General features: G+C 26.0%; 5 protein-coding genes across 11 annotated transcripts; 2 read left to right on the top strand and 3 right to left on the bottom strand.

The window, feature by feature from the left end:
• Positions 1-609: 609 nt before the first annotated feature.
• LOC129613820 (tryptophan 5-hydroxylase 1) lies at positions 610-5,671 on the top strand. Its single transcript, XM_055528107.1, has 10 exons — positions 610-982; positions 2,745-2,927; positions 3,699-3,852; positions 3,924-4,089; positions 4,153-4,203; positions 4,263-4,544; positions 4,602-4,728; positions 4,798-5,030; positions 5,089-5,305; positions 5,382-5,671. The coding sequence occupies exons 1-10, from the start codon at positions 881-883 to the stop codon at positions 5,490-5,492; spliced, it is 1,626 nt and encodes a 541-aa protein (XP_055384082.1). The 5' UTR covers positions 610-880; the 3' UTR covers positions 5,493-5,671.
• An 841-nt stretch (positions 5,672-6,512) lies between these two features.
• On the top strand, positions 6,513-11,104 carry LOC129613845 (JNK-interacting protein 1). 2 transcript variants are annotated; one of them, XM_055528132.1, is made up of 5 exons: positions 6,513-6,798; positions 7,851-8,185; positions 9,251-9,828; positions 9,913-10,097; positions 10,211-11,104. In XM_055528132.1, exons 1-5 carry the CDS (start codon positions 6,713-6,715, stop codon positions 10,281-10,283), a joined length of 1,257 nt encoding a protein of 418 aa, XP_055384107.1. In that variant the 5' UTR covers positions 6,513-6,712; the 3' UTR covers positions 10,284-11,104. The 2 variants fall into 2 exon arrangements, with proteins under 2 accessions (XP_055384107.1, XP_055384106.1); XM_055528131.1 differs by having other exon boundaries at positions 9,071-9,828.
• Positions 11,105-17,367: 6,263 nt separating this feature from the next.
• Positions 17,368-86,589, bottom strand: LOC129613868 (homeobox protein 13-like). Of its 5 annotated transcripts, none has more exons than XM_055528165.1 (10): positions 86,146-86,589; positions 70,854-71,505; positions 27,510-27,676; positions 26,761-26,927; positions 20,489-20,691; positions 20,230-20,422; positions 19,934-20,165; positions 18,512-19,852; positions 18,252-18,385; positions 17,368-18,143 (listed from the first exon to the last, which is right to left on the bottom strand). In XM_055528165.1, exons 2-10 carry the CDS (start codon positions 71,453-71,455, stop codon positions 17,889-17,891), a joined length of 3,294 nt encoding a protein of 1,097 aa, XP_055384140.1. In that variant the 5' UTR covers positions 71,456-71,505; positions 86,146-86,589; the 3' UTR covers positions 17,368-17,888. The 5 variants fall into 5 exon arrangements, with proteins under 5 accessions (XP_055384140.1, XP_055384143.1, XP_055384142.1 ...); XM_055528168.1 differs by having other exon boundaries at positions 86,438-86,583; XM_055528167.1 differs by lacking the exon at positions 86,146-86,589 and adding an exon at positions 76,852-76,951.
• A 471-nt stretch (positions 86,590-87,060) lies between these two features.
• Positions 87,061-90,342, bottom strand: LOC129613843 (deoxynucleoside triphosphate triphosphohydrolase SAMHD1). 2 transcript variants are annotated; one of them, XM_055528126.1, is made up of 9 exons: positions 90,229-90,342; positions 89,988-90,152; positions 89,560-89,738; positions 89,381-89,462; positions 89,183-89,269; positions 88,958-89,125; positions 88,734-88,860; positions 88,442-88,631; positions 87,061-87,757 (listed from the first exon to the last, which is right to left on the bottom strand). In XM_055528126.1, exons 1-9 carry the CDS (start codon positions 90,325-90,327, stop codon positions 87,442-87,444), a joined length of 1,413 nt encoding a protein of 470 aa, XP_055384101.1. In that variant the 5' UTR covers positions 90,328-90,342; the 3' UTR covers positions 87,061-87,441. The 2 variants fall into 2 exon arrangements, with proteins under 2 accessions (XP_055384101.1, XP_055384103.1); XM_055528128.1 differs by lacking the exon at positions 90,229-90,342 and having other exon boundaries at positions 90,077-90,137.
• An 8,889-nt stretch (positions 90,343-99,231) lies between these two features.
• Positions 99,232-99,986, bottom strand: LOC129613848 (lysozyme P-like). The gene has a single exon (XM_055528135.1). The coding sequence runs from the start codon at positions 99,807-99,809 to the stop codon at positions 99,315-99,317; it is 495 nt and encodes a 164-aa protein (XP_055384110.1). The 5' UTR covers positions 99,810-99,986; the 3' UTR covers positions 99,232-99,314.
• Positions 99,987-121,896: the final 21,910 nt, after the last annotated feature.

The following is a 121,896-nucleotide window of genomic DNA, read 5'->3' as shown; positions in this document are numbered from 1 at the left end:
AACAATTTTAAACGAGAGATGACTGTATTATATTCGTATATACATATATTATGTATGTAATATGTTTGTGTCTACTCGTATATTATATTCTTATAGTTTTCCCTTTTTTATATTCACTTATAAAAAATCATGGTTCAAGTCAAGAGATTCTTAACTTTGAAAAAATATTCTTCAACTTGAAAATATAAAGTACCTACATTTAAGAATACACATACACTTGCACGCTTAATTATCTGGGAGAAAGTTTTGAATAAATATACACATATACTTACATGTTTAACTTTATCTATATTATATAACTCAACAAATGCATATATATGTATATGTATATGAATAAAGGAAAAGTGATTAATATAAGAGATATTGGCATACAGAAGTTGTTATACACAAACTTATATACATTTGCGCATAAATATTTATAAGAACTCAAAGGAACTTCTTCTTTTTACAAATAAAAAAATTTTTTTTTTTTATTTTACTGTTATCTACTCCTTAATTCTTTTTGAATTTATTTTTATTATTTTTTTTTTTAATATTATTTTTTTGGAAAAAAATTTTTAGTATAAAAGGGATATGAATTGATTTAAAATGTTGCAGTTTCCTATTTAATCTCGTGAAGATCGATTGTGAATCAACAAAAAAAAAAAAGGAATTAATTGCATTAAAGAATTTTTAAAGATTTTTTTTTGGGCTTTAAGAAGAAACTAAAGAAATTTTGACTTTGTTTTTATACTTATCGCCCTCCTCCTCCATATTAAGCATCTAAATTTAAAGATTTTTAAATCATATAGAGCAAAATAAATATAAAATTAAATAAAAAAATTAAATTTAATAAAGAAAATTTAGTTGGAAATTTTATTTAAAAAATCAATAAAAAATAATGAGCGGATCTGGAAAAGGATTACTTGGTTTATGGCTTTATCGTAGCGGAGAACAAGAATGGGCAATTAAACATGGAAGTCCGATTCATAATAAAACTAAAGTGAATATATAAAATAAAATTAAAATTAAACTAAAAGCAATTGAGGATAAAAATTAAAAATAAATTTAAATTTTCATTTTAAATTGTCAAGTGAAGGTGAAATTTTTTTTTAAATTTTAAAGTTTTATAACGTGAGAATATGAGGACGCCATCATAGTCTACATTTTGTAGAGAAAATTTATTTGTGTTTAAATAATTCAAATAATTAAACCTTAAATATGCCCTCAGACTAAATAAGAATTAGATATGTTTATTAAAGGCAAAAATCTGCCTTTAAATTTTTCGCACACTAGAAACTTAGTTTAAAATTTTCTAATTTTCTCCCTTAAAAATCTTTCTCACATAAGAAATTTCATAACATCTTTCTTTCATAATGTCTTTGAAAGGTTCTATAAATTTTTTCAAACAAACTTCGTCTTAATATTCGAAATTTTGGAATATCTACTGATTTTTGCATTTTGTATACATTTCAATTGTAATTTTGGGATTTCCGTCGTTTCTTTGATGTTTTCCTCGAACTTCTAATTTTGTTCGAGCATTTATTAAAAAAATCGCTCTGGCGTCCTATGGAATGAATAAAAGTGCTAATAGTTCGCAAATATTCGAAAATATTTCAAATATTCATCCCGAATCTACTTTACTCAATTTAGGTCATTTACATATCATTTATGTACTCGATTTATTCCGAATTTTAATTTTTGAAAACTTTTAACGATTTATCGAGCTCTAAATTGTAAGCTTCAAGTGTAATTTCCTATTTGCAAAACCGGTTCTCATCATTGCAAAAGTACTTTGTAGTTTTGAAATTGCCCTGTAATAAAAAAATTAAAGGACTGTATATGAATAAATGTTAGAAAGTAATATACTTCCCTCAAATTTAAAAACAGGAAATCCAAAAGCAATAGAGATTATTGCTCTCTTTATCGATATAGTTCTTGATATTCATTATATTTTAAAATTCACTCAAGCTTTGTAAAGAAATCTGCAATCATAACCGACGATGAAACGTAAGAAAATTAAACTGTGCCATCTTCACATTTCTTCCTACTATAATGATATTTGATATTGATATTCTACTCAGTTTTGTAGCACTTTGATTATCGCAGTAAACTGCAGTTATTCTTTAAGTGATAATTCTTTAAATAGCTTTCTCAAATTTCGCTTTCATTGTTGAAAAAGGCACACTTTTCTGTTTTTGATTTTCATATAACAGTGCGTCAACAATAAAAACTAAGTAATCATAACAAGATCTTCTATCAGACACATATATCACCTGGCCAATCAGAATCCACATAGCAAACTAATTTTTTTTCATTTTTGATTCTTAATTTTAAAATTTGAAAAATTGTTTAAAATATTTGACGTGTAGGCAGCATTCCAAAGAGCTTTCCTAAGATTTTCGCAAGAACTAGAAAGGACACTTGCTATATCAAGACGAGTTGTATTGGCCAAGTATACATTAATGTACTTGCAAGCTCTTTTTGTAATATTTACTTCATGTAATGAATTTCCTCGTTTGAAGTTGGGTGCTGATTACATGTTAACTGTATACGGTGGTCCATTGTTGTATTCACTTTAATTTCACAATGAATGCAAAATATTCGCTGAGCTGGTTACATTGTCCTCTTTATCCATCATGAAATCAATCACGTTATTTTTCCCAACTTTATTAAATTTTTTTATCAAATTTTCACGAAATTAGTAAAGTTTACTTTGTTTCCTGTATTTATGTTTTGTTATCTTTTATGATACAAAATTAAAGGAGAATGATGAAAATGATGTCAATACATTGAAAAAAGTTGCTTCTCCAGAGGATCGAGTTTCAATAATATTCACATTGAAAAATCAAATTGGAAATCTGGCTAGAGCACTTCAAGTATTCCAAGAACTTGGGATTAATGTATTACATCTGGAACTGCAACCAATGGATTCCATGGCAAGACAGGTAACATTACTTAAACTATCTAGAGATGAATTTTTAAAAATAATCTAGATTTGCTTGATTAAAGCGTTATTTCAAAGCCGCTAGAAAGAGAAAAAATTTGTAAAATTTGGGAACTAATTTTGAAATATTTGTTGAATTCGAAAAAATTTTTATTTAGTGAATTAGAAATTCTTATTATGTGAACATTTCATATATTTCACTGTTGTCAAATTCATTTGAACTTAATTCTAATTAGTCATTGTCAGCTATCAAAAACGACTAACCGCCACTAAAATCGGCAAACAGGGAAATCCGAACTTTCTCTTTAAAAGTTAAATAAAAGTTGATTTCGACTTAAAATTTAAATTTAAAGATAATCGACTGCATTTCAATTTTCAATTTGCTGGCAAATTCAGTTTTATTTTAGTTTTATTAGTAGTTAATTGAAAAACATCCGGAGATTTTAGTATAATTCCTATTTTACAGAGCAATTTTGTTACAACGTTTAGTTGTTCCGAAAACTTGATAGATTTATATTGAAAAGTAATATCGTTCCGTGACCCATTGCGATCAGAGTGGACCTTGTCACTTGACTAAATGAAACTACCTGCTAACTAATAAGATTAGATAAAAAGGGTTAGCTTTAGAATTTACCTGCGCTAATTTTTTTCATGGTTGCAAGATACTACTTAAATTTTAGCAACTTTCCAAAAAACATTTTTGAATTAAACAGGCAGATTATTTGTATTTAACAAATTTATTTATTTTTCAAATTGTATTTTATGAGTAAAGGCTGACGTACTTGTGGACATAGAATGTGATTATAATCGATTGGATCAGGTCATTCGGATGTTAAAGAGAGAAGTACACTCAGTTAATTACACAACAGCTAGGGATGGTACAGATCGTGTTCCACATACCCCATTGTCGGCCTGTTCAAGTTTCGGTATGTGCAATAAACATTTCTCTTATTTTATAACTAAAGTGTTTATGATTGTATTACGCTTGGTACTTTAGATTTTGGGGAAATGGTATGGTTTCCAAGGAAAATAAGTGATTTAGATAAGGCACAAAATGTTCTAATGTATGGGTCAGAACTTGACGCAGACCATCCCGGTTTCAAAGATCCTGTATATAGGAAAAGAAGAGAACAATTTGCAGCGATTGCAAACAACTTTAAACAGTATTAAAAAAATAATTTCATTATTTTACTTACTGTAAATTCGAATTAATATTTAATTTATAGCGGGCATGCAATACCCAGAGTACAATATACTCCTGAAGAAGTTAAGACATGGTACACCTTCTATTACAAAAATTAAGTTTTAATTTATATTAAATATCGCTAACTTTCAGGGGAACTGTTTTTCGTGAGCTTTATAAGTTGTATGTTCAGCATGCTGTTCCAGAGTTTATGGAAAATTGGCCATTGCTTGTAAAATATTGCGGATATCGTGATGACAATGTTCCACAATTACAAGATGTTAGTGAATTTTTAAAAAGAAAAACTGGATTTCAATTAAGACCGGTTGCTGGTTATCTTTCACCTAGAGATTTTTTATCAGGTTTAGCATTTAGGGTATTCCATTGTACACAATATATTCGGCATTCATCAGATCCATTTTATACTCCTGAACCGTAAGTAAACAAATTTCAATATTATTCATGTGTAGTAAGCATTTTCTTTGACGTTAGTGATTGTTGCCACGAACTTTTGGGACATATGCCGCTTTTGGCAAATCCCAGTTTTGCACAATTTTCTCAAGAAATTGGCTTAGCATCGCTTGGAGCCGCAGATGACGATATAGATAAATTGGCAACTGTACAAAAACATGAGCTTTGATTATTTTTGCTTGTTTCGAATATAAATTTAATTATTTCTCTTTTGCAGCTTTATTTCTTTACTGTTGAATTCGGACTTTGCAAGCAGCCAGATAATTCTTTTAAAGTTTATGGAGCTGGACTACTTAGTTCGGTTGCCGAATTACAACATGCTATTGCAGCCCAGAAAAAAATAAAAAAATTTGATCCCGACATAACTTGGAGAGAGGAATGCATCATTACATCTTATCAAAATGCTTATTACTATACGGATTCTTTCGAAGAAGCAAAAGAAAAGATGAGGTAAAAATCACTTAATGGTCAGAATTAGAGTGAATAAAATGTTTTCGAATTATTTTAGGGCGTTTGCAGATAATATCGAAAGACCATTTGGGGTTCGCTATAATCCATATACTCAAAGTGTAGAAGTTTTATCAAATGCTAAGAAAATAACCGCAGTTGTAAGTGAATTGAAAGGTGATTTAAGCATCGTTTGTTCGGCTTTACGTAAAGTTTCTGCATTAGATCAAGATTTGGATGTTGAAAGTATTGCAAATATGCTAAGTACAAGTTTGAACGTATGTGAAATATCGATAACATTATACTCTTTCACTTTATCATATAAAAATTAAATTTTTTAAATATCATTTTTAGGTTTGTGGCGAACGTACTCCTATCAGTCCTTTGAGCCCGGACAATTCAGATAGTTCAACAAAATCTTTAAAAACTGCAACTTCAAATAATGAAGACAATAAAAACAATTAAATTCTTTATTCTACGTTTAAATCGAACATTTGGGGACCAAGATTTAAAAAAAAATTCCTATTAAGTTTAAAAATCTTAAATATTTTTATTAATATTTAAATTCTAATTGTTAAAAAAGCACTCAGAAAATATTCTGTATATATTTTGTGTATATTAAATAAAACGGATGTGAAAGTAAAGATTTACGATCTATCTAGTTATTGCAAATGACTTTCCTCAGCACGTCCTTGTTAAACGGTTACTGCTTTTAAAAAAAAATTGCAAATAAGCTGCAATACGCAAGCTGCTACTAACTATACATGATATACTGCAAATAATACTTAATAATCTAGTAGTCAGAAAGTCAACTGGATTTTTCTTCTCAAGAAAATATCCCGAAAAAAATATTCCTCTGCTATTTCATAAGAGCAATAAAATTGTTTACGTTCCATTTATACGTATTGAAACACCACTCGAACGAATGCGTAAATAATGTTTTTTTTTTCTGGTAGGCCGAGTAGTAGAATGTTTTTTCAGAGTTATTTTGGCATTTAATTATAATATTCGAAATTTTTTTTTTTTTATAAAATTCATATTTGAATAAAAAAAAGAACCATATGAAAAAAAAATTGTAATACGAAAAAAATTGAGGTTATGTTTTACTCCTATATATACCGAAAGAGAACGTTCCATTTACAAACAAGGCAAATAAGCTCATGAACAGTTTGAACATGGGAAAGGAACGCAAATATTATTTTATAACAATTACCTAAGTTAAAAACCAAAGTAATCTCGTACATAATTGTGAATAATTTATATGTCAAATTGAAACTTTACGATATTCCGAATAGCTTGAATATCATAAAAAATGTTTAATTTGATAATTAAAAAAAAAAATGACGTATTGAAAAATTTCAGAACGAACCCTAAAGTAACCAAATAAAAATGATAACGTTAAAAAATATATGATTTCGAGACTCAATTTTAGTACCTTCTAAATAAACACACAAACACACTTTCAAAAAATTAAAATCAAAAATACAGCAACCCTTCATTGAAAATTCATTTACGTTATACGCAGACGAAGGGAGGAAATTTATTGATTTCGTGCAAAATATTTTTTGTAATTTTTCCAATAAGAAAAAGGAAATATTGTGGTTGATTTTTTTTTTAAATATATATTTTAAGAAATTATTTGTTAATTTTGTAAAACGTAGCTAATATTTGAAGAAAAACGAGAGATGGCTGATACGGAATTTGAAGAATTCCGAAAAACATTTGAAAATATTTCATTAAAAAGGAAGAACAGCATAGCACCTTTTTATTCGTAAGTATAAAAATACGTGTAGAATATGCAAATGTGGGTATATTTATTCTCGGACCAAAAATATAAAATAAATTATAAGGATTTCAGGTATTAAGGAAATTAGTAGAGTTATAAAAATAAAAATTATTAATTTTTTTTTTTTTGTTACAAAGAAACGAAATTATTCTTTTTTTTTTTTTGGAAATGTTATTTTAATGTGCAAAATATGTATGTATCTGCATAATATTATTTATGAATATATCTACATACTCACATGTATATGTACATATGGGAATTTATATAAGCACATGCAAAGATGTGATATATGTACACATACATACTTACAAATACGTTTTCTTTTTGTGCAAGGACATTAAAGTTTTTGTTATTTATTAAATGTTAGCAATAATTTTCGACTCTATAATAAGGTTGCCAATTATTGGTAATCAAATTAATTTTGTATGAGTATATTTTTAAACAATATTCTGTGTACAATACATACATATATGTGTGCATATGAATATCCTGATTCTATTTTTCCCATTTTTTTTTTGTTTTATGACGTTTGTTTTTTGTTTTTATTTTGTATAAATTACATGGAAATTAATCATTTAAATTCATTTAAATTACAACAATCATAAAATAATTTGTAAACTTTTCATAATAGTTGGTATTTAGTTAGCTTGAATTCAGTTGCATAATACAAAATTATATAAAATATTTTCAATTCATTTCAACCGATAATTCAATTCAGTGGAGAAAATTATGAAAATAATGTATTTTTGATAAGAAAAATTAAATATAGGATGTGCAGATTAGGAAGGGAAAGGCACAAAGCTAAAATAAGTTTAAGTAATTGGTAATGCATGCAGACGTAATCTCCATAATCGGGATCATTTCAACAAGCGCAATATATGTACGTGTGTAAATAAGGTAACAAATTATTCTACTTAATTTGTTACCTTATTTACAATAGTTTAAAATTCTATAGCCGAAGTTTAAAAACAATAACCAAAATTAATATTAAATTTATTTGTCTTTCATAAAATATTAAATTCAATTATTTTTTTTAGACTTATACCTGGTTTAGATGAGCTTGATGATTCTACATCACCAAAAAGCGATTCGGATCTTGAAGAAAACAATTGTGGCGGAAATACTCAAACCCAAATTAGAAAACAAAGTATTACTCATCATAATGAACAATTGGATAATAATTGTGAAGTTGAAGATGATGAAATCGGTGATGGTCTAAAAACAATAACAAAAGTATCACAACAATTATCTGGTGAAAGTGATTCAACAGTTTCATCAAATTCAGCACAATTGGAAAGAACTAATTCAATACAATCTATATGTGGCGAACGTCGACGAAGAAAACTTCCTGAAATACCAAAAAATAAAAAACGTGAGTTAGTCTTAAGACATCATATTGAGTTAGTCAGGTTATATATATAAAAAAGTATCTAGTTTGAAAAGTAGAAGTTTGCTGTTTTATAATTAAAATTATAAATATATTTATATTATGTTTAAAATGTAAAATTTTGAATATTTTGAGAACGTTAGTTTATGTATGTAGTACTCGTTACTTTAAGAACCATTATATACGTTTACATTTCGTTTCTTCAAAAATAATTCATTTGCAATGGTTTTATAGAATGTAGCATTTCTATCATTTTTAGTCAGTTTTTGTAGTTGAAATCTATTCATCATAATAGTTTTAGTTTTGTTACTGTTCCAATGACATTTTTTGAAGCAAATTTTCGTGTATATTTCAACTTTATAGTTTCCATTTTCATAAAAAAAAAATTAAAATACTAAATGAGGACCGCTAATTTAATAAGAAAACCAAAAAACTTCTATTCGTAGTTCTATGAAAATCGTAGACTTCCGTATAAAACCTCAAATTCAATTGCGGTTTAAATAAACAATTTCTTCAACTACGCCATAAATAAAGCCATTTTAATTTTTAACTAACCTTATTCCTTAATCGGGAAATGAATTGCTTCCTTTGTGCATTTTTATTTTCATGCGATTGGAAATTCATTTTTACATTTATTTAATTTTATTAATTCGGGACAACAAATAGCCATATTAAATTGTATTAACAATTAAATGCAACTTATGTTTTATTGGCTCTAGCTTTGCTTTCACGTAATATTTGAAATGGCGTAAAAAATATTTGGCACACTTTCCACAAACTCTCTTTGAATCAAGTTTGCCTTTGCAAAGAAAATGAGAAGAAATTCAAAATTTTACTAAGTAATTCTGTGTTTTTGATATTTTTTTTTAGCATCTTTGGTATTTCTTTGTGGCCAAACTACTTTAGCTGATGAACTAAGCGGTCGATCACAAACCATTATATTTACTCAACATCAGCATCATCAACATAATCATCATCATAATCATAGCAATATGAATCAAACAAATCTTCAAAAATCATTTTTATCTCACAAATGTGGTTATTTGTTAGATGAGGATTCTAGTCCTGATTCAGAGCGAATGCAAAGTTTCGGTGATGTCGATAGTGGTCATAGCACGACACATTCTCCAAATGATATGAAGAGTATGTCACCTCAATTATCATCACCCCAATCACATTCACCATTTCCACAAGGTTTCGGAGGTGTTGCTTTTGGTCAAATTGGAATGTTGGAAGCAACACACAGAGGTTTACATAAATTTATTCCGCGTCATCATGATGAAATTGAAGTTGAAATCGGTGATCCAATTTATGTACAAAAAGAAGCTGAAGATTTATGGTGTGAAGGAGTTAATTTAAGAACTGGACGTCAAGGAATTTTTCCTTCAGCATATGCAGTTGATTTGGATTATAATGATTTTGATCCAACAGCAAATCAAGTAAAAAAAGAACGTTATTTGTTAGGATATTTAGGTTCAGTAGAAACATCAGCTCACAAAGGTACAGGAGTAGTTTGCTCAGCTGTTCGGAAAATTTTAGGCGAATATGGTGATACACCATGTGGACAACCATGCATATTAGAAGTATCTGATCAAGGTTTAAGAATGGTTGATAGATCATCCCCTCAAGTATGAATGAAATTTTTCTATTTAACTTTCGTAGCTTAAATTTATTCCGTGTTTTTTTTTTCTTTGCTATTTTGATTATTTCAGGGCAAAAAAGAAAAGAAACCGTGTATTGATTATTTCTACTCACTAAAAAATGTTTCATTTTGTGCATTTCATCCACGTGATCATAGATACATTGGTTTTATTACAAAACATCCAACAGTTCAACGTTTTGCTGTTCATGTTTTCAAAGGGAATGATTCAACAAGACCAGTTGCTGAAGCCGTAGGGTAAGTTTTATATTATATCTTAATTTTAAATATTATTTTCAATTATAAATTATTAAATATTTTAATTTATATATATATATATATATATATATATGTATATATTAATATTTTAGGAGGGCTTTTCAGCGTTTTTATCAAAAATTTATTGAGACAGCATACCCTATTGAAGATATTTATATAGAATAAATTACTAAAACAGTATTTTTAAATGCAAAGACCATTACATATTATTGAGATTAGTAAAAATGGAATGGTATATTATGCGGTTATAGCTTCTATTTTGAAAATTAAAAAGTATTTATACAATTACATATTATTTATTTATGAACTTTCTACAAGTTTAAAAAAGACTTTTAAATATTAATTTTTTGTAAATATTTATTTTATTTAAAATAAAAGAAAAAAAATGTATTAGTAATATAATATAATAATTTCCAGTAGCTTTAATTATATAAGAACCTGACAACATTTAATTAATCTTATATACAGAAAAAAACAAAAAAAAACTCAAAATAATGTTTCCAAAACATTTTAGTCTCAAATACGATAAGTTATAATTAATGATCAATTCCAATATTTTCTCTTTGGGTTATTTTTTTAATTTTAGTAAGTTATAATAATGATAATCCCACTTTTAAGACCAGAATGTTAATGTAATCTAACTTTTAATACTAAATTTGCATGAAAATTCAAATTCATATTAAATTATTAAAGAAATTCGTGTTTTGATAAGGAAATTGCCATTACTAATTCTATTATTTTAAAAAAATAATAATGGCTGGTTCTGAAAAATGTGTTCTGTTAAAATTTATTAATTAATTTGAAATTAGTAACTAATAGCTTGAAAAGTTTTTATTAAACAAACACATATTCGAGTATGCAAAATTATGCCTTTTGTTTCAAAATGCAAAGCTATATCAATATATAAAATTATTTAATTCCGTTCTTAATATTTTTTGAGGTACGTACATTATAAATCATATTTCTTTTTCAAATAATATAACTAAAATTAGTCCGTTTTATGTAATTCTATATAAATGACAATCACATTAAATATTTTGCGCTTTATTTCATAATTCAGCTTTTTCAAAAAACTTATACGGTATTCCATAATGTACATTTATGACTCATTATTCTCATTATTGTCTAGATTAGATTATAAATTCCTGACGGCAGTCATTAAATAAGAAATATAAAATTTACAAAATAAAATTTCATTATTTTTTTAATTTTTTTATTATAATAAATGTTTGAATACAACGTATATTAATTATTTTTAAAAATTTTGCAGAAATGTTTAAATAAGAAAAAATGTAGAAGAATTACAATTTTTGATATCTAATATAAAAACAATGGATATTGTAATATTTACGAAAACAATAATATTTAAATGGGATAGTAGTGAATAACTTTTAAAAACTTATTAGTGCTTACTAATATTTAACATTGTACCAAAGAGAAAAATTAATAATATAATTACAATATTATTCTATATTTTAGATGTATAACTTAAGAATTAAAAAAAAAAAAACAAAAAAAAATATTTATAATAAATGTAAATAGTCTGTATACTTATAGTCTTTGTTGAAAACAATATTTATTGTACTTCATTATCGCAAAAATAACAAAATGAATTAAAAAAAAATTAAATTAAATTTGAAAAGTAAAAAACAATTAGATACTAACAATTGATTTAAAAAAATATTTTTTGCTAATATACTCAAATTTAAAAAGTAAAATCTTATTTATATATAGGTAGATAGAAAGTTATAGAATCAAATCGGGGACAAGAGACAGAAAGCAGTGTGCGCGCGCAGACAGTACGCGAAACTTTATTAATTAAAATAAAATTATAATGAATTTACAATAAACAAAAAATGCAAAATAATTTTTAAAATGCAAAAAAAAAATGAGAAATGAAAAATATTCTGTAATACAATTAGTTAAAAAAAAAACGTAGAGAATTCTGTAAAACGTATGCTATGTAAAACAATATATACGATATTATATATATATATATATATATATATAAACTAAAATTAATATAAAAATAATTTAAATAATTTGTGGTATTCTATATTTTTTTATAAAAAGAAAATAGTATTGGTTAATTTTTTTTTATTGCTAATTTTTGTTATTCAATAGAAAGCCATATTCTACGCATTCATTAAAAAATGCAAAACATAAAATGTGCATATATTATTCTTTATTATAATTGAAAATGGATTCAGGGACGAATCACCTGTTTTCGAATCATAAAAATATTATTTTTCAATTTCTTTAAATAAACTGCAATAATGAAAATTTTTATAAGAAAAAAATAATTACTAAGAAATTTTTTTTTGGTTATTGTAAGAATTTTATTAAAATTTAATTGAGATTGAAAATTGAACTTTGTTGAATTTATTAAAAAATGCAATGTTGTATCGGATACAAGGACATAGAAACCTAAAAAAAGAATATTTTGGTAATATAAAATAAACTTTTTTTGTTTTTGATCTCAAATAAAATTTTATTTAATTCTCTAGGAGCTAATTATTAATTTTCTGATACTAATTGATCTTTAATAACGCACTTTAAAATGCAAAATTAAAAAATTTTATTAATTATTTTTTAATTCATTTCCTTTTTTATTATATATGTATATGGCAGTAATCATGAAATATAAATAAATTAAGTAAAAAATCAAATTAAAATTTTATATTTTTTTTATATATATATTATTAATATATAAGTATTTTTTCAGAAATCGGTTTTGGACTACTAAACCGCTGCAGATCTCATTCAACTATTTTGGATTTAAACTTAAAATTTCGGGATTTTCGATAATTCAGACATTAACTAAAAGTTCTAAATCAAATATTAGAAGTCTTAAGATACATACTCATAAATCTGAAAAAGCATTATAATAAATTTAATTATTATTTTAATTCACATATTAATATTTATTTTTGAAAATTCCTGACATACTCGAGCAATTCTTAAATATCCAACATTTTTCTATTATGCTCCTCTTCTATTTTATAATAATTTTGCATTAGACTTAAAAAACATAACTTAAAAATGCCTTAGTAGTTTTGAAATATAGCTCTAGCTATTTTTTGAATATTTTACAATCCAATTTTCATGTAAGAGTTTAGAATACTAATAATTTATTCCAAATTTATTGGTCTATTTAGAAATACTAGGCATTCATAACAATTAAGTTTCCCTCACCATATCTATAGCTTAATTTATCTTTTTCTAATGAAAAATAAAACACAATTTTTGAAACATGTAATTCCTTTTTTTTTAATCTTATTTGATTATAATTAAAATTTAATTTAAAATATTAAACTATAAAAAAATAATTTTTTATAATATATTAATATACTATATTAAAGTAACATAATAAATGTAAAAATATATAATATAATAGTAATAATAATTAAAATAATTTTTTAACAAATTTTATTTACGATTGTAAATTCTTTAATAATTGTATTTGTTTATATTGAAAAATCATATAAAGCACGCAAATTAATTGATTTCAATTCTTAAAATAAATTGAAAATAATAATCGTTAATTATACCCTATCTTAATTAATTAATCATGTATATATATTCATATATATTATAATATTTATATTCGTTATGAAAATTAAGAAAAAAAAAAAAAATTTAAAACAAAACCTTAAAAAAATCTTAATATTACACTTTTTATTTACAAAAATTATTATCTTCTTTTTCTTTAAAACTATAATCTTTTCAAATTTAAAATGAAAATAATCAATTACAAAAATTATTCATGACGGAAATTCATGTGGGAATTCCTGATTAGAATTTGAAATCCAAACTGTATCTATATAGTTTTGAAATATGTAGCTTACTCGTACGATATAATAAGATCTAATTTAACATTTTCATTTAAACTGAGCTCAATATACAATTATTTTTAAGCTTACAAAAAGTTTTTAAGTAGTTGCATGGTGCAATATAAAAAATTGTATTCACTGTCGGAATAAAAATTTTGTTCTAATAATGAGTTCAGTTATTAAAATTAAATGGCAGCAAATGAAATATAAATTTATTTTACTTGGATAAGTTTGGGTGAAAGTTAAATATTTTATTCAATTAAAGTAAAAACAAATCCCATTAATATTGTTTTGCTAGAAAAAAAAATATAAATGGAAACTATGAAATCCATTAACGCTCAAATTTTAATTGGTACTTTTTCAGAGCAATGTTTCATGTGCAAAGAAAAGTTGATGCATTATGTTTTATTATAAAAACAAATTAGCAAAAAAAAAATCGGTTTTTCATTAATATTTCTTGTTGCTTTTATAACAATATTAATCTAAACTTTACACCAGTATTTTCATCCCTTTTGTGTTTCTACATAAATTTATTGAAAAAGTTGTTATAAATTATTGTATATTATAAATTTATTAACATTTAAATAGTATTTAAGAGTTAGCAATAATTGAAAATGACTATTTTCTATTTAAATTTGAAAAAAATTAATTTAATATAAAAATTATTACGTAAAGCAAACTTCAATCAACTTTAGGTATGGGATCTTAATTTTCATTTTTCATCACTTTCATTTTTTTTAATATATTTTTTTTTTTTAATAAAGAGAATTTATTTTCGTTGCAAAATTTTTACGTGTCTACTTTTTCAAATATCTTTTCTATACAAATATATTTTCTAGTATTTTATATATTATTAAAAGAATATATAATACATTATATGTGTATATAAATATATTATATTTATTTCCTAATAAAAATTTATATATAATTTAAGCTATTAATCAAATCGCACTTTCATCGCTATTTATGATAGTGCAAAGGGTCAACAATAATTGAAGGCGAAAATTTAAAATTTGAGTTATTAAATCGAACCATAAATAGGACACTTTTAAAATATACAAAAAAAAAAAAGGATTTTAATATTTTGAAAATATTTAATCAAGAAATAGTACAGATTAAGAGAATAACACTGCATGAATAACACTTTCAAAGTTTTAAATATTTACAGATCCTGTTCACTGACAAAATAATTTTAAAATAATATAAACACTGACCTCGCATAAACTGATGTTACAAAGTTACAAGGTTTTTAGGTTGTTATCTTTATAAAATTTTGACAATACTTTTGTATTAGAAACAATATCGATTTGAGTTAGCAAGATAAACTTGATTAATGTTGTAAAGACAAATTTTACAAAGTGTTATTTGAATTTTTATTAAATATTAGTTCATTATTTTATTTAAACAGACATACATATGCCGGTGCTTTTAGTTGAAATTACTAAAAGAAAATAAATTCGAAATATAGTTGGTGATTTTTACACTTGAAATTCGGACGGATCTAAAAATTTCGAATGCAAGTCTTTAACTGCATTCATATTTAATAGAAATTTTAAATCAAATTTTTAGTGTGTAATTGGAAAATATATAAAAATTTATATTATGATTCAATATATCGACAAACAGGTATCAACTAGCACTATAGGCCCTGATTCTTTTAGTGCTCAAATTATATTTCAACTACATATTAATTGATAATCGATAAGCTTAAAAAAAAATAAACAAAAAAAAACATAAACACAATTTTTCACAAACCTCATTTATTTACTTTAATTTTTCTTCTAATTAAGATTAAAATTTACGTCAAAATTGTTTAAATAAATTATTTATAAAATAATTATACGTATTCACTAAAACTTGCTCCAAACAATTACAAAAATTAAAAAGAAGTAAACTGCCGTACCATTTCATATAAAGATCATTAATAAAGAGAAAATTAAAATAAAATGAAGACTGAGAACTATAAAAAATTTTTTGCCTTTAAAAGAAAAAATTTGAAATATTCATTATTTCAATCTGCATTTAAAAATCAGAGAAAAATATTTACATTACATATGTATGTATGTATGTACTTATGTATACTTATGTATACATAAGTACATACATAAAAACATTATATTACCCAAAACATAAATAAATGTAATTTTCATAGCAGACCTAAAACTCAATTTTTTTTCTAATTTCAAAGTCTTTTATAATTCAGTTAAAGTAAAAAAGAGCAAGAACCTGGGCTATTTTTATCGTGAAATTGCTTATCCTAGAATAATTTTTGGAATTTCAATCATAATGGCTTACTGGAAAAGAATGAGACCTAATTAACACCAATTTGGTGTTATTTTTCTAGAATCTCTTATAGGATGACATTTGTGGGCCAGTAACAGCAACAGCCAGTAAAGCTTTAAAAAATATCTCACGCTGTATGAAAAATCTTCATCATTCATATAGCGTACATAATGTCGATTGATTAGAACCTACAACCATAGTTGTAGAAAACAATTATTGATGCCAAAGATCTGATCCAAACAAGAATCGTAAATATATAATCAATAACTAGCATGAATGTAACATACAAAATGAATATAAACCTACATTTCATACAGTACATACAGTACAGATGCCATAATCTACATATTCATTAGTAAGTTCCCTAAAATGCATGGCCATATTTAAGAATAGGTAATTTTAAGTCTTGGTACAAGAACAACGCACGTTAAGTGCATATCAAAATTCTAACCAAATGTATGGGATTCAAAAAGAAAGTTGTTGTTTGAAGGTGGATATTTTTCACGCAACTAGCAAACGAGAAAGAACTCAATGAGGCAAATTTGTAATCTTTGTACTTGATTGATTTCGTTTTGGCAAAATCTTAGTATCCTACTATAGCAAACAACTTTATATCCTTCTTTTAATTTTATATGGAGACATTTTTGACAGGCTTTTGTATATCTTGCCGAGAAGCGGAAATTTTAAACCTACAAAGATAACAGAATTTTTCAAAATAGTAACAGCCCTTGGACAAGAAACCTTGGGACATTACCAAAAGAATACTTTGTAACATATGTGCATATACATACTCTTATCAAATTAAATTTTTCTAATTTTAATATTGCGAATTTTAAATAATTTTACCAAATATTTAACAAAAAAAAAATGTTTTTAATTATATCTACATGAACAAATATAACACAAGTAAAACTAAAATTTTTGATTTAAAAAAGAATTAATATTTATAATATATCATTAGGACAGAGTTCATACGTACTTGTAAACCTTAAAATGAAAACATAGTACTTTAATGAATAATAATAATAAAAACAAAAATTACAATAATAATAATAATAATAATAATAATAATAATAATAATAATAATTATAATTATAATAATAATAGTGATAATAATAATAATGGTAAAAGTAAAAAAAAAAATAATTTTATTAATTATAATAATGAGAATAATAATCATAAGAGTGGTAATAATGATAATAATAAAAATTATAGCAAAATTATTATAACAAATTTAGAACTATAATAAAAATAGTTAAATAACTTAATTTTAAAAATATTATTGCCCCAGTTTAATTATCCTATTCCTGTTATGCTATTATATATAAAATTTAACTACATTACTTATTTATTATCATGTGTATACACAATATGATTTAAATAAATACAAATATTATATTACTTAGAGACATTCATCAATCCAACATCAGATTTTTTCAATTTTACAATAATTCCATCCACAATATCAACTTTATTTTTTTATTTATTTTTTGCTTATATTATAAATTCTGAAAAACATAAATATAATTTAAATTTGCTTTTTTTGTTTTGAAACTTTCTTAATAAATGTTTTAATATTTTGGGACTATTTCACACACACATTTGTTATTTTTTTTTTGTTATGATTAGTTTTTATAACTGGGGCTTATTAAGTTTATCTTGTGTTGGTTAAGTTAATATTTCGTTGAAGAATATCATCCGTATCAAAATCTATCACGGTGTTTGTTTTAGCTGCGGTCGTCGTTGAAGATTTACATTCGGAAGATTTTAAAACGTTTGATAGTGACAATGAAATACTTCCATCTGATGTTGAAATTGGCGAAGTCACTAATCCTTGATGTTCTAATAAATGAGCTTCATATTCATTTTGAATATTTTCCAAAAGTTCTTCTTGTTTATCACGTTCATCCTAAAATTCGCAAAACAAAATTTTAGAAAATATTAAATACTTTTATATTTTTAAATATATATATATATATTATATGTAAATAATCGAGTAACAAAAAATCAAACGTACTATGATTTCCTCTAGTTGGTTTTGAGTATCTGCATAAGCGATGCATTGGCGTTTTAGCTCTGTTGTGGCAGTTTTTATATGTGATAGAGAATTTTTAATTTGACTAAATGAGCTAGGTAGTAATTGAGAAAGATCTACAAAAATACAAAAATAATTTATACATACATTGAATAATAATGATTACGAAAATTGAATAATAATTGTATAAAAATCCGAGTAAAACAAAAGTAATAAGTGTATGTTTCAAGATTTTTATTTACCTTCTTGTGGATTAGACGTTCTTTGCATTGCCGTTGTAGCGTTCATAAACATTTGATCATTATCCAATGAAGAAGTACTAACATTTTCTATCCCTAATGGACTATCGCTTAGCGCAATACGTTTTCTTGACGGACTATCGCAAGAATCTAATGTTATGTCTTCATAAGTATTTCTCATTCTTTTTAAATCGGGATGTTTCTGCTGTTCTCTATTTCTATTTAATTCATCGTATTTCGATAAAGATGTTGAAGGTGATTGAACCACTTTGTATTCTGTTCTGGATGTCATTAATATTTTACTAGCATCACCAAAATTTGAATTATTTGCAGGATCATTTATTATTTCTATTTCATAATAACCGCTGTTTTTTGGTAATGGTGGAACGCGATTGTTATTTTCATTAAAATTATCATTATCACTAAAATATTCAATGTTTTCGGTTTTTATTAAAATATTATTTATATCACTATTTTGTTGCTTTCTTTGTTGATTTTCAAAGTTCGACTCATTTTCATTATAACTTTTATTAGTACTGCTACTACCGTTATTGTTAAGACTACTAATATTTTCATTACTATTATAATTTTTATTACCGCAATTGTGATTAATTTTATTAAAATGAAATGATGTTTTATCATTTTGATCTTCTTCTTTAACAGCTACATCATTTGCAAATAGATTAAGGTTACTGCTATTATTACTACTGTTACTATCCTCACCAATAGATGATATATCATCTTTTATGTTAGATTTTTCTGATAAGCATTTGCTTTTAGCACGACTAATTCTAAAACTTTTGGCAGCTGTTGTATTAACAACTGCAACACTTTTAGATATTGAAGATTTTATTGACGAAGTGTTAGGCGGAACTAATGTTAACGGAGGCGACTTTGTTAATCGCTCTGTATTTTTTGGAGATTCATTTCCATCACAACCATGAATGGATGTTTTGCAATCTAAAGCGTTTTCGTTCGAATGACCTCTTTCATTGCAATATTCATCATCATCAGCTTCAACAACTTCACGGGCAGTTTTTTGTAAATTTTCAATAAGGTATATTACTGCTTTTTCTAATTGCTGAGGATTATCTACAGCCAATCCATCTGTATTAGATGGTGGTATATTCGCATTAATTATTATTGAAAATTTATTTTTCATTTCTTGACACCGCTGACGACCCTCTTCTTCACTAACCAAACTATTTATACACAAAAAAGAATGAACTTGATTTGTATTCTTATCAATTTCTAGATATCCTCTGGTCCTTAAATATATAAAACGTCCAGTACGTGTCAATAGACGATAACAAGATTCACCATAAGAACTATTACTGTCATACACTAAAATTCCAAGAAGGGGTAAAATTATATTTATTAACACATACTTAGAGTTGATTATAATAAATTATTTTAATGACTTACTTTGTCTTAAAGCTACAATTACCCATCGGACATCATCTTGATGCATAAACGTAAAAGGGCTTAAACCAGTTACCTCATCCGTCATATAACCAGCTACAAGAGATATCCTTTGATCTACCATTATCATTCTACCATCTATGAGATGTCTCGTTTTATATTCGAAATTATTTGCTTCACGTAGCCTATCAATTATTTTAGGGGGTTTAATTATGCGAACCATAGCAACAAGAACCTTTTAAGAGAAATTAAATAAAACTTGATATTATTTGAATACAATTTTTACGAAATGTATTTACAATATCGTTTGCACTTATACTAGGCAAAGGTATAGAATCGTCTCTGCCACGAGCTCTTCGAATCAGTTGTAAACCAGAAGGAAACGTACTTGACTTAACACCACGTGGAGCTGAATCGGCACGTCTAAAACATCCATCGATTTTAACTATCTCATACGCCGCAGGTTCACTACGTGGCGTAGCCCTTGCCAATCTATTTTTCAGATAAAAAATTTTAATAAAATTTACTGTCATGATAACTATTTTATTTTTATACTACCGAACAGTAAAATTTCTTTTATCAGCCAACAAACGTCTATCGATTTCATTTTCTTCTTCCTGTGTTCTTGGTCTTGGTTCTCCATTTTCATCCTCTTGGATATCGAAGAGTTGATCTAAATCTGTTGGAATTAGCTGTTGTTTTAACATTTGGTGATCATCAGGATGGGTGATGTGAAGTATATTTTGCCCAAATAAATCCGTCTAATTAAAAAGAGAAAATAAAAGATTATTTTAAGAAATTTGAAATGTTTGATGTTTTATAAACTTTTAATTTTCTATCCCTTAAAAATAAATGCTCTTTTTTGAATACTATGTTTTTATTATAAAAGCACTGGAAAATTGAAAATGAAGAAATACATACGCTTATAATTTGGGTGGCTAATACATTGGACAAAGAAGGTCTAGAAAAAATTTCATATTTAAGAATGTATATATGAGTGTGGGAGTTAATAGTAGTATATTACGTCAAATTTGTATAAGAAATTTGTGTAGAACTATTGTAAAAGAGGGGCGCGGGATTAATTGAAGAAAAATTAATAGTCAAAATTTTTTGAACAAAATTGAAAGAATTTTTTGATTAAACTTGAAGCGGCAAATTATTGTTGTTAGAATAATTGTATGCAACATAAATTATATAAGCAGAAATAAAGAAAAACTATTACCAGGATCATTTTTTGATTCCGTATAAAGAATGTGAAATTTGGGGTATTCAAAGTACAGAAAATTTCCTAAAATAATGTCAACCTATAAATAAATTAATGCTGAATACAATGTTAAAATCAATAAATTAAAAATTACTTTATGACCTTAACTTTAATTTATGTAAATACACAAATATGTCCTCTATAAATGCAAATGGCATGTATATCTCATATAAATACAATAATAAAAAAATGCGCGTTCAATATTAAATGTCGTTTCTACCAAAATTTGTCACGAGATTAAAAGAATATTTAACAAACTTTTAGTAGGAATATGCCAATAAACAGAACCTATATATTATATACATATTTTCAAATCTTCAAGAATTTCTTTTGGATACAGTACATTCACGTCAAGAAAAATCAATAATTTTCCGTTTAATAAATTTCAATAGAATGTTCAACTTTAGAAATGAATTTAGTGCACTTACTGTAAACAATTGAATAAAAAATTGCATGGTATCTCTTTACAATGTTCAGCAAATTGATTTATTAATCAACAATTATAAAAATGAAAGTGATTAAACGATTTTAATTTTCCTTAATGTTGTCGAATGATTCCTAAAAACTATACATATATACAGAAGGAAACCGAAATTCGAATAACTCAAAAATAATATAAAACCTTAAATGTTAGAATCATACATATTGTTTGACATGATACAAAGACATATGCGGTTAAAACAAAATAAGCCAAATCTATTTCCTTCCTCACTGTAATGTGTTCATATAATAGTCCTTTTACTGTTTTTGCATATTTCGGAAAAAAAAACATATTTTTAATAATAAAGACCCTAAAATAATTATATAGCAATGACTTCAACCAAATATTGCACTGGGTGTTTGTGTATGCAGGAAATTTTTTTGATATAACTGAGGAAAAACGATAAAAGTTTACATATTTAGAAGTAAAAATTAGAACTATATTGCATGACCAACCATATTGCATATTGGTAAAACGTGGTACAGTAAATCTATTACAAGAACCTATTAAATACACTGCACAAAGAATTATTAAAATTCTCATAAATTCAAAAAACAAGACATTAATTATTATGATATTGACTTCTTTCACAAAGATCTCTTACTTTTGTGAACAATGTAAAACATCTTAAGCTGTAGGTTCATATTCCCCAAAAATTTCTTAATTTTAGATAAATAGTACAAATACTATTTATAATATAATTTAAGTAAAATTCCATGCATAATGTGAGAGGATTGCCAAATAGAATAAAAATTTTAGCCTACGTTAATATATTTGATATGAATAAACACCCTGTTTGTTTACTTATATAGGTTATATTTAAATGTTAGAAAAGTATAGAACATACCTTTCGTTTGTATTCCATACATTTAATATTTCACAACCTCTAACGTAAATAAAAATCAAATAATTATTTTTTAATTAAATTTCGATTCTAAATAATTTCTATTCAATAATAGTTAAATTTAGAAAGTTGTTTACGTTCACAGTTACTTCATGCTATATATAATGTGAATTATATATAGCGAAATAATTCATTTCATTATTATTTTTTCTTACAATTCTAAATGACAGTTATTTTTTGTGTGTTAAACATGATGTTTATTTGTGTTTGTTCTATAATTATGTATGTACGTATGTATTCATTTATAACTGGATAACATGGTATGTTTGTTAATTTTTTGAAACTAAGAAAATTTAATTATAAAATATTCGGCTTCTAAATTTGGTATTTTACTAAATCTTTTACCTTTAAATACTAAATCTCAAATAAAAAATTTCAATATTGTAAATTGTAATTGAAGAATGAACAGTAGACTCTCAATTATGAGAACAAATAAGTTTCGAAAGGAGTTCATTAAACAAAATTGTTTTTATTTTAGTAATATAGCGCTGTTATATGTAATTTTCAGAATCTATTTAGAATAATTTTCAATGAATATAACAGATAATATAGCTTTTGATTGAATATTTTTTTAATTTTTGTGAGAAAATTTGTAACATGCTCAAATAAGAAAATGATTTTTTTTTTTATATAACAGAGTAACAGTATAACTGCAAATCTACTGTAATAGTTATAACGGAACAAAATCTTTTACGAACTTGACTTAAACCATGTATATCAATTAATTGAAACAAATTTAAACTATAAAAATAAGTTAAACGCTTACGTAAATTAATAGACATACAACCGTTTAAAATAAACTTGAAAAAAACTTAACTAAAATAGAATGAGCAACTATGAGAATTTTATTTGATCAACTGCGCTATAAACAGATTTCTAGTACAATTGATCAAACAAAATCCGTATGTTTTTTTAATTCTCTTATTTTAGTTGAAAATGAATATAATAAAAGTATAAGAGTGCGTAAGGTGAAATTGACAAGAATGACATACATAATTATTAGTTCAAACGAAGTAGATGGTATTTGAAAACCAATAAGAAATTTGGAAAAGAATTAATAACCTAAAATATTCAATGACATTTAACATTTCTATCAAAAAAATGAGAAACTAAAACAAGCAGATGATATTCTTCTATGATATTAAAGAGGAATCTTGAAAAGACCTTCAAGAATAAAATTTTTGCACAACGCCCCATTTTTATTTTTGTTGTAAATAGATAAGACGGCAGTTTGACGTTGTGATTTAGGTAACTTTTGTCAAATTATTCACTTATAAGTGGTTGTCTTTTATATAGGGCATCTCGTAGCAAAGTGTACTGCTATATACAATTGTATAGGCGCTCAAGAGTAGACAAAACTTTTGTATGGAGGGAATGTTTACAGCTCAACAGGTTCGGAGCTACAGGGGCAATACAGGGGGGTGAATACAGAATCAATTTCGTCTGATTTTTTTAACTTTTTGAAATTTTATGAATATTTACATTTGTTATAATCTGTTCACATTTCAGAATCACATAACTTTAAAATTCGAAAAATTAGAAATTTCAACTTTTCGTTTTTAAAAAACGTTGATTTTCTAAGTGATGTAACATGGTAGCTATCTTATGCAAAAAGAGCACTGCAATTCTTATTTTATACCAAATTTTTTTCTTCAATGACTTAGAAAAATGTACAACAACTGTTCAAAATGGTGTCTCTGTTCTGTTATTTATTAAATATTTTCTAAATTTTCTAATTACAAAATAAAGGCACTCATAAGGCGGACATAGTTTAATTTTTATGCATTCAACTCTTACAAAAACGTTCTGGCATGTATTTGACTATTCTTTGATTAGGAATCCAGGTTTGAAATGGCCTATAATAAGACATAAGTTATCTAAGTTTGTGAATAAAATTATCATTAAAGTTATCTTCGCCATTAACATCTGATCATATAATATTTCCACATGACAACTCTTTAGGTCTTCTTTGATTGTTATTCTTGTTCCTAGGATAATTGTGGGTAAATTCTCACTCCAATTGTTTGCATTACATTAAGCATATAGACAAGACTTTTTAAAAAAAAAATTTAAATAGTTTGTATAAACAAATTTTCAATATTTTACTTAATTCTAAATTTCTTGATAAACGTTTTGAAATTTTAAAATTTTAAAAGAAAAATTAGGAGCAGATTTTTATGACTTATAAGTTCCTTTAATGTACTTTCATTGAGTGCAAGTGATCAGGAAAAATATTACAAGGAACGAAAAGTGAAAGAGAGAAAATAATTTTCTAATATAAAAAATTTTATAGAAAAAGTATACGTTTTATGGTTGGATGCACTTTTGTGACACGAAATCACGAAATTTTATTTAAACTACAAAGAAAAAACAAAGAAATAAAAATTAAATTGCAAGAGTTTTGCTTTTTTCTGTTCTCTTGTTCTATTTATTTGCATTCAATTGTCACGTACCGAATTGAAAAACACGCGTAGAAATATAAATTGCAGACAATTTATTTACAAAAATACAAAATAATTCATATTTTCTCATTGGATTCATTGTAAGATGGAAAATAAATTTCAATAATTTTATGAATACTTTTATGCTCCAACACTTTTAATTTAGTAATTTTACTTTTAACATCAATATTTTACATTTTTTTAGCAAAATTCGAAAAAAAATTAAAAAAAAATTATGCACATTACTTTTAAGACTATCTTTTCTTCCGTTTTTTTATTAGTGTTTTCAATGACTGTTCTCTCAAACAAGAGTTCCTCTACAGTTAGCATTATAATGATTCAAAGTCATGGAAATGTAAGTTTGCAAGAGGTTACAAAATACAGTTTTTAAATCAAGGGCAATTTTCAAATTCTACAAATGCAATGTTTATTACCAGATACTCCTCTTGGGAACATGGTGTTTCCACTTGACCGTTCTATTATTCTATTATTGAACTATAGTTCTTATTAGAACTCTAATTTTATTGATTCTTTCTTAATTAATAGAATATTCTTAATGAAACTATGGTTGAGTTTTCTTATGGCTATTTTACTGTTGTTTAGGGAATCTTCAGAAGTTCTTTTGATTGGGTTACTCTTATGTATTTCTTCGCTCGACGCATAAATTATGTTACTAATCACCACTATTGTCGCTTCTCATTTTCGCGGTCAGTGTTGCTGTGAGTTTGTTGTAGATGTAGTCTTTCTTTTCATTATCGGCGTCTTCTGCCACCGTATAGCATTATATGCCGTTGTCGGACTTGATAATATACCTTTGGTGATCCAGGGGTTAAACTTTACAAAATCGTTTTGAGTTTGTTAGCCGACATTCAATCAAGCCGTTCAAGTAAAGTTCTCGTGTTTGCCAGAAAAAAGAAAACCCTTAACATATTGTACAACAAAAATAGAGGCATTGAAATTTGCAGTAAAAATCACGAATATTCTAGTATACTTAAGTGTTTCTTTTAAATTCTTTATAAATTTATGTAAAACTTTACATATTTTATCCTTATATATTTATATTAGCTAATTTTAAATTTAAGTGGGCAGTAGAATGGAGACATGGTTTCTTGTTACATTTCCAATTTATTATTTAAATATGAAGTACAAATATACAGATTATTTTTTTTATATATGCAATACGTGTATAGCATGGTCTATAACGATTGTTACTGGAAATATTTTTAGAAAATTTTTGGAATGAAAATAAATAAAAAAAGACAGTCAGTTCTCATTTTTGTTTTTTTTTTTTTAAATAAAATGGGTAATCAAATTATTAATTTAAATAATAGCAAAATTAGAAATTAGTTCTTTCGTTTTTCGTCGTCGTCCTTTCGTAATTTTACTCTGTGGGATATAGAAAATACTTATATATGATTCTCAATGAATTATAATATGGTAATACAAAAAACATATATTTACATATATATATATATATATATATATATATATATATATATATATATATATACATATATATATTTTTATTTATATATATGTTTTATATAGATATTTAAAGTTATTTAAAGCTCAAAGATTTAATATTATTTTTATTAAGAATAATTTTTAAGATATTTTTAGTTCATTTGAATATTTTTTTTAAATAAAATTAGAAATTTTAATAAAGATCTATTACGAAATATATTTTTATTAGTTAAATTAAAATTCGCTATAATTTCAAAAATGATTAAAAATACTTACTTGACAATGCCCTAGATGCTGTTCAACAGAGGGTGTTATTAATACAATCTGGCCCCTACATGTAACTGTTAACAAAAATCCATCTAATAATTTTGTTATAGAATCTGTTAATAGTAAACCAGTTCCAGATTCTTCATCACTTTTTGATTCCAAGATTTTTCCAAAAACTGCCGAAAATCAAACGAAATTTTATAATCAAATGACTTTCAATAATTAAAGCAAATAATTATTAACAAGAATTTAAGAAATTTGTAATTTAAGTTATTAAAATTTAAAGTTTTTCTCAAATACCCTAATTGCAATAGCATAAAATTTGCATAAAATTTGAAAGGTAATGAATTTCATCTTAATCATTTTTTGTTTTTTTTTTTTGTGTAAACATTTAAGTGTTACACAAAGTGCATTTACACAAAGTAATTATTAAAAATGATTAGTTCTGATGTAGAAGAGTTTTCATTTATAAATTGTAAAAAATTAGTTGACAAGAGTAATGAAGCAATTCAAGAGTAATGAAGTTTTAGTGCTCACTCCAAAATTCAGCAATTAGCAGTTATAAGCTTAATTGGTGATTAAAATTGTATTACTATACAATTCAATAATAAGCACTTAAGTTTTACAAAATTCAGCGCGGTAATACACAATTCAACAATTTATTTAATAACTAATATTTTTTCTTATTTCCGTTCTACTTTTTCTCATTACAATATTGTGTTGCCATATTGGGGTGCCAGAATATTTTGAAAACTTACCATAACGCAACCTTAAACCATGAGCTGAATAACGAAGTACTGCTGTTTTATCTACACGTCTCGGTGATTCAGCGACATGTGGCACCATTGTTGCTAAATCAGCAATTGAACCATTCAATTTATCACGACGCTGTTTTTCTGCTCTATTTCTGGCCTCCCGTCCATTGCTACAAATACATAATAGAGTTTCTTTAATATTAAACACAAAATTATTGCTTAAAAGTGAAATTTTGACTTTCAAATAGGTTCAAAAAAGTATTTCAGCATTAAATACAGAGTTTTTGCTAAGTTGAAAAATTTAATAAGTTACAATTATAAAACTTTGTAAATTAAAACAAAATAACTACTAAAAATTAACATTAATTATTTTTGTATATTTCCTTGTTTGTTTACGAGTATATATAAGCAAAATCTGTGCTACATTAAAAAAATCAACAGGTGTTTCACAAGTAATATCAACGACTCAAGTAAATAATAAGAAAGATAAAATTCAAATAAAACATTTGTTAGTCGCATGTACTCCCTTACTAGTCAAACACTTTGATCTTATGGTCATTACTTTTAAATTTACAAAAATATTGTTTCTCGACGGACTATACTTTTTTTAATTGATATTCAAGTTATTTTTTTTATATAACAGAGGACTTTTCAAATTTTCCTTTTCCTAAAAAATTTAACTCCATCTTCATTTTAAGTTCAGAAATAGATATGCAGACATGTACAAATTATAGATTACTTTAACACATATATGCGTATATATTTGTAATAAACAACAAATATATAAGTTTCAAGTGAAACAAAAATAAGAATAACAAAAACAAAACAAAATAAATAAATCAACAGGAGCAAGGATAATTTTTAGTCTCTTAGGTATTTAACTACTGGCTCGTGCCCTCACACCACATTTATATAAGAAATACACATTTGAATGTACATACATAAATGTATAAAAAAAATTTCATACATTATAACTTTAACGGTACTTTCTTATAAGCACAAGTATTCATTTCTAAATTTAAAATTTGTGCAAACACCTTTTTTTGATTTTGAATAAAAATTGTGATTTCTTCATAGTTTTTCAAATATTGTTTATACACATACGTAAAAAAATATATTATGTATATGCATACTACAAATTTATACACGTATAGATAAATATTGAAACATTTATATGTACACATAGTATATTTCAGTGTTTATATTTAATATAAATACAAACAAACATTATAAATAAATTTGTATACCTATACTTATGTATGTATAACACATTATAATAAATATTTTATATTCTCATTATTTATGTATATGTACATATGTATAATACATAATAGAGAATCAGAATTTTATATCAGGGAATTAAAAATGCCACATACATTCACACATACATAATATTTTTATTTCTACATAATTGAAAATATCAACTTCATTTATTTAATTCTTAAATTTCATGTTCCAAAAAAGATTTTTGAATTAGATTTCCCTGAGAAAAATAATTTTAAAATTTTGAATTACATTTCATTTTTCAATATACAAAAATGTTCTTAAAATGTGAAAGAGAATTCAAATTTTCTTTCAAAATCAATTTATTCAAACAGACTTTAATGTGATTCAAATAAGGAAAAACAGTAGTGGCATCTATTAAGAAAAAAGAAAAAAAAAACAAAAATAAACCAGTGGGATCCCAATTCGTGCAAAAATAAATGTAGATGTCACTCTTCATTATCGCTGTTTATCTATTGCAATAATGAGTGGTAATAAATAATTTTTTTGTTTTAAGAGTGGTAATGAAAAATTATCAATAAAAATAATTTATTGGTATCACCGATAAATAGTTTAATGAAAAACTCTAAGAAAAGAGTAAGAAGTTGAAAAGCAATTAATAAAAAAACTTTTTATAACACTTCCGATCAAAGCAGGACACTTATTGCCAATTCGGTTAAAAAATAGAATAAAATTTTAGCAAAGGCTTCGGAGTTATTCAAAAATTGATTTTTTAAAAATTATGGAATGAGAAAGGTAGAATCAATTATTGAATGGAAGAAAAAATAATTTTGTTTACATACATCAAAGCATAATAGCTAAATGATGGTAAAGTAGTTAGTACCTTTCGTCGCAAGCTGTATTATTTGAATGGCAAGCCACCATTTTCTTGCGCCACATAGCCCACAAAACGAACCCAGTGTGTACAATAAATAAACTGGAAGGAATAATTTAACATACTTGTATGCCACAATGAATACAGTCTATTATCAACAGTATAATAAAAAAAAATCTATAGAACCAGGGAGAATCTCAAAAATTAAAGTATCTACTTTGCACCTCCTTTAAGTTGATACTATTACGTTTGAGAAAGGATTTCGTTGAAAGGCACAAACTATTCAGACAAATTTAAACAATTTGAACTCGAGCACAATATATTTGGGGCAAATCTTATAAGAAACATAATTTGTTTTTGTTATTATTCAAGGAACAAGAATATATGGGCGACTTAATTCAAAATATCTATATACACTTTAACTATAAAACTGAACCTAACGATAATGTTACAATTGTACTTCTTGCGCCTATAATTATGTAATTTATTTTGCCATCCTATAGGCAAAAGAAAATTTATAATTTATTTAATTGCATTGATAATTTGATGACTGACAAATTTGAATTTATTAAGGAATAATTTTTTTTTGGTAAATATAAAAAAAATTTATTGTTATAGCTAATATTCCATTACTTAAACTTTAGAGCTATGCTGTTTCTTAAGAAAATATTTGTTTTTTTTTCGGTTGTTTTTGTTTTTTTGTTGGTTAACTCCCAAAATAATCGATTAAAGTAATCTTCTTCGTTTTGATAAAAAAACGCGAAAATCGCATTTAAACCTCATTTTCTTATTTTTTTGTTTTTTTTTTTTCTGGAAATCTGCTTTACTTTAATATAATTATCAAAAACAAAAAAAAAATAAATAAATAAGAAAGAAATAAATTCTAATTCAAAGCAAGTGTGCCATCAGAAGTCCTTGAAAATATCTCATCACTATTATATGGTTGTATAAGAAAAAACAAACCAGAATAAAACAGAAAAGAAAAATGATGAATTTGCAGGAATTTTTTTTTATTATTTTTTGTACTCCGTACATAGTAGTGTACATAAATTTCGTATTGCCTTATAAAATAAATGATCTATTTATAATATTATTTGTGTGTATGAGTTTCTCATATCCTTCTGTATGTGTGCAAATGTATATATATAAATATATAATAATAAGGAGCTCATTCAAAGTAAAGAAAAAAAGGAAATTTTTGGTTCGATTGAGGAGGATGCGAATGAAGAAAACCAAAAATGAACAAAAGAAAGAAAAAATAAAAGCAAAAATAATTTCTTATTTTTGGTTTCTCCAGGATCAAAATAAAAATAGCAAAAAAAAAAGAGAAAAAAATTGAAAAAATAAGAAAATAAGTTTACCTACAAAATACAAACGTATATATGTATACAAATTTATTGAAGTAAAGTTGTATGTACATATATATTTATATGAATGTGTACGATTCTATGCACATTTTCGAATATTATAAAATCTTTAAGCATATCTTACCTCGCATTTTGCCTAAAAATTTTATCAATTTTTTTCATACTTGTATCAAAATCCATACGTATTTATTTTTCAAATATACATATGTGTATGTACACGTATATGTAAAATTGTATACATCGCCTTGTACATATGATTTTAATTATGTACAAAAAATATTTTGTTGCTATTTAGGTAAAAAAAAAATAAACTCTGTATTTTGTTTTTGTTTATTTGTTTTTTTTCTTTTTCTTTGTTATTGTTGATTGCGTACTAAATTATAAACTCCCCACATTAACAAAGAATAATTCTTTGTACATGCGTACGATTAAAAAATTATTTTCAAGAAATTAAAACGACAACAAAAAAAAAATAAAAAAAATATATAATTGAAGGAAAAGAAAATTTTTCGAAGGATAAATTAAACTTTGAGAATGAATAAATCAAAAATATCGTAGGATTAACTGATATTTGCGTATATATACACATACATACATACAATTATAAGTATAATATTCACATGTATGTATAATTTTATATATACTTATAATTAAATTTTAATTAATAAAATTTGCCTGGAAGCTCTGCCATTTAAATATATTTTGCAATTAAAGGGCATATCCAAGAATGCTTTCATTAATACAATAAGTTCATATATAGGTACTCACATATGTATTATAGAGGTAAAAGGTAAAATATAAAAAAAAAATTAAACTTATAGGATCATCATGTGTACTACTCATCCTATAAGCCAACTGCCAGATCAAAAACATATACAAGATTTTAATGCGTTCACAATTCGAAGGCACTCATTAATCAATAACAATTTTTATTATTACGTTAAACAGTCGATTGTAATGAATAAATTCTTAGAAGTTTCTTAATTTAAATAAAATTAACATTTTAATTTTATTTAAATTAAGAAACTTTTTTAATTCTTTCATATAACTAGACTAAAAAAATGACTATAGTTTTTCTAAAGAATTCCATAATCCTTTTATTAATAATAATAAATTTTTTTTCTAAATTTTAAGAGCTTTAGAGATTGTAGATTTATGCAACCGGGGAAGCAGTGTCCCCTCTAAGTGCGGAACAAGCCCTTAGAGGCTTGTGACATCACCAGCTCGAAACCCACGATCCTGATCCACTCGAGCATACTGCAACCCTGCCACCGGGAGAGAAAAACCCTTTGAATTTTCTTTCTCCTGCGAGCGAGAACATTACACTGTCAAAGAAGATATGCTGTTGTCTCTTTATCCTACCGATAGAATTTGCAAGTGTTTCCATCTTCCAGATCCACCTTACTGAGGTGTCCTCTAAGTCTGCAGTGCCCCGATAAGACAGGTACATACTGACGCAAGGAAACAGAAAACGAATTCAACGCTCTCGGCTATCATCATTATCTCCTGTCCCAGATAATGCTTTTTCAGATTGAACCTCCCCCCCATTTTTGTGGCGTGTACCTCGACGTGAGACACTCCCATAAGTTTGAAAAAATTTGTTCTTGGTTCAAACATCCTTGCACCCGTCACCCTACAGGTCTTTGACCCATCAGTTTACCACCTGATAGAGCATGAAGTCGTAATTCTAATCTTCCCTTTCCTTGCTCAGCCAAGAGGTAAAGTTTTTCTCAAAGCCGTCCCTCCTTACCATGTCGTCTCTAGGCGTTGCCAGGAGCAGAATCTGCCCGACAATACGATTCCGGTTCTTTAAAAAAAGGTGCAAATGAGCTCTGTTGCCGCAGTTGGGCACAACGTTTTCGTAACTTCTGTGATCTATGAGTCTATAAAGTTGCTTCAGGTTCTTCTTAGACGTTCAAAGGGTCACCCTCCTCATCCATGTCACCGCTCTATAAGTCAGAAGCTGCAGAACTATCATGATATACATCTACAGCAGGACAGACGAGAGGCAGCTCTGCGACCTGAGAGCCCGGGTGGCTCGCACATACACAGTTTTCTTGTGACTTCGCCAAAGAAGCTTGGAATCAGATATCACTCTTAGTTTTACACTGTTAATTTAAATTAAATTTTTTCGTGTCTCGTATACGACAATTTTTGAAATAAATCCGAAATAACATCTGAAATATTCTTCTTATATTCACGATAATTTTTCAATTAAAATATGTTCATATATACTACAAAAGCGGTTTGGTTCGACTTATATCAAATTTAAAAAAAATTGTTAACATTTAAAACAGGCGTTGTTTAAATATTTAAGTTCAATACAAATTTACCAAAAAACAGAAGAATTGTCCATATTTTTTCGTAAATATTTGTTAATTTTTAAATATTATGTATTTGGTTTTTGTGGTGAATATTTTCAAAAATAAAAATTAAATGAGATTCACATATTGCATAAAAAATAATAACTTCTGTAGTCAAATTTTAAATAATACACATTTCATGTGGATTTTTTTTTATTTAACCAACATTTGATGAAACTTTGATATGTAAATGGCTGTGGATATTGTTAGATGCGGAAGAAAAAATTAAAACAATGTTTAAACTCTAAGTCCGGCCTCAACAAAATTAGAATCTTTGTTGAAAATTAGAATTTTTATAATTTTTTGTTAGCAGTTTATATTTCAATTCGAAATCATAATAAAGTTGGTGAAGAATATTTAAAATTTTTTAAATGTTAGACTTTATCAACGTTTATTAACCGATTTTCAGTTAGTCCATTACTTATAGAATGAAATATTGTTGCGATTTACTCATTTATAATACTAAACTTCAAATTCTAATAATTTCAAAGCATACCTTATAGCAATTAACATTACCCTTTCCTTTAGGTGTACAATTTATATATATATAAATTGATAATTACCTGGAAAAAAAAATAAAATAATTTTATTGATAAAAAATTGTATTAAATGTAATTTGTCATACAATATGTATAAAGAATTAATAAAAATCATTTCACATATTCGTTTTATTAGTCATTTAGTTCTCATAAGATCTGGTAAGCCGTTTAACAGACAAGCAATTTAACATTTTTAGAACACATTAGCAACAGAACTCAATTGCATTCTTTTTTAACCATTTAAGTTTATTAAATGGAGTAAATCGGAAGGTTTATTTGCATTATATTATCATTGCTAAAAATAAACACACAAAATTTTGATATTTACCCTATTTTAAGTATAGAAATGTTGCTATAGAAAAGCCGCTATAATATTCTATATAATTAATGCTAATACATTTACACATTACTCATTTCATTATGAATGTAAAATTCATTTCTTACACCGTTGTTAGATTAAAACGAGAAAAAATGCAAACAGACGGACAGACATTGTTAAATCGACGCAAAATTGGAAGTTGATCAAAAACATACTCCTATACATATCTATTGATATATGGTCTTATCATTGGTATTCTCATTGATATATACATCAATGGTCTCAGACCATTGTTTGTTAGCGGTAAGGCAAATTTATAATACCCTTATCGAACGTACTTTCGTACGGATATAAAAAAAAATTTTTTTTAATATTTCAAGAGTTCATCAATCCAAAAGGTGAAAACAAAAAACTTATTCTTTTCTTTATAAATAGATACTCTAATTTTGGATTGACCTCATATTCTTATCTTTAATTACATGCATATTTTTAAAAAAATTTAGTAAATAGATAATAGAGTAATTACATTTAAAATCCAATGTGCATTTAATTTTTTTATCCCACTTTATTTTAAAAATTATTATTACCTATTGTAATTAAGGTTCAAAGTTCAGACATATGCCTACAGAAAGTTAAGAAAAAGTCAGACAAAAACTTGGAAAATAAATTTATTTCATGTCTTTAAAGCCTGAAAATTAAATGGAACATCTGTAAAATTATTATAAAATAGCAGAGCAGATTGTAGAACTAGAACTGAAAAATATAAAAATTATCAACATTTAGCGAGGAAATATAAAAAAGTTTTCTCTTTTGAAGTCACCAAAAAATAAAAAATGATAAGAGATAAGAAGAAAAATTAAATAGCATTTAAAAGGCATTTTAAAATTTCATTATGATTTTTTTTTACAAAAAGATTGACAAAGTTCATTAACTTTTCTAGAATACTGTCATTTATTCATGAATTTTTCAAAATACAAAAGAAAAAAAATATTTGAAAATTTTGATGAAAACCATCCACAAATATGTAAATATCAAGCATACACATATGAAAACATATTATTTCTACGTACCACATATACTGTCTATATATGAGGTACACACGCAAGAATACACATACATTTACAGCATATTTATAGAGCACATTATAAGAGTGTATGTGATCAAAAGCAAAAATATATATTTTTCTTTACTAATACATTCAAATAGCATTATTTGTTAAATTAAACATGAAATATAAAATTACTATGAATTTTAAAATTTAATTATTTAAATTTTATGAAACTCTAGCTATTGTAAATTGTTATTATGAAGATTTGAATTTGAAATAAATTAAAAACAAATTTTTAATTATAAAATTTTGTAAACACTTCAATATTTTGGTGAAAAAATATAAAAAAAACAAAACATCAATAATGTTATGGAAGTGAAAAAAATTTCACAATGAAATTAAAAAATAAAAGTCGAAAAATAAATTTATTTTAAAAGTAATAGAAAAATACTTATATAAATTTAATTATAAATTGATTTTATATTCTTATGTATTTCATTTATGTATTAATTTAGACAAATTAAGAGCATTTTATTGGCAGCATTACCAAAGTGACGAACGTGCGTGCTTACATTAAAAATTTTGAAATAAATAAAATTTTTTATTTTCTCAGAAATGCGCTAAATAAATAATAACACTATACAATAAAAACACAAAATTAAAACTCAAGCTATACAGTTATGCATTATAAAGTTTCTCTTATAAAACTGTTATATGTACAGTTCAGCTTTTAATAAGAGGGAGGAGGTATAGAGAGATTCGAATATTTCTTTCACTTATAAGTTCTTACTAATTCGGTTTAAACATTGAGTGGACGTGTAGTATAGTTCTGCAATTCTTTTTTTGGATTTTTTTTTTTGTAAAAATACACTAATTTGAAAAAGTATTTGAATTTAACAATAGACGAAAATATATACGTACTGCAAAAGTAAAATTTAAGTGATGCAAGCCTTAGATGATTTTCTAAAAATATGTCGAGTACAATGTTTAACAATTGTTAACATGTTAATTTGATGACATATTTTGAGAAATTTTCAATGTCACTTTCTTCAATTTTATTTAAAAATATTTTTAAATTGTTATTTACACTATTTTGTGCGAATAGTGCGTAATTTACATGACAAAGCCGGCTTCAATACAGCATACATTATGTACATATAAATAATGTGTAAAAAACATTATACATTTGTAATCGAATCAATCTTTAAAGGGTAAAAGAGTAAAAGGATATTATTGCGTCTCTCAAGCATTCCAAACATTTTTGGTTTTTCTAATTTACCAACAATAAATATAAAACTAGTTAAATTTTTTTGACTTATTGTCAAATTATATTATGGCACAGGCATATTGAAGGGTCTCAAATTCGAACCCTGGTCCGGTCACTATACTAAATTATATTTAATCGATATAATATTAAAATTCAATTATACAAAATAAAATATTAATATAAAAGTAATTACCGCCCATGTATTCATAATATCTGATATTGATTAACAACAAAAAGGAACAACTAAATGACCCCTGAAACTGAAGATTGTTTATAAAAAAAAAAGTGAAGTGAAAGGTCAAAATGCTCCCAAGTGGTGGAAAGAAAAGAAAATTAACTAGAATGTCTATAAGAAACAATTAATTCTACATTTTTCGATCAACCAATTGAATAAAAGTTAAATAGAATTTGACAGGAATTGGATAGAAATTGAACAGGAATTTGGCAGAAGTTGTATAGCTAATCATGTTATCGATCCGGATGTTAGGACACCTTGTACAAATCTCATTAGAATATGAATATTATGCAAATATACATTCTTACAAACATATGTATGCTTCTGAATATTTATTAATCAAAGTAATTTTTGCACATAGAATATTAATCAATAACATCTACCCATCGTCAACATGTTTTTTTTTTCTTCTTGGGCAAAAAAGAAGTAAAATTTAGGTATGTATGTATGTATGTATAATTTTATCATAAATTTTTTATTTCACACATAACTATATAAACACTAGATATACGTACATATATATTTACATATGTGTATATAATTAATTATATATAACAGTTTTTTATTTTCTTTTTTTTTTCTATACTAGTTGTATATTAACGTATATACATATATTTTTTATTATCACGAGCGCGACCTTGATATGTTATAACAAAAAAAAAACAATACAAAATTAAAAAAAAAAAAACAAAAAAAAACAGTCGAAAAATATATTTTAAGCATATTGAAATTGATAAGTTACTCTATATACGTGCTATGTACGTAAATATATATATATATATATATGACTGTGCTGGTTAATCTATCAAAATATTTATGAATATACACGACATAACATATTTCATATTATTAATAAATAAAATATTTATTATAACAAAATTTCTACATACATACATACACACATACATATCTGTATGTAAGATTCGTAAATAATTAATAATAGACAACAAGCTTTAAAAGTAATTTAGTTTTTAGTCATCGAAATAGTTTGATTGTATGTAGTAAAGTTCGATTAACAAAAAAAAAATCATTTTAACAAAATTGAAAAGTTGCTCTATGCTATACAAGAATGGAAGCTCCAAAATTGTTTTTTCTTATGTAATACAAATACCAGGTTGTTTAAGCAAAAACTTCTCTGAGAATTTTTAATATCAAACTCAAACAAAAACAAGTAAAAACGTTTCAGTCGGTATAAACCGATTGAATTATACCCTGCACCTTTCGTTATTGTGTAGCAAGTACTCGAACCTGTGAGATCATTCTATAGAAACTTCACGGACATGTCTGACCTAAAATTGGACATCCGACTGCCAAGTTTCATCAATCTGACCTTTTAATTTTTCAAAATATTTAAAATTAGCTTTTGGAGTTGTATGGTAAGTACCTAAACCTGTCAAGCAATTCCATCAAAACTTCACAAATATATCTGATCTATAATCGGACACACAACTGCCAAGTTTCATGAATCTGACTTTATTATTTTTCCAAATATTTAAAATTAGCTTTTAGACTTGTATGGGAGCTACTCGAACCTGTCAAGCAATCGCACCAAAACTTTAGAAATATGTCTGACCCATAATTGGACACACGACTGCCAAGTCTCTTGAATTTGACTTTATTATTTTTCCAAATATTTAAAATAAGCTTTTGGGGTTGTATAGCAAGTACCCGAACCTGTCAAGCAATTCCACTAAAACTTCACAAATATATCTGATCTATAATCGGACACACAACTGCCAAGTTTCATGAATCTGACTTTATTCTTTTTCCAAATATTTAAAATTAGCTTATGGAGTTGTATGGCAGGTACCCGAACCTGTCAAGAAATTCCTCCAAAACTTCGGAAATATGTCTGACCCATAATTGGACACATGACTGCCAAGTTTCATGAATCTGACTTTATTATTTTTCCAAATATTAAGAATAAGCTTTTAGACTTGTATGGGAGCTACTCGAACCTGTCAAGCAATCGCACCAAAACTTTAGAAATATGTCTGACCTATAATTGGACACACGACTGCCAAGTCTCATGAATTTGACTTTATTATTTTTCCAAATATTTAAAATAAGCTTTTGGGGTTGTATGGCAAGTACCCGAACCTGTCAAGCAATTCCACTAAAACTTCACAAATATATCTGATCTATAATCGGACACACAACTGCCAAGTTTCATGAATCTGACTTTATTATTTTGCCGAATATAAAAAATTTGCTGTTGGAGTTGTATGGCAGCCACCCGAACCGGTGCAGCTATCCCATTATAATTTTTAGAGCATGTGTAGAATATAATTGGACACATGTATACAAAATTTTATATTTATAGCTTTATTAGTTTTTGAAATATTTAAAATAAACTCTTGGAGTTGTATGGCAGCTACCCGAACCCGTTGTCCGATTTAGTCCAATAACAATAGGGTTCGTCCTTGGCACAAAAGAAAAAACTTGTGAAAGTTTGGTGTCGATTGCATTATTGGTTTTTGAGTTATCGTGCGATCGGACGGACGGACGGACGGACGGACGGACGGACGGACGGACGGACGGACGGACGGACGGACGGACGGACGGACGGACGGACGGACGGACGGACATGTCTAAATCGACGCAGAATTTTACGCTGAGCAAGAATATATATATATGTCGATACCGCAGATGACTCCTTCAAGTAGTTACAAACTCCATACCAAAGTTAATATACCCTTCACGAAGTGCAGGGTATAAAAAAGGGAACAAATATAAACTGAATTAAAAATTTGAGAAAAAAAAAATTACACGCATTGAAACTCGGAACATAAAGAACAATCTACCGAAACTGTGTACACCCTTAGCGAATCTCAAGAGACATGCCAAAGATTTTCTCGACAAGTCCGCCAGGCCATAGTAAAAGAAGATCCTCAGGATGTGCTTCTTCTTCCATATCAGATATGGAAAGAACAAATTCCACGTTCTTTACCTCCGCAGAATATTGACATTTTCTACAGGCATCTTTCGTATAGATTCCTAACCTCTCAGCCATTTTCCCCAAGAGACCGTGCCCCGTCAGCACCAGTATGATGGTCACAGACCTGTGTCCATAAGACATTGCCTCTCCTTTTTGTTTGTTTATTTATTATAGTAATATGGAAATGAATAAAGTGTAACACATTCTTGAAGTATACGCTGAATTTGGACAAAAAACTTTCACTAGGAAAGCAAATTAGATGACTTAAATTGCTTATATTTCAAACAAAATGTATTAAGCTTTCACGTAATAGTATGAATTAATCGAGTTTTTATATTTCAATTGACACACAAAAATTTTCCTATACAGCATATACACATAGGCAAGTGACAGGTGATGGACCAGAGAAAATTATAAAAGTAATATCCTTGGAACCATACTAATAAGTCCAACTTAAATTGAAATTAAATTTTTTGAATAATTTTTATAAAAATATTTTTCCAGATAAAGTCAATAGAAAATTCTATAATTAAGTATACAATTGTACATATTAAAATATTACGATGTTTTTTTTATTAATGAAATCATCGAGCCAATAATTTGTTTATGTTTAGAAATTTTATAGTCAACAGACGAGAATGACCTTAAAATTGACTTTTTTTTTATTTAATTTTTGAAAAATTTTTCTTTACTGATAGTTATATAGGTAATTTGTTTGTCTTTTAATAATATCTTAAAACATTTACATACTTCTGACGTATTTGTCAAAAAATATTTCACGGTTTTTTTTTAGGTTATGGGAAAATATAGCAGAAAATGAATATTATTAATTTTAGTAACTTAAAAGATCACAGTTCCGCCCAATATTTCCCTTCTCCTATACATATCCTCCTATACATCTTCCCATATACGTAGCTATTTGAATTTTCACTTTAAATTATAAATATTAATTTTTAAAAAAATTGCATACATCACGGCGTACGTAATATATACACAATACGAGTATATACCATAATCTACGTACATAAATATATAAAAATTTAATGTATTGAAAAAAAAATTTGTAAGTTTACTATTTACTTTTAGTGCCAGTTTAATTTTATTTTTCAATTTAATGTGATTTTTCCTTTAGCTATGCAAAATTTAATTGAAACCTAGAATTTATAAGTCAAGCTTAGATATTACTACGAATGTTCCAAGACAAAACAAAATTATTCATTAATTTTTCTCATTTTATTAAAAATATTTTTTGTTTTGAAAATAATGAAATCTTTAATTTTAAAATAAATTTAAAGACTAAAATATTTTTATAATATCTAGACAAAATGTTTTTGTTTTAACAAAATTTTTATTAAAATAGAGAAATATTTTTTCTAAAATAAGGAATTTTATAAGCTAATTTTAAGTTTGATCAATAACTACAAAAATGTAATAAAACGTACAGTCATTATTTTTGAAAAAGAATCTTAAAAAACGCTTAAAATTTTTTTTCTTTTTTTCTAGAATTTATTAAAAAAAAAATTGAATAGAAATAATAAAGCTGAACACAAAATTAGAAACATTAAATTTAATGAATGAAAAAAACAAAATTGCAAAAATACAACTTATGAATTTATTATTTAAGGAATTTGATTTGAAAAGAGAAAATGTCAAATTTAAAAACATAGATTTTATGTATATGTATGTATGTATTTTGATTTTTTATCTTTATGTAAATAATTTTCATGATATTTTACAATATTGCCATAACGAACATATTCCGCGGTGGTCTGAAAATCACAATTTGTGAAAATGGAACTTGAAAAATTAAATTTGATGTTCTGAAAATCGAAAAGAGTCAAAAATGTTCGTTTACAATTCAATGAATTCATTTTTGAGTAGTAGTCGAATTCGAGTGAGCTTTTAAAAGTGTAAGCAACAATTTAAATTTGATTTCTTTTAAAGCATTAATTAATAGCATCTAACCAATTCATGTTTTTGTTTTAGGGGACATCATAACAATAGCAAACAAGAAAGTATTCTGTTGCAATTCATGGACAACAACAAGAATATTGCTGTTGGTTTCTCTCTGAAGCTATTAAAAGAAATAATTTCAGTAAACAAAAATTATTATTAGATTCAGAAACATTCAATAAAATTGTTTTATCGCCAAAAAATTTTCTGCTAGTTCTTAATTTCTGATTTTGCCTTCTGGAAATATCGTCCAATAAATAGAGAATTACTAGTACCATTATTTTGTAAATTTTTTTTTTCAAATTAACATAAAATATTTAATTCATAAAATTTTTGTGAATTTGGTTTTCAGAAAAAGAATTTAGTCAGCTGAAGGTCGACTAATCGAGTGAAATACAGGACATCAAATTTCAAATTGAATGGAATGTAAACCAAAATCGAATACATTTTATTCGGATTCCAGAACGCAGCGGATTATTAAATAATCGAATTTTTCTCAATTATCAGTTTTAAGGATTATTTTAAATTGAATTACACTGCTTATCATATGTACATGATATTACAAGGAAATAATAAAACCGAATATTTTAATGTTATTAAAAATAAAAAAATAATAAATGTGAAATATTTATTTCACATTTATTTCTTTTTTATGTAACACTCATAAAAAATTCTGAAATCACTATGTAAGTAATATTTTATTCGCTTTCCAAGGATTTTTCAATTCAACTAGCGGAAAGTTTTTTCTAATACAATATCTTTATATGGCTTAATAAAGCGCTTACTTATAGTTTTTTCAATGCAATTATTCAATTGATTTAATTTTTCATCAATCTAACAACTATTTTACAAACACTTATGCTATTTGCACATTTGCCTGATATTTGCTTTGCAAAAAAGTCAAATAGATAGGGGGATCAAATGCATAGTTTTGTAATACAACATATTTTTCTTTAACACCTTAAGTTAAACAGTAACATTTACAATTTACATTGTACATATATAATTTGACAAATTGACAAAAACACCGTTATTGAAACACTTAATCTTATTTTCATATAAAATTGCATATACTTAGGAACAGATAAAAAAAAAAAGATATATTATAAAGAAAAATTTTGCTAGAAAAAAAACTGAACAGCTATTGCTAGTTATTTGAATTAAGGCAAAGGAGTGCTTGTACTTTCTTCTAAATGACACTAAGAATTGAGAAATAATAACTAGAAAACGGTTGATTGTAGAAAGAAATTCTGTTTCAACAAAATTAATTTTTTATCGACATTCACATATCTGCAAATTGTGAGACACTTAACTTTCCTTCATAATTGTTTATAATTTACACACTGGTAGTTACCAGACAAAACAGTGATTTACAACACAGATATAATTGCATACGTTGAAAACGAGTACAAAAAAGAAGCAAAGAGAGGGCCATAGAAGAATGAGAAAAAAGGAAGAAAAAACAGATCCAGCCAACACATAACCGGCCATTGTCTAATTTAACGAAAATATATAAAATTACAGATCTAAAATATTAAATTTCACAAAATTTCCTCAATTATTTCCTTAGATATGATAAAATATAAGAAATTATTCTCAAATATAATTCTTCTCAAAAGTTGGTCGCGGGTGAGTAAAAATTAGTATTAAGAATTAATAGTAAGCATAACTTCCTATTAACTTCCAATAACAGAAGTGTAATTTAATAACTTTAGAAAATGGCGATTTCCTAAATACTGAATCCACGTTTAAAGTGTTTAATTTGCAAACGCCCTATCTAAAGGCTAGAGTCGTAAGTGTTGTGTGATTTCATGAAAATTTTTTTATTTTTATGATTTTTTTTTATTTTATATAAATTTTGATTTGACTGTTCCTATTTGAAGCTCTTCAAATTTTTCCTCCGTATACTACACATAAATACATATATTTAAACTTAAAATGCTTATTAAAAACCAGTAAATTTAATATAAAATGCTTATCTGCCATAAAACCAGTTCCTATGGTTACACTTCAGTAAATTAACATTCATATTTATAAAAATCCAAATTTAAAATAGAATGCGGTTGCAACTTGCAAATTTAATTTCGATTCGATACATCACACTGACCGGCGCATGTTAAACAACAAACAAATACTCAAGTCATTATCTCTACAACATAATAACAACAGTACATACTTTGATAAATATTTCATGAAAGTTTAGTTCAATGGACCTTAAAAACATTTTAATAATCAGTCAAAAACAACAACAAAAACAAGTAGTTTGTCTTATTTTTATTTAAATTTCTTTTTTTTTTTGTTTTCTTTTGTTGTTTTCCATATTACACTTTGACCATTATGATACTTTGTTACCGTGTGGTTTTTGTATTTTTTGTTTTTCTTCACCACATTTTGTAATTTAATTGTTTGCAAACAAAAACACCTTTGGAAAAATTTTTTTATTAATAGCCAATTTACTAATACGATTTTAAATTCGGACAATATTGAAATATGAGTTTAGTATAATAGGTACGAGAACGGCTGCTTACTAGATGTGTTTACCGATAGCTTACTGCTTTTATTTGGAAAACCCTTCTTTTACTATTCAATATCCAAAAGGTATGTTCGTTCAATACCCAATAGACTTTTTACAAGAAAAAGTAGTCAATTAGAACAGAATTCTCTCTTTTTTCTTCAATATCAAGATTTATTTTTTAACAATAATATATTAATTATTTTTTATTTGGGCTAAATGATTATACTATAGGTACCAAACAAATTGGCACACATTTGTTGTAAATCAAATTAATTTTAAATTTCCTATCATATTATTGTGCAATAAATACGGGAACTTAATAAAGATATATCTAATTTGTTTTACTTCAAGTCTTAACCAAGCTTAAGTGATTGCGATTTTCAGTTCAAGGTCATAAAACAAGAAACACAGAAAAGCAAATACATTTCAAAAAGAACGCAGACCATGGGCCACATATAAAATATATGTGCTAATTAATTAAGTTAGTTTTGCTTGCTTGGACACAGATTAGTTTAATATACTTGTTGTTACTTTAACTTTGCGTGTTAACAATTTTTAATTTTATCGTTCCAGTCGATCTTAACTGACTGCATTATATTCTATGAACCTACATCATTGCAATAGGTAATAAAATCAGAAAATAGTATTCGAGGTAATCAATATTATTTTGGTGCTTATAAGCTATAACTTGACACCTTCTCGTTCAATTTCATATAGGTCACTGTTTTTGAAATATAAATTTGTTTTCTTTTATATGGCAGTTAATCGAACTGTTTAACTCACTAAAACTTCAAGTATATACATACATATCTAAGCTATAATTGAACATCCGACTACAAATTTCATTCGGGCGCAGTTTTATTTCACTTGCAACTTCAAATATTTAAAATTGGCTACCCGAATTCCTTGTTCAATTTTATCGCATAGTTTTATCCGATAAGCATGTCTAGTTCAATGAAGAATTGTACACTGAACAAGAATATACCCATAACAAACAAATTGCTAGAAAGCGGACGACTCCTTGGAGTAGTTACAAAGGTTTTGACTGTAAACCAAATGTTTACATTCAACTAAGAACTCATATTTAACTAAGAACGTAACGCATTGTGAGCAAGGATTAAACTTGTATAATCAAATCACATACATATTATGACAATGTGGATCTTGACACGGAAACTCGTCAAAATAAAATAGATTTATTTAATTTTCCAAATATAACAAACATGCGACTAATTTCAAAATAGATCATGTGGTCCTTAGAATCGCCACAGTGGTATAACTTTTAAAATCTCTTTTTATATCTTTGTTTTTCTTTTTCATGCTATTTCGTCCCTATTAGCAATATAAAATTTTGCGTGGGCCTTGTAACCGCAAAAGAATACCTAACACCGAAAATAAAATATTTCATTAGTCATTGTTCTAATTAGATGTTTATTCGAAATTTTATTTTGAAAAAAATTGTTGTTGACATATTACTGAAAAAAAATATATTATATCGTACCAAGAATATTTCAATATTAAAGTATTAGTTTGATTAAAGATAATAGAATTAAAAAAAATATTTTATGGTTACAGGATGCAATTATGTCATATCAGACATCTAGTAATGAAATATTTCTACGCCTAAAATTAGAAGCAAGCAACCTATTTGAGTAAATCAAAACTTCTTGGCAAACATTTAGTTGAAGCCACTTTTGAATTATAAAGCACTTTTTCAAATAGAATACATAAATGTTTTAGGTATGCTGGTGTTAATTATTATTTAGTCTGTTTAAAAGGGTATGACAACGAGAACTTAAATAAAACATAAAATATTTAGAATATTTTATTATACTTATATCTTAATATTAACCAATACCTGTTGGAGAACTGCAAAACATTCATCATTTGTTCATTATGTTGAGGATTTCCAAACGTTGGACCCATATTACCTCCTACAGTTTGTGCTAAATATTGAGAATGTTGCGAATGATGTAGTTGATGAGAATGAGAAACAGTAGAATGAGGAGGAACTTGTGAAAAATGTGGTGGTGGTGGTGGTGGACCGTAATTGCCCTGATGATGATGATGTTGTTGAGAATACCAATACATAGGATTCCCGGGTGGTCCAAATGACCGAGGTGGATGACCATATATTGAAGCATAATCATAAGTTTGTCTTGATGGTGGAGCAAAATAATTTTGATAATATGCTGATGTTGGTGGTGGGCGAAATATTGGTTCTTGATAATATCGATGTGGTGGAGGTTCAAAATGCTGTTGATGTTGCAAAGCATTAATAGGATTAATCATATTTGAATAATTCTGATTAGATTGATAATTTTGTTGTTGCTGTTGCTGTTGTTTGTACGTTTGACTTTTATTATAATTTGGATGTGATGAGTACGATTGCATTGAATTATTATTATTGTTGTAAGAAGAATTGGAAGAAGAGAAATTTAAACCTCCTACATCTGATGATGTTTTGTACATTTGTTGTGAAAATGAAGTTGTCGGTTGTGATAGATAATGTTGTTGTTGTTGTTGTAGTTTTTGATCCCTTTGTAAATTACGTTGATGATATTGTTGCTGTTTTCTATGTTGTTTTTGTTGCCGTTGTTGTTGTTGCTGATGATGTTTTTCTTGAATTGATGATGATGATTTTACAATTGAACCGATTTCTTGATAATTTTTTATACAACTATCATCATTTATATGATTTGTGTTTGCTACAGTTGTAACACAATTAGGATTTAATGGACCCGTATTAAAATCTACTAATTCATTTGATGATGATATAGATGGTAAATCATTTCTATTACCCCTCATGTCATCATCGTCAGCATCAACATCATCATCATCATCATTTTCGTCATCATGAGGTTCAACTTTATTTTCTTCATCGGATATTAATGTGCTGTTGTTATCAACACTATGATAAAAACTTGATGTTGATAAATTACTCATTTGTTTTTAAAAATTTTGGTTTTTAATTTTCTATTTCTAATAATTTCTCACTTATTTTTCTTTTAAATATTAAAATAAAGTTATTTTATTAGTTCTTCTTACAATTTCATATAAAAATTGATACAAAAACAATAGAGAATAATTTTCCATTCTTTTCAAATATGCAATTTTTTTTTCTTTTTTGCTGAAACACTTTTTTCTTATTTTATTTTAAAGCGAGTGAAGGAAGTTTTTTTTAATTTAACACTTCCCAATCAATTCTAATTGATTTTTTTAATTATTACATTATTATTTTAATTATTAACTACTTTCTTTCACATTATCAGTCTTGAGAAAACCAGACCAGAATAATTAATTTTACATAAAAAATATTTTTTAATTTTTGTGTATTTTAAGCAATATATATATATACGAATTCACACTATGTTTTAAGTTATTTAACACTACCATATTTTTACAAAAAAAAATTAAAATTGAGTCCACTTTGTTACTATTTTTGAAACCTTTTAGTATTTTTTTTTCTTTTTTTGTTTTATGTATAAATTTTTTTCTATTTGAATAGTTTTTGAAGTATTTTTTTTTTTTTTGATATTTATATAAATTTAAGTTTTTTAGAATTATTTTTTTACAATTAATTTTTTGTTTTAGGAAAATATATGTATGTATTTTAATTTTAAATGCAAAGTCTGTTGTATATATATAGAAACTATTTTTTGTGATATAAAATTTGTACTGTAAAATAAAATTCATTTATATTGGCTTAAGTACTATTAATTTTTAAAAACAAATATTAATCGAGAATCTAATCTAGCAAAATATATATATATTTATATGTATATACACATATACTTTAAGGAAATTCAATATTTACTATATGCGGGCTTCATTTACAATTTTTCGTAATAAACCCCAAACATTACTAAATACCTATTTAGCTTTATTATTAATACATTCTAATCTGTTTTAACACTGCACTGTTACATTTCTATTCTAGTTTTAATAATGATGATTTTTTGCTTTGGAATTTTATGATTGCATTATATGTAATGATCTAAAGATGAGTTCATTGGTATGTCGCATTAAGACGATCTTCTTTTAAAGATACATAATGGCACTCACTTTCTCGTGTCACTCACGTTTATCACTTCGCCTGAAAGTGCTGAACTTATTCTTTTTTTGTATTATTTTATTCCATTTCAAAAATTTTAAATGAAATTTCATTTCAATTGTTTGAACTATAAAATGATATTGATCAAAAACCTTCTTTTTTAAGAGATAGAAAAAAGTTGCGGTAAGAAAGTATAGAAAATATATGCGCGCGCATTACTTTTGTGTACGTGAGACGAACCAATGAACATTAACCTTAAATAATGTCTTAATCGGGGATAATTAATGCTTTTTCTTAACTAATTGTCTGGTATTATAATATGCAAACCAAAAACTTAGCTGCAAGATAATTTTAAATAATTACACAGAACGGAAAGTCAAATACTAACTCTAAGTAAAACTAATTAGTAAAAACTTCAAATTAATAGTTTTAATTCCCGATTTTTTTTGTTTTTGAATTTTACACTCTGTACAAAGAAATATTTAAGTATGATAGTACAATAATTGATCAATAAATAAAATAATTATGATAGTAATTTGCTAGTTCTTACTTTTTTTTGATAAGATTCATGAAATCGCATTAAAATTTACAAATAAGTAGAATTAAGAATAATTAAAAAATACTTTTATAATTATTTTCTATTTTTTTTAAATTATAATTATTATTATCAATTAAATTAGTAAATAAATTAATTTTAACCTATCACAGATTGATTATCACCACTTATAAGTAATAATGTAAAAAAAAGTTTTTACAACAAATTAATTAACCAAGAGCAGAAACAGAACCAATAAAATGTTTTTTTTTTTGTTTATTTACAAATTATAGAAATTTTCTGATAACAATTTTGTTATATTACACTCAATTACAAAGTAAAGAAAATATAAACAAATATATGAATACTCGAGAAACTGGTAAACTATAATATTTTACTCACTGAAAAAAAGTAAAATAAAAGCGGTATTGAAACCACGAAAACAAATTTTTTATGAGTGTGTGTACACATATGTATATATGTTTACATATGTTCATGTGAATTATTAACTAAAAATTCGTTATCAAGGTCAGTGATAAATTAAATGCGCTTTAAAAATCACAACAATACACCAACACACTAGTAAAAAGAAACAAATTTAAATTTTCGTATATAAATTTTTAATTTTATATTACATATACATACATATATATATGTATAAATAAACAAGAATTTATATACAAGCAGGCATATATGTATACATACATACATATATACATGTTATAGATATTTGTTTTTTTTTTTTTTAAATATTTTTCTATAATTAAATATTCGTATTCGAATGGCATCACCTTTTTAATGTACATACATATGAACATACATATATGTACGTGTTTTATTAATTTATTTATTTCCATAGAATTATACATACGAGTATATCAAAAATATCGGTATAATATACAATTTCTAATACAGGGGGCCATTTTTTTACTAATAGGCAGCCATCTTTTAATTAAGCCTAGTGAGTTCTATACTAACGGAAATTTCGATAAATATACATAAAAATATATTCCAATAAATTATTACAAATTCGGCATTGTAAAAATAGCTATATAAGTATATTCATTACTTAATTGTTAAGAATTTAATTTTTAACTCGTTATTTATATTCTTACGGAAAATAATTCTTATTAAAATCTGAACGAGTGGAATTTGAGATCATTTCAAAGCCTTAGTCACTTTGACTTAAGCTAATACTGATTACGTCTAGTACTACATCATTAGTTATTATTTGGTACGTGAACTATATTGCATTCAGTTCTGAATTTAAAAAATTTAAAATTATTCATTTCGTAAATTTCGTTTTCATTTAAGCAAATATGTATATATGTATATTTGTATGAGTTTTGCTAATTCATAATATACATTCATGTATGTATGTATTGGTTAAATGTTATTGTAAGAGTAAAAAACTAAAATTTTTGCTATAAAAAACAAACAATTCTTTAAAAATGTACTAAAATTTTGCATAAATATAAGAAATAGAATTTCGAAATTACATAACTACTTTGTTGCATATTTGGCAAAAACTAAAATTTTTACAGAAAAGTATTAATTGAACAACTACATAAACATATGTAGGTACGTAGGTATGCCCTATTCGTTTTCCCATTCCATTTATTCAAATTTAATTTGACATAACAAAATTAGCTAATCATTGCAATAATAATAAAATGCAATAAAAATAAAATGAAATTATTAAATTGTAAAAGTTGTTCAGTAATTAATAACTTGCATTCTAAGTTTAGCAATCAGAAATGTATAGATTTACTGAAATCCATAAAAAAATTTAAATAAGAAATTAAGAAATTTGCAAAACTTTTTTTAGCATTATTTTTTATTAAACTCTTTATTAATATTATTGTTATTGCAAAATTAAAGTTATTTTTAGTAAAAATTTAACTAATCAGAAATTATATTTTTAAAAAACTATTGCTTATGCAATTGAAAGTGCTATTATTATTTACAGGTTTGTTTATTAAGGCACACATTCAAATATTTTTGCTTCGTATAAAATTATGCACGATATATGGCTTTGTAAATTTGTTTTATTTATGTTCTGAGTAAAATTATTGTTAATTTATACTAAAAAATTAATGCAAATTAGTTTATTACATAATTGATTCAAGCAAGTTTGCGTAACATTATACGGATTACACAATATCTGGAAATTTAAATAGCAAATTCGACATAAATATCGTAAATTTCCAAATTTTCTTAGGTGATCCTCAACTGAAAATTGAAATTATTAAACCTTCATGAAAACACATGCAATCTTAACTCTGAATTTCGTTTTCTGCTAGTCTTACTTTACTATCTACAAAATATTGTAAGTATTTTATAAATTTCAGCTACATTTCTTTCTTTCGCTTTACTCTAGTTGCTTATATATTTAAAAAAAAGTAAGAACTTTAAATTAAAACTGAAACATTAACAATAAAATTACTGTGGGATTTTTGACATTCCATAGCAATTTGTGGTCAGTTTAACTATTAAGTCTGTACATTATTCATTAAGGTTAATATTTCAGTATTGACATAATTAAAGTAAAATTAAAGCCTTTGGATTAATTTCTTAGCTTATTTGAAAAGTGTAATTGTAAACCAAGGTTTTTAAGAGACATATCGAAACATTGAATATTAACGAGATTAGTACGCATCTCGATTTATCAATACGGTAGGGTTGTTTATAGCATTTTAAGTTAATCTATTCAATATTTTAAAAAATAATCAACTGACATATTTCAACAGTTGATCAATCCGAAATTAAAATGCAACAATGCATACACAGTTCAACATCTCACTTAAAATTGTTTATTTGCGTTACGATACGAAATTTGATACCATAACACAATCTCCCTTATTTAATGCAATGTGGTTGGTTGAAATTTATGCGTTCATGAACGCATTTTATTTTGTTTGAATAAATGCGAAAAGCTTGCAGGGTCTATTTTCAAAATGACATTGACTTGTTCGTATGGAATGAAGTCTATAACTACTTAATTTCACCGTTACATATTTCAGTTTTAGAGAAATTTTTTATTAGATTTAAGACTCTTTTCTGGATTATGCCGGCTGTATAGGAAACTTTAGTAAGTATTGTTATAGATAAACTAATATTTGTACAATAATACTAAGGTCTAAAATTCTACATTAAGGAAGCGTCTAAAGAAAATTGAGGAAAATATAAACATGTAGCATATAGTCAAAGAGGTGCTTAAAAGGTTACAAAAGGAATATAAGGTGGCATATTTTTAAACAAATCTTGCAGAACATAACAAATTTTTGGTTCAAGATTCGTTTGAAATTCGGTCTCTCGAAGTCCCTCGAAATGGCAACATACGAAATTTGTGGCATATCAAAAGATTTTTTTTATTTTCACTAATTTCGGGCCTGTATAATATACTAGTGGTTCACGACCTCTGTTCACAAAAATGATTATTTTCCTAAGCTTCTCAATTATTGTCTGCAATAAATTGCAAAAGTAGACTTGTTTTTAATTTTATTTTTAAATTTATATTAAAAAGTATAAGTAAATATTAATATTAAACCTATATAACTGTTATACCAATAATATCTATGTATAAAATTTTACAAATTAGACCGATAAATGACTAAGTTTCTATATTTAAAAGGTAAATGGTATTCACCCAATGTTATATAACGTCGAAAAAATATTTATTTTCCAATTTTTTGCTAAATTTTATTTCACTATAAATATTTAAAATTTTATTTAATCTTATAAATTCTATTACGTTTATTATTTTTTCATTTTATATAATTTAATTTATTTTGTTAATTTTATAATTTTTTTTTTTAACATATGAATCACGATTAATTAACCATATTTTAAATATTAATATGTTTTCATCACACAAACACTAACACATATTTATACTTGTATATCAAAAATTTATACATGAAAAGAATTAATAATTTTTTTTTTAAATTGACAATTTTTTTTTCGTTGAATTTTATTTCATTTTATATTTTGTGTAAATAAATTAAATTTTGGTACTTAACGTAATTTTTCTTTATTTGTTTAACAATTTACTTTTTTTTTTTAATTTATTTAATTTCTAGCTTTTAAACTGATTTTTTTTTAACCTTTTGTATTGACAATAATTGCACTTTTTCCAATTTAACACTTCGTTTTTGTTAATTTTATTTTATAATTTTCTTTTTCTTGGAATTTTTGATAAATTTTATTTTCTTTTAATTTGTTGATTTTATATACGTATGTTCGCTTGTATTTAGAGCCTATCTTGTAGAGATCTTACAATTGTACCACTGAAGTTTTGTAAAAAAAATGAATTACATATGTATATATACATACATGTATGTACATAAGACTGTATATAAAGTGAAAAATATAACTGTAACAGATTTATTTAAATTCAGTTTATTATTTTATTGATTATATTGATTTTAAACATTTTTATGTTGTACTCTTGAGTTTTTGAATAATTGATGTTAATTTCACGTGTTTTGTTTATAATTTTTGCACATATTTTGATTTATGTCATAAAATTATAATTGTTATACTTAACACTTTAAAAAATAATATTCATTCTACGGTTAAATTCTATTTATTATATTTCATATATAAATAAATGATGGAATAAAATTTTTTTATTTTTAAAATTAAGTTTAAATTAATGTTAAAAAATTTGTATATATGTACATATAAAAGTGTACCCTGCTTATCGATCAATGCACCTATCTTTTCCTAATGTAATAAAGAAAGATATATAGAGTCAAGCACGGGTAATTGCAACTCGCCTAAATGCAAATCTCCATCTAATTGCAAAGCACATTTTAGCATAAAATATGGAAAAGAAAAAAAAATAAAACCGATTAATTGCAAAAAAAAAGTTAAAAATTTTCACTCATTTCATTATAAAAATGATTCATAGTGATATACAGCAATTTTTCGAAATACGACATTTTTGGTTTGAAAAAATTTTTGTCGTAACTCGAATTGTCGCTTGAGGAAGAAAACAAAAGTAAAGATACAAAAATATAAAATAAAATCATAAAATAAAAATAAAAGACCACAAAATATAATATCGAAACACAAAAATCTGACTACAGTGTTTTTAACGAAAAAGAATCCATTATTAGTATATGTGGTTTAGACTTCCAGTTTATAATTAAATTTGTTATAGATTTTTATTCAAAAGTCGATAAAATCTTTAAAAAAAAAACAAAAAAATTAAAAAAATTTTAATATCGTATCAGGAACGATATTATTTCAGATTATGCCAATCAAAAACAATGTTTCAAATTCATATCGTGTCATAACTGGAAGTGTAGTGTGTAGTATCTTGAAGATTTAGTGTAGTTCACCTTTATTGAGAGAAATTGAGAGAATAATTACGTACACTTATTCCGGTACATTGTTAAAATTTAAATTTGATAAATATTAAAAATTAAACAAAAAATCTGTACAACACTGTTTTAAATTAACAAAAAACTGTTATAACGCACTATATAATTTTATGGTAAGATCTTGCATAGTTTATTGAACAAAACGCGAAAAAATAGAGTTGACCTTGTCAACTCTGTGATACCCGTACGAATTTGTTATCCTATGTGCGAATAAAAATGCCATAAGTGACTATGGGTTAGACTATGACTTTAAGTTGCCGTATTATCATATTAATTTATGCAAAATTTCAGTACAATGTGTTTTTCAAAATACTGTGCGTGCCAAACTACTATTGAAGTTGTATGGCAGCTACAAGAAAGAGCCAAGAAATTTTAACGAATTTTATCAAGCAGATCGACCGTACTTGTGTGAAATTTCAATACCACAGCTTTTATAGTTTCTGAGATATAGCCAAATAACTTTTGAAGTTGTACGACAGCTTCCAGAAGGATCCAAGCAATTCAACAACTTTTATAAAACACATTGGTCCTACTAATATATACGCTTGTGTGAAATTTCAATATCATAGCTTTTATAGTTTCTGAGATATAGCCAAATAAATTTTGAAGTTGCATGGCAGCTACTCAAACCGGTACCCCGATCATTTCCAATTTAAATAGGGTTCTGGCACTTACTACAAATAATCATTTGTGAAAATTTGGTGAACTTAGATCACTTAGCTTTTGAGTTATCGTTGGGACGGACGGACGGACGACAGACAAAGCTAAATCAGCTCAGAATTTGACGCTGATCAAAAATATACACTTGAGTCTATATCTAAGGCCGTTAAAAAGTGTCTTAGCGTCTTTCATCATTCTCACTATTAACGAACACAAGAAAATCGTTTTTAAGGTACTTTTTACATACCTTAATTTTTTACTGGCCGAATTTCAAATATGAAGGTCTTTGTGTCAAAGCAGTTGGAATAAACGGTTTTCAATACTACGTGTGAACCAGTCTGTGCACTCATTTACCTAAAATTCCAAAAAATTGATTTTCAAAAAAAAATATTCTGTCTTTGAAAAGTTCATTTTTGGAATGCAAAAGAACCTTAATTTCAATCATTTCTAAAAAACATCCGGTTAAAGGCCGGATTTTACCAAAAAAATTTCAACCCCCATTAGAAACAATTAATCTGTATAACACTGTTTTAAATTAATAAATCATATCAATAAGAAAAATCAAAGTATGTTTACAGGTTGATTGTGTGCTTAGCGTATCAGATTATTCTTATGTAAAACAACATGTCTAAATGAAATATTAGTAAAGTAAAGTATTATACATTAATTTTTCAACTTAATGTTTACATGTAAAACATCTGAGGTGGTCAGCACATAATTGACTGCGATGGGTATTGTCAAGTTTAGCGGAAATGTTACACGAGATTATTAAAATGCCTTTTAAACACTTTTAATATATTAAAAGGGCACTAGTAAACTTTAAGTTAACATGTCTATAGAGGAATTTAAATGTGAATATTAGTACAGGTTTCCTTAACAACGTCTGAACTCCTTGAAAAGTTCGTCAGTTATTTCAAGTAGCAAAAAGAATTTGAATATTAATTTTCAAGGGAATTGTTTGATTATTTCTTTTTATATATGCAAAAATGTAAATTTGGTCCGTAGTAAAATCCAGTTGCTGACACATGATTTCTTCCATAAGTTAGGACGTTTCTCGTACTTGAGCTACTCGCGTGCACACATTGACCGATTGAAACCTAATTTGGCTAGAGAAAGTTTATTTGCGCTTCTTAACCAGGAGAAGTGTGCGTTTTCACCGAAAACCCGACATGGGAAATTTGATACCATTACATGACCTCCCTTAAAACTAGCTGATAGATAAAACAACAATTTTTTGTTATTTTTTATTCAAATAAAACCCGCAATATTTTGAATACTTTAAATTTTTTTCTCCCTTACTTGGAAAAAAAAAATTACTTTTACTTGTTATACATTATTTTTTAAGATAAAATTATAATAATTGTTATAGCAACGATTTTATAAGATTGTAATTCCTATATAATTATTGTCATAACAGCAATTATTATAAAATCAATTTTTTTTAATATGACGGAGATTTACTTTTGAAATATTATCTATATATACATACATATAGTACGTATAGATTTGCAGACCCAATTTCATTCATTTTCTCATTTATTTATAAAAAATTATCATGCTTATTAACCTAATAAGCAAGTGAAATGGAATAAAAATCTTTTGCCCGACAAAATCAATATGTCTAGGTATACTTATTAATTAAACTACTTTCTGTGTGTATGTGTGCACGTTTATATTTTTGACAAGAATGGTAACTATGTTTGGTATTTATTAGAATCATTATATGTCTTCAAAATACTTAAGAAAAATAGATGTTCTTTTCATGTAACTGCGAAAGAATTTATTTTGAAGAAAATTCAGCAAAAAGTCAACTTTTTTTTGATTTTTCAAATGACATCAAAAGTGTTTTTTGAATTTCTTTAAATTGGATAAAATTTCTTTATAATTTTTTTTTATTCAAAAAAAAACAAGCTACCCTAATATGCACTTTGAGAAAAACTATACCACGGCACTACCAAATTTTAAGCCCATATTGATTTATAACTACTTTTATTTTTAGGTGATTAAAGTTTATTTATGATTTTTCAGCAACAAGTATCAAACACTTGTTGAAAAGATAATTATTATAATGGATAAGAAAAAAATTGTTAATGGTAACACTGTATTTTAATATGAATTTTAGATTTTTTCATTATTCAATGGCACGAGCGTTACTAAGAACAAAAATTACTTATCACGTTTCCCCAAATTTTTTGAGTAGTTTTTTTGAATCAACACAATATCGTATACATATTTACATACATATGTACATCTTTACGATATATATATAGAAACAGGAATCAAAACAATTGATAAAGGAATAAATAAATGTTTAAAATATGTTTTTCTGTATTAAATGCCAATTACTACGAAAGAAAATGTTTTCCAACTTTCTTGTTTTGTCTATTTCCCTACTTGTTTTTCCTTTTTTTTTCAAAATACCAGAGATCTTCTGCACGTGGAAATGTAAAATAATTTATAAAATTACACCGATAAACAATGAATTCGGCGAAATAAGAATGTATGCACGTTTTTATGTAAGTTTTTTTTTTTGTAAATAATTTTTAAATCCAGAGCAACAATTTTCTCACCATAACAATTTGGATCGAAATATTTACAATGAGTTGTGTTTATCGCTTAATGATTATATGTATATGTGGGTACACATTCCGAATTATCAAAACCTAAGATAAATTAAGTAAAGGAAAGAATTAATTATTTTTATTCAATAAACCTTAAAATTGAAAAAAAAAATTTTGTTTTGTTTTGCTATATAGTTTGAAGAGAAAACATCATAAAAATTTGGAATAGAATTCTCATTCTTTCACGCTACTCTGACTCTCTTTGTGTCCTTTAATTTGGAAGCAATTAAAGTGTTTTTTTTTCTGAGACTTGAATAACGATTTTTTCATACAAGATACTAAGTTCAATATACTCAAATAATATTTTCTGCTAATTTAAAAAGTTTGACCACGTTTTCGGTATATTTTCTTTAAAATATCATCATAATTATATATAAAAATATTTAATTATAATTTTAAATTTTATATCATAAATTAAATTTAATTTTAACATCATAAATTATATATTCTGCATAGCGTCAATTTGAATTAAATTTGAACGTTCGTTCGTCTCAGCAAAAAAAAAATACTTTATAATTCATAAATTCCAACATTTTCTATAAGCTATTTACGGAACCACGTACTACTTCAATTTCAATTTCACCCAAGATCGCTGTTTCATTTCAAGTATTTGAACTTAATAACCGATAAGTAACACAAATCCATGTATCTATTAACGCACAACTCGTAGAAATATTCACAAGTATGAGTATCAAAGAGTTGCATGGTTAACTTTCATTTTATCCTTCATTTCTAGAACATTTTCAATAAAATTTGTAGAAAATAACTTTACTTGAAATAAATACAATTGCTTACCTTGACTAAACAAATTAGTCTAATTTGACCACTTTCTTTCAATGTAATGTTCTCATCCTATACAAGTATGCATTATTAGAAAACAAAATAATGAAACTAAAACGCAATTTTTTTGTAGAAATGTGCTACTTTGCAAACCAATTGTATCAACAAAGTTTGCTCTTTTTTAAATTCGTTGCTTTGCATTGGTGCAAAGTCATTCGTGTTCATACCCCTATGAATGTATATTCGAAGGGTATACCCAATTTGCCTTACCGTTTGTAAAGCTAAAAAATAATGGTCTGAGATACAGACCCAAGTATATGTTCTTGATCAGCGTCGAATTCTGAGTCAATTTAGCTTTGTCTGCCCGTCCGTCCAAACGATTACTCAAAAACTAATTGACCTAAGTTTATCAAATTTTCACAAATGATTTATTATAGTAAATGCCAGAACTCTACTTCCAAATTTATTTGACTATATCTCAGAAACTATAAAAGCTCTAGTATTGAAATTTGCGCGAAAGCAAATATATTAGTAGGACCCATGTGTTTGATAAAAGACGTTGAAATTGCTTGGTTTCTTCTCGTAGTTGCCACACAATTTCCAAATTATATGGCTATATCTCGGAAACTATAAACGCTGTGTAAATTCGTACGGGTACCACAAAGTTGATACGGTCAACTCCATTTCTTTTCGTTTTTTATTATTATTTTTTTTTTTAATTCGGCAAAAAATGGCAAAATTTCATTTTCAAAATAAAGGAAACGAAATATAAAAAAAGCGAATTAATTAAAAGTGGATGTTCTTTTATGAGACTACAGCACATGTAAGTACGCGCATCATTCAAAAACTATTCATTCATTCATCCACTTACTCACTTTTGAAATTACTTTAGTTGTTCAGTCGAACGTATATTAATACGAAGTTAATCTCATCATTTAAAATATAAATTTTAAATTAAAATATAACCATATATGTGTTTATTTATATATGTAGACTGCAAAATGTATAAATATGCATACCTAGTTTATTACATTTACTTTTAGTACTTATATAACTTTTATTATCTTCGTTATTTTTAATTATGCAAATGAAATTTATGCGGTCAAAGTACTTTTTAATATTTATTCAGTGTTTTGATTAAAAAAAATGCGTTTAAGTTTTTAGAATTTCCGTGATGGTTAATTGATCAACAAACTTCTTTTTTGTTCTTTTTGTTACTGAAAACATAAACATAAGACGTAGAAGGTTCAATGTACTATAAGTAAATTAGGTGAAACAAATGCACCAGTTTCCGTTCTTCAAGAGCTTAAACCCAAACAAGTTTTTTATTCTTGCTTTTTATTTACTTTATTAAAGTTAATTTGTATGTATTTATATGTCACATAAAAGTGCGGGTAGGTGCGTGCATGCCCTATTATCAATGAAACCGATTTGGACTGTTGGCAATGACTAACCAATTGGTATATTAAAAGTAATTATATCCAAAAATACTAATACGCATTTATAATTTTTTTTATGTATTTAAAAATATTTTGATTTCAATAGATTGTAGACTAAAGAAGAGAGATATGGTCAAAGGAACTCCTCCCGTTCGACCACCGTAGTAAGCTATGTAAGCACCGTAGTAAGCTGGGATAGTATACTATCCCAGTCCAAAGTAAATACCCAGGAATATCCTTCAGGGACTTGAACCTGAGCTCCCCAACATCAAGAAAACCCCGACCGAACCATTTGCACCTCCTGTATAGTTACAAACTATTTAAGGCCGTCTCCTCATCGTCCCGGCAGAATCTACACAAAAGTGAGTCCGATTTGTCCAGTTTAAGCACATGATATTTCACCGGACAATGATCAATTAAGAAAGCCTTTAGTAACACGAATCCGAATTCGATCCATCCCCACTGCCCACCAGCTCTGAAGAAAACGTCTTTAAAAAAGTTGAAAGAAACAGGGGGACGGATTGAACGAAAGAGACCACAGATCCCTCCGCGCCAACTCGTGAATAATATCGTTGCGTCTGTGCCCATTGTGTCCCGGCACCCAAATGAGCTTTATCTGTTTGACATCACCAAACGAATAGCTTAAAACCAATTTGGATGTGACTTGAGCGACTTTTATCCCCTTTCCAAATTTAATTTCAAGCAGATTTCTATTGCATGCTTCACGGAGCTTCACGGAGCAATACGGGTCCAGACTTGCGCTTATGCACGATTTATTTTAGTTTATCAGTTAAACAACTCAGAGATAAGTGTTGTTGTGATTCTGACGATTACAAGTATAAGAGACACAATTTAACTGTAAATATGTATCACACAAAAATAATGAATTCATTTTCAAAAAATTAAATTAAGTTAAACTTTGTTTTACTGAAAAATACTAATTATTCACAATTAATAAATGTACTCACAAAATAATATTTTAACAGAAATAACCAAAACAGGATATAATTTCTAGATACCTACATATTTAAATTTAAATTACAAGCATTTTAAATTTTTTGATAAACAATCAAGGTCTGATTATTTTAAAATTACCGGTTAGGAAATAACATTCTTATTATTAATGTAAACTTAATTACCGAAGTGGAGTAGCTTTCTATTTGTACCTTTATATGATTGATACTTTAGCAATGAAAAAAAAAATTTGCATGTTTTTTAATAAATATTGATAATAGTTAGAAATTTCGTTTCTTTGTATGCGCATACTTTGATAGGCAATTTTCATACATTTTGTTTCATCATCATTAGTCTTCTTCATAAATGAAAAACATATAAATTTTTAAAAGTGGAACTAAGACACCATTGTTTTTTTGTACTACGAGTTTAGGAATGCGGTAATATTGCATTACATTGAAAATATTGGGATTGAAAATAAGGGTTTTTGACTTCAAGAACAAGAAAAACTCTAAGAGCGTACTGCATGTAGAGAAGAACATCTCCACTGCGAATGATAAAAAAAACCAAAGTTTTCGAATTATCAACAATTTGACATTGCACTTATACAAAAGTAGTAGCTTTATATAAGGTATATTAAATGAGTGTTAATTAGAAACGAGCAGACGGTATTAAATTATAAATTGGACTTATCTCGGACTTGCATTCTATTTTGTCTTTACGGGTTAATTTTTGTTCTTCAGACAAGAAATTTACCATTACATTAATATTCCCTGGTTCAATTTCGAAGAATTATGCTTCCTTTTCATACGATCTTGCACATATGAAGGTCATAATGAAAATTTAAAATTAGTTTTACTGGTAGGAATTTGACCTTAGGCATACTAAATTTTACTATACAACTATAAAAAATACTCAATGGAGCATGTGTGCATGTAAATTCATATGTGCATATAAGCAAATAGAAAAACGCATCTGGGAGAAGAACATTAAGTATTTTTTATTACTTAGTTAATATATTTTTATTAATTTATTGTTAATATTTTTGATATATAATTAAAATTTGGTATACCGGTTCTACTATATTTCAAATATATATTTTATGGCATACAATTTCCAGTTTTGTCCCCCCCCTCCTGACAATTTTCATTATATAATTATGTATATACTAGAAAAATCAATAAATAATATGTAGGCATTTAAAACAGAAATAATTTTTTTAATAAACAAATAAATAAATAATGAAATATTAAATGTAAAAGTTAATGTGATAATATAAAATTAATTTATCATAAAATATTTATTAAAACAATATAATAATAACATTTATACTGATAGTATACATAATAAAAATTATTTATAAGTACCTATGTATACGTAGAATTATTACACATGATATAACATGTATTATATAATACATATACATACTTATAGACATTTATTTACATACATTTAAGTACGTGCGTTGTGTAAATCGCTATATATGTAGGTATTACCGTATAATAATTAATTATAATTATAATTATATTGATATACATACTTATATATGTATTATGTATGGACGTGTACATAAAAATAAAGTTAGGTACCTACATTACTTATTCTTATTAGAATAAAAATTTGATTAAAGAGAAAAATTATAAGAAGTATATTTTCAAGGAAAATTAACAAAAAAAAAATAAATAAATAAAAAAGAACATTTAAATATTTTCATTTAATTTATAACTTTGACTTTACGCACACAAATCACTTGCGTATATGTGTATGTATCGTATATGTATATATTGCTGGTTTAATTGCAATAACTCCTATCTGCAAAAGCGTGATTTTTCAAAATAAACAAAAAACTATTTATTTACTTATAATAATATTACTTAGTGATTTTTAATAAAACTATAAATATTGAAATAGTTGACCTAACTTGTTTTTTCTTAATATATTTACATTTCCAGATTGGTCACGTGGGGCAGGGCAAGTGTGTGACGCGGCTAGACGAGGCACCAAAGATTGGCATCGGAATTTAGATAGAGAACCGGGCCACGTCAACCAATCAAATAACCAAAAAATGATTTTGTGAAGATTTTGCACAATATACAGGAGTTATTGCCATTAAAGCAGCGGTATACGTGCATCATTTGAATTAATATTAAATATATTATAATCATATATACATACATATACATTCTAACTAGGTATAATAAAAAATTTTTATGAATACCTAATTATAGTTATGTAGATAGGTAGATATATAAAAAAAAAATCCTGTTTTAATTGATTTTTAATTTGTGCTTTATAATAAAATTAAAAATAAATATTCAACTTATGTATGTGTACCTACATATATAATACACATGTGTAAATGTAAGTACATAATATTTATGAAAATATATTTATGTATAAGTATGAATTAAATTATATATTTGTAAATTTATAAATGTATACTGTTATACATAAATATAAGCAAGTATCTAGAAATTTTTATAATATACATATTGGCCATATGTATAAATAAGATAGGTATTTAGTATGTACACATGTACGTACATAAACGTTTGAACATTTGTAAGTATGTATATATATAATAAGTATGTGTATATATTTTTTTAATATATTCAAACACGATGTTGATAAGGTTTCGATGTTTATTTTTTTTCATTTTCAAATTTTTGTTTCTACTTTTTCTCTGTTTTTCTATAATAAAATTTTTGTTTTTTTTTAGTATTATTATTATTATTGTTATTATTATTATTATAATATCTTGATAATAATTTAAAATTGATTAATTTTTTTCATTATTATTTTAAGTTTTTTTTTTGGATAAAATAATTATTAATGAAAGGCAAATATGACTACGCGTTAAAAAAAAAAAAACAGTTTAAAATATGTACTTGATTAAATAAAGTTGCGGAGAAAATGAAAGAGAAAGAGGCAGGGAGAGAGAGCTTGTGACAAAACCTAGCTAAAAGTTTTTCTTCTTGATTCAAAAGTTTTTATATTATTTTTTTTTGCTTTTCTTCTTTTTTTTTGAATTTATCAATTTTTTAATAAATTTTTGTTTTTTTGTTAGTTTTGAGTCCAGTACATTCTTTCTTTAGAAATTACAAATTAACACGAGCATCAATATTTTTTAAGGGGCTATGCAATTATATACATGCATATGTACATATGCATGCATAACGTTGCATATACATACACATATTTAATATTTTGTAAACATTTTAAATGTTTTTTAATTAAGTTTTTTTTGATTTTCGTTTCTAATTCGTACTAATTTTTTTCTGTTATTATTATTAATAATCACCTTCTTTAAAAACAAAAAAAAAAAAAAAACAAAGTGAGAAAGAAAAAGAATAAAATTTTTTTTGTGCACAAAAAATGAAAAAATATTTTCATTAACTTTATTTTCTGTTTTTATTTTTATTATTTTTAAATGAATTTTTAGAGCGACACATAAAAATTTTCTTACATATATTTATATATATGTATGTATATATATGTATGTATAGTGAAAAATAACACCCTATGTATAAAATATGCGTATAAAATAAGCAGCACGTATACCATAATGTTATGTACACAATTAATTTATATTTAAATATTATATATAAGTATGTAGACTTAATAATTATAGTAATATACATATGTATATGTAAGTATGTATGTACATCAAACCCGTATATTCCCGCCAATGAGAAAAAAACAAAAAAAAAATAAATTAATTGAATTCTTTTTTATTATTTTTCACTTTTTTGGTTGTTTTTCAGTTTTTTCGTCGTTTTTTTTTCGTTTTTTTTTGTTTTATATTTTGCAAATTTAGCGAAATTATTTCATTTTTTAAATGTTGTTTTTTCTCTACACTTTTTTTTTGTTTTTTATAAAAATAACTTTTTTTTATATAGCTATATTTTTCTTGTTTTTTTTTTTTTCTGCTTTTATTTGTACAATTGGAAGAGCCAATGTCTTATACATTTTTTTTTCTTTTCTTATTTAATTTTATGTATTTTTTTTATTTTGTTTTTGCTGAATTTTTTTATTTTTTTAAATTAACACAAAAAAAATGGCTCCATATAATAATATTAAAAATAAAAAAAAAATAAGTTGTACACTTGTACATACTTATGTATGCATGTATATATATATAATTTTTAATATATAAGATGTATCTATGTACATACATATATACATATATATAAAATTAACATACATTTTGAAAATATATCAGTAAATATGAATAAATTCATGAGTACATATTATATTTAAATACATATTTATATTATTATGTATGTATGTAATTGGGTAGATATTTAGATATTTATGTGTGTAGGTATATGCATAAATATTAAATTATTTGTATATTATTAATTTTGGTTTCTTTTTTTTTTGTTTCACTTTATTATCATTAATAATTTATATATTATGAACATATTATATATAATTTATTTTAATAAACATGTTTATATATATACATATAAATATATATGAATTTATATATACATACATATCATATATATGTATATAGGTATACAAATGTATGTTTCATTATTTTTCAATTTTTTTTTTAGTTTTCATATTTGTTTAATATTATTTTATATATACATATGTACATATTTTATAAATTCGTATGTACATAATAATATGAAGAAAAACATTGCATATAATATACATATGCATATAATATTAAATATCTGTAGATATATTTATAAAATGTACACACATATGTATATGTATATACATATATAATTAATGTTATAAAACAATTATATGCATATATACATATTTATATTTTTAATAATAAATTTTGATTATTAAATATATTATATTATGTAAAATTTAAATAAATAATATATATGACGGTTAGTATGTATATGTATACCGATATTTTTCACAACGCAACGATCTTCTTCATTTAAAAGGCGGATACCGACTACTGGCTTAACTTACTGTTAGTTGATACAAATCAAATAACAAAAAAAATATAACATTGAAAACACAACATATTTTTCTTTACTGTGGTGAGATAGGAAAAAAAAAAAACAATTTTTTTTGTAAATTATATATTTTTTCTGCTGGTTTTATACTATATATTCTCATATATGTATATGCATACAAAATATATACATATAGACGATATAAAAAATATATTATTATAATAATAATAATAAACGTTATCACATAAGTATATCAGAAGAATATACCAAATATAAAAAAGTATATAATCATATATTTTTAGAATTAAAACACAATATAACAATATTCACAGTAAAAATACTTATGTATAACACTAAAATAATACTAAAATAAATGTTTGTAAATATATTTGTATGTATATAAATTCAAGCGTAATTGACGAATGACTATATTGACGGAAAAAAGCTGCTATGTATACGAAAAAAGTTTTTTTACAGTTTTAATATTTTTCTCTGTTATAAATGTGCTTTTTTCATTTAATAAACGCAAAAAAAAATCAAAAATTAAGAAATAATTAAAATAAAACTTTTTTAGCTTATGTGTATGCATGTGCAAAAATATGATACATATGTACATTATGTATACATGGATAAATACTCGGATAAATATAAGTAACACAAAAATATATAAAAACAGAACACAATTTAGGCAGAAGAAACAGAGAGAATATTTATAACAGAAGAAAATTTAAAAGAAAATCCAAGAGAAGCATAAAAAAAACAAATGGAAAAGCAAACCAGAACAGTTGAATGAAAATATCAAAATTTGAAATAATGGGTGATTTTGTAATTAGAAATGTGGGGTTTTAAAAATACGACCTAATAGTGTATCTCTGTTTTTCGTCTCACTTTTTAATCACTTTCAAATTAGAATTCTCCGTTTTTCTAATTAATATTTCATTTTTACAATAATATTACTTATTCTTTCAATTGAACTTTTACTCATTTTCAAAAACAAAGTGTATAAGTTTTGTCCAAATTTTAGAAAAAAATCGAGATGCTTTTAGAAAAAAATGAGATTCCAATGATATTCTCATTCGAAAACTACATTATAAAAATATATGACACTTACTCACATTCTTCTCGCTCAACAAGTAAAAAGCGAGATACACAATCAGGCTTATAAACTTTAAAATCCCGTTTTTGTATATTTGTCCGGAATCCCACTAATTAAATATTTTCAAAAGATAAAATCGATGCCAGATAGTTGATATAACAAAATTTTTAATGTAAAAGATAATAATTTCTAGTGCATTTATTGATGTTAAAAGTGTGAAAACAAAATGGAATATATTACTCATTAATTCGTGTTAAACTGATCGAGGAAGTGCTACTATAACTGCTTGAACTAGCATTTCCTTCAAATAATTTAGCAGCATGTGGTAACACTTTCCCCCACTCTTCTTCTTAAAAATATGTATGTTTTTATTAAAGCTATTCTCGTGATATCATATTATGAAGGGGAGGAGACCACGATGCACCTTTTGGATGAACGTGAAGCGTTGATTCATAGAAAAAGCGACGCTTTAGTTTAATCCAAGCTGGGCATGTCGTTGTGGGATATTTCCTCGGAAAAATCGCTCGGGTTCATCAAAAATGTGGTTCTCGAGGGGTTGTCCTAGATAAAAAACACTTGGCGCTCGTTAGAGCGACACAAAATAAATCTTTTGGGTCGCGGTGCGTTGTTACCCCACAACCTAAAATCTACACCGTCAAAAATTAATTTGGGTAATAGAATAAAAATAAGTTCAATAATATTATTGGCAATAATATGAAAAATTATTTTTAAATAAATTTTTAAAAAAATATCCTTTAATCAAAAGAAAAGTCATTAATGTGTTAACAGGAAAATGAGAGCGTAGAATTGATATCTCTCTCAACATGTTATTTATTCCTAACAGATTTTTTTGCAAAACATATACATACAAATAAATATACAATGGCATATGTATTGCAATAAAATATAAAAGCAATACTGATAAGAAATTTTATGTTGAGCTTTAAACAAGAAAAAACTTTCGCTAAAAGTTTTTTTTATTTCATTTTTATTTACACATTCTTCACCTTTTTAGAGTGTATTGTACTAATGTTTTGACTAGACGATTAGTTAATCTGTTTTTTTTTTCATATACTTTTTTTCTTATTTTATCATTTTTATTAATTGCATCGTAATAAATCAAAATACAAAGAATCATAAATGAAAATCGTAGTAAATGGCGGATATGCGCATCAATAAGTACATTGAGAGATGTGACATTTAAAAAAGTATAAATAAATTCACTTTAGACTAGGGTCAATATTGTCTCTTGCGCAAAGTTTTACTGGGGTTTAAAATTTAAAAAAAAAAACTAAGAAAAATAAATATAAATAATTACAAATTTAATACTCGAAAACATTGGAATCATATTAATTATAATTGTTACACAAATAATTTATAATCTCCAACTTTTAACATATAAAGTTGAGTAACTTAATATAAGCATTTTGCATTTTAAATTTTCCTAATTAAATGCATTTTCCATAATTTGTTTTGAAATATAAATATTGTCATGGTTAATTTAATTTATTAATGTAAAATTAATTGAATATGAAAATTTTATAGTTTTGTATTAAATTTTTAATGCTTTCCAAAACAAACTCAATATATGCCCTTCTTTCGCTCATTGTTTTTTTTTCTCCTTCGTGATTCCCATCCCTCTCATATAAATTAGTGCTATTTCTAGGCCTCTGAAAAATTATATAGTATAGGATCCACCTTAAACTTTGAGACTTCCATCAGGGTCATAAAGTTCCTTCCGAAGCATCTCAGTTGTGGGTGAGTCACCGCCTCGCATTTACACAATAAGTACTTTGCCGTTTAGTCTTTTTCCACCAGATAGAACAATTACAATAGCCTTAAATCTGGACCACTACATGTGGTCAGTTCCCGCTCGCTCCAATGTTCGATTCTGGCTCGTTCTTCCCAATATTTCAGGCCGCGCAGGGTCGTTATCTTTGCCGCCTCAAAATTTGAAAAAGAAGAATCCGCTCCGCTTCGGACGAGGCCATCAACTTTCTCATTTTCGTTTATGCCCTAGTGTCCCGGCACCAACATCAAAATCACCTTACCATACCTAGTCAAAGGCAACATCGCATTCGATTATCAATTTGGATTCCAGTACATTAGACGACAAGGCCCTACGAATGACCCTACTGTACGACATAATAAAGATCCTGCTCAAGCTGAGGTTCCTTCTGAAGCATTCAGAGCACAAAAAATTCAATAGTACATGTTTTGCTCATTACTTAATTTAAAAAACATTCTTGAAATTTGTTTTATCAAAAACATTTTAAAAACTAAATTATTAAAAAGTCGGTTTGATCTGCTTAAACATGTGAAACCTTAAAACTGTTCCCATTCTAATTCGCTTTTATTTCGTAGATTTTATTATTTACAACGATCTGACTTGATTCTTGATATGATTTTCAAATATTTCAAAGATTTTTAAAGATTTCAAATATTTAAAATCTACTAAATTTAATAAAACTATCAAATTATAATTAAATTAAAAAACATAATGTTGTCCCAAACTACGCCACTACGACCTTAAAATTTTATAATTTTCTTTAGAAGCTTTTCTGTTATTACAAAGCTTTTTGTTATACATACATATGTACACATCAATTTAAATTCTAGAAGAAATAATTTGTTTTTTCTGCCCCAAAAATATCCAAGAATAAACTTTTTTTATTAATATTTAGATATATGTATGCACAGCATATAATATATAAGTATGTATTGTAAAAATATATATGTACCTATGTATATAGAAATATTTGATATTATTAGCTGCTTTTATGTGTGTATCACCATGTACATAGACTTTTTGTTTTATACATACAATCCATATTAGTATAATTTTAACGTGGGCTTTATTTGTAGTTGTGTTCAAATTTAAATTGGACTTTATCGCTAAGGTATCAGACAACTTCGTGAACGTTGCGATAGTGAAGTTTTTCTATACACACTTTTATCTCAATATATAAATTGGGTTGAGAAAAAATCAAGGTTATTCTGTTTTTTTTTTGTTTTCGATATACTAACACAATTTTAAAAAGCAAAAAATTCTAAAGCTTGAAACACAATAATAAAATATAACGAAAATGCATAAGTGTGAGAACAACAAGTTGCTGTGGGGTTTTCGTTTTTTAGTAAAAATGTTTTTAAATGTGTACTAAACTATATATACAAAAGCTCATTTAGGGGTCTATTATATTTATATTGCAAATGAAAATTTTCTATGTTTGTACAGTTTTTTGTACGTAGATTATATTTATAACATATGTACATACATATATTGCAAAAACATATTTACAGATTATAATTATAAAGAGCGACTCTATTTACCCTTTGGAACGGAATATCAAAAGCTACATACAAAATGAAAATACAATAAGAATTTAGTTTTCTGGAGGAAAATATACATAAGTTTTCTTGTAATTGAAGCAGTCTTAAATTCAAAAATATCGGTAACACTGTATCGTTCGACAAGAGAAATCCGTAATAAATGCTGCATCAATAGCATTAATATGGTGTTTTCAGTTAATAAAGTAATTCAAGTAGACCACGTTATTATTTCTTAATATATACCTATATGCTTGTACTCAACACAATTGAGTAACATATGTAAATATTGTATTTGTCGCATCAAATTTATTTGAGACAAACAAAAAAGGCCTTTTTTGGGAGCTTCAATGTTTTAAAAATTTTCTCAAAAAATTAACAAAACGTCAAAACTATCAAAACTTAACATATAACCGAATGTACTACAGCCGCAACTAAATAAACAACTACAACCGCGCATAAATTACACATTTAAAATAATTTTAATAAAAAATATTTAGTAATAATCATTTGCAATATGACACATTTTCCTTTAAGAACTTAATTTTAGATCTTTTACACAGAAATTCGGCAGTTTGTAACTTTCAAGTAATAAGGTACCGAAAATTGACATTTTGCTAACCTTTTTTTAATAAAAATATCAATAATGGATAACCGTTCAAACTCAAGACACAATCGTGTTGCCTTGTAGGAAAATAAATTTATCGGAAAATGGTCGAAGAACCTGTTTGAGATAATGGTAAACTAAAGAGTCATTTCGCCAACAAAAAGAGTTAAACTAGTTGGTACATTATTTATGAAATGTTTTGATCGGACAACAACCATACTTACCCATTATTTTATACTGACGAATTATTGAGGTAGTTTTTATTAATTTTAATTTAGGCAATTTGTACATAAGTAAAATTTAGTTTAACTTACCTTATAATTTTATCTTCATTTATTAAAACTCCAGTAACATTTGTTGTTGTTGTTGTTAAAGCATTGATTTTTATAGATGGTGCTGTTGTTCCAACTGTTTTTAATATTGTGGATGTTGGTGGTGTTTTTGGTATCGTTACTGTTCCTATTGTTGATTTTCTTATACAAGTGTTATCATCTTTTAATGTTTCAATATTACTATTTGTATCGTCACAAAATTGAATTTTATTATTTTTTATACACGTGATATCACTGCTCTTATTATTAGAATTGTTATTATTACTATTATTACCATTATTATTATTATTGTTATTATTATTATTATTACTTGTTACATTTGATGCTGATATACATTGTATTATTGCGCCACTACCAATTGAATCACCTATTAATTTATTATCTAGACTGATTGTAGCCGGTATTGGATTTAAATTTCTGTTCGTTAAAATTTCACGATTTTCAAATGTAATATCACGTTTAATTTCGATTTGATTAATAACTATTATTCGATTTGCGGTTACGGCAGTATTTTTAGTTGTTTGTAAATTTTTATTAGCTGCTGTTTGAGCGGTTTGTTTATCTCCAATGTTATTACGATGCATTTTAAAATATTGTTTTGTTTTTGTAATGAGTTAAAATTTATAACATTTATCTGAAAGTAAAAATATAGAATAATCGAATATTAAAAAATTGGATCTAAACAAATGTAGTTGTATAAAACAAAACATGATTTTTTTATTAAATATTTACATAAATGAAGGTAAAATCGTGTAACTAAAAAATTACATTTTTATTAGTTGTATAGTTTCAAATGCAAGTATCAACGGTGAAAACGGTAATTTAATACAATAAAAAATTACAAAATTCAGCATGTAAAATGCTAAATTCTATCCCATCTAGTTATCTATTCAACATACTGACAACAGTCTAGTTTTAATATTTGATGCCACTAGCTATACTTAAAAAGTATAGCTAGTGGCATCAAATATTAATTGTAGGATTCCTTTTTCTACATTAGTATTTTCATTAGGTATTGAATATACAAACCACGTTTTCCTAAATTAGCGAATTAAATTTTATATCACATGAGATTAAAAATTCGGTCTTAAATTGAAAGCAGAACAAGAGCGATTCTCCGCGACAAAATGTCAAAATTTAAAGACAATACATATATATAAATGGAACCGCCCAATAATTCAGCGAATTTTACTGCTGGCGGTTGTTTTTTTCATATCATCTCTGTTTCCATGCATGTCTAATATTATATGCAAAATACTGAACAGTTAGTTTTACCGTTCCGCTATTGTTTTGGGTTAGCAACGGAAATCGGCCGCTGTTGCCGTTAACCACTTTTCAATTAACAGTTGATTTTCTCTAATAGGAAAAACAGGTAAAACAATAATAAATAAAAATGCGACTAATAAATTTACAAGTATTTTATTTTTAGGAATAATCACGAAATTGATTGAGGAGACGTGTATAATAAAAATTAATACAGGAAAAATTTACAATATGCACGATATACGTCTGTATGAATTAGATAAAATTGTCATTTCTGAAGTAAGCGAACGAGATCATATGAAAAGACATTGCAATTGTTCATATACGTATGTATGCATATGCAAAACCGATATTTTTTAATAAAAATTTATTTATAAAACTTGAACGACATGTTTTATAATAAAATTAAATTTATTAATTTTTTCATCATTTTTAACATTTTATTTTACAGTAGGATTTTAATTGTTTTTGTTCGTTAATTGAGTATTAAACAGAGCTTTTCGAATAAAATGATTTTGACACTTTGTTGAGTATATGTTGCTTTGCGGTTGTGTTGTACCTCATTCTCTTAAAATTGAAGCGACAAGGCAGTTGATATTATTATTGTTATTATTATTAAGAGAGTAAAATAAGCTTAAGAGAGTAAAATAAACAACATTGGACACACACACCTATTATTAAGAGAAATTCAATTGTATGCACATATTTCAAGGAATGGACTAAGTATGGGTATGTATGAGCATGACACTTGGAGAATATATATAAATCTACAGTTTTTTCTTTCACTTTTTTTACCCTCTTATTTATTTATTATTTATTTATTTTTTATATTATATACATATGTACATAATTATATCGAGAAACTGCAAATGGCCTTGAAAAAACAATAATGAATTTATATAAAAAGTTTTTTTTGGTGTATGTAGACATATAAAAACAGAAATTACAACCTATACTTACATACATTCATACATGTATATAATATAGGTGGTAGAAGCTTTTGTTAAGTTTTAGCACAAATGTAAATTGCAAAAGTATAAATTACATATTTTTTGCTTTCATTCCAGTCTTCAAATAGCATTGCATTTAATATTTGTACATACATATCCATATATGTACATCCAAAAAATAATTATGTACAACTTGTGTACAAACATATTATGTTAATATTATGTTTTACAGAAAGATTAATTTACAATTGAACAGAAGACTGCTTACACATTTGTTTTATTCAATGAAGTGCTCTTATGCATTTGGAGGCTGTTTGTGAACTGTAATGAGAAGGGAAAGCCGACATTCGCCAATTTGTTACGATTTAAATATATGTATTTGCCAAAATGCACTATATACGGAATGGGGGAGTATTATATATTGTTTCTTACGAGTATCATGACGTATGCCTCGAAAAGGTTCTTGGATTTTTATTAAAGTTTTCAACTTTCTTACACTTTTGCAAATAATTTCTTGTTGTTTTTTAAGTTCTAAAATTGCTTGATTTAGGTTTAAGTTTTTTGACTATGTTCAAGACATTCCTTAAAAGAGTTTCCATAATAATTAAAATTGTAATTTACTTGCAGTGACAATTTACTTTTTATAGGTTTGTAAATATTTTCTTAAAAAATGTACGATTTTTGAGTGAAAGGTTTGCTGTGAAATTACAGCAATACAATATTTCGAATTACAATTCAGGAAATTTTTAGTGTAAAATAGGAATATTTTTAGTGTAGTTTCATAATGTATTGCTGGTTCGATATTATTAGTGGTAAACCTAGTACACAGAATTTAAGACAACATAGTGTTACTTGACAACTCAACGTATATTATGCATGTAAGTATTGAGTGCTGAACTGTGTAAGTCTACCGTATCATTGCAGTGTGAAAAAAAATCTATTTTGATATTTTTTTTGAGAGACAATTAGAAAAAATGTCATTTAAAATTATTGCAAATCTTTTTTAGAATTTTCTATTTCGTTCTATGAAATTCTATTCATTTGAAGAAAATCTGCTTTAATTGGTTTTGTACTTTTACCTTTGTACTCTTATACCACAACGAATTAACATTTTAAGAAAATTACATGAATAAAAAAAAATTTTTTTTAATTTATGCTTGCAGTTTCTTACTTATAATAATAAGTTTCTTACGAATAAAAAGAAGTAAGTAGTAATTAGAATTTTAAATAGGTAATTGGAAAAAATCATAAAAAAAAATCATAAGACAAGCAGGAGTAGAAACTTCTGGTACTATAATTAATAAATCAGTTAAATTTTGGGATATGCGGACGACGTAGATATAGCTGGGAAAAAGATAATGGCCACCAAAGAAGTATTTATTAAAATTGAAAAAGAAGTAAAAGAAATTGGACTAAGTATTAATGAATTTAAGACGAAATTTATGGCATCAACACGAGAAAGCAATGACCAAAACTTAAGAATAAATGATTATAATAATATTTAGTAAAATAAAATAGTCAGATATAGATATATGTAAATTTTAATCCATGTCAGACAGTTCAGACGATTGAGATACGTGAGAATGTACAGACAAACAAAAATCTTGCATGCCAAACTCATGCCCATATCTTCTCGAAATTTTGTGATAAATGTGTTGACGAATTAATTAAGAGCAATTAATGGATATAGAATTCTAAAATTTTTTCGGAAACGTGCAAAATATACTAATACAAAGGCATTATAGTTTCAGAAATATAAATAGAGCAAAGCAAATAGTACAGAACAGAGTCACAAAAATTCGAAAATGAAAAAGTTGGTAAAATTATTGGAAAATTTTATGATATACCTATACGTAATGTAAATATGAACTTGTATAACGAAAATTCCAAGCTGCTTTTTATCTCTCTTAAATACAATAATTTTAATTTGAGTGAATGGATATAAGATATTCAAGATAGTGATTATCGATTACATTTTTCAAAACATAGGTATAATTTAAAAAATATGCCATTCTCTTCAGTTCATTAAGGTATGTATGAATGCATGTATGTAGAAGGACTTAAGTAGAAAGATTTCACATATGAATACTGATAACATATTATATACATATGTATATATTTAGATATACATATTTTTTTTTTTTAAATTGATCCCGAAAATATTATTTTAAAAAATTTTAAAACACATTATCATGAATCTGTATGCACTTATATATAAGTGTATGTACATATATCAAAACAACTATATAATATAACATACTTTTAAAAAATTTCAAGTAGATATACATACATACCTTTTTTAAACAGATTATTAAAAAATTGTTATTGTTAATATTATTGTTATCAATGCAAAAAAAATATTCCGAACATATATATATATATATATATACATATACCTATACATAGTATATATAAATAAATATACACAGTGTATATGCTTATAGAATGTAATTTTAATTGAATCTATAGACATTCGCTTTTCCGGTATATGTAATATATATATGTACATAAAATATATATATAAGTATGTATATATATTCTAAACACACACACAATAAATTTGGAGTACCAACAATCTAGCAGAATATTTGCATTCGGTTCTCAATGTCATCTTAATTCTTGTTTTCATATTGTTTTAATTTTTTTTTTTGTGTGTACTTTTATACCATTAAATTCTTCTATTTGAAAATTAATCTATTTGAAAGGGATTGAATTTAACAAAAAATAGCTTTAAATAAGTATATTTTATTCCATTTTCAATAAGTTTTATAAGTAAATGAAATAAAAATCTTACATAATGCACCAAAAGACCGAAATTTTGTTTTTGATAGTAAAACTTAAAAAAAACGGTTTAATTTCAATCATTAGAAAAATAATGTTGAAACTTTAGTTAAAGAACATATGTAATAACAATAAAAAAGATTTACTTACAATTATTTATATAAAAATTCATATTCTGCTTAAAAATGTTGCCGCATTTAACATTTTTTTTATTACAAATATTAATATTTAATATACATACTCATATTATGTTTTTTTTTAAATTAGTATGTAAATTACTTTTAGTTTAACACCAAGCAATTCTGCATTAGTTAAATTACCATTATAATATATGTATATATAACATAAAAATTATATTAATAATTAAAATACACTTTTACACAACATACATACATGCATTTGTATATATATATATATATATCTGTATATATACTAACATAATTAAAATTCCAATTTAATTAATGTAAAATTTGCAAATCAATAATAATTAATAGTTATTATATATAGCAATAATAATATTTCCAATCACTTATGTACCCGTATATGTATTTGAATGTACGTGGTGCTATAAATCAAAAAAAAATATGTAATTATATCTAAAAATTGTAAAACTTTTCCAATATTAAGAATAATATCTACCTAATTATGATTTTTAAGTAAATAGAATTTTTTTTTTTAATTTTTCCAAAATCTTTCTTAATATTATCGACATTTAGATAAATGTAAATACATATATCAAATGTATATATATATATATATGTATATAATATGCACAAGCAATGCAAGTACTCTTATGCTATATATATATTTTACATTCATATAGATAAGCGTACATACATATGTATATTTAAGAACAATTTGATTGCAATTTTGATTGAAATTTAAAAATAATTTAAAAGCAAAAAAAAAAAAAAACAATTACACACTAAAATTGTTTTTATTAAATTCATTTATTCACTTATTTATTTACTTATTTATTTATTTACATAATAATATGTTTTAATATTTTTATTTATTATTTTTATTAATGACATATATACATACAGGTCTAAGTAAAACCGCACTCATTTATAGAACGATATAGAACTAAAATTAAAAACTCAAACTTTTCCTCAATATCAAAAATATAAAACTATTTTTAATTGAAAATGCATATTTTTTTTTATAGGTAAGTATGTATGAACTCGTATTTATAACGTATATACATAGCTATTTATAAGTATACATACACTCATAACACATTTTGTTCTATACATATTGTATATGAATATTTTTTTTATCGTAAATCCTAATAAATTTTTCAAATATATGTTTCAGACAATAATAATAGTTGTAAATATACATCAAAACAATTTCTATGTACATATATATTTATAAACGTATGTACATATGTATACTTAAAAGACGAAAACGAAATCAAAATACAAGAATAAAAAACAATAAGAAAAAAAAAATAAATAAATAAAAAAACTTTATTTAAAAACCGGCATCGAATCATCAACAATACAAGCCAGACAACTAATTTTTTGGTGCATTTACTAAAAATTTTTAAGATATCAAAATTAAATACATTTCAAGTTCAAAGTATAACAACATATATGTATGTATAGGTGTTGTGTAACTACATCCAATTATGCATAAGATTACATTACCAAGCACAAAAAAAAAATGAAATCAAAAATAATAAAAGCAATCATTTAAAATTCTAAAATATGAAAGCTTTGAAATGAAAAACTACATATACAATTAAAATTAAAAAAAAGGGTAGTCAGAAAGTTTTCCAGAGAAATTCAATACAACAAAAAAGTTTCTCTTTTAAATAAAAAAAAATTTTATGTGATCAGTGATATAACCGACTGCAATGTATATTTGTGTAAGTTTAGCAAAAGTACAAACACTTCTTTCCAATTCCAAGGAAGTGGATGATATTTTAAATAACATACCTAAAAATATGTAAATTTGACTCTTAATACAGTCTTTGTTTTTTGTCTAAAAAATTCAACAGTTTGCTCTTGTTGTAAAAAGAACTCAAATATTAAATTTCAAGAAATTCCGTCAATTAGTTCCGAAGATATAATAAAAGATGAAAAATCGGCTCGTAATTCGGTTTCCGAGTTCTGGTATTTCCAAAAAAAAATTTAAAAGTTCACAGCTTTAACACAATTTGACTGTTAAATTTAAAAGAAGTAGGTTCATTTCTCTTTATAAGCGCAAAACTATAAAATCGCCACGCAAAAAATGACCAGTCCCCGAGGTCTAATATATCCTAAAAGTAGATCAATTAGTGACATAACCAAAATAAAGTTACGTATTAAATTTCATCAGTTTAGCCAAACTTGAGGTACACGCGTGGACCACAAACCGACAGACAAACAATCAAACAGAAATCTCTCAAAAATTTGGCCTCCGTACTACGGAAAAATAAGTTCTTATCGAAAACTCGACATTCGAAATTTGGTACCATCAAACACAAATGCACAAATATTTACGCATAAAATATTATGCATTATATGCTGTATGCACTTCTTTAATATAATTTAAGAGAAATTTTTTATATTGTACATTTTTTTGTAAAAACACAAGATTTCCAATATGTTCATACATACATTTACATAGATATACGGGATATACATATATATAGATATGTATATACATTAAAAAGCGATAAAATAGAAAATACCGTAACTAAACCTATGAAAAGCAAAGTGTTTTTATATAAAAAAATAATATTGCACCCCTTAAAGTATACTATTTTAATTAGAAAAAAATTGATACATTTTATATTAGCTATTCTGTTATATTCGCATTTTAGGAAAAAATTTAAAATATAATTTTTAGGAAATATTCCTTAATTTTAGAGAGGCAAAATTTTAAATTATTTTTCTCAAATAATGTCTTAATAATGAACACTTTTGCCACATCATACAATACGGTTTTCGGTCGTTTATGGACTGATCGCATCAAATTTTAGTATGTTATCAAGTTTGATTTATAATCTGCTTAAAAGCCGAGATACAAAAGAAAACTTTCAAAACTAAAGTCTGGAAAAATTAAAAAAAAAATTTGTTATTTCAATTTTATTATATTGATGAATTGGTGCTATAAGAACTAGACAGCCCCATTTAAAAATACTATAGTAAAATGTTGTAATATGTACATATATGTATGTATGTATATAATGTGTATTTGGAAGCATAATAGACATTTATTAATATAAAATAATTACTGAAAACTATTAAAATTTTTTTAGTATTGTCTGTGCCTACAAATACTTAAACACATGCGCTCATTATATTTTACACTTTTTTTCATATACAATAATTGTTCGAAATATTGTTATATGTATACATATGGTATAGTCGATAGTGTGGAATATGCAACATTTATGGATGCATACATTCAAAATTAATTGCATTATAAGCATTTGATTGGAAACTTACACAAGTTTTTGTTGCATTCTATTTAATGCATTTTAAAATGCAAAGTTTTTATGATTTTTTCCTATTTTTTTATATGAAAGCTTTTTATAATTTTGTATTTTACGATATATATCTATGTATATATGTATGTATATATGAAATGCTAATTTAAATTTAAATAGAAAAATTAAACTTCCGTATGTCTGTATGCAAGCTTGTATATATATACATGTATGCATTAAATGTACTACATATTTCAAACTACAAGAATAGCTTATAATGCTACTACCACTAGAACCACTTATCAAAGCTAATTATTGAAGCACCAAAAGAGGTGACTACAGAAACCAATTAGAAAAACAGGCATAACTGTTTTGGTTTATGGATTTTGTGTTTTTTTCCTACCTTTTTTGCACCTTTATTATTATTATGCATATATATGTATGTATATAATGAGTATAACTAAAAATAGTATTGTCGCGACATATTAATAAGATTACAAAAAAATTTTACTGTTTATTACGTATTACTTGTTTTTATATTTTACTCGCTGGGCTTTATATAAATACACGTTAGATACATATGTATATACTCGTATTTATTGACATACATATGTACATATATTCGTGTTCGTTTCAGTAATTAACTGATTTGAATAAATCTGAGCCATTCCAGAGAGAGTGTTAAAAACTAATAGCCAAAACCAATGGATCTGATGAAAACAGAAATGTTTTAAACGTCTAACTTTTATGGCTACTCAGTCGTAAAATTAAGTCCAATATTTTAACATAATCATATAACATACATAGAATTGCTATGAGAACTGCCATTTGAGATTGTATATGGTTTGCACAGAGTTACGGTCTGAAATAATGCAAACTCATATCTCAATAAAATTATTTTTGTTCAATTCTATTTTTACTACAATTTCAATAATTTCTCAGATTTTCATTAAATTATTATTTAAATGGCAGCTATAGATACTCGTACTTTAAGCTTTTGAAACGCTTTCAATATTGAATATATAATAAAATAAAATTTCTAATAATTTCGACTAAAATTTTTGGGATTAGCGGTCATTTTCGTAAAATTTCAGTATAAACCAAATATTTTTGGATGTACGATGAATTTGATCTTGAAGTTATCCATATAAAATGAAAATAATTTTTATAAAAATAGTGTATCGGTTATATTTTGTTTAATTTACTTTATTTTATTAAACAATGTGATCTTAATAGTTTCTGACATATTGCGAAATTACTCAAACAACTGCCCCAAGTAAAGTCATATTGAAATTAGTCTAATATTCACTATTATTAAAACAACTTTCAACATTTTATTAATTGAACGGGACTATAGTTTTTAATTATCTTTTAATTATATTAATTTTAATGTCAGATATAATCAAATCTAATCTCCGATTTATTTACGTCTGTCTAATTATTAATTCGATTAATAAATTTATTTTCAAAAGTTTTGCAAAAATTTCAATTTCATTAAAATTTCATGGTGCCTGAACACAAAACAATATCTTATTTCTCCATTCTATAATAGAAAACTAAAACACTAAAATGACATTAAAAAATCAAAATTTACTAATAATAAAAAAAATGGTTTTTCTCAGTCTGCTAATTAAATTTTTTTTTTTAATATTTCAATAACAAATACTTTTTCCGATGTCCTTGAATTAATATGCAAAGGAATAACAACCTTCAAACCTTTATATATGTATACATAAATTGTATATAAACATTTCAACATACTGTACATTACACATAATACATGTACATACATTTTTACAAGGTAATTACATACAGATATTATTTATATATGCATGTATAACAAACGTATTTATAAAAGCACATTTGTGGAGTTACGGTTGTTCTAAAACTCCAATTATATATACATAAGTACTTGGAGATACTTGCGTAATATATACATATATATTGTATAATGTACGTATAATTTAAAGCATATTGCGTACACTTAAAATAAATTTTGACAAAAATCAAATGAAAATAAGTTGCATATAACGTATTCTTATAAGAGAATACGTGTATATGTATGTTTGAATAAATATTTTTAATTAAAATCTGTACAACTCTTAAACTATGTGTTAAACTAAAATTCGCCAGCATTTAAAAAAAATTTATGTTGTATCGCAGTTCAACTTTATACAATTTTATCAAATCAACCCCAAAAAACACACATATATGTATGTACAAGAAAAATATGCCGAAATGATTTGACATTGCAAAATCACGTAATTTAATACAAATAATATTCACTTATTCCTTTTTTTTTCGCATTGGTCATCTTCCTCCTCTTCTTCTGTCGTTAGAAACAAACTACAATTAAATTCTGGTTACTAAAAAAGAAATTATTTTTTTTCAGTGAAAGCTTTCACTGAAAAGCTTTACCTTTTTTCCATAAAAATAAAAAATTGATGAACGTTCTTTTTTACTCCGTTCTTTCTTGTTTTTCTCAAAAAGTTATAAAAATAAAATTAGGTCAAAAACAAAAATAAAAGGATACAATTATCTATTATACACACAAACATGATATTTATTTGCGCACATTCTTAAAGCCTTCAAACACAAACAGATGATCAGAGATTGATCCAAAAAAAATTTAGAAAATCTCTTTATCTCTCAATCTATTAAAAGATTTCTGTACACTGTCCAAGATAGACCATGTAACCAATGTGTGCAAAGCCAAATTTCTAAGAAATGAGTCGGAACCAGAAAAGTCGGTTTTAATTTCTGAAATTTAGAAATTTCGTCTTTAGAAAATTTTAAAATTTACATCAAACTGTATTTTTTAAATTTTCTTGTAAAAACAAACTAAACAATGGGAGTTGGTACCAGCTCTGTAATAAAGATTCAATATAGTACCGAAATAAAAAAAAGAAAACTAGACAATTAAAAAATGGAATATATTTCTTTCAAAATTAAGAATTTAAGTACAAAACATAAATAATATGTAGCCATAAATATTTAATTTTAATTTGAAAAATAACCTTTGAATTTTATAATTTTGATTTTTTTTTTATTATTTTTATATACTTGCATAAAAATATCAAGGACATATCTCTTTTTTGAACAAGGTAAAAAGGAATAAAGAAACAACGTAAGAAATATTTCAAGGATATTCGCATCAATATCCGAAACATATTTTTATTTTTCAAATTAATATAGCTACATGCATGTGTGTACATATATAAGCATATGTGTATATACATTTAAATTAAGAATAAATCGATACTTTCTCTTAGTGAATACTTCTGATTTTGTACAAATGATTACCACTCAAAATTATTGAATTATATACAGATGTATGTATTATTTCAATCAAATATCTGTGATGTATGTATATATATAAATAGTAATCAAATATCTTATGATTGTCCTTGCGTACCCACATAGAAAGAACGGCCTTTATTTTTATTTGTTTTATTTTGTATATTTGTTAATAAAACAAAAATGCAAAATAAAACTGAAAAATTTACTAATAGTAAATCACATTACGGTCACACTTTTAAAAAAATTTCGTCCATTTCAAATAAGTTTCAAACAAAATGTTAACCGATCCTGATACTTTATACGTACATGTCCCTAAAAATATGCAAAATACATAAAATTCAATAAATTAACAGGTAATGTTCAAACAAGAATTTGATTAATTAGCGACTTATTTTTGCAAAATGACAAAAGAATTTAATTGGCACTAATATTGTAGCGAATAGAAAAGTAACAGAAGCTCATGAGTTTTATTCCCTAAACATTGAATCGTTTCTGTATATACTTCAATATTATAATTAATTTTTATAAATAAGGGCTCAATAAATCCCAGTATTCCAACGGTTGTAATAACTTTGAAAACAGATTAAGTAACATTCTATACTTATATATAAATACTACACGAAATTCGGCATATCGGGATATAATGTGTTTCAATTAATCTAAATTAGATCTCTTTAAATTAACCAATATCAGATAAATGTAATATTGAGATGGTTTTAGGTTTATCTGTTGGAGGTTTTAGGAAGAATCAATTTACTATTGCGAGTTTATAATTTAATTAACATATTATAAGGCTCTAGTATTATAACTAGAAGATATTATTGACTTCTAGTTAAACACATTTAGATTTGTTTCATACAAAACCATTATCTAATGCATTATATTGAAAAAAAAAAAAAAAAAAAACAAAAAATAATTCTTAAGTTAATCTTTTTGGTTGGTCTCATAAATCAACGGACTTAAAACCAGTTGGATATTTTGCAAGCTTACTTAAAAAAACAAAATAAATTGAGATACAACTCTAAGAAGTGGGATCGTCCATGAGTAGTCAAAATGGTTGCAAATAAATTATTCAATGTAATAAAATACGCAAAAAATATTCTAAATTATTTAACGATTAATAAAAACATTTGGAAGATTTAAATCACACTAAGAAGCAAGAAAAAAGTGTTCATATCGTATAAAGAACCTATTTCATTAACTAATATAAGAGTATCATTAAAAGTAGCTATTTCAAAAATTATTTCCAATAAAGCATTAACAAATTCGCGCAAATCTTAGCTTTAATCATTGAAAATTTTGTTATTATATTTAAAATTTTAAAGCCGAATATTAAAAATAAAAAGAAAAGCGGTTAAGAAAAATTGGTCCTCAAATGAGTATACATTAATGTAAATCAAAATATAACACATACATAATATATACATATGTACATATACTTATTATACTAGATATTCCAAATATACCTAAATACACCATCCATTCATAATTTTCTACACAAATTACATTAAATAAACTTCCGTTTAGAAAATCAGAAAAATTTCTATATCTATTTTTTTTTTACTTATCTACATACATACGGTACATACAGACAACAAAACACACAAAATAATGTTATCCTTTTAGCTTTCTTATACCTATACCATAATGTATTCACAAAAAAAAATATAACAATAACAGAAAACAAAACAAAAAAAAACAAAAAACGTAAAGAGAAAGAAAAAATTGTGGTAGTCCAGTCAGTCCTACCTCACGCAAAATATTTTTGAATGTCATGTTCCCCTCATCTTTATACATTTTCTTTTTTTACATCATCGTTTTTTTTTTCTTTTGTTATGTTTTTTGTTTAGTTTGTTCTTTTAACTGTGCAATCATTTTGTTGATTTTTGGGACGTTAGATACTTCATTTAACAAAAAAGAATAAACGCATATGCATTCGAAAAAAGAGATTTCAATGCTTGTAAATTAAATATTTTAATTATTGTAACAATTTTATAAATCTTATGCACATCCAATGCAAAATATGTATATTTTTTAAAAAATGTAAAATTGTTCTATGCAAACCTCGAAATTCGCCCAAGAAACGTTAAGTTGGTACCTAACTACATAGATATTTATACGAGAATTTTTTTTTAATTTATAACACCTATTTATGCTAACAAATTTAAAAAAATACGCAATTAAACATACGCAGTAAACATTTTTAAGAAAACAAATTATAAACATTACAAGTATAATTTACAAATATACATTTCCATACATTTAAATGTGTATTATATGAAATTAAATGTAGATATTAATTAATAAATTACATTGTACTTTTACATAAACCATTATTCATATAATAGGTGGGGTAGGGATACCCTACCTACTTACATAGAAGAAAAGTTCAGAATTCAATAGGCTATGCATGTATGTATGTATATCAAACTAACTTAGACCTCTTATGCAACTTCTAATTCGCTATTAAATATTGTTTCTAAATCAATTTCTTGCATAAATATAAAAACTATATTTATAACATTATAATTATTATTAAATAATTTATTTAACATTCTTTAAAATTATTGCTGTAAAGTCAGGTTGTAGACAAAAAGCAAAAAATTTTCATACAATATCTGTATGTAGCCCACTTATATATGCGTAGTGAATTAAATGTTTTTGATTAAGCTATTGAATTTTAAAATGTAGTAGATATTTAATGATAGTTATTTATCTTAAAATGTTTAACATTTTTAAAAAAAATTGCTAACGAATGTTTTGATAAAAAACCTTTATTAAGACTACTTGAAAAACTTTAATTCCAGTCATTGAATTACATAATATATTCAATTTATATTGTATTTCATTATGCATCACTATATTTTGAATTGAAAATAGGAATTTGAATATATGCCTCTCTAATATATTTATGGATCTATCTAATATGGACCTATTAATTGACTTGCATTTATTTCTTATTCTTTTTTATAGTAGTAGATCCATACGACTATCAATAGGTTGTTATCTACCTACTTAAATACTTATTCAGTTTACGATTATTACAGTTTTAAACGCATGTAACACAGAATTTAGATATCAAATGATGATCATGAACTTTATTTGATTAGAATTGAATGGTATTATAGTTTTTCATTGAAGTTCGCGGAAATTTGCAAATCAAACTTTCAACAAAGTATAAAAAAAAAATAAAAAAGGAACGATCAACAAAATTTGATAAAGGAAACCGTGCCTGATTTATTGTACATAATTGAAGTTTTGGAAGAACATTAAGCAATGGTACTTAAATATTTTAAGCCAATCTTCTTCAGACAGCTTCTAATATTTGACAATTTGATGATCCAAACTATATTTAAATAGCCCTTGGATGATATATTTACCTATAATAATAATTTTTTTATTTTTCGAATGTTTACATATTTATACATATATGTATGTATGTATTTATATTTTATGTATTCAGATATAACAAAATACATTTCATTAATATTTTTTTAAAATATTTATGAATTCAGTATGCACTTTGAGTTTGAATATTTAATAATATATGTATACTTACGTATTTTATAGCTACATACGTATATAGGTATATATATATAAATGCATTGTAATTTTAAAGTAGTAATACTTTTTTTGTTATGACATCCTTTAGTTTTACCCCAACAAAATATTAATAATAAAACAGAACTAGAGATAATATTATAATATGAAGTATAACAATGAAGAAAAAGAACACAAAATTATTATATTGCACCGGACCCCTATCCACTTATAAGAATTTTTTCACTATTTTTTTCTACTTTCATAAATTTTAGTTTCTTTTCTGGTAATTATTAAAAATCTTATCGTACATTCTTTTGACATTTGACGACTCTTATAATATTTAATATTGTAAATGTTTTACATAGTTTCTTAATAAGATATAATAATGAATATTTTCAATAAATATTAAATTATTTTCAATAAAAAATTAAAAAAAATATTTCGCGACAAAATATTTTGAAGTATAATTCGATTTTCATTTGCTTTTATTATTATTCACATTTGACACAACACAACACCATTTGGAGACCATATGAAAACTCTCCACTTTTGACATTTTTTAATAATCGTACGTACGTTGTTGACTAAACTTTAAATTTGAAGTGTTTACACATTAATTTATATTTTACAATTTAGGTATATTTTTTATTTTATATATCAAAAATGTGTGGAATGAATTTATGTATGTATGGTGAAATTGATGGTTTGTTCTCATAAAAAAATCATTTAGTATTTAATTTTTATAGGTCTTTATTGATTTTTTGTGAGGTTATCGTCAACCGAAATAATTCAAAACTATCAATTTTGCAAAAAAGGAATTCGAAGTAATATTGTTTGGATTTACACAAATGGTATATGCAGGCCTTTTTGGGCCGTGACAACGCCAATGAGCTTTTAGCTCTTTTATTAAGAAGCAATTCAAGAGACAGAATTATATACGAAACAGGTACAATTTTTTATTTTCAAAATTCAATATAAAAACATTAGATTTATATATATAACATTTTTTATAACTGTTTCTATAAAAATATATACATATGTATGTAAATATTTAAATTTTTAAATTGTGTAATTAAAATTAAAAACATATTAAAATAATGCAACTCAAATAATCAACATAAATGTAGTAAAGTATGTAGTCATGTATGTATGTATATAACGTATATATTATAAATGGAATGTACATACACACATACAAATATGTAACATCAAAAAACATATAAATGAAACTAATAAATTAAAACTCTGGTTCAGAAAACAAGAAAATTAAAAGATTTAAAACATTAGTAAGTACAATACTCCTTTTTTATAGTTATTGAAATTCACTTAGTTTGAAATAATGTCTATTTTCATAAAACCCTTTCATAGGCTTTACATTATCTGCCATTAAGGGGCTTCCATAAAATGGTATTGATTCTTCAGCCATTTTCTCTCCACCAAGTTCAATTTTAATGTCTATCGGAGTTCCAGATGTACCCTTTGCTTCTTTGATGAAAATATTTCCCAGAAACAACAACCAATTCTTAATATTTTGGTCGCCCGTCTCTTGCAGAGCCGTCAATATTTCATCATCTGTCATATGCAAAAATTTTTCAACAGTTTGACAGCTTATTTGTAAAAGTTGTGCCCTATAATGAAAAGAATGAATTTTTCATAAATTCACTTTGAACCATTTTACATTAATTGTTAAATTTGAAAATCTTAAGCCACATCCTGTTAGATGTACAACATAATATATTGAAAATTTTGATTTTAGATTATAAAAATGTGAGACTCAGAAAAATTCATTTGTGAACTGGTTTATTTTATTTTTTTTTACATTAAAAGTTTTGAAAAAATGTTATTGTTGATAAAAAAATTTTAGAAATAAAATTTTCTGACATAACCAAGAAAAACATACTTATGTTTTAACCGCTTTAAGATTGTAAAAGTTTTTGATACACTAAATTTTGCTAAAATAGCAACTTTTTAATAATATGTACATATTATCCAATCAGCTCAAGTGATACCGTCTTATGTACCTTGAACTTTAAGCTGTATAAAGCAATTTACATTTTCGACAATGTTTACAATACAATTTACATATTCGACAAAATCTGAGATATCTCTGTTTGAAAAATTTTGTACGAAAAAAAAAATACTTTCTGCGAAGTATGTACATTGAGATTTTTAACTACCAAAGTGTATAAAAATTTAAAAAATTTTAAAATCCTGTGTTAATAGTAATTTAGTTCAAAAATGAGAATTAAAAAATATGAACTTATGTTCAAAATTAAAATTAATTTAAAAAGTTGTAAGCAGAATTTGATTACCCTTTAAATTCCCAGCCTCCTTTACAAAATTCTTTAATTGCATTGAATAATATATGTTCTCTTATTTTAACATTTGGCTCTTGATATAAGTTAATGTGAAGCTTTGACCTAGCATCAAACAAATAATAAATATCGTTATAATTTTGGCGATGAAATTCGATGTGGGAACCATCTTGGGCAGCACGAGCATCTACAAATCAAGTAAAATAAATAATGATTAATATGTAGTTACACCCATTAGATTTTCTCACTTAAAAATTTACTAGGCAAAATAATAAGTTATTCTCCTTACTCTCAAAAAGTTTTCCAAATTCCATATTCAAATTGAGTCCTGATAAATATCTCTTTCCGTGATAGTAATCTCTTAGCAAATAGTCCCATTTATCCACATCGATGCCACATTTTTCGTTACAAATTATCTGCAAATTCCATGAAAAATTGAGTTGAAGATATTTTTTGTATAAAAGTATATTGTTCACATTTCATTTTAGTTATCTTAATTTATTTTTTACCTACCTCGAAAAGAAAACCATACTTAGGATCTATTTGGTTGTTTAACATATTTTTATCACCTCTTATAAAAGCCTTAATTAATTCTACACCAAAATCATGTTCATTTGTCTTTTTAGACAACCGGATATCGCGGAATATATAGTCTACAGCCATTAAACTATTTTCTTCATGCTAAAACATTGATAAATTTATAAAAATTTTTAGCTAATTCATAATCCCATTTTATACTTTGTATTGCTTCTTTAATTTTTTACAAACTTCTTCCCAAAAGTGCGAAAATGGTCCATGTCCAATATCGTGTAAAAGACCAGCAATCTGCAATAACAAATTATTATAAGTAAAAAACAAACCTGAGTTATAAACATGTCTATTGTAAAACATTAATAGATTTATATATTTTTTTTTGGTTGTATATAATTTTCTTACACAAACACAGGTCCTGTAAAATTCTGGAATCCATACGTTTTTTGATAAATAGCTTAACATTTTTTCTGCCAAAAAATACGTCCTACAAGAATACAAACCAAATAAATTAATATTCATAGGTAGATACCTACATATTTTGGTTTTCAACATGCAACTTAATCGTACAGTAGTATACTAACCCGATACAATGTTCGTATCTAGTATGCGTCGCCTCTGGAAAATACATATAGGTACAGCCAAGTTGTTTAACTTTTTTTAAGCGTTGAAATATTTTCGTTTCGATAATATCTCGAGCTAATGGCGAAAGAATAATTCTTCCATGTATTACATCATCAACATTTTCGTTTAAAGCGCTTGCCTGTAAGAGTTTAATAAATCACTAACCACAAAATATTCAAAGCTTGACCACAATTTGTTTTCAAAATAGAGTTGTTATGAATTTCGTAGATAAGTTGGTACAAAAAGTATCTACCAACTTATGATGTGGTCACATATGTACACACAATTCTAATCATTCGTAATTCATGATTTAACACAAATGTTTTATTCTTTTAAAGTTTCAAAATCCAAGATAATATAAAATTTTGCAAATCAATGTTTTCCTTACCATATTTAAATTGTCTATCGTAGAAAGAACACGGAAAACGATAGAAGTGTGCTGTAATATGTTGTAATGAACCTCTTTTACATACATACTTTCAAGTTTATTATATAAATTTCCATAGCGATATCCACTTGAATTATCTTTTTTTCGAAAACCACATAATTCCTCCTGATAGCATATTACCAATAAAAATTTGAAGAGAAATAAACATTTTGAAATTTTAGAGTGTTTACTCAACTCTTACGCAATCCACTATTTGTAACTTATTTGATTTACTATCAGTGCTGCCAAGCGTTAAAAACAAAATGTATCTAATTTCTAGCAAAAATGTATTTAGCCTCATAGAGTAGAATTTATTTTACTAAGTCATCTTATGTGGTACAAATTAACTTGCTTTAGTCAGCATTTGAGTTTTGTTATTTATAGCAAATTCCTTAAAATACAAAATAAAACTTATATTGTATATTGAGTGTAAAAGTTGAGATCAGAAAATACATATACGTTTTGTTGCTGAACTATGTGGTGAAGACGCCAGATTCATTATGCAAACGGACAAATTTTCAAAAATATATACAGCCAATGCATTTTCTATCACACCCAGCTTGCACAAAAATGTTTCTGGTACGTTCTTGTCTAAATTTCCTAGAATTGAACACATGTAAAGGCAATAGTCCATTAATATATACAGTATCTTTCTTACTTTCTTCTAACAAATTTGCATATTTGTTTAGTAAAGGTAGTAAATAGTATTATTAATATTATAGCCAGCGATTTAATATTTGCAGCAGTTTTGTAATATATATTTTAGTGTTTGAGAAAGGAATATATTCACATATTAGCAAATATTTCAAATGTAGGAATTTCCGGCACTTTATCAGATTTGAGTATTTTTCTATATACGCCAAATATAAAGCAAAAATGTTTCCAGCTTGTTAGTATAAGTTAGATAACGATATTATCGACTTAGTATAATGTAGATAACGATATTATCGATACTTCTCTAGATTATAAATAACGATCTTATCGATTGTCTTGCGTTTAATATTGTTTAATACTTACGACAGGCATGTCAAACATGCGGCCCGCAACTTTAGATTGAAATTTAATTCTTATAATTTTGCTACAAATTTTGATTTTACATCAATAAGAAGTGTTAAGAATTTTTGGAAGTTTCAAAATATTCATGAAAAGTTGTCGGGACAAATGAGGTAAAAAATAAAAAATGAGGAAAATTGGAATTTTTCTAAAATTCGAATGATTGTATTTCCGAAAAAACATTTAAAACCAAATAATCCAGTTTTCTTAATTTAAAGCTCTTTTAAAAACTATTTGTTTGAAACTTCTATCTTTTTTAGAATAGAAGTTATAGACAAAAACACTTAAGTATATTAAAATTTCGCCAACTTTTCTTATACCCCTTTAGCTCAGAAAAGGTTCCGATATAACACTATGTTCTGAACCAAAATTTTACTCATTTTTGATCCTCTACCCGGTAGTGTATGGCTCCCAGCTTGTTGGTGAATCAGCCTGTATTAACTTTTGAATAAAATATTTTTTCCATATTTTGTTAATTTGACTTTGAATTTAAAATAATGTAATAAAACCTTTAAATACATGTAACTTTAATTGTAAGTAAAATTTGTAAAATATTTTCATAGAACGAGTGTGACACAACTCATTTATTTAAAACTTAATTTTGACGTTGCCAAAAAATAACTGATTTATTTTTTTTATTTATTGACAAGTTATTTGTAGACATCGTCAAAATGTGAGTTAAAAATTATTCAACATATCGTAAACATAAATAACAATATAATAATTAAAATAAATGTAATAACAATTTTTGGTAGAATGACTGAGTTTTAATTTAGTACCGTATTTTAAAAGGACCTACTAAGTTTTTAACATCATCAAAGCATGTTCAGATCGCACTCGTTGTACATGAAAATCATTTTCGGATTTCACGTAATTACAATAGCAATTTTGTCTGCCAGAGCACTCTGTTGACAAATATATTAACAATTTTTTCAATTTGAAGTTTTTAAAATTGAATAATTTGATATATTCATAATTTGATTTCAAATTTTAAAAAAAAAAACTTATAGCAACAAAATTTTAATATTACGTTTGTGTCTATCACTGAATGATCACTATAACTTTAATATTATAAGATCTGAGAGTATTATAATATTGATATTGATACTATAATGTCGATATTACATATCTGTCAGTAGTATTATATCTATTGAAATATTTTAGATTTCTGCAGAAGCCATCTTTTAGTTATTGAAATATCGAAAATGAAATGTTGCTCAGAAAATTCTTTTGTTTCATTTTGAATCAGCTGTTCAGAAATTTGGAAGTAAATATTTTTATAACTTGTTCAAAAAACATAATTATAAACAATTAAATTAAAAAAAAATTTCAATATTTTATAACATTCAGCCAAATTTTTTAGGTTATTTTTTTTTAATATTCGCATAAAATAAAAAAAAAATCCCTTTTATTTTCCTGATAGCCATTATTTGCGGCTTAAAGCGAAAAGGTATCAACATGGATCCACAATGCGTTACATATTTATTCGGTTCTTTTAATTTATTAAATTATACCAAATTATTCCAAAGCCCAATATATGTATTTATTTTGCTTTTAGCAAATTATAATATACAGCCTTTGTGCATATTGTGTCAAATATGGAAAGTAATTAGCGAAACAATCAGACATCACTAACATAATAAAAGTAAGTTTATTGATTAACAGATGTCGCTTATTCACATAGCAAATCAACGAATTATGTATATAAAACGTAGTATAAGGTAGGAGAAACAAAATTAATGACCCGTAGAAACCCGTATCAGAAATAAGAAGGAGATACTGAATTGAAACAGTTTTTGGTTAGAATTTTTACGTTTTGAAAACGAAACGTAAAAAAAAAATTGAAATTTTAATATTTTGAGGATTTTAAAAAATATTAAAATAATTTTACAAATGATGTTGATGAAGTTGATTCAAATAATGTCGATTAAATTAAATTAATTAATATTAGATTAAATTAATAAAAAATAGTTTTTTTAGGACTCTTCAAATATTTGGAAAATAAGTGCTTGTAGTTTCCCTCTGTCCGCCCATCCGTCCATGGACCGTTTGCTTAGCTTCTACACCCTTGAAGGTAGCAAGCTGAAATTTCATAATATAGGTATAAATGGATTTTCTGGGACTAGAAACTTATTTCCATAAAATGAAAATTTTTTTTTTTTTAGAAGGGATAGCTTCTTCTGAAAGTTATAATATCTCAAAGACCTATTTTAAAGAAACCACAATCATTTTCAGTTAATTTTAAAACGCAAAAAAGTTGCGGCTGGCTTTTTTTACAGTGTTACAGCATAACTGAATATTAAAAAGAAATTACTGCTAAAATTAAACGTTACAAAAGTTTTTTTTTTAAGTTTTTGATATCGGTTTTCTTCTATAAAATAGGTGCCAGAAGTCTGAAATTTTGGTAGCTTTTGGATACCAATAAAAAAATTTTCTTCAACTCCACGTAAGTTATTGCCTTTCGAAATTTGTTTTTTTTTCTTAACGAGCATTATGCTAACGCCTCTAGTTTTTTTAAAAGCAGTATTCTAACTTGGAAAATTGCTCCTTTACAAACCATTAGTTTGAACCAGCTTTATTAATTTTGTTAGCTACTTTAGTTAACAAAAAATTTTTGATTTAGAAATCTTTTCGATTTCTAAATAATTTATTTTATTCATAAAAAATAAATATCTATGTGTGAGTGTCTACGTATACTATGAGAAAATGTGTACATATTATCGCAGTCAGTACTTTTAATAATAAAAAAAAACGAGAAAAAAAAATAGAGTTGACCTTGTCAACTCTGTGATACCCGTACGAATTTGTTATCCTATGTGGGAATAAAGATGCCATAACTGACTATGGGACAGACTATGACTTTAAGTTGCCGTATTATCATATTAATTTATGCAAAATTTCAGTACTGTGTTTTTCAAAATACTGTGCGTGAAAAACTACTATTGAAGTTGTATGGCAGCTACAAGAAAGAGCCAAGAAATTTTAACGAATTTTATCAAGCAGATCGGCCGTACTAATATATTTGCTTGTGTGAAATTTCAATATCATAGCTTTTATAGTTTCTAAGATATAGCCAAATAAATTTTGAAGTTGCATGGCAGCTACCCAAACCAGTACCCCGATCATTTCCAATTTAAATAGGGTTCTGGCACTTACTACAATAAGTCATTTGTGAAAATTTGGTGAACTTGGTTCAATTAGTTTTTGAGTTACCGTTGGGACGGACGGACGGACGGACAGAATTATTTCTTAGCGTTACAAACGGTAAGGCAAATTATAATTTTAAACATAGTCTTCTTTTAAAAAAAAAATGTTGAAAATCAAATCATATGAACTGAACAAAATGATTTCAAGATTTAAAAAATTTTGAAATTTTTGGAAAATTTTTGAATTACATATATATGTACATATTTATTATAATTATGTGGTGATGTGTATTGTAATGATGTTGATGTGCGTTTTATTAAATTTTTTTGAGGGAAATTTCTAATTTTTTGTTTTTTAAAATATCTGATTTTTGTACCTACTTGAATTTTTTCATATATTTTGTTATATATGAAAATATTTTAAAATTTCCCATTTAGAAAACTTTAAAAGTAAAATTTAAAAAGCTGAAAAGTTAAATAAAATGTTCACGTTTCTTTTTGTATGAATTTCTAAGTCTATATAATAGTTTCTGCTCGTACGAAAATATGTTCGAAGGGTTTACTAAATTTGCCTTACCGTTTGTAACGCTAAGAAGTAATGGTCTGAGATATAGACTCAAACATATATTTTTGGTCAGCGTCGAATTCTCAGTCGATTTAGCTTTGTCTATCCGTCAGCAAAATTTTACCTATGAACGCACTTATACATATATGTACGTTATGTAAATGTGTGTAAATATAAAACGAAATAGTTTTTTCGAATTTTGTCAATTCTTACATATACATGCATGTATGTATGTATTTATGTACAAACAAGCTTAATTAAAATTTTTTGTGAAAATTTTAAAATAATTTATTTTTCAGTTGGATTTGCAGTTTTATTTACATATGTATGTATATATACATAAGTATGAATACAGCAGCTATTATGTCTAATCGGAGATTCACGAGGCACAAATTTTTAAATTTTAGAATTGAGAATTTTAATCCAATTTTAATAAATAAATTTATACAAACAGGTGCATATATACGTTACATACATAAATATTTTCTGATATACAGAATTTAATTCGAAATTTCAAATTATAGAAATGGCAGATTTTTATAAAGAAAATTCTTTTTCATCAAGTGGAGTCGAAGGAAATAATTTTGAATTTCTAGCTGTTAAAAATCTTGAAAAAATTCATTTTAAAAATTTTAAGCAGAAAAAATTACAATTGCCATATGGTTCTAATGCTATAAAAAGTATAGTTCAGAATATTGGGAGTCCTTGTCCAATTACAATTTTCGAAGGATTAAATACACTTTATGATATGTTTTATGATTCTACTCTGTATTATCAATTTTTATATAAATATCATATAATTACAAGGTAATTTATTTTATGATTTATCAATACATACAAATCAGATTAATTTTTCATCCATAATACGAGAAGACTTGAAAGTCTATTTTATCGAAATATGCCGATATCAAGTGGGGGAACATCAACATTTAATATAATTCTGAAAAATTTCGTAATCATTTCGAGTCGGTATGAAGGCGCCTCATTGATGATGAAGCAATTCAATTTAATTGATACAATTTACGAAATTATTTTATGTCAAAAAACAACTTTGAAGCTTGGTTCAAATATATTAAGAAACCTGTCTTTATTTCCAACAAGTAAAATATAGGAAATGCTAACAACAATTTTTTGAAGCTTTAAATACATAAATGCCTACATTAACATATATATATATATATATATATATATATATATATATATATACATACATTAATTATAATAATAATGTTCGATATTTTTTAGTTGCTAAAAAAATGATATATTACAATCATTTGGGTAAACTTATAACAATATTCAATAATTTACCAGAAGCCAATCATGACGAGGATCTATTTATACATCTTAGTCAAATGATTTATGTTGACCCGAGTGTTACAATGAAGATGCAATATTTTGATTTTTTATTTAAGAAAATTGTGCATCAATCGATCTTATTAAAAATATATATAAAATGCTTTGCTTTGCTTTTAAATTGTAAAGAAGGTCTGAAAGCTTCAGATGAAAACGATATTGTTAAAATATTTTATGACATATTACAAAATACGGAAAAATTTGAGGAAGATGTGCTTGAATACGTTGTTTTAGGGTTACAAAATTCAACATTAAGTGTTAAGGCATTATACAGATGCCGCGAATTTTGGAATTTACCTATTTTATTAATTAAAACGGCATATACACTGAAAAATTCAAGATTACAGTTATATTCATTGCAGGTAAATTACTTTTAATTTCTTACATAATAAAAGTAATTAATACAAAATATTAAACTTAAAAGAAATTTAAAACAAAAGTTATAGTTTTTTCCGCTTGTAGACGTTACGTAACATTTCAACAATGCCCGTTATAAAAAATTACATGCGAAAAGTTTGTAAATTAAAAATAATTGAAATCCGTTGCTTAGATCCATTGACGGAGAAAGTAAAAAAAAATCTTTTGATTTGGCTTCGAAAGAAATGAAATCTTATGTTAATAAATTATGAGAATTGAAATGAATAATCTGAAATGTTTATTTGAATTTAAAAATATACGAAATGAAAATTATAAAATTTTGGGAATTTTCGGCAATTATTTCAAATAATTTTTAGGCTTAGTTTGGCTTTGTGTTGCTCCAGAAATTAACATTATTTTTTTTTTAATAAATTTTTATTTAAAAACATTGGAACATAAATTTTAATAATTTTTGTAAAATATGAAGAAGTACCTACGTAACATGGTAAAGTGAGTTGCATACACGTAACCTATACCGTCGTTCGAGCGAGACTTTTATTGCGAGGTTAAATTTTTCATAATTCGCTGACTACTCCTAGAGGTATAAGTGTTATATGTATTTGGAAACAATATTCACTTTTATCAAATTGAAATTCTAAAATTTTCAACTCATTATAAATTAGAAAATAATGCACTCTAAGAGTAATAATAAAACTGTTGTAAAAAATTAAAAAAAAATTTTCTATAAATTTTGGTCCAAGTCATGTAGAGATATCTCAGCAACTGACGATTTTGTTAACAATCTTAACAATCGTATTCTGAAACTGCTGCAAAATCAATACTGGCTATATACTTACATATAGATAAAAACTTTTCTCTCTTTTCGATCTCTTTCGGAAAAGTGTACCTACGGTTTGAAAGTTACCTTGATGATAGATTTCTATTTGCTGAATATGAAGGAATTCAAAGCGAGCTTGAAAACAAGCAGTTCACTTTGGAACGACGATATTATATGTATATATATGTATGTAATATAAAAGTGGTGTGCTGAATTTAAAATTGTGTATTCAGAATTAACGAAGCTGACAGTGAATGCGATTAAAACCAAATTAGTAATGTTTAAGCGGAAACCCGAAGATTATCTTGAAATTAGTTACAGAAGTTGCCAATTAGAAATTGTAAAATCTTTGAATTATTTAGGGGTTTCAGTAGATGAAAATTTAACATGGGAAAATTAAGTATTGCAAGAAATAAGTAAAACCAGGAAAATTGTCGGAATTTTCAAGTGAAGTAACTGAACTGAAGAGAAGCTTATATTTGGTGTATTATATTTAACAAATACACAATAGGATAATTCGAAAGCGAAAATGCAATTCTACCACTAAAATTTGTACATTGCATTTAAGATGGCAACACATATTAAACAAAATAAACAAAAACATGCACAAGAATTGCCGCAGTAATATATTGCAGTCCAAATATAATATTGTTGCAACTAAATACATTCTATACATATTAAATATATATTTGATAGGATAGTATAACATGAATTTGTTAAATGTGAAGTCTCGTTTTTTACTATAACACTCTGTACGAGCGATAAATTAGTTTTTCTTTTGAAAAATAAAAAAATAAATTTAAGCCTCAATAATTCCCTAAGTGTTACTTACAATTCATACATTTATTCAAAACAAATCTATCCTTTTTATAAATTATTGGACACCAGCTTTAAAATAACAATATAGAAACTGCAAAATTAAAGATGTTGCGATAAAAGCAAGAACCAAGATTTTGTAATTTTTTTGTTTAAGTGTCAGATGAAGTAAGTGATAACGTGATTTCAAAATTTCAGTAATACTCTGATGTACCTACGTATTGATACTGTACGGCACACACATTGTAAGTTTTTTAATTGCTGAATTGTACATTAATGCAAAAATTACTGAAATTTCCCGTAAATTTGTAAGTAGGGTTGTATATTAGTGAGTATACTGTAATTTTGAAGTTGATTATAAAATACCATCCGATTGTGTTGCTAGATTTTTATCACCTGTGAATGTTTATAGAAGAAGATGAAAAAAAAAACCGTGATAAAATTTCAAAATAAAATATAAAAAGTTTCACTTTTTTAATTTTTTATTCAAAATTAGAACAATATACATATATTTTTCATATTTATAGCATCGAATTTATAATAATATACTAATAAAATATACGAGTTATTATTAATTTATATATATATATATGTATGTACATATGTTTATATCGTATCATTTTAAATATAGAAAAATTATGATTTTGAATATTTATTTTTGTTTTATACCAAAACGTCCTCATCAATTCTGATTACCCATGAGAAATGTTTTTTTTTTTATTTCTTAAATATTAGAAATTAAGAAATTAAATCATTTAAAAATTTTTTTTAATTTGCAATATACATACATGAGTACATGAATTTTGTTTATTATCGCTAGATACATACATACATACATACGTGTATTTATGCAGCAACAAGAAACAGACTTATCCTGGCTTTAAAATTACTGTTATACAATTTATTATTATACAAATCAGCTAATGACTTGTAATTACTGAATTTTGTATTATTACAATGCTACTCGTATACCGAAGTTTTTGGATATGATGCATTCAAATAAAACAAATTGATCTTTATTTTTTTTTTTTTTTGTAATTTTAACATGAATTAGAAAGCTCATCATTTATTATGCAATTGATTAAAATATTCATTTAGGTACATATTATATAAAAATTAATTCTTAGAAATAAAATAGAAATAAATGAAAATTAAAAATTTTAAAAACAGATTTTAACATCTGGTTTATGATATTGGCATTTATTTCTCCAGAGTGCCCAATTTGCAAAACCTTTCTTATTTGATTCTTTAATATGTCTAGCACATTCAACACTAGCTGTAATATCATCTGTTATTAATTTTGTACATTCAATACCACATATATCTAAATAATCTTTTTTAACACCATATTCAATATCTGGTGGTTCACACCATCTTTTATCATTAATTTGAAATAGGCCCCAACTTGTACTTTTATCACGATTTACTTTTTTTGCTCTTGTATTATATGCACTTTCATGTAATGCTATACATATCCAATCTGGAATTTCCATACTTGGTACACCTAATCTATGTAATTCTTTTGCTAAACCACACATATCAAAAACTTTACCACGTTTTGTTGTTATTTTACCATCACTTATTTCTATTTGATTATTAATTGTAATTAAGAATATCAAAAATGATATTGTAATTACGAATGGTTTTCCTTTCATATTGACTATTTTTTCTTTTTATTTGTGTATATGTGTGTATTGTGATGACGTATAAAACAGTTTTGTTTTATTTTTCCTAAAAGCAGAACAAAACAGCGTATATTGGTATATATATATATATGTGTACTAAGAAGCGTATATGTATAGAAAGATTTCTGGAGTTTAAAATGTTGTTATTAGAAAGAAATACGAATATAAACTAAAAAATTGTCTAAAAATAAAAGAAAGATTTTCATAAAAATTTTCTTTATTTTCCACATATACTTGTACATATGGATGATGATGGCAGCAATGATAATCATGATGATGATGATGACGGTAGTTTTTGCATTTAAATTTTCTTCTCTTATTTTAAAAGTATTAAATTTTTCATTTATTATTTTTTTTGTTTTTCTTGTGTATAAATAAAACCGATTGTTTTTGAATTAGAAACTTAAAGAAAATATATTTGGTCCGAATTATTTTCAGATTTAATGGTAAACATTTGCGATGATCCGCTTTTTAATAAAATACGAGTTTGAATACGCAATATTAATGAACAATTCAGCAATTACAATTGATAAGCTGAAAACATAAAATTAGAAAAAATACATGAAACTGTTCGAAAAATTATATTTTTCCTAAAAAAAAGTGTGTACAAAATTTTCAGTAGTTGCATACTTCTTGTCGTGCAGACCAGAAATCTATATAAGAATTTTCTTTTCATAAAGTGAAGCGTAGTTTGGTGTATGAAAATTGTTTAATTAAGATTAACCACCTAAGGAAATAAGATTTCCTACAATATAGTTATTAAAATATCATCAATTCCCTATTGCTTCCAAAAATTTTTGTATACAGACATTGATTCAACAACATTATATCTGAAGAATGAATCTTATAATAACTAGAGAATTTTTGGTACGGATACAATAACATTTAAAAAATAAACAAATATTTTTTATGTTTTGACTTTTTTGTTTTATTTGATTTTGGTTTTTATTCTGACATTAAATATGCTTGACCGCAGAATTCTTTATTGAACAACTATAAAATAAACGTATACTAGGTGCGAATCTCATCAAAGTTTTTATATATCGGAAAGAAAATTTTCTCTTGATTCTTAATAAGAAAAATTCATTTTCATATGTTGATTTTACAAAAATTTTTCTTATCTCTTAATTTTGTCCTATGGTTTCGTCAACTATTTGCTTTAGATTTTTAGCTTTCGTTAACCTTTTATTGTATTAACTTTAATCCTAACTATGTTCGATGCCATTAATTTGAGTATGATAAATGCCATCATCAATGTGTAATACTGTTGAAATCAAGAAATTAAGTTTGATAATATGCAATTTGTTATCATATTTGATATAATAGTAGATGTACAAATATATATAATATTAACATCATCTTTTATTTCGAGTTTATCTGTCGATAATTATGAATTGTTTAAGAAAATATGAGATTTTTTATGTTATATGGGAGTAATATTACTTGAACTACCTATTGTGTACACCTACTTAATGCAATGGTTTGTTACATTTTAATAAATTTCTTGGCAGAGAAACTAAAAAATTTTGCAAACAAAAAAAATTTTTTTTTTTTGTTAGTATAACCTATTTTTAAATAAAAATGATCTTTACTGTCTTGTGATTATTATTTATGTGTTTTTTTTTTTAATTTTATTTTATGTTTAACATTGCTATTGATCGAATAATGTCGATTTTACAAATTTTATGAAAGCTTACTCGCTGTTTTTTGAATAATTTTTATTATATTTTCAATAAATTCAATAATACATAGAATGCTCGCTTTCTTTGGGTTCAAAATTGCAGTAACACGCGGTATTTTTTTTATTATTTTTAGCTTAATGAGCTCTATATAATAATTGCTGAATTGTGTATTAGTCTCTTGTTATACCATATTATGTTATAGTAAGTTATGTTTACATATACGAAAATGAAACCAAAAATGCCATCTAAGGTATATTAGAAAAAGGTGATGCGAATCTGAGTTGGTTATACTCACTTGAGACTGAGTTTTTTTGAGAATCGTTATGTTGTCCTGTCGGATCGGAGATAAAAAGACATCTTTTTTATTTTACAAAAAATTTTTTTCTTCATTCAGTAAAACTTATTCATCGGCATTTAATAGATATAACTGTGATGACAATTAACGATGTAAAAAAAACTCAGTGAAATTATAAAGAAATAAGAAGAATCAAAGAATCTTGGGTCGACATTTCATAAAGAGATTCGATTTAAGAACGTTTTACTGTAAAATAAAAAATAAATCTTCATAAACAAACTGTTCTACTATTTAATGCCATAACTTTCAATATTTTACTAAAAATTTCTATTAAAAATTTTTGCTCTATATTCCTTGATATCAAATTTATTCAGTCATAAAATTTTAATAGCTGAATAAGTCAAATTGATGTTAAATCTGTTTCTACTTTAATTGTTATACACTGTTATAAAATTCAGCAATTGCAACTTATAAGCTGAATCAGATATATTACTATATTATAGTGTATATATATATTATATATACCATATTGTACTATACTAATATACTAATAACGTATTAGTTTGAAAGTTGTAATTGCTAAATTGTGTAACAGTATGTAAAATATTTTTACATGTCTGGTATCAGAGATTTTAAGCTTCTAATTCTGAAAGTGTCTAATGATGCGGTCTATTTACGTTAACATCTATTTAACATATTTTGATTTTATAAAAACATAAATGTTTCAAATATCGGAATAAAAAATAAATAAAAAAGAGAACTAATAGTTTTCCAGAATTCCAATTCTATTTATTTTTCTTTTTAAATGATGGAAAACAATCAGAAAGGTTAAAGGTTAAAATTTGGAATAGCGCCAACTGATTAAGATTATATTTTCTGAATTTGTGAATTTGCTATAGCGATAAATTCAATTTCGTGTTTAATGAATTTTTAAAAATAATTTTGTTTATATGAATTTTTTTCGTTTATTTTATAAACATAATTTTACGGTAATAGATTTAATAATGTGCTTTTAATAGATTATAAACTGGCAATTTGATACCATTAAAGTGAAAACAGAAAAAAAAACATAATGTTTTGCTATTAAATCTTATTAATTTTTTTTAATCACATACGTCACATTTTACACAAATTTAATTGAAATCGGCTCTAATTGCTGTAATTATTAATATACTGGTTACTAAAAGAATGGGTCTGCTCATAATTTTAACAGAAAATAAGATATAACAAAATATTGTGATAAAAAATTAATCGGAGAATTGACTGTGTATGGTTTTATATAAGATACTTTGGGGTAACCCAAGGACTTCTTATCGGGATGCAGTAGCACAGGTCAAGGTGGCCATCACTCATAAACTGCATCCAGAGGAAAGGCTATCCGAAGTCCAGATGGGGAAAATCAAAATAGCATGGATGAAATGGATAAAGTTGTGGATTCTCATCCACAATTCACTGCAGCGTTGCAAAGGGATGGATGGACATCCGTAACATGCCATAATCAAAACACCAAGGAGTGGATGAGCCTTGATAATACGGTCTTGAAGATAAAGCCTTGGGACGGTTGCAACGTCGTGGTACTGGATGGCGACGACATGCCCAAACAGCATGACTGCGTCACCTACGTGCCAAAGGACGAGACAACCGTCAGTCTTTCCAGGGACAAATTCCTAAGTAGGATAGGGAAGCAAAATCCCAGCCTCAAGATGAGATCCTGGAGGATGCTGAGAATGGATAAGGAAAAGGACGGGGGCTGCTCCATCACCTTTTCCGTGGATGATTCCGGATTGGAAAATCTACGGAAAGCAGAGTTCCGACTTTTCCTGAACTTCTTCCGTGTTACCGTTCGGGTCAAAGGAAGCAAATCCTCTCAAGGTGCTGGCGGCAGGGTAGGACAAAATAAAAAACCAACGCCCACCGCGACAACGACGAGCACTTCAAGCCAATCAAAAGAGCCAAAACTCATTGGAAAGTCTGAAGTCGCTCCGAAAACGGCGGAAACGGAAGGACCATCGACCAGCGCGCTGGATACAAGCGTCCCGGGTGAACCTAAAGGGCCCAAGCCCATTGCGAACCCCGGTACTGCTTCGGTATCTGCTGTTGGAGGGGCTAGCGTGGCACCTGGGACGGCAAAAGAGGCTGTGGAAGGGCAGGCGCCCACAAAAATGCGTAAAAAGGCGGCAATGAGAAGCAAGGCTCATGTAAAGTCTTTCTCTAAAGGGCCAAAGCCCATAGACAAGAGCCGGAAAAAATGATATGGCTGTGAGGTGCATCCAAATAAATCTACAGCATGCTAGGGCATCTACTGATGTTCCAGCTCATAGATTTATGAAGGATCACCTCGATATCGCCCTTATCCAAGAGCCTTACATAGTGAAGGATCAGGTTAAATGCCTAACAGGTGAGCTATTGTATGATAATACAATTTGGGGCAGGCCTAGGGCTTGCATTTTGTTTAGTAAAAGGCTAACGTATTTTCCGATTCCAGATTACTGTTCTAAGGATCAGATAGCTGTGTTGGTGAAGGTGAAGTCTTCCGGGGGTTGGACAGAGTTTATTGTGTGCTCATCCTTCCTCCCGGGAGACTGTGCCCACCCGGACGAGCAACTGAAAGATCTATTGGACTTTTGTGGAAGGAGGAACTTCCAACTAATAATAAGAAGCGAAGTCAATGCCCACCATACTGTCTGGGGAAGCAGTAATATAAACAAAAGAGGTGAGTGCCTACTTGAATTTATATATAGCAATAAATTAATGGTTATGAATAAGGGCAATAAGCCGACATTCATAAATGCAATTAGGGGAGAGGTTGTTGACATCACCCTTTGCACTGAGTTTATCGGCAGTAGGGTTGGTGGATGGCATGTCTCAAATGAGACATCCATGTCCGATCAGTGCCTACCATAATGCCTACCATGCGAGCTGCCGCTTAAAGAAGAGCTTTCAAGGCTTAGACTAGAGACCAGAAAGCTATTCAATAAGGCCAATGCGTCGGGTTCGTGGAATGAGAATAAAAACTCACTCACGAAATACAATAAAGAAATTAGGAAAGCGAAGAGAATTTCGTGGAGGGCGTTCTGCAAGGGCATTGATGAACTCTCCAGCAGTGCGCGTCTTCACAGGGTGCTTTCCAAAAAGTATGCTAGCGGGTTGGGCCTAATGGAACGGCCTGATGGCTCCATGACTGAGAACGGAAAGCAGACGTTGGATCTTATGGCGTCAACGCACTTTCCTGACTCGGGGATTCTTCGGAATCACTTAAATGCGGTCATTGAACCAAGGGTATCCTGGCCCAGGAGGCAGGCACAATCCCGTCTTATCTTTACGATGGGCAGGATTAGATGGGCTGTTTTCTCTTTCAGGCCCTTCAAATCTCCAGGTGATGACGGGAAATATCCTGCATTTTCGCAGAGGGGTTTCCAACATATCGCCAGAGCATTGTTGGAAATTTTTCATGCCAGCTATGCGTTGGGTTACGTCTCTCAGGCATGGAGGGTGGCTAAAGTGACGTATATTCCGAAGGCGGGTAAGCGACCAAGCAACCACCCAAGGTCTTTCCGTCCAATCAGCCTTACTTCTTTTCTATTGAAAGCAATGGAAAAAGTGATTGATAAATTTATATGGGACGATGCACTGGGAAGCAATCCCTTGCATGAATCTCAGTACGCCTATCAGTCGAGAAGATCTACTGTACTCGCCCTGCAGAGTCTGGTAGGGATCCTTGAAAACTCACTGGAAGTGCGGGAGGTGGCAGTTGGCTGCTTCCTTGATATAGAGGAAGCTTTTGACAACACCCCATATCATGTCATCTGTGAGTCATTGCACAAAGGAGGGATTGATGTGACGATTAGCAGATGGGTTAATCGGATGCTACAGGATAGGATTATTAAGTCCACCATAGCTGACGATACACTCTTCATCTCCGCTGCAAAAGGGTGTTCGCAGGGCGGTCCATTGTAGTGGATGATCTAATCGCTGCTGGGACGTGTCTGGGGATACGCCGACGATGTGGCCTTCGCCGTACAGGGAAAATTTGAGAACACTATTTCTGATCTTCTACAGCAAATTTTACGTGTTATGAAGAGATGGTGCGAAGACGTTGGGGTAATATGAATCCAAGCAAGAGCACTTTGGTCGCCTTCGCCAGACGCAGAAGCAGGGATAGATTAACGAGCCCAGTTCTGTTTGGTGAACGTATTAGTTACTCTAGGAAGGTGAAGTAGATAGAGTTATCGAGAGGGCTACGGCGGCCTTGTGGACGTGTAGGAGCCTCATCGGGGAGACCTGGGGAACCAGTCACAGGATAGCACTGTGGCTATATACGGCCCTTGCTAGGCCCATCGTCACCTATGCGTCAATTGTATGGTGCCGAAAAGCTCAGCAGGCGGGTGTGCGGGTCAAGCTGGAAAAACTACAGAGGCTGGCCTGCCTGGAAGTGACCGGGGCAATGCGGACGACTCCTACCGCTGCATTGGAGGTGATGATCGGGTTGCCACCACTGCACCTCATATATTGAAGGAAGCTCGGCTAGTGACTTACCGACTTCTCTCTGGCGAGGACGAGGCAGGGCTAAAGTTGGCCCACAGGACTCACAGAGACTTCATTGAGAGCGATCCGATTCTAAGAATAACCATGTCGGATACCTGTCTGCCGCGGTACAACTTCGACCATAGGTACAGGGTTCTGTTTCCCGATCGATGGACGTGGGATCGAGGTGGCCCGGTACTTGAGTCGGGTTCGAGCGTGTGGTATGGGGAGGGGTCCAAAACGGAGGCAGGTGTGGGTTCGAGTGTATACGGTGTCCGCCGTATTGCACGGTGTTCTAAGTCGAAATAAATGCAATAGAAATCTGCTTGTCTGCCTGCTCGCGGCGGAATGCGGCCGTCACTGGCGGGACACGAAAGGGTGCCGTCATGCGAAAGTGCTGGGGATGAGCAGAAGCCGGGTTCACACTATTGCGAATTTCTTCACGGGGCACTGCCCAGTGAAGTACCACCTGCAAAGGCTGGGTAAGTCGGGCTCCCCCCTATGCAGATTTTACGGGGGTGGCGATGAGACCGCCGTGTACATTCTCTGCGACTGTCCGGCACTGGCTGTTCGGCGCCGCAATTGTCTTGGACATGGATCCCTAAGTGTTCGGGAAGTTTTGTCCAACTCTCTTAAGGATATCTCCGACTTCGTAGTTGGGACGGGGATATTACAGGCGGGAGCGTGGGGAGGCTACAATAAGTCAAGAATGGCTGCGTTGGTTTTGGGGGGTTACTCCTGTCCCACTCGGTTCCCTTAAAATCTACAATCTACAAATCTACAACAAGGCCTACAGTGGGTAATAAGAAAAAAAACATAAACAAAAATTTTGTCTAAGTTTACTTGAATATCGTATAAATTACTTGAATATCGTATTTGCATATTTAGTGCTGTTCTTATAGCATAAATAGCGGTGCATATTTTTTTTTTAACTATGAAATTACATCGCATTGAAAATTGTAAGTATTTCATAAAATTAAGCATGAGAGCTCAAATTTTTAAGCTTTTTACTCTCTGTTATTCCAGAAATTACCTTTGCTCTAAGTATTAAATATGGTTGTTGGCGTACACCACCCCTGTCTTCTAAAAAAAATCAAAATACAAAACAAAAAAAAATAACCAATTTCGCCAACTTCCACAGGATATTCGCGAAATTTAACACCGCAACTAAAATAGAACAAATAATTAACTTCTGTGATTTTGACATTTCTAAATATAATATTGTCCTAGCTCAAGATAAAAAAATTCCAACAAATATTTTGTTTTAGTTAAAACTGGGTTCAATATTTTTATAAAAGCTTTTTAAAGCTAAACAACTCTTAATATAATATTGAAGTAGATTGCTTAGTTTGTGAAAACTTGTCAAAAAGGCTTATTTTTCGAAAACTCATTAATGTTATAAAAATAATTTGGATATTTTTTGATTTTTTGAAGGTTTTTTTCTTAGCTAGGCCTTATTACCCAGAGGTACTTTGTTTTATTTACAATACAAACGGAGATCTGCTATATAGCTAATAAACAATTATATGACTAGTGTTAGTAGTGAGTTAGTAAAGTTAAATACTCGTATCGCTTAAATCAAAGAAAGCTCATTAAAATACAATGACATTTTAACCTAAATTTTTACAATCACAATACTGTAAAAGTTTTATTAAATTTCAGAATGACATTGCATGCGGTCCATTAGGATAAATAGATAATTGCTCAATGGAACCATAACAAGAAGTACAAAAAGCATATAAGCATTTATTGACCATTATGTTTTTCGATTGGCAGGATTGATTAGTTTTCTATATTTTCTTTGCAGTAGCCCAATATTGTAAGTTAATACTATTCTACAATATATCAGAAGTCTAGAAAGGTGATTTAATTTCATTTAATTTAAAAACGATATAGGATAATTGAAATTAATAAATTAACAATGAAATAATTAAATAAATTTGCTTAAAGTAATTTTATAAAAAAAAACTTTTATAATATAATTTTAATTTTTATTTATAACTTTACTAAGACAAAAAACTTTATTAATGAATCAGTCAAGCATTTAATGCCGCTTTTCATAAAAACACTATAGAACACGCACCTTGAATGCATACATATATGTATGTATGTATGTATATATTACTGATTAAATATGAACTTCAAGCATGCAATTGTTTCAAGCTTCAGTTCTCAATTTTATGAATCATAAAGCGTTTTTTTTTTAAAATAATTGAATGTGACCAGCACATAATCGATTAGGCTGTATGTAGACGATGTTTTCAGAATAATATTCCAAAATTGTGGCTAAGCGAAATGGTTGTACATTTGATAGTAAAAATACTTTTCACAATATAAACTTCTTTAGTATATCATGTACAAAAAATGTATATTTAGTTTTTATAGCACAAAATATAATTTCACTTTCTGGAGTCAGATATTATTAAAATTTTTGTTAGTAGAAAAGTTGTTTACTAGTTTTTCTACAAAAAGGAACTCAATAATTTAAAAAAATTCTCTTGATTATTTCTAAATACATACATACACATGCAAATATGATTAAAAATATTAAAATGGTTCATTTTTATTAAAATCATTGACAATGTTGCTAGGACATAAATACCAAGAATAAATAACAGCAAAAAAAGCTCATTTGAAATAAACTCAAAAATTAAATATCATTTAACTATCGGCCAACTGGCAGATCAAAATTTTTCCGAACGCAGTTTAATGTTTTATACATAAATATCAAATGAAGAAATGCATTTTTATTTAACATAACATATGAAATTGTGTGAGATCACAATACCTTTCTTGTGGTGAATAATTCGGTCGATAAAAAACGAGAAATATGTTAAAGATTTCTTTGTGTAGAGAAGAGTAGAGAATTTTATATTAACTGTATGCAATTATGGCAAATCATGAGATATCATTGAAGGTATTGGAATTATCAAATTTAAAGATCTTTGTGATAGAAACAAAATTAAATAATTATACATTAATATACATTTCGATAGTTTGGCAGTGTCCAAAATTTCATTTATCTATTATAAACAATTTTCTAAGAGAGTTTTTGTATAAGATTGATTGATTGGATTGTTGCTTTTAAGTTAACCTATTTAAAATCGAAATAATTTTCTCTTGAAGTTTCATTGGTTCATTAGTTTTAAGCTTTTAAGCTTTTATTGCAGTATATTTGACTTTTTTTGGCAAGAATTAGCAGTACAAACAAAGAACAATGTTATAGTTGAATTTAATTCATAACGTTTTGAAAGAAAAGCTAAGATAACCCACAAGCTTGAACTACTTGAAATGCTATTAACAAAATTACGGTTACATACCATGATATGATTTTTACAAAGCATGTAAGGTAAAGACCTAATTCTTTACATTATTATAAACGGAACAACCGTAATAAAATTCCTTTCTGTACAAGGGACTGTGTATTCTTTATACAGAGAACTTTTGAACTTGTGTTGATAATTAAATACTGAATTTAATTTAAGGATAAATGTTTTTCAAATAAAAATAAAATATTGTTCATGATTAAGAAAACTTTTGAATATTTGCTGTGTTAGTAAAGATTTTGGGGTACAAATTTGCTGCGAGCTTTTCTCTTAATATGTCACATGACCATCGTTTATGTTATGGTTTCACTAATGAATTTCTTTTCGCTCATAGCACCTTAAATTTTTTGGATCTAAATTTTTGTACATTTTATTACAACTTTTCTATTGCCTGTTGTTTAACACTTAAAATTTCTGTATCGTGTAATATCTGTTATAATTGGCGTATAACAGATTTTAGAATAATTTTTTTCAAACACTTAATAGAGTAGTTTTTTCCTTATTTTTAAAACTACTAGTAAACTTTTATAAATCGTTAAAAGATTTCATTTATTTTTTTCAAATTAACTGCGAGACAAAATGCTTTTAACCCTAACAAAAGCTAGTCTATAAAAAATATTAAAAAAGTTGTTAAGAACACTGCTGTTAAAGTGTTATTATTCTTGTTGTTTTCATTCTAATTTTAAATGCGTTATTATGTGATAAAAACTTTTAATTACCTTGTGTTTGAGAAAAACAAGGCCTGAAACATATACATATTGCAATATTAGCAGTCATAGAAAAAAAAGCTTAACTGGTTGAGTTTTCTTATTTATAAATTTTAACACCTGTCGCTGTTAAAGGTATACATAAACAAATAATATGGTTATAGATTTTGCTTACATAAATATAATTTCTGATATATTTGAATGTAGCGTGTCAGAAATTACACATAATATTGCAAATGAAATCTAAAAAATTATAGATTTTCATAAAATTTTATTTTCTGTTCATTTTATTGTTACCAATTTGAAACCCTGTTTAAATTTCCATTATCAAGGTTACATAAGTAATAAAAAAGAAGAAAAAAAACAAAATATTAAAGGGGAAAATATCGAGAGCATTTGAATTAAAATACATACATATACACGTAGATATCATGTATGTACACATATAAGTTGTCCAAATAAAAGCATTGATCAATTTGTTATATTAATTGATTGCGTCCGGAATTCACAGTTCAATTGAAAATTTCTATATGAATATTATATAATTTTGAAATTAGGCGAAAGGTCATAATTAAAAAGTGTTGCTGTTGATGTTAATTAATATATTAACATGTGGTGAAATAATTATATTCTTATATGCATATTATTATTAGGAAATTACTGTTAAAACACGACAAATGCACACAACATTTTAATTAAAATTTGGTCATATCTCGAAAGTTGTGCCACTGCGTTTACTCGTATAATAATGAAATATTATGAGTAGAATGATAGAGTAAGTAAAATTTCTACAAGCTCTTACAATTTCTATAATAGTTGTCATATAAATTCGAAAAGAATTTGCATTTAACTCACAGAAACAATAAGTACGAGTTATATACACGCAAATCAAGTACAACCATAAGTTTAGAAATGGAATCAATCTGAAAAAGGTTAGTTTATTGGAATTGTTTGTTATGACAGAGTTAATACAGTGAACCGTATTTTTTCTAGTATAAGTGGGATTAGGGTGGTACAATATAAAAAGCCATATGGCTGCCTCTGATAGTCGTATGCCATATGTTCCTTTGCTCATATCTCTCTTCAGTATATTTTTCATCTATAATTTATGTGAGATGAATAACAAACTTTATCTGACATTTTTTCAATCATTAAGAAGTTTCTTAAGATTCTAAATTATAATTTCCAAACATATGCACCCATACATAATATATAACATAATACGTGTAAACGTATATACATTAATGATTTTTAAAAATTAATTTTCATAAAATCAATTGAAATCGATTTAGAATGCAAATAAGTGTTTTTTAATTTTTTTTTTTGAAAAAATTTCCGGACTTTTAAAACACATATTAAATATATTTAATATTGTATATATATACTTTCGTTATATACAATAATATATACTTATAAGTCTGTATGTATGTTATAACTGATTTAATGAAAGTGTAATAAATTATTGTGTGTAACAAAATGCAAAAACAGGTTTCTAAAATTTTTTATATATTTTGTGTTTTGATTTTTGTTTTATAAATAAAATCATTGGCAAACGCTCTACTTATATTTCCTTCCCTTTATATTCATATCTGGAAATTATTGTTATTTATATTTTAAAATTTTTTAATATTAAAAATGGGTTTTCCAAGTTTATTCATATAATAAAATGAATTGTACATGCATGTATACATAATGCAGTGATCAGAATATACAAAAAAAAAAAAACAAAACAAAAAACTTTTTAATTTTTACTTTTTTTTTAATTTATTATTTTAATTAATTAATATTTATAATATTTTAATTTGTCTGCCAGATGTTGAAAAGAATTTTCTCATTTGTAAACGTGCATATAATTATAAAAATTATAATATAATTTAAATTAGATCAAATTCTAGAACAAAATAATAAAAAGAATAAAAAGAAGAAAAAATCCGGCCAACAACCGCTTGCTTACATTCTACTTTTAATAGATTATTTATTTCTCATTTAATTTTTCTAAATATTTACACATATACATATGTATATATACCTACATTCATTATAATATATTCATTAATTTAAGAAATATTAGAAAAAAATACGATATACATATTGATATACTTGCATATACGTATATACATACATTAAAATAATGTTAAGTAATCCAAAATGCTGTTTTCTTTGACACCTGTTGAAAATAAATGTGGTCACCTTGTTATACAAAACCAACATCATTTAATAAAAATATTTCCAATATACAATAAAAATAACAATAATAACAAAAATAATAATAATTGATAATAATAATTATAATAAAAAATGTGGAAAAGTAGAAACATCTATAAAATATAATTAGTTGGAGATATGCAATTAAAACATTACACGAATTATTCACAAATTAAACTCTCAGGGTTTTCTCCATCTGATCGTATATTTTACTTGTACATAAATCATTAAAGAATAGCAAAACAGAAAAATGAAAAAAAAAATTGAAAAAAAAGCGTAGAACAAACAATAAATTAGACAAAACAAATCGTTTCGTACATGTGTGTTATAAAACATTGCTTGGTATTATAAAATATATTTATAACATAAATCTGAAAAATTTATTTAAATATATGATATGTGTATATATGCACTTATAGAAATTCCTATATTAATGGAATAATATCATTTTTAGGTTGACGACGTCAATATACGCACACATATTAAAGATAATAATATATAACAGTTAATTAAAAACATCGACCCTACAATAACAATATTTTAGACATAAGTTCAGCATGTCAAACATTGTTTATAGTATGGGCCGCCAATTTCATATAAAATTATGTGATGAACATGTCATGTACATGCAAAATTAATTTTATACCTTAATGCCAAAACTTTTGATAGCAATGTTTGATATTTGCAGTTTATACATAGAAAGTATGAAATTAAAACAACAAAAATTTACAGCAAATTTTTTTTATTAAAAGTTAATTTGCGTTAATTATGTATATTGTTTTTAAAAATCGGGCATTGAAATTTGATGATAATCGATTTTTTTTCAATTTTTCCATCAAAAATTTTATTCTCGGAAATTTAGTTTTGTGCACTTGAGAAACGCAAAAAAATGTAAATCTGTCTACTAGTTCATTGAACTGTACTTGTTCAACGAATTACAAATCAAGTTAAGTCCATACTACATATTTAGTTTCTTGAATAGGTAACACTAATTTTGCTCTGAAACTTCAAAACTATATGTAAATATTATTAAAGTTGTTATTTTGGCAAGCAGTGTTTGTTTGATTTACATTTGTAAGATAAAGTTTTCAAAATTATGTCCATTTAAATTGATTTCTTTTACAACTATCAGATACTATATAATTCTATATGTACAGAAATATGGAAAATAAAGTAATTGCGTGCGAATTTTTATTGCATTGAAATATTTTTCATGTTTGATTTTTTAATGGGACCATTAGTGTAAGTATCAGAATCAATGATATTAACTTCGAAGCTTTTCAAAATTTTTGTAATTTTTAGTGGAGTTCATGATAAATTCATCTTGGAAGAATAAATTTCAAGTTCTTTAAATAAAAAAATTTGGGTTTCTCGAACTTAGATAACAGAAATTCCTATAAAGTTTTTAATGTAGAACATTAATCATATTTTAATTAGTATAAACTTGGTCTTTATCAAGCTCAAAAAAAATATTTTGTAGGAGTGCAAATTTATGATGAATGAAATTTTATCTTACTTATTAGAGTTTTTTAAAGTATAGCCACTTTTATTCTTTGTTAAAATATTTTGGTTTTCTTTATTTTTTAAATTTCTATTTCAATTTTTTAATAATTAAGTATTTATAGTCAAGGTGAATAAAATTCCTTAATGCATTATAAGAAATTAACTTTGACTTTGGGATTTCTTTGTTCTTTTCTTCACAAAAAAAAATATATATATATGTACTTATTTATTCATTTTAATTTACAATAATCATCAATGACGTAATTTAATTATTACCTTAGATTAATGTTATTTTATAATATAAAATGAAACAAAAAAAGAACACAATATTTAATATCATTAATTTTAATTGCTTTTATTATAATCTAATTTTTACATTTTAGAATTTTGTATATGAAATGAAAATTTTATCTAAAACTGTTCATAAAAATTATGCTGTGCATAACAAATTAGTGCAAATATCTTGTTTTATAATGTAAATAAATTTGTATATTATGTATGTATTTATGTATATATAATTCAAGTAATTAGGTATATGATAATTATGTAAAAAATGAAATTAAAATTTATAATTAAAATGCAGAAACTTTCGTTAACATGACTTAAATTAATTAAATTATTCTTGAATGAAATTATATATTTAATTTTCGAAATATAAATTAAATGAAATATTTGAAAGTGTCTGTTACATAATAATGGTAAGAAATGAAGAGCAAACTATAAAAGCTGAAATTATTTCATATTTAAAATATCAAAACAATGTGAATTTTAAAATTTCTGATTTAAAAAGAAAACTAATAATTATTTATCTTAATATTAATTATTTATTTTTTAATTTATCTAATTATTAATTAGTTGCTGGTATGTTTCGTTCATAAATTAATAAATTAGAATAAAACTCAATATTAATTTATGCATAAAAAACAATATAAAATGCATGTATAATCATAATGTATTATTACAATTAATTACAGCTTTTCAGAATTAAAAAATATGAATAATTTAATTAATTACTTAGATTAAAAAGCAGTAGCATTATAACATAATTAAGAATCCTGAGATTTCATTTTAGATGGATCGAATACTATCCAAATGATCTATACATACCATAATTATATATTTAAAATTGTTGAAATTCTATATGTTATTTCTATTGTTTCAGTCTTCAGTATGTTAGTCAAGTTGGGCGCATACTTGTCCGTAACATCCACTTTGGAAATGAAACATAAAACTAGCAATATTACAGGATGTAAATTGCAAACTAAAAATTTTTGAAAATGTCGTATTATGATCCAAGTTACAAAGTTTATAAGGTGGAAAAAAAAAATTTATAGCGCATGTAAATTGTTTGTGTTCGCATTTGGTTTGCATTAACTTCAACTATCAAATTTCTACTAAAATAGATGCTTCCATACTTAAGTATAAATTATTAAAAAATTTAAAAGAATTGAACTGTTGAAAACGAATTATGTGATAAGGTTAAAATTATGATTCAAAATGAGAATTGTAAGCATGCAAAGCACAAGATTACTTTTAAAAACATTGATTATAAATGTTTTATTTGTGCAAACTTTCTAATTACGTTTGCAAAATGAATGCCACAATATATTTATTGCATAATTTAAGAAGAATTGTAGCGGTTCAGAAGAGCTTAATTAAATTGCAGATATTTTGTATTAATTTTTCATGCCAAAAATGTTTAAGATAGAATTTGAGTGATGTTTGAATTTTAAAAAATAATAATGTAAAATAAAAGAAAATATAAAAGAGAAATAATTATGTAGGGAAATGGTAAGACGTTAAATTACATTAAATTATAAGACCAGATTGTATATTAATAATTTTAGGTCAAAATTGAAAATAATAATGTTGCTGTATACTTTTTGAATAATTCAAATTAGAATTGCAATAATATTTTATATTATTATGGTGGTTTGAGTAAAAGCTTCCGCATCCATGTCCATTTCTAATATATTACCTAATCACTAATCACAGTGTTTTTTTTTCTTTTTCACATTTTAATATTGTTGTGACTTTTATCACGTTTATTGAGTAATTTGTGTCTATATATAGTACTCGTATAGATTTTTCACATTATAATTAACACATTTATATAATAATGTGTCTGAATTTAATAAATATTAAAATTAGGAATTGTTTTTCTTTTTTTCTTGTTTTTTTTTTTGTTAAATTCGCATAAATATAGTTTTTATTGATAGGATTCAAATAATAAATCACGCTCTATTAAACCTCCATATTATATACATTCAAATTGCATATAATTGAGAATTAAAAATTTTAACTTCCATATCGTGACTTCGGAAAAGAGAAAAAAAATCAATATATTTAGTTAGTATATATACTAAGCATAAAAATTAGATATTTTTGTGATTATGTATGAGATTATGTAAGATATTGTTTAATAAAATATTCAATTTATTCTGTCTGACTTTTCTCTCGTGTCTTGGGTTGCATTAAGCAACCGGGTTTATATAAATTAATATGTAAGTATAATTGATTAAACCTAGAATATTCTTTTTAATCAGGGTAAAAATTCAAAATATTCTTCCTAATCTTTGATATTAACATGAAATTGTATATAATAATATATAATGTATACATATGTATTAATTATAAAAGTAAAGTCACGATTAAATTTAAGATAATCATTTTAATAATGTTATATACATAAACAGCTATTATATTAAATTCATATACTTTACTTCATAATATAAATAATAAAAGTAAAAGTACATAAAGAGTAGTAAAATATTTTTAATAAAGCTTATTTTATATTGTTTTACAATATTTTCCATATAATAAATCACGTTAAAATTAGGGAACCTTAATAATAGAAATTGGTACATTAATAATACAGAGTTAAAATTCAATTGAAAAATTTAAATTTAAAATTAATTTCTTCATTTTATTACTAAAATTACAAATCTAGTAGATAATTAGGAGTATCAAACAGAAGTAATGTGCATGTAATAACATTTTAATCATGAAGTGTACATTAAGTAGCTAGATGAAAATTATTCCACGCTTAGAGAAATTGGAGCTGGTATGTCTCAATGCAGTATTTCGGGTGCTATAGATTATATATACTTCATACAAGTGATGGATGCAACAGGGACATTATTGCCAACGTTACAGTAATATTGGTAGTAGGACCTTATGTTGAAAAATCGAAAAAATTACAAGAATGAAGTTGTCTTACGAAGTAACTGAACAAATAAATGGAAGATAAAGCTAAATGAAGGTAAATCTGTGCAAGTGAATTTCGCAAACAAATATTTACCTTCACAATTAAATTTAAATAGTGCTAGAGTATCAATCTGAAAAACGATAAAACACCTAGGAATGATTTTGGGTGTCAAGCTTAGAAGAAAAGAAAACTATTTGCTGCTAGCTCGTGGGTCAAAATTGGCTGTATTCATAAAAAGTTTATATGTAACCAAATAATGAAGCCTATATGAACTTTTGGTATACAGTCATGGGGTTGTGCTAAGCAAACTTGATATGCAAATACAAACTTACCAGAAGAATGTGCTTCGTAACATGATGGATTCTTCCTGGTATGTACGCAATAGTGACATTCATAGAGGAAAACTAATGGTTAGTCAGTTTGACTAGTTTTAGTTATTATCGGAAGTTATCAATTATTATCAGATTTAGTTTGGTTTAGGTTGGGCTCTTTGTCTATCAAAAAAAGCTTCCTATACAAATTTTTCTAACTAAACTATTATTACTAATAAATTTCCTACAATTTTTAAACATTAATTTATTTAAAAATTTCAAAAGTAGATATTAATTTTGAATTATTCTATATGTAATTTAATATTTATTGCTAATTTACAATAATTATAATTACTAGTTCACATATTTGTATGTAATATTAATTTAACAATTTACAAATGTAAATTAATTGTTTCAATTAATTATTATAATTATTATTGTTAATTTATATTATATTGTGAAGGTTTTGTATATGTAGGAATTTTTTTCTATTATATTTTCAAAAATGTATATATTTCAGAATATTTGTGAAATAATTATTGAAAAATGAAAATTATTTCGGAAAACGATTATATTTTGTAATTATGCTCATATCGGCAAAATAAACAACATAACTCAAAAAAATTTTACTTAAATAATTTAAAGTCAAATCGAAATTAGAGCTTTAATCTTAAATTGTTATCGGGAGCTATGAATTTTAAATATTAAAAATCTATTTTGTTAAAGAAAAGTTTTATGCAATAGCAACAATAATATAAAATAAGTAACCCTGACATCGGAATTTCAATAATATCGTATCGATACACAATTCACCAATTGGCATTTAAAAGGTGAATTCTGCATTAAAACAGTATTATTACAATTTTGATCTCAGGGTGAGTAACTGAAATTTCGATTTTTTTACATAATTTGTATATTACACAGATTAAATTACACAGACAAAATTACACAAACAAATATTTTATTGCCCAGAAAAAGCACAATTACACAGACAAAATTTTCTGGACAATATTAGAGCTAAACTGGAACAATATAACATAAATCTTTGCTGTCTTTTATATTTTAGCAAGATATTTACGATAATTTGTGATTAGGAAATTAAATTGAACATATGTACGTATGTTTTATTGGAAAACACCACTTTTATTAGTGTGTAGGCATCAACAGCAAAATATTTTTAAAGCATCATGCATTACACAGAAGTTCTCTTTTTAATTTACATTATATTATTCCCTGCTCCAATTCAAGTACGTATGTATGTATATACAGCACGCTTTATTATCTAATTTTTATTTAAATACTAAAAATTGTTATTCATTCTAGTAGAGTTTATTATTTGAAAATATAGAAAAATCTTGAGGTTATGTATTTCTTGTATGATTCATATACGGTTATCATCTGTTCTGAAAAGAGCGTAATATAATTAATAAATCAAGTGAGTTCATAAATATTTAATCAATTATTTCAATATTTTTACATATATTTTAACTTTATACTTTAACAAAATATATGTACATATGTATGTACAGTAATATCAAAGTTTTATTAAAGGAACCAATTGTATATTAAATTAAATTATATTAAAATTCTTCCATATTATGGAGACAAATAATATTATATGAAAGTATTTGTATATGTGTATGTAATGTCATTATTCATAATTTAACTCTTGTATTTTCTGTTACATAATATGAACCGGTGAGCGGAACTAAATTTCAATATTTTATTGAGTGCTTTTCTTTTTTCATTTTCTTTTACTTTTAATCATACCATATTATGTACATATGTATGTACCTACATATAACATATGCTTGTAAATATATACATATGTAAGTCCATCTGTTATATTAAAAGTATTGTTACAGTATAAATTAAAATTTTATAAAAAAAAATAAATGTCATAACAATGACATGACATTTAAAATTTTTTTTATTTTAATTTATTAACAATTTTTATACTACATTTATTTATTAATAATTTATTAGTTTTTTGAAAAGTAATAATAATTAGAAAAAAAATTAAATATTAAATAAAATTAAATTTTTCAATGCAAAAATTTCTATGTAATGCCAAATATTTGAAAAGCAATGCAATTCAGATACATGTATGTATGTACATATTATAAAAATAAACAGAATGTCATACACATGATATACATATGTATATACATATGTATGTAGGTAGACTAATTCTAATCATGCATGTATGATTGTGTCAATGGAAAGAAATAAAAAATTTAGAATTGGCTGATTTTTTGTTTTAGTTTTCATTTATGCCCAATAGAGGTAAGAACCAATTTAAAAATTTTCCGGTAGAGGGCTTTCAGGAAAAGAATTTGTACATTTCCCGTTTAGATTGACTGATTCGTTTTCTATACACCTTAACTAATTCCGACAAAGATTATATACGTATTATATTCCTATTTTTTTTTCGTATAGGGAAATAGCTTTTGTAGTGAAGCTTTTCAGAAAATTTTAAAAGCAAAAAACTTGAAGAATACTTGCCGCATCAACAAATCCCAAAAATTTTATTGACTCAGTTTATATAAATATGTACAGCTTAAAAAAAATACGCATGTTACAAATTTATACATACAGCTATTGTCACTTACTTTTGAGCTTGTTATTTGTACAAGATCCAACAATGAGTAACTTTTCACGGTTAGAATGAAATAATTTCTATTTTTCAAAAAATTATTTTGTTAAATTTTATTTAAACTCTTTGAAGTTCTAATATTTATTTTCTTAAAATATTTATTTTTGTTCATATGTTTAAAATATTGTATAAATCATGCGTATATGCATTTTAATCTAATATTTCATACTTATAGGGGAATGCTAATTAATAATAAAATACTTGATAATAAAATATACAATGTTAGTCCCATTTAATGGTTGATTAAGATTTTTACATGAAAAATAGATTCTCTCCAAAATTTTTGAATTTTGGAGTATTAAGGAGTTATAGACTTGCTTTTTTTTGTATGTGTAAATGTAAATAGTACAAGCTCCACAAAGCTTTCGTTCGGGAATTGGGATGCACGTAAATAAGATTTAATATAACTGTTTTGTAATTTTACAGTTACATAAAATATTTTTTAATTATAAACGATAAAATCAATGTTCAATATAATTTATATTTTATTTATGTACATCATTGTACCATAAAAAACGAACATCTCAGTCGTTATAATTATTAATTTTCCAACAAATCATTTTAATGGAACATAATGTCGATGTTTATCGCACTTTTAACGCTTTTAGCCAAAATAAAGAAAAAAAGAGAGAAAAATTCATAAAAATTATAAAGGTGGAAAAGTTATTTTACTTGATGTTTTTGCCATCAAGCTTGTAAAAAACACCAAAAAAAAGCTTGAAGAAAGAAAGATAAAATGTCTACAAATAATGAGTTTAATAAGTAGCGAATGGCCTTGACTTTGACATTTTTAATATTCTTTGTAGATTTAGTGACTGTTACAAATTTGCTTTTTAAGATTAATGTTTACACTTTATTATGGTAATGTTCGTGTTTATATCCACAGATATGGTCTTTTGATTTCCCACTTTGAATTTCAAAGAAAATTGGTACAAATTATAGGAATTAGTTACAGCGCGACCGTTTGTATTTTCGCTGATATTTGAAATAAAAAGTTAACAAAAAAGTTCTCCGTTTTAAGGTTATGCTCTTTGAAGATCCAAAAATGGTAGTTTTATGTAAGTTATTACTCTGAAACCGTAAAATTTTTTAATCACCACAAAAGTTCCGGAAATGTAAGAAAATAGTAGCTGGCTTTAATACATAGAAAAGCAAAGTTCATAGCAATTTGAATCTTTCTTTAAATTTTTGTTTAAGGAAAATGTGCTACTTTGCAAACCATAAGTTTTTTTTGTCTACTGTTTTTATTTAATGGTTATTTAAAATGATTCAATCAAAAAATTTATGATTAAATATGAATTTTTTAGGAATATATCGTTTTTTTATACACTTTATTAGTCCTGCAGTATTTATTTGGAATATATTGATTGACGATGAACTGATGATCTGGAATAACCTTTTTATTATTTTTTTATTCGATTTGGTGATTTCGTTTGTGTCTACTAGTATCGAGTTTAATTTAATGGTATATATAGCTTTTTTCCTGTACGTAAAATTAACAATTTGTTTACAAATTGAGAGTCTATTTATCTATATACCAGAAGAAAAATAACTGTTACCATAACTTTAATTGCCATACTGAACTTATACTTTGATGTATTATTGATTTTTGACTAAGTCAATTTTTCCCACATATTTCC

This window comes from Condylostylus longicornis, unplaced genomic scaffold (genome assembly GCF_029603195.1).
Source record: "Condylostylus longicornis isolate FDR11 unplaced genomic scaffold, ASM2960319v2 ptg000092l, whole genome shotgun sequence".
Classification (NCBI taxonomy): domain Eukaryota; kingdom Metazoa; phylum Arthropoda; class Insecta; order Diptera; family Dolichopodidae; genus Condylostylus; species Condylostylus longicornis.
Note: the sequence above shows the minus strand (reverse complement) of the source record. Positions and strands in the feature narration are given on the sequence as shown.

Bases quoted from the DNA above. Each gene is read 5' to 3' on its own strand.
- LOC129613820 (XM_055528107.1), top strand. From the start codon at position 881: ATGAGCGGATCTGGAAAAGGATTACTTGGTTTATGGCTTTATCGTAGC. The intron at 4,204-4,262 runs GTACACCTTCTA...GCTAACTTTCAG, and splicing joins CCTGAAGAAGTTAAGACATG to GGGAACTGTTTTTCGTGAGC. The intron at 5,031-5,088 runs GTAAAAATCACT...GAATTATTTTAG, and splicing joins GAAGCAAAAGAAAAGATGAG to GGCGTTTGCAGATAATATCG.
- LOC129613845 (XM_055528131.1), top strand. From the start codon at position 6,713: ATGGCTGATACGGAATTTGAAGAATTCCGAAAAACATTTGAAAATATT. The intron at 8,186-9,070 runs GTGAGTTAGTCT...ATTTTTTTTTAG, and splicing joins AATACCAAAAAATAAAAAAC to CATCTTTGGTATTTCTTTGT. The intron at 9,829-9,912 runs GTATGAATGAAA...TGATTATTTCAG, and splicing joins TTGATAGATCATCCCCTCAA to GGCAAAAAAGAAAAGAAACC.
- LOC129613868 (XM_055528163.1), bottom strand. From the start codon at position 47,094: ATGAGTAATTTATCAACATCAAGTTTTTATCATAGTGTTGATAACAAC. The intron at 26,928-27,509 runs GTAAGTTTTCAA...GATTTTCGGCAG, and splicing joins TGGTTTAAGGTTGCGTTATG to TTTTTGGAAAAATCTTGGAA. The intron at 18,144-18,251 runs GTACGTTTGATT...TGCGAATTTTAG, and splicing joins ACCAACTAGAGGAAATCATA to GATGAACGTGATAAACAAGA.
- LOC129613843 (XM_055528126.1), bottom strand. From the start codon at position 90,327: ATGAGGCTAAATACATTTTTGCTAGAAATTAGATACATTTTGTTTTTA. The intron at 88,861-88,957 runs GTAGGTAAAAAA...TGGAATTTGCAG, and splicing joins AGTATGGTTTTCTTTTCGAG to ATAATTTGTAACGAAAAATG. The intron at 88,632-88,733 runs GTAAGGAGAATA...CTTGATTTGTAG, and splicing joins ATTTGGAAAACTTTTTGAGA to ATGCTCGTGCTGCCCAAGAT.
- LOC129613848 (XM_055528135.1), bottom strand. From the start codon at position 99,809: ATGAAAGGAAAACCATTCGTAATTACAATATCATTTTTGATATTCTTA.